Source organism: Charadrius vociferus, unplaced genomic scaffold, assembly GCF_000708025.1.
Source record: "Charadrius vociferus isolate BGI_N301 unplaced genomic scaffold, ASM70802v2 scaffold147, whole genome shotgun sequence".
NCBI lineage: Eukaryota > Metazoa > Chordata > Aves > Charadriiformes > Charadriidae > Charadrius > Charadrius vociferus.
In genome coordinates this window covers 728,917-873,095 of record NW_009649570.1, presented here as the reverse complement: position 1 = coordinate 873,095, position 144,179 = coordinate 728,917, and the positions used below count along the sequence as shown (strand labels likewise).

The following is a 144,179-nucleotide window of genomic DNA, read 5'->3' as shown; positions in this document are numbered from 1 at the left end:
CAGACTCACTACTCTCGCATCACAATCACTTCTGCTGTATACCTGTGATGTTTGGGAGACTGTAAGAAACCCTTGGCTAACATATATGCTTTCATTCTATGGTGCAGTTCAGTTGCATTTAGAGTCGGTATCAGTCATCAAGCATTTAGACACTATACAAACAAAAAACACATTTTTGGATGCATTTCTGTGAATACCTCACTGAGCTGTGAGAGTTTGTTTACAGAGTTGCTCAGCAGCTTCACTTTCCATTGACTTCAGTTGCTGGCTCTCTGGGTCCTTAGTTTACAATGGGAGCAGTGATGGAAAACAGAGTATGTACACTATTTCAAGAGCTATACTGCTAGATTTTTGCAATATTTAGATTCATTCAGAACAGGTGTTTCCGATCATTCAGAAACATTTCACTTAAAAAGACTACTATATTTACTTAGTAAAGGCAAAGAAAATTATAAGCCTTTTAGGATTTTCAAAGCAGCTGAGCCAGTTCTGTGTCCAGCATCCACTGAAATTTATTGGGATTTGGCTGTCTAATTCCCCTAAACTTTACTGAAAATACCAGCTTTTTGTATAGCTATGGAAAAACTGAAGTCATTACTATTAGCCATGCCATCATCTTAACACACAATTAAAATAAAAAAGGCAGGCCAAATGCCACAAAATTGCTCAGAAAAGAGGGTACCTCCATGTGCAGGGAGCTTACATGGTTGGGAGTAAAGTAAGGGGAAAAAAAGTCAGGTCCTAAGGAAGATAAAAGTATTTTAGCATTATCTGAACCATTTGCAACAGAATAAAATAAAGAATTTTTCAGGAATTAGCGAGTAATAGGACCTATTTTGTCATGATCGTCTATATGAACTTTTGCAACATTACAATTAATTATCTGCCACACTGATAGTTTATGACCAAAATCTACACATGAATAGTTCCACTATTGTCAACAGGAGCATTATTCATGTATGTATCTAAAAATGTTATCATTCACTTTTGCATTTCTCTCTCAACAACTTTCATTTTTACCAGTGTCATCAAAATTATAAAAGATTTCATCCCAAATGAAACAGAAAAAAATTGTAATAAATACGATAAAAAGTATTTTTTCCCATCCTTCAAATTTTTCTAAACTCTGAGGCTACAGATACTTAGGAATATTCTGGACATCTTCAGGATTAGAAACTTCATATTAGAAGTGAATCTTAGACAGTTATGTGTTATTTTGAAAGCACCCTCAGCAAGTTTGCTGATGACACCAAGCTGTATGGAGCAGTTGACACACTGGAGGGGAGGAATGCCAGCCAGAGGGACCTGGAAAGGCTGGAGGGGTGGACCTATGCCAACCTCATGAAGTTCAACCAGGCCAAGTGCAAGGTCCTGCATGTGGGTCGGGGCAATCCCAAGCACAAATACAGGCTGGGCAGAGAATGGATTGAGAGCAGTCCTGAGAAGGACTTGGGGGTGTTGATGAAAAGCTCAACATGAGCCGGCAACGTGCACTCGCAGCCCAGAAGGCCAACCCTATCATGGGCTACATCAAAGGAACTGGGGCCAGCAGACTGAGGGAGGTGATTCTGCCCCTCTGCTCTGCTCTGGTGAGACCCCACCTGGAGTACTGCATCCAGCTTTGGAGTCCTAAGTACAAGAAAGGCATGGACCTGTTGGAGCTGGTCCAGAGGAGGGCCATGAAGATGATCAGAGGGCTGGAGCGCCTCTCCTATGAAGACAGGCTGAAAGAGCGGGGGTTGTTCAGCCTGGAGAAGAGAAGCCTCTGGGAAGACCATATTGCAGACTTCCAGTCCTTAAAGGGGGCTACAGGAAAGACAGGGACCAACTTTTTAGTAGGACCTGTTACAATGGGCAAGGGGTTTAATCTGAAAGAGGGTAGATTTAGACTAGATATAAGGAAGAAATGTTTTACAATGATGGTGGTGGAACACTGGCACAAGTTGCCCAGAGAGGTGGTAGGTGCACCATCTCTGGAAACATTCAAGGTCAGATTGGATGGGGCTCTGATCTTGTTGATGATGTCCCTGCTCATTGCAGGGGGGTTGGCCTAGATGACTTTTAAAGGCCTCCTTCTAACCCAAACTATTCTATGATTATCTACCCCACCCCCAGCACTAGAACTGTCAGGAACATGTTTTACATGAGTGAGAAAGAGGCCCCAAATTATTTTGCTACTAATTTAAAGATATCCATGTGTTCTTTTAAACTGTCTGTCATAGTAGGGAATTTTTTGCTGCTATTCAAAGAAAGTGTATGATAACGTAATATTTTACTGTCAGCCGAGAAGATTAAATAAAATGGATACAGTAAGGTAATGCCGAGATGCTTGGCAATATTTGTCAACCCCAGCCCTGATCTTTTAGACCTTACTCAGCAGAAATTCTGGACTTGTGCTTTTCATAATGTGCTTCATCGGAATAATATGGTTTTTGCGCTTGAAGTCACTTAGAGATTTGTTTACGTACAAGAAAGCCTCCTACTTCCCAGACTCATGCTGAATTATCTTGAATCTAAATGATCTCCAGAATTACTCCTCATTTGGTACAAGGCAGAGCAAATTATAGGTTAGGGGTTTCCCAGGGTACATAAGCACAGGGAGGCAATTGTCTAACCCTGCCATAAAAGACTTACAGGACCTGTTACAAATATCTGCCGGGGTAGTTTGGATGAACTGTTGCTCTCTGAAGTCCCTTGAGTCCATTCAATCCAGAACATGAATGATTTGGAGTCTTAAATTCCTCCTATTTCTGTATATCTGTTCATAACATATGTTTTAAGAAATAGCAAAAACAGAAAAAAATGAGTCATTTATTTACAAAACACTAATGAATTTGCTTTCATCCTTTTTTTGATAATTCAACTTGTGAGCTTAATGGCTATAAAATGTCCATTTCCCAAGTGTGAAATTATAATACTTACCTAAGAGTACCTTCATCTAAATTTGACCACACTTCACAGGGCCATTTGCAGAATTACGTGAAAATTTTCTGTGGTTTATAGTTTTGTTCATTTGGGATAGGGACGAAGTTTACACTTGAGAGTTGGAAACATATCATAGAAGAAACGAACATCGTTTTTATGAAGTATCATAAAGATTGCTTTTGATTTGACATCTTCTGCTCGCATTCACTTTATGCAAACTTTGCATCTGCCTGCTATTCAGTAACAAAAGTGAGGCTCTGTAGGGATGGGACACTCGGATACCTTTTTTGAAAGTTCTGATTCAAAATTTGTTCTTAGCTCCAAACATGACACAGAAAAAACCAAATACTGTGGCTGTGATTCAACCAGGATCCATAAGATAACAACATAACAAAGCAGGCACTTATTAAGAAATAGAGTTCATGTGCTGGTTACTGAATCATTAATTTAAAGTAAGCACAGGCTGGTGTTGGTAGCAACTGGAAAAGCAGATCTTTTTAGGGCTAATGTCATCCCATCCATTTAAAAAAAGATAGAAAATATTCTGAATGCTAAGGCAGATTTCAAGGCAGATTGCAAACTGGATCTATTTTCACTAGTGGATTTGAAAGACTTGATGCATACCTAGTTTCGATGCAGCCTACCATCAATACTTCAGTCAACACACTCCAAAAAAGAGATGTCATTAAAGAAACCTCTTCCTCCTGACAGGCCTTGTACTGATTAGAATGGAGCAGTATCTGTACTACTCTACTCCTGGATGCCTAAATGCCTCAGGGACTCTTTTGATAAAGACAATTTGGGTGTATCATCGTATTTTTCCAAAAGGAACGTAGGCTGCAGGACAACTACAAAGAGCTCAGAGGTCACCACTGCAAGACTGATACTGTACTCTGTGCATTTTTCAGATAATTTTTAGGATGATTTTTTAGACTGTGGAGGACTGCCTTGGGCATATTCTTGTGGGAACTCATAGTCTGTTTATTGGTGCAAATTTAACACATGAAACAAGATAACTCTGTTTATTGTGAGAAAGGATTATGGTGAGAACTCTGCTGCTGCTGCTTTTTAAAATTATGTTGCTTCTCTCTATTCCAGGAATAGGAAGAGGGTATACATACAAACTGCTTTCTCAAAATTGCTTCCTGAGCCCACAAGGCTTCTCATATGGAAGCAAGATAGTATACCATCACCCATCCAGCACAGTAGCTGTAACACATCCACATAGAGAGACACAGTAGCCTCACAGAGAGTCTAGGAAAAAAATACAGAAACTTTTGTCCCAGGTTAACACTACACAGTGGAAACTTGCCCCTAACACTCTGTGTGAGTAGATAGCATCTACTCTTGTAACACGATTTAACTCTGTAAAAGCTGTAATACTAAAAGGCATAAATAATTATTTAATACCACAGAAATTTTTCACATAATTCTGCAACTGAGCCTGTGAAGACCAGTTATGTTTAGTTAAAAGCTACAATCACTGTTTTGTGAAAGGAAAATTGTGTGTTGAAACCAGCAATATTTCTAGTGAAAACAGTAGGCACTTTCTTCTAGATTCACTGAAGAAATTATAAAAATCGGTTATGGGCATAAAATGGCAACTTTTCTAACCCATCAACACAAATATGCTTTGGTCTCTCTGCACCACTCCTAAATCGCCATTTTCACTAGAACAACGTTACCCCATTGCCTACCCTGGCCCCCACCATCCCCTTCACACCAGTTAGGTAGACTCTAGATATCTGAGACCAGTATGAACCACAGAAACTCCCTCCTGCATGAACTCCCCAGTGCTAGCTCCCTAGTATGCAACATTGATTCGTAAGCCCTTCTAGGCTACATGCCAGCACTACCTGTAGCCTTGAGCTCAAGATCTCTGGTCAGCCAGAAAGGACCAAAAAGAAAAGCCAAGGAGCTATGACTAAGCCTGCATTAGGAACATCTTTTTCACCCATGCCTAACCCCATAGCATCAGCCCTTACTGACACCGTGTATCGACCCACATTCACTACCACTATGAAACTCATTAGCTACAACACAATGTTGCTAATTCACAACTTAATTTTTAGTTCCCCTATCAAGTGAAATTCTGACCCATCGTTGTTATCCTGTATTTATCCATAAACCAGTTCCTCTGTCTGTCATGAGACGCAGTCTCAGCACTGGCTCAAATCCACCTCCAGTGGCTCTCCGAGCCTTTCACAATACTAGTTAGGTCATTGTTCTCCTGAGTCTTTAACCATCACATTAAACATAAGCTAGAGACTGGATCCAGTCAAGAGGTCCTTGCTTGATTTATCTATGTGGAAAGCTTTTCTTTTGCATGGAGCTATAGTTCTGCAGCACTTGACATGTCTGAACCCTAATTTCAACCCAGAAATAAACTGATTTTCCTCTAATCTGAAATTCTTGGCAACTGAAAGAACCTAATTAGGGTGTTTCTGTTGGCACTAGTCCTTTTTATGCGAGGGTGAAACATATTTCAATTGTATGTAGTTCAAGCTCTTTAAACACTGCCAGCTAAAACACAAATTTGAACCTAACTGAACATCCTCTCTGGGCAATGCAACTAATTTTAAGTCCAACATTTTGACACTATTAAAACTAAGCAAGCAGCTTCATATGGAGGTGCTTATTGTCTCTTATCTGTGTTAAACTTAACCCTAATGCTAATCTTAGCTTTGACCTTAATCACAGGCCAGCAACTGCTCTGACTGCAGACAGAATAAACTCATTGGGTCCTGTGAAAGCTGTAATCCCACTCTGGGAAAAAAAAAAATCTATCTTGAGGCCCCTGCCAGTCCAAGCACTGACCGTGATTTGACCAGTAGACCTAACCAGAAGCTTTTTCTTTACCAGTTGTCTAGAGGACATAAGCTAGAACCAGCCCTACAATTGTCTATTTCTAAACCTATACAATAACTTTCGTTTATGATCTCCTGTCATCTGAATCCAAAACCTCCGCAAAATCTCACCCGCTTTCATTGAACAATGTGTGTTAAACATCTTTACTCCTGGCGCCTCATTAAAGCAGATGAATAAATTGACTCAAATGAAAAGAATTGTTTGTGTTGAAGAATCTGCCTTTCAGACCCCAAATCATAAACAACCTAAGTAGAGGAAGCAAAAGGAAATTTGCATTTATCTTCCTAATTCCCCTTACCCCAGCAAGTTTCCACTTCTGAGTGAAAGACAGGGGGTTGTCCAGCTGGAATAAAGCTCTGCCTGTGCATCTCAGCCTGCTGAGATTTCACCATCAGTCAGCTGACAACACACTCACTGCTTCTGCTGCCTAAGCCAGCACTGGGAAATGTTCAGATTTGCCTTTGAGCCTTAGACAGTGCAGCCTTACAAAGAATGAACGATAGGGGTCAGTCGGGGTCAAATAGGTAATTACTTGGCAATTTTGTTTGCCATGGTGACTTTCTGACTTCAGGTGATTTCTCACTGGAATTTTTTCTCCCACTGTTGGCAATTTGGCTAGTGCCAAACAGCCCAGCTGAGAGAGACGTGGCTGTATTTTTTTTTTTTAATATAAAAACAACGTCTTCATTCTTTATACAAAATAAAAATCCAGTTTAAAAAAGGTCAAGTGAGTCATTAAACAGGAGAACCACGAAATGTAATTATTACTGCTAAAAGTACATATCCTAGCATATGCAGTGCTGTTTTGTGTGTTTAACAGGAAGCTTTCAGGTACAAGTTCATCCAGACAGTTGTACTCACTAAAGTAGAATCAACTTCAGGCAAGTATACAAGCACTTTGAAGCATAAGATCACCCGACTTCAAGAAAGAGAAAATAATATAAATAGTAACAGTCAAGCCAAGTCAATTTTAAACATGGTGACTCGGGGAAGCAAAGCTGTATGGATTGGACTACTCTATTTGCCAGGGAGGGATGATGCAAGGCCTGGCAGAAACTACAACAATGTTTAGGTGTCCTTAACTACTGCTCAGCTCCCCATAATCCTAAGCATCCCTTTGGACATCTCAAGGTACAGATACATTTTGCTCTTTATTACTTTCGGAACATTTCTGGTTAGTGACTACCTGCTGGATAGTTGCATTGTCATGGGAAGCCCTAGAACTGATGACATTACAGGTTTCGGGGATGCCAGAAAAGAAATGTCTAGACAGGGAAGGTCTATTTGGTCAATACATGAAACCTATGTATGACCTTTTCATAGGTGGGATTGTTGCTCTCTGCAGCTGATGCTCAGCTGGTTTTTTGAGGTGTGTCATGGTTTCATTTGTGGTAAGGTAAGAACTGAGTATTCGTGCCATATTTCCTTTGCTGTAGTTCCTTTTCCTTTATTTGTAACAACTCCAGCCACCAACCCAAAAAATGGTAATCATTGTGCAAACACAGTTTTACACACACTGGATTCAGGCTGTTCTAATAAAACATGGTGAAATGGTTTATTATGATAGCAATGCTAAGTTTACTTTGACCTAGTATCATTTTTGAAAAATGCATAAGGACACATTTCAGTACTATTTCTGACCACCCAACAGAAAGGTGGTAGGGAGCACAAACCTGAAAGTTAAGTAAGACTTGATAGAACTTGAGGTCATTATGGACAGCCAATCCATTTAATCAGGAGTGTCCACTTTGGTACCTCTTTCATCTTGGAAGTGAAAACACTTCCCATTGAAATTGAAGGGGAAATGTTACTGGCATTCACTGTATGTACCTAACACCAGCAGAACTTCAGGGTTTAATTACACAAAGAATTTTGTCCACGTGAAAAGCCAGTAGTCATCCAAATTATGGTGTGTGTCACAACTGTTTGAACTCTCTCAACAGTTTCCCGGACATTGCTGAGATTAGTAGCCAAAGCCAAATGCTCAGATAAATACCAGATGCCAGGTGCTTGGTGTCTCTGGACTTACACAGTCCAACAATATTCACTCATACAGGGCTACTTGTCAGTTTGTGGTTTCTACTCAAGAAGGTCACATTTTAGCTTGCATTAGGCAATACACATGTGAGCTGCTCTTAATAAATAACTCCCATTTGGAAAACTGCCATCATAAAGCTGTTATCTCTATTTCTCCTTTCTATTGAAAAAGAAATCTTATGGGCTAGGACAATCACTACAGGTTGCCTATTAAGCCAAACCCCAAGTAATGCTTTCTTTTGTGCAATAGTCAGTTCACAATAATTGTTGTGATAGACTGTTACGGTTTGAGAAACCCACAACAATTTATTGTTGTTTAGACAATTATTCTATCACCCGATGACCCCTCCCCACCAGGGAAGGGGAATCGAGAAAAAACAAGGAAACCCGAGAGTTGAAATATAAACAGATTTAATAGAATAAGACTAGATAATTAACATTAATAACACTAAAGAACCGATATCGATCACAATACCAATATAAAATATACAAGGATTATACTCAGCCAATTCTACCAGTAGGAAGCTATGCCCTCCCAGAGGTGGACAGCAAATGTCAGACACTGCAAGCACTATGGCTTCAGGAGGACCTCAGGTGTCTGGCACCGAGGGCAAGAAGTTCTCAGGACTGCAGCCGTCATAGAAGAGTGAAAACTCCTTAGCAAACTTTCTAATTTATATTGAATGTGATGTTCATAGTACAAAATAATCCTGTTGGCCAGTAAATATTTTCACAAATTCAGACACTAGAGTTTTCTAAAACTGCAGTTTTTCCCAAGCATTAGGAGAGAAATTAGTTCTGTGTCGCTCAAACCAGGACACAGACCCCTTAGATAAAGGTAAGATCATCTCTCTATTGCATTGAAGCAAGCTATGTACCATGAATGCCACACTCCAGTTTTAAGAGGCAAGATACATGCTAGGTCATATTATATGCCCAAGAACACATTCATAACCTTGTTCCTTTTCAAAACTCACAGAGTCACTTCTGATTTATTCCAACATGCTATCAATCACCATTTTATTAGTGAAGACCTCAAAAGAGATTTTGCGTATAATGAATTTTTTTTAAGAGAGATTATACAAAACAACTTATGAACTAAATAGAGAACAAAGAAGAGTGTGTGTGAGAGGGAAGGGGTAACATGGAAGACAGTAGAACAAATTATTTACAAAATATTAGAACACATTGCTTGAAATGTCTTTCATTTCTTATCCTTCTGAGAAAAGAAAATTGGATAAAGAGCTCGGTGAGGAAGAGTAGACGTGACGGTCCCAGATTAGGAGGAAGATGGGGAAGGAGTTATGGAAGAGCAATCAGGAAGGGAGGAAATTGTTCTCCTGGGAGAAGAAACAGAGAGTTACAATTAATGGAAGTAATGAAAGACATGAAGGGAGAAAACAGTGAAAGGCAGGAATCAGCAATCCTGATATATCCTTCTGCCCAAAGTAAAAAAAAAAAAAAAAAAAAAGGACTGAATACAACTCTGCTGAGAAGACCCCAAAAGACCTTTGCACTCCTAATACCACTGTTGGCCCCGGAGTTTCTGACTCTTGCTAGCACCAAATGAAGGAGTGGGAGGAAAAGGCGTCTAACTGCCCCTTGGTCTGGAAGCCAGCCAGAAGCACTGCAGAACTTCTACTCTTTGTTTTAAATTTTTGCTACTGATAAAAACCTTTCTTGCTCTGGCTTTTCTAGGAGGAAGCCTGGCATGAACAACCCACTCTTTTTGTTCCGTAAATTCTTCCTCTTACACTGCTTATATTTTGACTTTTCCACTATCAGAAATGCTTTTGCCAATTGCATCAACCTCTGAGGCATAAATTATTCCATCTCACTACACTGGATTTTAGTTAGGAATTTTGTATGTAACAAACATTTTAAATTATTCATGTACAGCTTAAATCACCATCTTATACCTTCATTTTCCTTCATTATATCAAAGACTAGATTCTTTGCTGAGTCCTGAGAATTTTTTTTTCTTGTTTGTTTATGACATAAATTTGTAAGTGACAAGTCTGTTTCTTCAACTACTTTTTAATAGGAGTAAAAGATGTCCTAAATCAATTCACTATCAGAGAATGTTTTCTTTCTTCCTGAGGATTTCTTATAACTTTGCCAATCTCCAAAATTCTGCTAAAAACCTTATGTGATTTTCATGCTTCCCAGCACTCTGTAAACCACCATTTTGAGGTCCAATGCGTAGTCAGAGTAAGGAGTTTCTTCTTCAAACACATCTTGCCCTGAAACTTCAGGATAATTGTAGTTTTTCCTATTACTTATTTGCAACAGCAAAGCAGCTCAGCAGGTCTGTGGGAAACTGAAATAAACTGTGACAGAGGCTGAGATGGGAATATTTCAATTGAAAATCTGCTTTCAAAAAACAAATGATCGGCTGTAATCAAATTAAAGATATATCAGTTTGTTAGTTCGGTATGATACCTGATATTTTAAAAATCAAAATGAGCAGATGTTCTTTATCTGAGAGACTAGGGTGGTAGGTTTTTTTTTTCCAAAGTATCCTTCCGTGACAGCACAAGGTCCAGGGAAATATCGGTTTCTGCTGGTTCTTATAGTAGTCCCTCTGGGTACACCTGCTCCAGTAAATGAACTTTGCCTAAGAACAGGTTTTGGCCCTGAAGTCAAGTGGACTGGGATGGTCTGCGTAGATGCTAGACAACGGCTTTCAGTCTCCAAAAGGAGAGGTTCCAGGAGGTCGGCCTACAGGGAATGGCCACCACTATCATTTAACTGCCAAACTACCAAAATGTGCCCAGGAATTGTTTGGGTATGGCATTGTTTAGAAAGGGATGAATTCATGCCAGGTAAAGTTCTGCGTACTAGTGCAGACATTCACAGCCCAGCACTTGGAAATGTTCCCAGGCATGCTTGGATTTACTCATATAGACACAGCCCATAGGTATAGCAGCATTTCAAGGGGGCCTGTGCATTAAAGATGTGTTTTATGATCCATATTTAATGTTGATCTTTCCTTACTGGTGTCCTGGAATCTCCATGGGAGTAATTAAAAATATAATGGTGCTATTCTGTCTTTGTGTAACATGGGAAGGAGGGGACAAATGTCGTGTGTTTAGGTTTTTTAATAAATCACTAGTTTGCATGAAGCATGTTCTAGCTAAGCCCCACAATAGGCACGTTAGAGATTTGCAAAGAAAAAAGCATGATCGATAGTGGATATTAAACAGCTCTTTCCAATCATTCAAGTAATAAGATTGTTCCTGCTCACCTTCAAAGCATTTTTAAAATTTATCATCTTATATGTACAAAAGTTTCCTTTTCTGGGTCAAGACAATACTGCTAAGCCACTCACGCCACACATACGCTGACAGACACACACTCCATAAATTTTGGGAAAGCACAAGTTCAGATCCATTCCAATTGCCAGAAAAACACACCAAAAGAAGAGCAGCAAATATAAAACAGAACAAAAATCTAAATAAAACACTTCAGAAGGTTCCCTTATCCTGTTGTATTCCAGTAAATTATGCATGCTTTCCTGTGTGTTTTGGCACTAGAGAAAAATACAAAGCTGCCTCTTTCTTCTGCAAACATGAGGAATATACGTGTCCTTTACAACAAGTTACTTCAGCTCTGCTACGAAACTTTTTTAAGCAATTCATGTCATTCTGACATCCTGTCACTTCAAAGCAAGAATGTAACATTTCATCACAGGAAAACTGGTTTGTTGAATTGGGCTTTACAAGGTATAACACAAGCAAAGTGCTGCCCAGCACCTTTCAGGGTTCACCTTGATTTTTATTCTGTTCAAAAGTAGAAACACTCCAGAGAAATGCTTTGGCAAATACCTCCTTTGTGCAATTCTCAGTATTTTCAAAAAGTCATGGAAATTTTCTAGTATGCATATATATGGTTTGTCCCTGAGTGTGGGACTTAGAGGAAATGGCTGAGGAAGAAACAGAATTTGCTTAGTGGATCATCATATTAAGCTCATTAACAGCAAAAAAAGAAATTATTTTCTACCTGCAGCCTGGTCGATTGTAATGTTCTACTAAATGCAATCATCAGAACGATTGTCTAATTTTTTAAAAAACACAGGCTGTAATCAGTCTGGCTGCCATGCAAATGTATATAATTGTTTCAGAGTGAGCAAAAAGCACAATGAGGCCGTGTGAGGCCAGCAAGACGAGAGAAGGGAAAGTTTGGATTAGAGGCATCCTGTATGGAAAACATCTGCACTGGACCCAGAGACACTGCACTTTCACTGTAGTGTGGCTTAGATATTTACAGAATCACATGGCCAATGCAGGTGTGCTGCCTTGGGTGATCCAGGGATGCAAGACCACGTTCAGAAACATGTCCCCTTTTTCAAAGGCAGTTACCCTATTTAGTGGTGGTTACTCAAAACAAACTTTTGAAACAACTGTATTTAGTCATCAGTCTGAATGTCAGCTTCCCCCTGAAAACAAAATCTTGCAAATTATCCACTTTATATTTCATTCAGAATGCTTGGGTGCTTGAGACATGAAGGTCTTTGCTTTAACAGAATGTATTTATAAGCTGAAAAGGATTTTTTTTTTTTTTTTCTACAAATTGTATCCTGTCAGTTCTAATGACCTTCTGGGGAGAATGGTGTAATTAAGTTAATATTTTTATGAACTTGTTGCATATATGCCTCTCACCTGATGTGGTTCAGTAAAAGTCAACTCACCTAACTAAAAAGAAACAACATCAATAGAGGCCATAAGAACAGAAGAGAGAGACATACAAATCCAACAATTTTCCAAATTCCTCTTCAGAAAATGTTAACTTATTTTAAAAGATGATAGTCCTTATGCTTTCCATTTCATAGTCAACAGATTCCTTTAGTCATATAAATATTATTTAGTGAGCATGCTTGGGAGGAACATCTTGAAAACCAAAGTGATTATACATCATACCTGCTGACATCCTGCAGGAATTTGCCCTCCTAAAGACCATTTTAGTGTTTATCTCTCTATAAAAGCATTTTTCACTTGTGCGCTCACCCCCTTTCACCCTGGCACCTCCTCCCCCCTCCACTCTATACACAGTCTACCTAAGTAACAGGAACAGAAGGCAACTTGTTCATAGTTACACAGCACATAATTTCCAGAAGACTATCCTCCAATTACATAATTAAGTATCAACAGGATAGGCAAGACACTCCTGTGGCTTAGGAATTACATTAGGAAAAACATGACTCAGAAAGGCTTATGGTAATAAAGTTGACAGGAACAGAGGCATAGAAAGAAATAGGGAGTATCAGGAGAAGCTCTTTCTGTGGCCGGATAGGATAGTTTCCCACTTTGATGTTACCACTCCGCATGCAGTTCTGGTGTTTTTTCTACCAAAAACATCCATAAGAGAATTACAACAATGTTTCAAGAACTGGAAAACTTACATTACAGGGTACTACTGGAGATCCAGTGAGTTGATGTATCAAAAATGTGCTTAGTGGGAGATCGATCATGGTCTGTAAGACAGAGAGTAGCAAAGCGTTCTTAACTTCTCAGATAAATACAAAATAAGATCAAAGAAGTGACCGTTAAAGCATAAAAAATGAAAATAGAAGAAAAATTAGTAATAAGAATTAGCTATTAGAACTGTTACTCACTTCTGACCTTACTCTATGCATAGACACTGAATCCCACATAAACAGCAAGATGCAGTCTATCCAACAGATGGACCATATGAGCCGGAAGAAACACTACACACCTGTGAAAGGATAAGGTCACACCATAAAGAACAGCATTAAGAGGGAGCAGGACAGGTATTGGCCATTCCTGCCCTTCTGTCTTCCCGAGGTATTAAGAGATGTGGTACAGAATGGATGTCTATTGCCAGAGGGGGATAACCAAATGGTGAGAGGAAGCTAAAGAAAGGATGTAAACAAGACATTTCCCCCAAAGCCACAAGGTCACAGTGGAAGGATAGCTGGTTTCTTCTATGCAAGCAAGGTACCAGAGGACCTCTCCACTCCTTTTTTCTCATTGCAGTCAAGTGAGGCAGAAGCCTGTTCTGAGCCAACTTCTTCTGGCCTTATGTGACCCTAGTAGGAGAAAATGATGAGAAGAAGCCTAGCTAGACATAGCTTGCCAGTGGGTGCAGTCACTGAGAAATTCCATGTCAGACTCAGTACCTTGACTGTCTGCCAATGATCCAGCATGCCTGAACATTGCTTTAGACACGTATATTGCTGAGTGACTTCAGTGTATTAGGAAATAAGATTGATGCAGAAAGAGATGCTATAGTTCTCTGTATCTAATTTAATTTGCATAGAACAAATACTCTTCTAAGAACACCCCTGAATTCTTTCTAGCTGAGACAAACTGTTTATATAAGTTGTGCTGTTCTGGCATAATGCAGCTACTAAAACCTATTATATTCTATTTTATTTTATTATGTATGACATTTACATACTATACAATTTCTGATTTCTACTATAAATCTTTTTTTTCATTTGCCATTTTGGGATCATCATTCTACAAAACTGATACACATGCTCTCAGGCTGGAAGCAATTTTGTTTATATGGCATGAATTGTTGTTCTGAATCATAAAATCCTAGGAGGAAACCTCAATTTCTGCTATAATTGTTTCCACTTTAAAAAACAGGTCATTTCCAATATATAAACATCTACTCTGACATTGGTGTTGCTTGTAGGATGAAATAATACCTTGTGTATTTGGTAAGAAAAACACTTCAATTTCAAATAAAGGACAGATAATGTTCTTCAAACGCTGGGTTACTGGAGACCAAACTGAAATCCCCACTAGAATTATCTTTGCATTTGAATTCAAATTTATTCTCCTTAGGAAGACAGTAACAAAGCATGGAAACATAACATTGCATCCAATTTTTACTTTATTAAGAATCAATGCATATTAGTTTGTATCTGGGATCTTAAGACCTTTCTTTACATGCCCTGGCACATGACTTCTACAAATCTAGGGACTTTTGATTGCTCTCCTTGTGCATAAATTATAACTCTTGTCTTAGATAAATAACAGGAACAGACGTAACAGCATTAGAGAACTGCTTGCTGATTCGGTAAAACTTACTTGCTCTACAGCTCCTCCACTTGGAGCAAGTGTAACTGTATGATTATATTTCCTCTTCTGGCAGTGTCACAGATTGCAACCAAAAAGGAGCAGAAAGTTCTTTGCTACCTGCAGTCTGCAGCATGTCATATGCACTGCACAGATTTGTTTTGCTCTGACTTCTCTTGATCACATCTGTCCATCTTCTCTGGGATGAAAAACACGATCCTGGAGAAAATAGATTGGTAAAACTGTGATAAGGTATATAACTGTTTCTGAGCTTAACCATGGGGGATGACAGCTGAAACTTCTGGACACTAAGAAAGGACATTATTGCCTTGATCAGAAAGAGAAAGACTAAAGAAATAAGACTGGATAAGTTTTTATAAAAGCATATTCTTCAATTTAACTTAGCTATAGAGATGCAAATATTCTTTGTTTTTTCTCTGATAAAAGAAGATACGCAACTTCTTTTCTGAAGCTTCTTTATTCACTGAAGTCTCTTGTTTTCCATGACAGATGTTTCCCGGCCTATTTCTTATGGAAACACTTATTTTCTGCAGCTTGCTCTGTTTTGAATGGAAGACTAAAGTGGAATTGTCAGTGACCAGCAGACAGCAGCAGGAGGAAAACCTCTGCTTTTTCATTATCCATCTGTAAATCAGACCTATTCATTACAGTTGCAGCCTGGGAGGGGGGGATAATGGGACTGAAGAAAACACGGATTCAGAGTTAAAACGAAATATTGCGCAATCTGGTCTCAGCTCTTAAAGAGGTAGAGTCCTTAAAAACTGGCAATTGTGATGATAAAATTCTTGCAGAGATTCTTTCTTAGGTTTTGTCCTACCAAATCAATCATTAAAATGCATTGTTATCTTGGTGAAACTTTGCTACCTGAAAAAAATGCAATTTGTTAAATAAGGCATACAGAGTAATCAATAGCTGGGTAAACGCAAAAGGTTTTGTAGTAGAAGTGTTCTAACCATACGGACAAAGAGTATATAAATCGTTAGGAAAAGGCTATAGGGCTAGCAATTAGTTTATATATGACTACATCACTTAACTTTAAATAAAAGCAGAGAATGAATACTGGGACACTAAACATACAGCCAATACTTTCCACTTAATACAGCTTGGGAAAGCACTCTCAGCCTTCTTTATAGTAAATGTTTTCATGAAGCAAAGCAATGGGCTCTCCCTGTGCTAGGAAGAGCAGACATAATCATACAATCATAGAATACCAGGTTGGAAGGGACCTCAAAGATCACCTTGTCCAATCTTTCTTGGCAAAAGCACAGTCTGGACAAAATGGCCCAGCACCCTGTCCAGCTGAATCTCAAAAATGTCCAATGTTGGGGAATCCACCACTTCCCTGGGCACATTATTCCAATGGCTGATTGTGCTCATTGTGAAAAAAATTCCTTTTGTGTCCAATCAGAATCTGCCCTGGAGTAACTTGTACCCATTACCCCTCGTCTTTTCCATGTGACTCCTTGTAAAAAGGGGGTCTCCATCTCCTTTGTAGCCACCCTTTAAATACTGGAACGTGGTGATAAGGTCTCCCCTAAGCCTTCTTTTCTCAAGGTTGAACAAACCCAGTTCTCTCAGCCTTTCCTCCTATGGCAGGCTTCCCAGTCTTTGATCATGTTGATGGCCCTTCTGTGGACCCTCTCCAGCCTGTCCACATCTTTTTTGTATTGTGGGGACCAAAACTGAACACAGTATCACAGGTGTGGCCTGACAAGCACTGAGTAGAGTGAGATAACGGTTTCTTTATCTCTGCTGGTGATGCCCATGTTGATGTAACCCAGCATCCTGTCAGCTTTCGTTGCCACTGCAGCACACTGTTCACTCACACTGAGCTTGCTCTCCACCAGGATCCCCAGGTTCCTTTCTGCAGAGCTGCTCCCCAGCCAGGTAGATCCCAGCCTGTGCTGCGTTCCTGAATTATGTTTTCCCAGGTGCAAGACCTTACACTTGTCCTTGTTGAATTTCATAATGAGTAAGAAAAAGCAAATGCAACAAATCAGCAAGACGTCGAAATAACCTTTCCAATGAGGAAAGAATGTGACATAGAACAAGTTAATCTGAGTGAAGATATCTGTTGTGTTTTCATTCTTGGCAGTGGGCAGTTAACTCAAGCTAAAAGGCTAAAAGCATCCTTGACTCAACAGTAAGTCTGATTAGCAGCAAGCCTCTGGTGCATAAAAATGATCGCAGAGTCCAGACAAAGCCATGCCACTTGTCCCACCTGAGGCCCAACATGAGGCAAGAGGCTCACAGCTTCTTTGGATTTAAGCTAGCACATCCAACAGCACATCCAACACTACTGCACGATAACTGTCCCAGCTCAGATCAGAAACAGTACAGCTTAATTCATGCAGTGTTGTGCCTAAACTCTGCCTTTTGGCTGCCTGAGGACAAAGCTGTACTTTGTCCTTGTGCACTTCATTTACTTGTCTGGAACCACCACACATGTCTCTGCATTCTCACTGAAGATTCATTCTAAGTCACTGAAGACCTCTGAAAAACCTGTTCAGTGCAAACACACTGGAAATACAAGGACCTGGGTAGATCTGTGTTGCATGGTGATTATTATGCTCAGAGCACTTAGAAATGTTCTTCAGCGTTCATTTGGGTTGAGGTGGAAGCTTTTAAGCCCTACTACCACACGAAGGCTTGGGCGGCAGACCTCTGCATGCCATTGCCTTACTTTCCTGTTTTACAGGCAGAGCATGCCTTACATACCAAAATCTTTTTTCTCCCCCCCCTTCCCCCAAATAAAACAGAAATGAGTGTATCCATTACAATGTCTCTATTACATTGTAGTATGGCTCTGCCTGGGTAGCACAGTCCCAGACTGAAAGCAGGACATTCATATTAACCATGTGTTTCACTTTTTTCAGAAAACGGGGGCTATCAGAGTTCACATCCTCCGTAGGCTGTAGCATGGAAAGATACCATCAAGTCCAAACCAAGGTTCTATTCACAGTACAAAGAGTTATTTTGCTTGTGTTCAGCACTTTTGTGTTGATATGGATGGTTGGATCATATTAGTTACTTAATAAGATAAAGATGAGTTGGAATTTAAAGTGTCTCGAGGGATTTCTGGTTTCCAAGAAATGTCAACCCTATTCACTCTTCAAAATGAAAAAAAGAAGAACGACATTCATGATCCTATTAGGATCTGCCTTATTCAACACAAACCAGTATTTTTCTAACAGCACTCCACCTCTTTAGCTTGAATTAGTTTATTCTCTACAGTGGTGCTTCATGCTTACCTGTCATTTTGAAGATTCTAAGTAATGTTTTAAGGTTGGAGAGAAGACAGGTGTATTGCCCAGGTTTGGGAGATACTCCAGGCTGAAGAAGGTAACGATGCATGTTGACAGGGCAGTTGCTTGATCTGTTGAACATCACGATGTGATCTCTCTCCATTGGAAAGGTAGAAGCACATTATGGCTGTCCATGCATGAGGGTGTAATCCATCCAGACACCCCTACTGTGTGGGTGGATGGAGGCAAGACATCTTTCCTGGGCCCCGGTTCTCTTACAGCTGTCACCTCTGCAGCAACACCGTGGAGAAGATGCTGTCTATACTCTGTGACCATCCTCCACTGATTTGCTACTGTTAACAAAAGATGAGGTGTACATAGAATAGAAAAAAAGAAAGACCCCCACCTTCATGAGTTTGCAAGTAAATGTGTCATTAGAACAGAGGAAACAAGAAGGCACAGTAAATATCCAAATGGCTGGAAACTTAATTTAGGAAGATAGCAATGACTATCAGCCCCATGATTATCACTGGTGGTTTCCAACAAATGCATGCATTTTTTTTCTCAATGAGGTACTGCAATTAACATACAAGGATTAATAAAACTGGTATCATGACTGAAGATCTTTCAAAATGGCATGTGATTTTTAAGTCACACATTTCAATAAATACAAAAAATTAGTTAATAAAATTTATATTCTGTAAATTACATTAGATTAATGCTATCTTAAAGACCTGTGATATTTACATAAACTAATCCACAAATCATGGTATATATGTGTAGGTTGTGCTGTTTTTTCATTCATAGCACATAAGAAATAGGATTAGAGAAAATAGGATAACTGTAAAATTTAAAAAGTATATTCCTAGAACATGACCCTGTTCCTTTTTAACCTAGTTCCACCTCAACCAGTTGTCTCTACGCTGTCTGTCTTTTTCATGAAAATCATGGTAATATGTAGAAAGGACTTACGTTTTCCAAAACTTGGACATATGATAGAGGATATTCTAGAGAGGAGGTGTTCCATAATTTTCTGTGTTACTGCCTGACAAATATACAGGAGCCATATGTATATGTCCAGATTTCTGACATCATCGTGCATTACATTTTTTTCTCATTTAAAGGAGATTTCCACAAACAAGTTAACATATTAGATAAGCATTTAGTGCCATCTTGTATAGCTGAGACTACCAAATAAGTGATAAAAGTAAAAAGCTAACGCAGAACAATACTTTTTTTATCTAAAGATCACACATGTCTTTCTGAAATAAAGCAAATTTCATGCAGCTATATTTTCTCTTTGAGCAAATTGCAGCACAAGAATGTTTATGAATTCTGAATGTCGAAAACAGAGACATAGACATGGATTGGTTCCTACTTATTCTTCTGTTTTGCAAATCTAATGGCTATAGGTAATTTCCCCTGACAGTTTTCTTTCTTCTGCTCTCAGAAATGAAGACAGTGCTGCTGACTTGTTGATAAAAAGAGCTGGGAGGAACTAGCTATCGTCATTTTTATCAATAATTTTTGTAAATTTCAAGATATATTATCCAGTCCTTGTGCTGTAGCTGCCTATAAATGGCAAAATATGTTCAATATGTGATTTCATGGAAAAGTGAAAAAAGAAAAATATTTCTTCCTTGTTCGCATGAATTTTGGGGTCAAATACGCAGTGATGTTTGTAATGTGCTCTCACAACTTTTATAAATAGATTTAATGGTACGATAACATTGTCATCTAGGTATGGAATTTCTTCACTATCATGAGCAGTTATTTGATTCTGTAGAGGTGTTTTGGAAAGGTGCTGTAAACTTCATGACCTATCATTCAACCAGGAAACTAAAACCTAGTTCTACAGTACAATAGGTCATTAATGTTACTCTTTTGTGCCCAGGTGTTCAATATTTACTCTTGCTTCCATTTGGCCATGTATTGTGTGCAGTATACACATGCCATCCACATTAATGGATTAACTTTTCATACTAACAGCTCGTTCTGTATATCTGTAACAATGGCAAAATTGTTTGGTTTTATTTTTTAAATTTCTCTGCGTGCACAAGGATTAACATTAATAGGTGGATATTTTTGTTCTATCTCAGACATGGTTGTACTCAACACATCGTATAAAACAAGTCAGAATAAACAAGGGGCATTTTTACTTGAGACTGCTGAGAGCATTTTCTCTTTTAAAAGATATAGGATTGCTAAACAATTAAAGGTACTACTGCAGCGTTTTTCATACAGAATCATAGAATTGTTCCATGAACCATAGAATGGTTAGAGTTGGAAGAGACCTTAAAGATCATCTAAGTTCCAACCCCCCTGCCCTGGGCAGAGACACCTCCCACTAGACCAGGTTGCTCAAAGCCCCATCCCACCTGGCCTTGAACACCTCCAGGGATGGGGCATCCACAGCTTCTTTGAGCAACTTGTTCCAGTGTCTCACAAACCACACAATAAAGAATTTCTTCCTAATATCTAATCTAAATCTACCCTCTCTCAGTTTAAAACCATTATCCGTCATCCTATCACTACGCTCCCTGATAAAGAGTCCCTCCCCATCTTTCCTGTAGGCCCCCTTTACAGAATCACAGAATCAGAGAATGGTAGGGGTTGGAAAGGACCTTTGAAGATCATCTAGTCCAACCATCCTGCCAAAGCAGGTTTATTTAGAGTGGGTTGGATAGGAGTGCATCCAGGCGTGTTTTTAATATCTCCAGAGAATATTTAGGGCCTATTGTAACACATACCTGAAATAGTTGAATAGGGCTGACACCAGTTGCATATTCTCCACATTTCTTTCACATTTTTATTTTTTTAGCTTGATGCTTTGTCCCCTGGGAAAGCCTGTTTTATCATATTGATCAGGGAATGGTTGCCTTGGTCAAATAGAGATACATGGAATGAGTCTCTTGTATTCCTCTTTTCGTAGGGAGGGAAGAAACCAAGTAGACACAAGCATGAAGTATGTTTTAATTTTTTCTGCCGCTATTCCTGCTAGTTAAAAAGTTTTGTTTGCATGTATGCATAAGGCAAGAGATAAGACAATTACAGTCCTGGACCTTGCAGCATGACTACAGAGGGTTGGTGGAAAATATATTAAAGAAAAAAAAAGCTTGGAGTTGCAGAATAACTTAAATACTTTGTAAGAAATTTTAGGATGGGGAAAATAAATGAAGGACTAGGGAAGAAACTAAGACATACTTGATTTCTACAATAATAAAACACAAATATTTGAATTTATGATCTTTCAATGTATTATTCAAAAACTCTATACCAGGAATGACAAAATCTGTGGCCCATCATTCCACGAATGCCCACAGCTATTAATTAATTCATCTAAAAAAGAAGCACTCTTTGACTTTACTTTTAAAGCGTGCTGGGAAATGCATTTCAGCCAGGGACCACTTTGCTGGATTAAATGAATTTAAAATGCATGTCCTTCAAGGATTTTTTCTTAATTCAGAAGGGGAAGTGATTTATGAAGTATTTATATGTTTTTATGTAATTAACCGAGGTAGTTCTCACTGAAAGTTTCGTGCAAGGATTCCTTGTGGGTATGGAATTTTACCTGATTGTGCTTTAATGGAGGCAGCCTGGTTAATATGCAGAAAGAGACATTCTCCGTAAAGCTGAGACAAAAGGGGAGCAGTACATGTTCAGACCTGAAATACACTTTATGTACCATATGCACTTAAAATTGTAACATCTTAAATTGGCAATTACTTTTCAGTTTTTTAAGCATGTACTTCTCTTCTGAATTAGTGTGAAAAGCCTGGTTTACCCTTATTGCTGGCTTTTTACACTTTAACCTTTTACTTTTTTATTCTGTCTTAAAATGTAGAGCTAAGGATACCCTCCCAAGCTTTTTCTTCATCACTTACTTATATTAGGATTCACCCTGTTCAAAAGCATATACGCTGAGACCTCACTTACCAGCACCTCAGAATATAGCTCCTATGTCCCTACAGCAACCCCTTTACGTGACTTCTCATACCCGTTACCTCTGTTGGACCCATATGACTGTAGGTTCACACCTCTACCAGTCAAAGCTGACAGTTTTCACGTTGTTGGGGCTTAAGTAGTTGTGTCTTTTAGGAGTAATTTCCTTGCTAAAAGCAATCCAGACTGAAAAGTATTTTTTTCCCTAGTTTGCATGACTAAAACTTCCTCATGAGTTGGAAGCTCCTGTGCTATGTATAGTCTGTGAAGGTACTTAAACCACATGCATGGTCTTGCATCAAAAAATCAACTCCAAAAAAACCAACCCCCCAAAACACAGATCATATCTATCTATCTTGTCTATTTATATCCTCTTGTATGGTTTTGATAGATTATGTCTCGACTGCCAGGCTATGTTCATACTACTAAGACCCATGTGATAAATATTTATGGGAAGTCATGCAGGTACATAGGATTCATGTCCTTTAGCATTTATATTCAGATCACATTTTTCTAATTCAAAATACAGATACATCTCAACATATGAGGCAGAGCTAAGTGTTTCTTTGCCGAATCCCTGCTTCTGTGAAGCTTGCCAGACAATCAAGTAAATGAGAACAGTGACACTGAAACAAATTAAATTTTGCTTTTCCTGTGTGGAGGGCTATTATACCATCAGAAGCTCCGCTCAGTGCAAGCCCAGAGGTGCTTGTCCTAGCCAGAAAGATCCCCAGGGCTTGGAAGCACATATAGGGATGTTAAGGCTAAAGGGAAGCTTATCTGATGAACTGTTCTGATTGTCCAAGAATTATTATTCATCTCACAAAATTGTGAGATAAATAAAATTGTCCATAAAAGGTAAAAATTAAGACTAGCTTTAATTCAGATGACAGAAAAGAAGGAGAAAAAGTGATGTAAGCCAAGTGCCATGAATTCTGTTTTGGTACCATAATTGTTTCAAACAATAGAACAACATGATTAAAAGAAACTCATAGGATAATTTTTTTTTTTTTATAGATATAATTGACCTCTGAGAATAATCTCTGTTCTCTAAGATGTCTGTTCATTTTGAGAAGAAGTTATAGACTGGAGAACCCAATTATCTACTGCTAAAAAGCTTTGTGAAAGAATTTTCTACTGTGGTGGCAGAAAAAAGGACAGAGCAAGTGTTCCCCTAACTGTGAAAAGTTAACAGGGGACAAATAGATCTTGCAATCTACAACTCATAGACTGAAACTGTTTATTCTTTAATGAGTACACATTTCATGGGATTAACACTAGTATAGAACTGTCAACAAAGGATCCCTGGTACTATCAGATAATGGATTTGACTGTCTCATTCTTATTGAGAAAGAATCATATTTTAATTAAATTAGCGCTCACTAGCAACTGGAGGATGTCTAGAGAAACTAAAATTGCAATGAAACGTGCTTTAGAGAGGAAACTGTGAGAGTGATCTAACCAACTGCACATAAAAATGTAACATTTTGGCCCTTCAAATGCTCTGGAAATAGGCAGATATGTTCTGTGCTGATTACAGCGTTACAGATTACAGCATGATACTGATAAAACTATCACGGATTTACACCAGGGAGCAGAATGAAGCAATTCACTCATCTAATTAGATAAGCGAATAGCAAAATGTACTGGGTAAAATGACTGTCGGTGGTTGTGATGGGTGTTCCCACAGAGCGTGATCATATTCCTGGAACAAGGAGATTAGCAACAGAAGCCACCTTGTGTTTTACCTCTAGCATGGCCGAGAGGATGCTGTGTTAGAGGTATGGGGCAGTAGGCAGCACATCTGTCCCAAATAGAAAATCCAAGAACAATCAGCAACTGGTGCAACCCCTACTACCTATCTATCATGTTTAATTAGTGCTCTGCAGATAAAAGGAGAAGACTCTCCTGAGCACTTCTCTGCTGTCTGCCCATGGCTCCTGCCCCTGAATCCAGTGGATAACTTAACCATTGCTCCCAGCAGTTTGGCACGGAACTGTTTGACAGATGCTTTCACACCTACCTGCGTGAGGTTTTGTTGGTTGATTTAAACCAAGAAATTCAGGACGATGAAACTGCCTTCCAGGTGATAATCTTGTTTTAGGGAAAGCAAGAAACTCCCAGCTTCAGGACCTATTGAGTTATACAACAAGGCAACAGTGTGTGCTGATGCATGGTCCTCTTCTCGGCCACCAGATACCTGACAGAAACACAACTGCTGTGAAAAATTCAAGGATTGTGCAGAATTTAGTTGTCCTATGCATATCTTTGAGCAAAATATCACCAAAATGAATAACGGATTACCATTTCAACTAGCAGCCTTGTAGTGCAAGTCATTGAAGACCTCAGATGAAACAGTGCTTTACCAACAAGGCTCTGGAATGGGATTTGTAACAGTTTAATGTTGTTAAAAGTTGATGACAGCAATTCAGTATGCAGTGGCCATATTGGAAAAGTAGCACACAGAACAAACTCAGGATCAGTGCTGTCATCAACCCATCCCATGGGACCTCAGAGGTGGCAGAGATGATACATGAGCCTAAACGGGCCTTTTAAAGCATCAGTTCAAACAGAAAAACATGCACAAGTTTGTTTCATAGGTGAAAGTATGCCATCTAACTGCTAAACAAACACAAAGAACTTAAACATCCTCACACTAGTGGTCGCTCTGCTGCAATCCAGAAAATTCTAGTATGCCATTGCATGACTAAGTGAATAAAACCAAACCACCTCTGTGGGGACCAGGAGCAGACATCTAGCACTGGGACACTGACAGCTCTGCTAGTCCATGCTCCATCTCTCATGCTGGCCAAAGCCAACACCTTCATGGGGCTCCCAATGAGCACCTTCAAGGGAATTGCACTTTTAAGCCTTATTTTTGTAGCACCAAAATCCAAAACCTCCGTCACACACAACAGAGAGTTAGAAGTAGCAAAAAGCCAAATTTCTTATAAATATGCCAACTGTTGTTCTTTTCTTATACTCTTATTCATTTGGGTTGGTACAGATTATCTGGGGAACGGGATGGCTTTATCACGCTTCCTTTGTTACATATTCAGCACTCAGCAATCTGCTCACTGTTCCAGTCAGTCAATCACACATTCACCAATTCCAGGAATGAAAACTCCCTTGGGTCAGCTTGGATTTCTGGCTATAAAAACTATGCCTTTCCAGATCCCCTTCTCTCCTAAAAGCTTTGGACTAGATATAAGCTATGGAAGATTTCCTGAAAAGCAGGCCACAGATGGGTCCACAGACCCATCTTTCATAATATCTCGTTCTCTCTTAAAGCTTTATGGATTTTGCTGCTACATGTCACTGACCTGTGACAGGATTCGGTCTGAGACGGGAGGAAAAATTGACCTGTTCTCTTACCATAGTGCTTGAGCAGGTCCAACAAGTGCCCTTGATGACCCAGTTAGCATTTGCTGTGTATAATGCTTCCTTAATCTCTGAGTGGAAAAGTGTGTGTGTGGCCAGTAAGTGTATTTTGTATGCATCAGTGTTTTGCAGTGTGATTTAATCACAAGCAATGCACAGGATTAACAAAATGTTATTTTTCATGACCAAAAGCAAATAAATCCTCATGTCCTGCTCTACCACAGGATTGAAGCAGTGGCTGGATTATCCATATTACATCGTTACAGTTTGTCATTCACAGTTCTTTCCACTTTTGACAAAACAACAAACAAGAGATGAACACGTGGATTTTGTCACAAACAGAACATGAACATGTAGATTTTTTCATCACTACTGAAATCCCCTATACATAAGCGAAGCTAACTGAAGGAGATTCTTACTTAGAGGTTTTAGCGTGTAGGCAAGATTTCTCTTAACTCTAGGACAGGATTTAAACAAAAGAAGAATCTAATTGGCTCTTACTGCACTAAACTACTTAGATTGTATAAACAATAATAATCATGTCCCAGATGGCAGGTTTGTTTTTGTTTTTTAAGTTAAAGAATAAAGCTGAAGTGTTCAGTTTATTAGTAAAATACAGTTAAAGGAGAGTATTTTTATAGCTATCGGATTCAATGCATTCACTTAAAGTGTGAATTAAGTAAAGCATAAAAATGAACATAGATGGAAAAGAAATAGATGGGATTCACTGCTTCAAGACGTTTTGTTAAAAGGGTTCTGTATGTATCCTAAGCTTTCAGTAGGAGTGTTTTCTAGAAGGCTGTCTGCAGTGAATTGTAACGTTTACAGTCATTTTAGTGGTAGCTGGAATATATGTAGGGTTCTGGTCACGAGGAGGATTTTCTGCTTATCAGGAGATGTTGTATTTGGTGCCAGCAACCCCAATTGGCACCAAGTAGCTTGTCTTTCCCATCGCCAGGTCTGGCCTCCTACGCATTGAGGAGAATTATGGGGTTTGTTGGTTCAAATTCTTGCACGTTCTCCGTAGGACCTGACCCTCTTCCATGAGGCTGGAATGTTTAGGGAGGAACTGCATCAAGAGAAACTTCTTGGATGTTTATGCATATCTACTTATAACAAAGTTTAGTTGCCAGAAAAGTGTTTTATATTTATTCCGTTTGCCAGTTTTCTATAAAAAAAAAAAAAAGGATTTGGAATTAAATGATATGCATTTAGTACAAGCCATTAATGTATCCAAGCACTGTTGGATGTTGAAATATAATAGCTTTGTTTGATAATGATGTCTTTCACAAAATGGACACCATATTTTACTTAGCTGTGGTTGACAGAAATAATTGCTATTGTGAATATATTTGATCTCTCATAAAAACATTTCCTTTTGTAAACTTTTTTGTTTTTATCAAACTTTGAGGAAAAGATTTTCCTGACCAACAGCGCTTTTTAACTCTAAGTCCTCATGTAGCTTAATAAAGTTAATTAAAGGTTTTAATAAAATTTAATAAAGCTATAGACTTAAGACCATGTAATCACTACGTTCAGTACAAGGATAAAATCCACCGTTCCTTTTTGGTCACATAATTCTGATTTACAAAAGAGAACTAGACTTTTAAAATCCTTTACTCACATAAGTAGCACGCATACAAGTGAACAGCCCTTTGCTTGTTCCAGTCTTCAATGGAAAACCCTCAAAACTTCGAGAATGTTTCCAAACTGACCCCTAAGCCAAAAATATTTGCCTCAATGCTCCAAATGGTGTTGATGTGAGTTCAGTTGTGCCAGTAATAAAGGCTTGGACTAAGCAGGAGACAAAGCTGTAAATTGCTACAGTTCACAACATGGAATACTATAACAGAAAACAATAAACACTAGCCTATTTTATAAATAGGAACATATATATGCAAAAACTTTTCTGTTCCATTAACAAAGAAAGGAAATAAACTGAGCTGAAGAACTACTTTGGCTTGTGAAATGAGAAAAACAAAACACAGGAAAGGAAATCAGTCTTCAAACAAAACAAAATTAAAAAATAAGACACCAAGCCAGGTTGTTAGTAAATCACTGCAGAGCTCAAAAAGCTTTCTGCATTACAGGCTGGAAATGATACATGTGTCTTTCAAAGCATGTGCACCCGGTCTATAAACTTGCAAGTCTGCATATGTGCTCGGGACGGCCATGTCAGCTAAGGTTAAACAAAAGCATTCAAAACATATGTCTCATGAGCATTTTCCAGAAAGAGGTATAGTTGAGGGGGAAATAAAATAAAAAAATAAATAAATAACCCAAACAAAACTTGACTGAGAATCAAAATGGAAGAGGCTCATTACAGATTCTTCTTGATTTTTTCCTTAAATAATATCTAGATATAGGGCTACAAATTATAAACCCACAATTTCTAATACTCTTATCTGTCTACTTTTGGTAAACAATAGACTAAATAGCAATGAAATAACTGAATGTATTTGTGGCTAGCATTCTTTGGATGCATTACAAATTGTCTACGGACAATTTCTATATCTGCACTTGTGTCCAGAGCAGAGCCAAGATCCTGTTTAGGCTTGCCATCAGCAAACAGAGAGGTACTGCAACAATCAACCTGCAGTACAAATACTCAGATTATTTGAATATTATGAATTTGAAAATGTTTTTTTTTCCTACTTCATTTTTGACAAACTAGATCTGGTGACCTTCCCCTCAAAACTGGCTGCTCCTCATTTGAAACAGAAGCAGAAACAGAAGCAGGTGGAATGTAATTTTGTCAGTTGAAGATAGGGCTGCTTTATTTCTGGTATTGAAGTGTAAAAATAAGATAAAGACTGACTTACCAAAAAATATGGCAAGTTTCTCAGCGCTTTACTCCTCGTGCATTCTCTCTGAACCCAGGACAAATGCAAACCTCACTCCACCTGCTGAGACATTTACCCCCTTGGATACCACGTGTAGCAAGGCTCGTTCCCCATTTACACACTAGGGAGTATGGCACAGGCTAAGTGTTTAGTGAATGCTCCAGTTCACTGGGCTCCACTATTTTCTCTACTAAATATTTCTTGGTTGTTACCTTTTGTTGGTTTCCAAATGGTGCACGTCAGAACCAGAATAATTCAGGCTGGGAGGTCCCCTGGAGGCCATATGGTCCCATGAGGTGCTCAAGGTCAAAGTTAGGTCAGAATGCTCAGGATCTTGTCTAATGCAGCATCAAATGCCTACAAAGATGGAGAGCCCACAAACTCTCTGGGCTACCTGCTACAGTGCTTAATCCCTTCAGCTGTGGATTCGTATCCAGCAGGGCTTCCCTAGCTACAATTTGTGACTCATCCTTTTGCTTTGCACCTCTGAGGAGAGTCTGGTTCTGTCCTCTCTGTAACATTCACCTCCCAAGGGAGTTTAAAGCAGCAATGAGATGTTCTCTGTCTTCTGCTCTACATGCTTAACAAACCCAGCTCCCTCAGCCCCTCCATACGTGGAACAGTCCAATCCTAACCATCTTGGTGGACCTCTGATGTATACCCCACCGTTTGTCATCCCTCTTGTCCTGGAATGTCCAAAAAGAGACACGCTACTCCAGATGTGACTCCACAAGTGCCACACAGAAAGGAATAATCACTTCCCTCATCCTGCTGGCTATGTCTATGCTCCAAAAGTTGTCTGTTTATTTTAGGGCCCCTTGAGGATTTGAAAGTCAGCCTGGGCCACTGTCCAGCTTCTGTGCTCTCAGCCTCTCTTTCAGACTGTCTTTCAGCGTTTTGAAAAAAAAAAAAGCAGCATAACTCTCTCTGCCTCCTGCCTTGGGGTTCCTGCAGACTTCTTTTTTCCTCCAGCCTGACGGCTAGGCCTGTCCTTTCTGGAGCCACTCCCCAACTACTCTCATTTTTAGCTTTCATCTATCTGACAGGGTCCCAGCCCCATCACATGCTGTGTAGTCATGCTGTGTAGCCCAGAAACGATAAACTACTGATGTGCTCACTTTACGGCCACATGGCACATCTTTGTACTAAAGCATGGAGGAACTTGGTTCAAAATCCAGACATAATACAGGGGCTTCCAGTACAAAGAGACTGTTCGTCAACAGCTAGCACAGTCTCCCCGCGTTAGGAACAGGAAGCGCTGTGGTTAATTAAATATTGCCATACAAAAAACTTTTGTAAGCTTTTAAATTTTAAGACTCTTGGACAGCCATAAAGTTGCTATATTCATCCTGGCAGCAAACCACAGAAATTCCCTTAGTCTGGTACATCTGTTTTCTTGTCAATATGGAGGACCTTACGACAGATGGACAGAAAATATGGACTGTGCTCATACGTGGTGATGTTGCTTCAGAAAAGTCTTGCAACAGAAACAGATTAAATGTATTCATATATTACTGTGCACAAAGTATATCTCAGTTGTCTAGTAACTGCAGAAAATACAATCTTCTTGTTATGCATCCTTGCTATTGATACTGAGATCTGAACAAAAACCTTCCCTGCTCCACTAGAAAGGTATGTTTCTCTATCAGCTAACATGTGCTTCTTCTAAATGCAGAAGCACAGCTGTGCGAGCTAATTGCGGTTTTCTTGTTAATATTAATTTAACAAAAGCAATACCTATATATTCACCCCTGGGCTGTGGACAGAGGGGCTAGCCCAGTACCTGATGAAGCTTCATTTTTTCCTGTATGGGATGTCCTGGGGTGCATTAAAAAGAGTGTTTGAAGCAGGTTGAGGGAGGTCATCCTCCCCCTCTACTCTGCCCTGATGAGGCCACATCTGCAGTACAGTTCTTGGTTCCCCAGTTCAAGAAAGACAAGGAACTACTATAGAGAGTCCAGGGGAGGGCTACAAAGATGATCAAGGGAATGGAGCACCTCTGTTATGAGGAAAGGCCGAGAAACGTGGGTCTGTTTAGCCTGGAGAAGAGAAGACTGAGAGGGGATCTCATCAATGCATACAAATATCTAAAGGGTGGGTGTCAAGAGGATGGGGCCAGACTCTTCAGTGGTGCACTGGGCACAAATTGGAACACAGGAAACTCCATCTGAACAACATGTGCTTCTTCTAAATGCAGAAGCACAGCTGTGCAAGCAAATTGCGGTTTTCTTGTTAATATTAATTTAACAAAAGCAATACCTATATATTCACCCCTGGGCTGTGGACAGAGGGGCTAGCCCAGTACCTGATGAAGCTTCATTTTTTCCTGTATGGGATGTCCTGGGGTGCATTAAAAAGAGTGTTGCCAGCAGGTTGAGGGAGGTCATCCTCTACTCTGCCCTGATGAGGCCACATCTGCAGTACTGTGTTCAGTTCTTGGTTCCCCAGTTCAAGAAAGACAAGGAACTACTATAGAGAGTCCAGGGGAGGGCTACAAAGATGATCAAGGGAATGGAGCACCTCTGTTATGAGGAAAGGCCGAGAAACGTGGGTCTGTTTAGCCTGGAGAAGAGAAGACTGAGAGGGGATCTCATCAATGCATACAAATATCTAAAGGGTGGGTGTCAAGAGGATGGGGCCAGACTCTTCAGTGGTGTACTGGGCACAAATTGGAACACAGGAAACTCCATCTGAACATGAGAAAAAACTTTACTTTGAGGGTGACAGGGTACTGGAACAGGCTGCCCAGAGAGGTTGTGGTGTCTCCTTCTCTGGAGATATTCCTCTCCAACCTGCTGTAGGTGAACCTGTTTTGGCAGGGGTGCTTGGACTAGATGATCTCTGAAGGTCCCTTCCAACACCTACCATTCTATGATTCTGTGGATGGACATGTTAATCATGGTTATATGGGTTTCCTTTACCTAGTTCTACAGTTATTTTGATACATTGCTGGCATTGTAAAGTGCTGCTGATGGTATCTTAAGATACCAGAGTTTTGTTTTATTTAGAAAACAGGCATGCTTATTTATAACTATGCTGTTGGGGTAAACTCTTGTGCAGACAATCATGCTGGCTTCCTCTAAATATCTGATTTGATATATTAAAACTACTTTTGTCTATCAACTACATCCTATACCTGTGCTCTAGTTTGTAAACTGAATATGCTCCTTTGTACTACCTGCTTTCATGCTGTGTAGAAACACAGATGTTCACATTTTTTTAAAATGCTCTTTGCTCACAGACATACGTGTGCCATCATACGGGTCCACACAAATTAGAGATGCACACGCTTGGAGCAGAAGTGTTCATATTTGGGTATTTGAGATCTGCCTCCTTTGTTCACATTTTGCCTGTTGTTTTCTAAAAGCAGCCGGTGAGCAAGAAGGACCCAGGCAATTTACTTCTTGGTAATTAAGCCCCACGAGGTCACACGACTCACGCCCTGTGCTTCCCTGCAGATGATTTCCATCAGCGGTCGGCAGGGATCTGCCTTTAGGAAGGCTCCCAAACAGATGCTCTGCAAAGACTGTTTCTGCTTCTCTGTCACGTCTTTGCCTGGAAGGGGGCTTTGGGCTACACAAGCCTAAAAGGAAAAAAGGGGGCAGGGGAGAGAGAGCGAGGAGAATATATCAAAGCCCCAGTAAACTACTTCTTTAAATTAACTATGAGCACATTTTACATGGAAGGAAGAGAAAATCACAGGTTGGCTTGGAGGGACTATCAGGCTGCTGGTTAGAATCAAAACACCAGGGATATGAAGACTGTCATGAGAAAAATGGGGAATAACGAAAGATTTCTTCATTGCATTAGTCAGAGTCGGAATGCCTGTGCTGCAAATTTTACTGTCGTTAATGCCAGGTTTGGTTTTGGCTCAGTCAGGAACAATCTGTGCTCATTACATATCTGAGGCAAGATTATATACATATAATCTTATTTTTTTAAATGTTTTTAATTTTGTTGTGCTTGACTTTTGTATAACATGAAATGATAAAACGTCAGAACTGTACCTCAAGCTGCATGCTTTGCAACAAGCTAAACAATACAAAAGCACGGACTAGTGCAAGCTGAAGTTGCTCCTAGAAAAGCTTAGATTTCTATTTTTTTAAAGTTGGACTTCTTGCTTTGTTTGAACTTGCAACATTTAAAAAGGAAGCATTTTCTAACAGTTTTATAATGAGAATAGGATGCTTCACTAATGGAATAAATAAATCTAGTGCTGAAAATACATATAATGTGAATTACTTTGCAATTCTGTATTTTATTTAACATTACACTGCAGGCTAAGATTGCTAATTGAGTTCCAGTAGTAAGAACACTTTTAATTAATATGCTACATAATATAAACACACATATTGAAAGTAAATAATAACGATAATGTGGCACTGGCTTTTATGTTTCCATCTCCTAATCTTAATTTTTCCCCTATTTTAAGTAAGATTCGTAACTTAAATGGCACAATAGTGAATATTGCCACCACAAGTTTTTATATTAAGCAAGACTATTTCACTCAGTTTTTTTCCCCCTGATGAGTTTTACTAGATTATGTTTTTACGCTATAATTGATTGCTTTAACTTTAACTGTTAGAAAACCATCACAAAATAAAAACTGCTGCATCTAAACATAAGGCCATAAAGTCAATAGAAAAAGTGTCATTGATATTGAATGATTTAGGGTCAGCTCCATTCATGCATTCTTGCAGAAATTTGACAGTTTAATTTCATCGATCTTGAGTAGGACCACTTACAAAGTTTGTTATCTATATGTGCTTTTTTTTTTTTTTTTTTTTTCCCAGAGAGCCTAGAACTGATTTTAGCCTGAATTATTTGAAGGCACTTACTTGCTGCATTTGATTTTGACCACAGTTCCCCTATCTGCCTCACAAAGTAAATTAGAAATTTTCTCATGTCTAATGACCTTACGTAAGGCCAGTTTACAGTGAGTTGCGATCTGCATGACACCACTGTCATAATTCAGTTTGTTTGGCAATGCTGGTTTGGACAAGCCCCAGATGAACTCGTCCTTTTTATGTAAAGCAACTACTTTCTTGTAAGAGTTAAAGTTGAAATACAGGCCATTATGGTCCAGACAATCTCTGTGCTATCACGCATGTCATTAATTATGCTTCATCCTTTATCTCATATGTGATACATTCATTAGTATGAAGCATGTATTGCCTAATGAGACATTTTACTTTATTATTGTTTCCCAACTGTTCAGGGAAATTTATATTTGTAAGTTTAAAGCACAGCCAAATTGACAGTGATAGACGGTTTGGCATTAACCACTTTTTTCCAAGATTTAGTCCAACAGTGTCTTATTGAATACAGCTGCAAAATTTAGATCTTACAGATGGTCACCACAATTCTCGGAGACTAAAAAGCCAAGACATTGGTGCCAGCTTATGTAATGACCCTTAAAGTACTGACATGTACAAGAAAATCCACGTGTCTTTACTGTGCCTTTTTTCATAAGTAGGCATGGTTGGAAAGGGAACTTTAACCGTATGATGGTCCCTAAAATGTTGCTATCACCAGAGATGAACGTGAGGGTATACGCTTTGAGTACCTGATTCGAAAAAAACAGATTGTTACTGGTGCCTTTCCCATGGTAGCGGGAAAGAAGGACAGCAGGCAATCTTTGCTAGCTAGTTTCTCTCCAAGGCATATTGACTTTCTCACGGCAAATAATGATAATTTTTTTGCATCTGAACAGATAAACACTTCTTTTATTTTGTGTGGGCTGCTCTGCAGGGAAAGAAAAAAAAAAAATCAAGCTGCAGTCAGTAAACCAGGATTTTTTTCCCTCCTTTCTGCACGCCTAGATCCTATGGCTATGAAATGTGCTAATTTTTCATGGAAGACATAACTTAACCTATAATGTTTTGCAACAACAAGTAAGAGGCGAGGTTGTTCCAAGGGTTCTCGTTTTCGTTCACTAGAGTTTGGAATCCATCTTCTCAGTTTTAAAGAATTGTCTAAAGCTAATAACAAGCCCTAAAAGCATTACATAAAGAGAGCTCTGTCCCTGTTATTTAAATGCTTGCCTTCCAGTCCTGGTGGTCCCACTTCTTACTCAGCAACTGACATCTTAACATGCAGCTGATTGTGGGTTTTGAAGTCACAAAGGGACAGTTATGGACTGAAATAGAAAATAAGAGTTGAAAATGCATAAACTTCAGTTACAAAAACCAGATCCTACTCTTACACAAAAATAAGAGTTGCTGAGCCTTTGAAAGGGACAGAACTGCCTCCTGACAAAATATAATGATATCATTTCATTTGATACTTCTTTGAGGCATCAGCACCTCCCTGAGAAGGAGGAGGAAACTGCATGATATTTTGAAGTTTAGATGATCCAGCAGGCAGTTACACTGATGGCACGACCCTCTCCTACAACCCCGTATAACACTTTGTCTAGATTTTGGATAAGAAAATTGTATGAGTGTACAATTTTTTTCAACATGATAAAATTATATTCCTTTTTTTGCCCAGTTGCAGAGATCACTTGTTACAAAATTCTGAGGACTGAATTTCTTGGTGTTTTGCATTAATTAATTAGTTGTGTTTTAAATATGATTATTAAACAAGAGTTGAACTATTCTTAAAAATTTATATTCTATTTTAATAATTAAGAATAAAAATAAGCAAAAATGACGGAATTAAAAATTACATGGCCTCTTTCATCTTTATCTTATTTGGTCTATTAACTGAAAAATATACAATTATATATATATTTTTACAGATTAAGGTTTTGATAGCATGAAACAGGATGTAGAGGTACTAAGTTCTAGACACAGAGTTAGACCCTGTTCAAAACTCAGTTGAATAAAATAAAACCATGCCAATTTAAATCAGCTGCAAATCTGGCCTGTGACTACGTTGTTTTTCATTTAGACGGAGGGATGTGCAATGTATCAACTGGTCATATCCAAAAAAAATGATCCAAGTATTATTCAGCCAGAGAAATCATTAAGCTGTTTGATTTTGCACTGCGTCCATGAACTTTACACACCATTGTGGGTGTACATACAATTTTTCTTCCCAGAAAGAAAAGAAAATTGGCCCAAACGCGATATCCTTCTCCTCTGCCCTATTTAAAAGAGGTTAGTAGCATTAAAAAGTCACCATCGAACTAAAAGTCACTACTATGGTGCAAAGCTGAAGGCTTTGAGGAAATGACAAGTGCCTGGAGAAATTGAGATAATTTGGGAGAGGAGAGGAAAGGTATGTGGGAATGAGACCATTCAGGACAAGGGTTACCCAGACAAGGGGAGAGGGAACTGAAAGCACTAAAAGACATGAAGGGAGGGAAAGAGGTTAGATGCAGAAGCAACACACTTTGTAGATAACAAAAATTAGGCTTTACAGGGACGTGCATTCAAGAAACATTATTTACATTCATATACCTACTGTATTTCTTTTTTTTTTTTTTCTGGAGGAAGTTTTCCAGAAGTTTGCAAGAACCTTGAACGCTTTCTGTTGTCACTGCTCCTACGCTGTCCTCCCCTTTCATCACCTCTGTCTAAGCCATCTGGTTCCACCAGCAGCCACCTGCCTGGGGAAGCCTGCAGCACTTTGCCTCGCTCTCCCTGCACCACTTCACCGAAGATGCTGAAAACAGGACGTGCTTCCACCTCGTTCTTTCCAGTGCCATTCAAAAGGCCTAGATCCCACATGCCTTTCTCCTTGTCAAACATCACCATAAATATTTGGGTTACCAGTGTACCATAGTTACTTCAGTAAACAACCTAACTGATCATACACAGGCTATTAATTATGAATACTCCACAGCATGAAGTACTACCCAATGCATTTCCCACAAGACCTCCAGGCATCATTGTTGACAGACAGCGAGGAGCCCTTTAGCTCTGCGAGAGCCATGTGCCGTGGTCCCACCATCCCACAGCTCCCCATGCCTCAGGCTTGGCTCCAGGCAGCTCTGCAGGGCGCCTTTCCCTGCCAGCCCCAGGAACCCTTCAGATGCATCACCATCTCAGGGGTCCACTCCCAGCGGCAGCCCCCCAGTTGGCAGGCTAGCCCACTGGGACAAGGCACAACCACTTCCCACTGAGCTAGCACACGCCACAACATTTGTAAAACAGAAGGAGCTCCTGGACCTCAGTCCTCAGTGTTTTCTTCTGCCTGATCTACCTCCCGCTGCTGCACTCCCTGGGGACTGTACAGAATTTTTTAACAGTGCTGGCACTGTCACTCCGTAGCAACCAAAATATCCACACTACCCTGCCATCTATTTTAGGTAAGCACTTAATTATTTCAACACCTTTCTCTTACCAGCCTCCTAGACTGAAGGCAAAAATACTTAGAACTTACCCCATACTACACAGAAAACTCTTGAGATGTTCACTGAATTTTTGCCATCTGCCAGACGCTCATTTAAAATACATTGCATCTAGCAAAAGTGGATTTAATTAAATGAGATCTAACAAATGTATTCTTACTGTCTGAGATTAAGCCAAATGTCTTTTTTTGGGGGGTGTTTTTTTACCCTTAGCCTAAGCTTATCTGTAATTATTCCAAGGAACTGATTTTTCTATTTTACTGACATGGTCTCCTTTGAGACATTTTTATAATCTTTGGCACAAGCAAAAGCCTTAACAATTTCCTTGATGTTTGGTGTTTATTTAGGGCCAATGTAAACCATCTATTATATATTCCAATCCTTAAATGACCCTTAAATGTCAATTTAAACACATTTTTCTCAGAATGAATACCGTTGATGGCAAAAAATCCATCCAGGATTGCTAAGGACTAATATTGTGCTGAAATGACCATGCTACTCAAATAAATTAAATCCATATTACTGGGTTTTCTCCCTCACAGGAGCTCCAGAAATTGCAGATCATACTTTTTGGGGGTCTACATGGGTTTATATTTTTTTGTATAAAGTTGAAATACGTAGTTTCTTGCTCTTCACATCAACGTGTCTTTGCTATATACCTGGAACAGTGTTTCTCCAGGCATCAGACATCTCACGTGTTTGTATTCAACTTGAAATGTTCACAATTGTCACTACAAAGCAATCTTTTTAGAAGCCACATGCCAGATGCCCATTGCTCATCAGGTCCTGCCTACAGTGCCTCATCTTTCTGTTCTGCTGATGCAAAACCCCCCTGTATCTGACTATTTTCTGATTGTCATTGTCCTCTTGCTTTTCACTCTTCCCTGCATCATGGACATCGCTTTGTGTTGCAAGTCTCTCGTTCAGTTTAAAATTAAGAAACTTTCCATTTTCTTCTGGAACGACAATTCCACCACACTCTGATGCTCTTGTGTCCATTGATCTCTGCTGATACTCCTGTTCCAGTGATCCTGGTCCCCCCAGAGGTGTGGAGGTGGGTGCAGCCCGCTTGCTGCTGGCCGCAGGGAAACCCCTGGAGCCGTGGGGAAGCATCTGATCGCAGGCTGGACAGAGAGGGGGCCGACAGCTGGGGCAAGTCACACAAGACTTACAAGACACATGGCAAAAGCAGGATGCTGATCCACAGTGAGGCCCTCAGTGGGGATAAAGAGAAGCTTTTACCCTTAGGGGACTACGTAAAATTTGCTGCAAAGTAGAAAGCAATAGAAAATTTCGTGACTGAGAGTGAGAAAAGGGAAGACATCCTCTCTTTCAAAGACAGAGGGCTGGCAAAGGTTATGTTCAGATCCTTTTATTTACATCTGTTTTCTTTTCAGTTTTCTCTGTTTCATCAGTTACCTTCTTCCAGATATTATGCAAACAAATCTGATTTTTTTAAAACTTTTTTTTTTGTATGTTTACTTTGAACAAGGGTGCAGACAGACCTCAAAATCTTGGCTGACTTGAAATCCTGTCATCCTTCCTAAACTAACAGTGCTCTTGTCACCCTGTCTGCCAATGCGCTGATCACTCTTCTGGCACTTTCAAACCAGTGCATGCTTCCTACAGAGGCTGACCACTGTTCTGGTTTGTATATGCTGTGACAAACACGACAGCACAATATGCTTTCTGTTGTGTACTCAAGTTTCTTCCACTGAACTTATTTTGGATTCTCTATCATCTCCTGGATGTGAGAAGATAATCTGCTTTCTACACCTTCCATCTGAACTGCACCAACTGGCCGACCTCTAATTGTTTTATCAGGGTTATGTTCTGGCCCCGCGGTAGTCTCCAATAAAATTTTGTCCTAGATCCCAGTTCCTGTCTTTTATTAGATTTTCAGCACCCTCTTTTCACATGGCGTTCAGAAATCTCTGACTCTATTTCATAACTTTCCTCCTCTTCTTTCCCTCCCCTGATCAACCTCACTTAATTCTTGCAAAACGCACAAACCCCCAATATCAACATACTTAGGAGATAGTCTCTAAAAGTACAGGTATTTAAGAAGAAAATGGGTCGGATCCATCTGTTAAGTAAGGAAGTCCCACTTCTGGAATATTATTGCTTTCAGAAGGAATTAGCTTGATGATTTTCATGAACATCATTTTTAAGAGACAAGAGAAAATTGGAAATTACTTAAATTGAATTGAACCATGAGAACCAGAAAAGAGAAACTATGACCCAGAAACTGCTGATTTTCTTTATAGCTGTATAAAACTTTTCCAAGTATTTAATCTCTAAATGGAGATCTGGATGATGACAAAAGGTTATATAGGATGGCTATAATTATCTGTGGATATCTACAGTAACCTATACAATGCCATGGAGTTTTCCTAGAATTGATCCCCTATGGGAAGTTTCTGCATTTTTATTAAAAAAACCCCAAGATTCAACAGAAATGCTATAAGAGACTGCAGACTACAGAATTTAATTTAGATAGTCCTACAGGATTTCCTTCTTGCACATTTTTACTGACCTATTTGAATACACAATTATGCAGTCCCTGTTTTAGTTAAAGGATATTACCCTGTAAAATAGATATAGTGTAACAAGTACGGAAGAGCTTTCTAGAAACACAGAGGTGTAAAGGTCCTTAGAATAATGATATGATCTCTAATTTGTGACTCTATTTACTTACTGTATTTATTTACAGCACTTACAGTTGTACCTGCTTTCAACTTAAGATCACAATCATTATATTTACTTACCTACTTTTACATCATCTCTGTCTTGGTGCTTTCTAGGTAATGCTCATTATTGAGCATATTTTCTGTTGATGTTTCTCCCAATATGTGTACTCTGGCCATCACAGAGTCACTCACGCACAATATTGCAGTTGCAGGAACTTTAAAGTGAATTAAGTCAGAACACTTAGGGTTTTCAGACTGTAAAGCAAAGCATGGTCATGCAGCAGAGAGTTTTTAAACATTAAGGTTCATAAGAATGGACTGGATTAGTAAAGTGACTGCTAGATGGAAACAGAAGAGTCAAAGTCCACACACAACATGATTCTTATTATTCTTTAAAAAGAAACATCAGCTGCACTGCATCAGCCTCTGCCTCATCTGTACCGTTATTCTTGCAATGGCTTTTTAGGTAGGTACATCCTCACAATTAATGAAGAAAGCTTTACATTTGAACTCAGCCAGGCTTACAGTGCAGAGTAAGCCTAGAGAGGGGAGTGAGCCCAGGATTACATCTGACCAGTAATGCTTGGCATGAAGCCTAAGAGGCTGTGAAGCAAAAAGGATGTTAATGATAGATTCAAATGAGGTACAGGGACAAATTAAAGTGAAGAGCTGGACACTTCAGGTGATGTATACTGATTCAATCCATATGGGAAACAAAATATATGGTAAATAACAAGAGAAACTTTGAATTTTAGTACATGAGCAAAATTAATATTTAAGGGGTATGTCAGGTAATGATAGAAAAATGCATATGATTTATATATTGGTATAAAATGGTATAACAAATTCATTAAGACAATACTTTACACTGTGAGATTCACAATATATAGGGAAGACAGAATTGCTTGGAGTCTTTGAATAATGATTAATTGAGGAAAGATATTGGGAATTATTGTGGTGTATTTTTCTTCTACAGATCTCCAAACCAAGAAATCCCTGGTTAAGGCTCTCTCAGCATAACATAAATTATTATATTATGTCATTATTATATTGTTAGATTATTATATTATTATTATTAAATGTTATTACACTTTTTATTCTTTCTTTCTTTTTTCTTTTTTTTTAACCCCATGAGCTGTTGTCTTTAAAAAAGATTTTAAAATATCTTGTTTATTAGCAAGGTGGTTAAATTATCTTATTTACAGTTCTAGTGAGAGATACGGATGAGTGGCAATGCTGTTTTTTCAATTACACTTCAGTAATTTGATTTGTGGCATAATATTCCATTTCTGCCTCATGTCAGAGGGAAAACTAACTATTTTCCACAATAGATGGAAAAAGACCCTTTCCTCAGCGTGGATAAAAAGCAAATACATAAATAAATAAATAAACCCTCTTTTGGTACAATGAGAAAAACTCAACACCTGGCACCATGACACCCAGTGAGTCTGACCCACAAATATGTCTCAGAAGACTCGTTATTGCAGATGCCTGTGTTTTCCAAAGTTTTCACTCAAATTCAAAAATCTAAGTGTCCAGTTTTACCTACTCTCAGTTGTATTCTTTACATGGGAATTAATTTATTTTTCCATTGAGAAAGCGTGCATCATATACAGGAGAGTTTACACCACCTCCAGCAGTTTTAGGGGAACCTGTAGATCCTGAATCTTATAAAGCAACCCTCAAAGCTTTTGTACAAATCAAAGGACCATTCCCTCTGTTCAGGCATGGAATAAGATGGCCAAATAGCTCAACTGCAATCGTTTCATCAAAAGGCCTGGCATGGGGTGTGCGCTTGCAGTCAGCACTGGAGACAAGGATGGAGGTTAAATCCACAGTGCAGAGCACTGAGGGAAAAGACTGAGCACAATGGAAGGCTGCACAAGGGGTCTTTGAGTTGGTCAAATTAAATCCAGGGGTCAGGCAAGGACTATTAGGGTTCAAGAGCCTCAAAGTACCCAGAAGTACTCAGGTCCTTCTTGGCAGATGTCATGTTAAAAGGAATGTAGTTTTGATATTTGTTTGTCAGAGTCCCAGGACTTTCACTGATTTGTCTATCAGAGTCCCAGCAAAGGACTTTCACTGAGTCAGAGTCACAAAAATCAAAATTGGTTGTTTTATTGAGAGTGATAGAACAGATTTGAGATTGCCATTGATAAATTCACTGACTGTAATAGTGCTATTAATTAAGGTTAATATTGCTAGTAAAAACAATAATACTACTACAGCCCGGGGGTAACATTCACCAGAGGGTGAAAAGGTGTCCCTTACCAGAACACTTACCCAGAAAGGTGTCCCTGCTTGGTCTGGAAGAAGAGAATGCAGCCCATCGACTAGTCCGTCAGGTATCGAGCTGCTTCTCTCCCAATTTAACAGTCATTTTCTACATCCTTATATCCCCCGAATTATGAGGTTTCGTTCCCCAGGTGACGTGTAGTATGATTTGGGTGGAGAGACGAGTGCTATAGCCATATACATTTAGCATGATCTCTATAATCTTCATTAGCATACTCAGGGGTGTCAACTTTAATATGCATTTCACAGATAACGAGGCAGAGGTCAGCCATCGGGCATGGCAGCCTTTCGAAGAACCAAAGAACTACACAGGTCCCTGTTGTCTTGTCTTCACTGGCGAAAAGCAGGGCTGTCCTGCCTACACAGGGCTCCCTCCTTACCTGCGTCCTGTGACAGCCCACCGAGTCTCTTCTCCCCTGGGCTGCACAAGAGATAGCAAGGCCAGTCCTAATTATTCTTTGAGCACAGAGCCTTCACCTCATTATCCAAATTCCACAGCAGACCTCTGAATTGCACGTCTGTCTCTTCACTGCCTCTATCTAAACTTACCGTGAGTTGCATCAGCTGGTGTTTTTGTAGAATTTGGGTACTGAACTGCCCCTAGGTCCTGAGAAAAATTGTTTAAAAATGTTGGAAAATCAATCTGTGTGTAAGTGAGGATATCTAAGAGAGGTTACACCTACATGGGTTATCTTTTAATGCAGTTCTGATGATGCTCGATTGTCAAATATCTCAGGTTTGTAATGGAAGGACCCTTGCAAACAGAAAATTTTCAAAGTAAACCACATAACGTCAATCAGCAAGAAGAAAAGCATGTAGTCGCACTTTCTATTAACAGGTGGAAACAGCAGATGAGCCCAGATAATTTATAATCTCTGGCAATACTAATTTTAGATCCAAAACCTTTTGAGAAAAAACATGTTGGATTTTCCCCAAGGGCATCAATAAAATCAAAATCAACTAATTCCCAAATAAAACAGTCTAATAAGCACATCACTAAGTTTGTTGCTAATTCTTGCTGTAATTGGGTACAGTGTCACCTTGACACAGAATGCTGTTACAGCAAAGTGAACCACACAAAGAGAGCCATCTGCATGTAATAGAAATTAAATCGACTACACTGTGGTCAGCATTTCACCAGGCAATCATTTAGAAAGGCTGTTATGAAACATTGCAGGCTCCTGCTGGGATTCAGTTTCTATAAATACGCGGCCTGTGTAATTGTTTAAAATCATAGCTGTGTGATATGCTTTACTGAAGAGAAGTACAGCAATGGAATTAAATGGGCAATACACCCAAAGTAATAAACAGAAACAATTGAAATGAAGATCCTTGTTCTGTTCAGGATTTGGAAAGCAATAGTGCCAACAGTCTCATAACTACCCCTCTTCCCCTGCTATCATTCACAACTGTACAGCCTGTTACTGAGCCTGCAATAGAGTCTCAGTGTGGAAATAAGCTGCACTCAGCTCACATGTTACATGGATTTTATACCCAGAGTTTGAAGTGGTAGGACAAAGTGGCCTATATATATATTTTGGTGTCCTCAAAGGACCACAAAAAATATACTGGACTCTTCTTATATGTTATATTTCTTACCAATTCCTATTCAATCTCTAGTAAGATAATAACAGGAAGCAAAAGTGTTTTAAAACAGCATAAAATATAATAAAGTGTTTTGTTAGTACAATTTTTCTTTTTTTTTCTCCTTTCTTTTTATTTTTTATTTTTTTTAATCCATGAGCTATTGTTTTTACAAGGATTTAAAGTCTTTTGTTTAATAACAAGGTGGTTTAAATTATCTTGTTTACAGTTCTAGTGAGAGGTATAGATAATGGCAATGCTGTTTTTTCCAGAGCGCTCTCCTAGCTATCTTCTCCAACTCTCATCTTTCAACATGTCTGTCCTTCCTCCCTGTAAAGGAAATATTCCTTCCCAACCAGCCTCCCTCCAGACCGCTTCCCTTCTAATCCTATGGCAAGTACTTCTTCCTCATCTGTTAAAACAAACAAATAATAAAAAAAAAATCCTCAAACCAACCAAGCAAATGAAAAAACCCACAGCATTAGCAAACCTGAATGACACACAGCATCGTCACTTCCTAAGATACCATGAGGCACTCGCAACAGCCGTACTGAACCATGGGACGTCAAAGCCACTTCCCAGGTGACACACTCGATACTAGCGTGCAAAGGTTGGAAGCCACTAAAGCTAACATCTTTGTTCATCCCCTTTGCTTCCCCTAAATTCGCTCGGTGGTTTTGACCACTATTGCCGTGCTCTTGACTAACACGAAGCTGCGTGGGTACTACATACGTGTCACGGTCAAGTCCTGGGAGGTCTTCTATGCTGGCTGAGCCTGGGAACGCCTCATGGAGGTGAGAAAAACCTTTTGTGCTTGGCTTAGGCAAGGTTATTTCTGTCTCGCAGACATTTGAAGGCACAGATACTGTGGCACCTATGTGGTTTGGAAGGGTTTCTGTGGGCTGCTCTCTCAGATGTAGGTATCTCAGCTCTCTTTACCCTCTTGCCATATTCATGGATAGGGTGGAACATTCTGAATGGGAATGAATCACTGCTGTTATGGTATAGCTGTAGAGTAAATGATTGCCAATTCAATACGAGCTTCTCCCTCTACCAAGCCTCTAAAAGAGGACAAAAATGGGGCACGCCTGATTTGACACCCCTGTTGTGCCAGTGACTGAAATCAATCTAAAATTTTGGTAAGTAAAATGAAGCAGATGGTTGCGAAGGTTTTCCTAGCAAAGCAGCCTGAGATTTGCAAACTGCATGTTCAGACTTAGATCAAAACCACAGAGCATGTTGGAGTTCAGCTTGGATTTGAGCTTTTCCAGAAACAACGGAAACTTGATATCACTTCAGATCAGGGACAAAACAGAAGAAGTAAAATCTTCATTGCAGAGTTCAGCTTGTGGTCACGTCATGTGAAAGAAGGTCGGGTTACTAGTGACCGCGCTAAAAGCGTTACTCAGAAATTAGTTAAGATATGATGAGAAGTAAAAACAGCTTACTAATATTTGACCTAAAGACATTAGTATTAATGAAATTAACTTCAGTTCAGTTTTGCTAAATAGATAGCTAAAGATAGCTAAAAATTGTTAAAACATCAACTCAGAGCACAGAGTAATTCAGCTCAACAGAAAAAGCACCAAGAAACTCTTCCATTGCTTTTACTGGTTTGGGCTTTTTTTTGCCTTGGAAATGCTGGCTGCATATTCATCTACATCATTTCATTATGTTTTTCTAAGTGCGATATTTTTTGGCTTAAGAAACACAATGTTGCTGAAGAATAATTATTTAATTTATTAATAAACATTTAAACTTTTTTTCCTTATGAAATAAATAGGACTTTCTATTTCCACTTTAATGTATGCTACCATGGCATTTGTTAAACACATAAAAACTTTCTTTATGATCTGTTCAATTTTGATAATAAACTGAAGGGCAGAAAATTGGCTAAAGGCTGCATCGAGGATTACAGAGCATCCATTCTCAGAAGTGCGGCACATTTCTTCAAAAGCCTGCAGCCATTCCTGTGAAATGTGATTGAAGATCTAAGATAAAACCTGACTGAGTCATTATGGTGTAACCTCTCAGGTAGCGACAGTTTTATCTAGTACAGAATGGACAACTATAGACTGATTCAAAACTTTAGATATTAGAAAAGTAGTAATATCAAAATGTCTCTTACTATAGATTATCCTTCTTTCTTTTCCTGCAGGAAGCAACGCTCTGGGCTTTGTGGATAGATCAAAAGTATTGGTAAGCACAAAAAGGGTAAAATAAAAATTATGCTAATGTCCTTAGCTAAAAAGAAATATACATGAATCTTCTGAACATGAATCTTCTTTTTAACCCTTTGTATGGTGGCTTTGGATGATGTTGGTTTGTATATGCTTGAACAAAGAATAACATATTAATCATGTTATTTCCCAGTTTTCATTCCATTTCCCAGAAACACCCTTTCCTCCTCTTTCCACGTCAAAGTTTGCTCTATAAGCCTGTCCTTTCAGTGACAGCCCTGTGTGAAGGAGAAAGAAGAACCTTAGCTAAGGAGGTCTACTGCTTACAACATGGTACCTTTAGAAGCTGGTTCTGGCAAATTTAAAAGTCATTCATTGAAAACCATTCTGGGTAAAAGTCTTCCACAGGGAAGGAGGTCTTGAACTACAGAGGATCAGCAGCTGTGGGGACGGAATAAGACTAGATTCCTGAGGAGGCTACTCACTTCCCTCTTGCACCCCATTGCTTTACCTCAATATAGGGCTGTTGGAACATCCAACCCACAGAATGATTTGGGTGGAAGAGAAAATTAACTAAGTAACTTTTTACAATGCTAACAATTTTGTTAAAAAAACCCCAAGTATAGGATGTACATATCTGAAAACACAGACCTAAAGAAGAGAGAACACATCCCACAAATAATTATAGCTATCTTGGCCTAAGTTGTGAAATGAGCTAATTTTTGTTCTAATAAAACCTCTTCAAAAAGTGGTGTTTCTTTTGATGAAACTGCCCTTCCACTTTAACTCTCTGACATATTGTAATATATTTTCGTTTCTCCATAAGATTGCCTTACCCATTTTAGAATAACAGCATGTCACACATATCCAGTATGTCAAACTGCCAAATTGTAGCAAAGCAACATCTTTTTAGTTTAGCAAGAACTTTCCATTCTTGATCAGTTTCTTTGAAATTCCCCTTTATTCGTCACTGAAAATGCTAAAGTAAATAAAAATATTCCTATTTTCTCCAAGTTTGGGTTTTTTTTTTAGATCCGTGAAGCAAATTTGGCATAAACTCTATGTCATATAAATTGAGATTCAGGAATGTAAGTTTGTAGATTGCAGTAAAAGTCTGGATGGACAATAGTATTTCACAAGATTCATAGCAGCATTAATGTGGCAGTGATGAAGACCACAGCTCTTGCATCTAATTCATCCGGTTACTTACTGTGCTATTGTATGCTCTTCCAGAAGATCTTTGGGTTTATTTTTGTTTGAAATTATCTATGTATTTTATAAATATATATAAGTATCTGCATGATTAAAGCCAAAAGATGGAATTTAATGTGTTTGTTGATAACCCACTCTTGCCATATTCTTTGGAAGCAAATATTTTTTATTTTTTCCAAACTGCAGGTTGACTTCATATTAATGTAGGTAATTATATTATTATGAACTTTACTTAAACATTTTTCCTTATTCCAGAGGAGGACAAACAAGAATTAACTAGATTCCCCAGAGATAGGATTAGAAATACGTTATGCTAATTATTATAGGGGAAGAACAATGTCTGTCAGCCCTGGAGGAGATGTTACCTGGCAAGTATCTAAGGGTGTCTATGGGACAATCACAGGGAGAACCACTATCATCTTGAAATGATTTATTATATTCTGTCAATAATGGTTATTATGAAACAATACCAATTAAATTAAATGTATAATAATCCATGAAAGGATCACATAAGATTGTACTCCCATGCACCAACATAAATATATATCCCTCCAAGGACCAAGGAATTCCTTGCTGTTAGCAGTTAATAAGTCCCACAACTTTGAAACACACATTGAGTGCAGAAGGACTGCTCTCTCCATGCATTATCACGGGTTCCACACCCATCAACCATTGGGCATGAAGTCAGGCAGCAAGTACGTGGGAAGCTAAAGAGGGTGCCCTAAGTGCCACAGAAGGTCTACAATAAATGCTCTGTGCATATACATACTAACACAAAATGTGGTTTGTTGCTCTTTTTGCTGCTAAAAAAATGCTGACACAAGATAGAAAGAGTGATTGAGCAACAGAATGATGCCGCTTTCTCTCTTGCCTTTCCCTGCACTGTCCTCGATGGCAAGTCTTTCCTGTGCCTCTCCCTTCTAATTACAATAACAGGCTGCTAATGTGAAAGCTCGTCATTTTTGTCCCCAACCCAAACCTCTCCCACCAACCCTTGTGCTTATGCTTGTTTACCCAGCCGGACTGCCCAGACACCAGCTCCAGCTGCAGCTTCCAAAGGAAACTGATAAAGCTGTCAGAACCTGGCCTGGCCCAGCCAAAGGCTTGGCAGTCCGCGGATGGACAGACTGCATCCTACTGTTCCCACAGGCCTGGCTGCAGCACACACTGCTCTTCTCTCCACCAGAACCATCTCTGACTGAAGAGTATTTTACCCGCAGCCAAAGTCTGGACAGCCCCTGGCCACACTGGCAATGACCCAGAAGAAAAGCTACTTATATCTAATGAAGTTGAAAAGGAAAGAAGTTTGTGGGAGGACTTCAACCACAAGAACCTTCTCAGGGTCTTCCTTTTCATTGCTGCCTGACATGTTTCCTCCAACCATCAAGGAAACCCCTTGCACAGGATCCTGACTGTGCCCTGGAGTTCCCAGGACTTGAGACAGCCGGAGGCATTAGGGAATTAGCAAATTAATCCATCAATCAGTGGTGGACCTGAAACTGGAAGCTTTACTGTCTGCTTGGATGTGTGGTCTTATCCTGAGTTAATGCACGCATTTGAAGGATGCACTGCCTTTGGTCTCTTTTTTGGAATTCCTAGCAATTAGCACACGGGCCTGCAGCAATGCAAAGGAGGATGAAAATATTAACAGGAATATTGGTCACAGAGAATTGCGTGGGTGGCAGAGGTTGGATAGTCAAGGCAGCCAAGCCTGTGGGGCAGCAATTCACTTTTCCATGTGCATTTAATCTGCCATAGCCACAGACAGGTCCTGAGAGAGCACTGTGGAGATCAAGAGTACATTTGGCTTGGCCTCAACCAGCGTCTCCTCACCAAATGAACTGCTGAGGACCATGATGGCAGCCACACAAAGAAAGTGGTTCCAGACAGACTTTAAAGGGAAGCTGGGACTGATTCATAAGAAGTATCTAGTCTGCCTTTCATGAGGTTTAAATACTTAGGCTTCAAACAGGTTCTATAGCAGTGGTGCTTGGCAGCCTGGTTTCTCTCTCAGCAGAGACAGACGCTCCACAGGAAGCAATTAAAGCTTGCGGAGAAAAAACAATTAAGGCCTATCAAGTGAGGTTCAATACAGGATTTCTTTTCAAGAGCAGGAAGGAAAGTCCTGTATAAACTCGTCAAGAGACCAGACTAATGGATATGGCTGTAATTATGCAAGCACGATGCTGGTGCTGGCACAGGGACTGCTCGGGTGAGGAAGAGGGGAGCTGGAAGAGAAAGGAGAAATCCAGAGCTGAAACATCAAAGGCTTATTTAAGTTCAGAGCAGGGTACAGACACTCTATCAGTGTGTGCAAGTCATCCTGGCACATCAGGTGTTTCACAGTCAACAAGGCCAGCCAGGGCTGGGGTTCCTGGGCTGCTTCGTCCTCCTGTTCCTACTCTGACAGGAATGGCTCTTTGCTGCCTCTAACAGCTTCAACTATACCAGTCACCATCTCCAGGGAGGTAGTGCAAGATGGGCCTGCTGGGCCACACAACCCCTCCTGCATATCTGGGTCTGATGAACGTCTACAGCAACAGCGAACTCTACCATGTGCCACCTTGCAGGAGGTGAACTTATCCACCCGTCTGACTTGCTCAAGGTACAGCGGGGGACAGAAGGCCTTGTGAAACAGCACAGAGTTGATGGCTGCAACAGACTTGTTTGTCCCACTGCATACATGCACGTCTCTGAATCACAGGACTGGAAGCAAGAGACTGTTGCTACACAGGTGGCTGTAAAGGTTCACGCGAATAGGCCTGCCCACTGCTGGACACTGATGTGCTGAGCACCAGAGGGTAACCTGAACAGGCAAGTCCAGAAGTCAGAACCCCACAGCTGCCCTCAAGGTTTACAGAGACAGTTGTGGTGCCAGAAGCCCAGGGTGAATCTCCTTGGCAGCGTGGCCTCCTGGTACGTGGCTCCCCTGCAGAGGGCCTTTAATGCCCTTATCCTGAACTTCTGACCTTTTTTTAGTTTAAAGGAATAAGGATCACAGCAGTGGAACAATATAAAAAGATACAGTATATACATATAGTCTTACTTATGTCTACATCTCAATATGCAGACACAGATGAAGATAAAGGAATGGTCTGCCACCCAATAACACTAGGAGATATAAAAAGAGGCAGGTGAATTTTCCTAACTTTATCCCACCATAGTAAAAATGGTAAAGAAACTGGGAATCAGCCAATACAGCAGTGCAACTGGAAGGTAAATGCACACTCGCCCTAACAAATCAGTTTTGAAAAGCTGATACATAGAAGGCAATCCCAGAGCAGCACATGAGAATTTTGGTCAGAAATTATTTTTATAAAACAAAGGTATGGCACTGTTCTCTTTTCCTGCTTTATAAATTTGGCAACGTTCTGCTAGCATATATTCATTATGCGTTGTTAGGACATAAACTATAACAGTAGAATAAAACAAACAGTCAACAGCTGGCTGGATAAAAAACAGACAGACTACAAGGTGCGAGCAACATTGCCCTAAGAAGCTGCCCTAAAAAGAGAATTAAGGAGATATTAGTTGGACAACAGAAAAGGTGGGGGAACAAAAAAACTTAGGACTTAACATATTCTGCAGAATTCAAAACATAGTATTTAAATAGTTTCAGAGGTGCCTGCATCAAGTTGTGTGTTTGCAGTGACACCATCTGCCAGTTTTTACTGTCCTCTCCCAGTTTCCCAACTGGAAACACAGCTGTAGTCAACCTGCACAGCTGGTCTCGGCACTGGAAGTTATTGCCTTTGGTATCTTAGGTCAGAAAAAAAGCGGAGCAAGGCTCTTCAAGCAGTTTGCAAGACTTCAAAAACCTTAAATTGCCCCTGCCTCAGAACCTGCTTCTCTGTATGCTTGACCTAAATAGGCACAAACTCCCCAGTAGCTCCTGCTTAAGAGTGTTTTTGGGGAAAGCAGCCACAAATATCACTTTCCGAGCGTGTAACGCTGGATCATTTTCAAGCAACGCTCAAGCCGTGTGATGCTGTTGCATAAGGTGTGGGAAAAAGAACCACAACCATAAGGAGACACGGAGACGTAGATTACAAACTAATCCAGCATTCCTGGCAGACAGCGTGCTTCTCGGGGCCAACCACAATATTTTTTCCAGCTTTCCTTGGTAGGCTTGCTTACCCTTCGAAACATCAGCATGCAATTTGTGATTCCTAGGAAGACGACTGGATTTTAGGTTTTAAGGAAGAAAGGTGTCTCACCATTATTTCTAGGCAGAAACATCTGAATATTGAAATATACATAGCCCACATACTTCATGCTTTTCCAGAAGGTTCGCTAGGAAAACTAAAATAGTGAAAAACCAGAAATGAATTCATAAAATCTAAGCAATTATAAGAAAAATAAGTAATATTCAAACAAACAGAAGCTAGAATGCTCTATGTACAAATAACTACTCCAAGTTTCAAAAGCTTGCATTTATAAAAAATAGAGGTAATGCATTTTTTATATATAGCATTGAACTCTCTCTTGCTTACTGTCTTCTTGCTTTTTAATTAAATATGGAGAGTCAGAATGTGTCCCTATTTAATCTAAATTCTGCTGGAATGTATCTGAAGGTACTTTTTCCCATGGGTTTACTCTCAGGCTGAGAAAAAGAAAGTTTAAAATGTTCTCTGCTTTATAACAGCTGAGAGAGGGGCCAGTGCCTGGAATGCCTTCGACATCTGTCTGCACTTATTTGCATTGTGCTTGAAATCCTGATGGAGAACGACTTGACATTTCCACAACCTCTGTCAGCTCTGGCAATCTGTATTCTCATCCAGAACTTGTGGCGTATGAAGCACCTCCCCCTTTAACCACCTCAAACTCCCCTCCTGACTCCAGAGCCACATTTCGAAGCGTCGGTCTCTGTAGGAGAAACATTCAGCATACTTGTTTGCACATTATTGCCTGCACACCACATGATGCCATGCATACAGCTATAGATATCAGCTTTCCCGTTTTAATGTGAATAGATCAATAAGCAAATATCACTTTAGATATTGTAAACAGTTTGCCCACATTTTTTTCTGAAAAATGAAACTTAACAGTGATACAGTAGTATTTAGGCATTTGATAGATACTGCTTTGTAGCATTTTCTGAATCAGTTAAAAGTTCACAGATACTTTAAAAATTATCTTTTCACAGCAGTTAAACATCATGCGAGTGTTTTCTGTTGTCTGTGTTGTCACACCAATTCAGGTTTTCCTGGTGATAATCTCATTTACATCAGCTTTCTCATTTTTACACCGCCTTTTCTCATTGCTTCCCAGTACACTTTGCAACCATATAGTTTATGTATGATCACACCAAGAATCTGAATCCTTCCCGGCATATTTTAAAATAAGACTGCTAAAGTCATAATAATCATCTCTTACACTTTTTCAGTGGCAAATGCCTTTTACAAGTAATGCTATTATTTCTAAATGGTTGAACTCTCACAATGCGCAGTCTGCACTACTGCTTGTGACAATCATGTTTCTCGTCCAACCTTGCTGTAAACTTATCTACAGCAATACATTGGAGCAGAGTCAAATATTGTTAAGAGTATCGTGAGAGATTTTTTTTTTTCCCTTCGGCATTGAACTTTTTAACTGGGGAGGTCTATGAGAGACTGAATCTGTGGTCCTGAGAAAACAAATCCCTGTTTTCCTAAGTTTCATGTAAATTCTTTATGGCTATATGACTCATGTGGCTTTAGTGGCCTTACTGGTTTGTTTATTGGAGTGCCAAGAGGCAATTTATCTTGTTTACTTAGGTCTCTAGTCACACATTTCTGCTTTTTATATAACACTCGGTTCTTTTAAAATACCTACAATTTTAAAGGACTTTTAAATAATGGAAACTTCTATGATATTATATTGCTTCAGTTTCATACATCAATCCATTGCGATGTTATGACAGCATCCAATTGTGATGATACAGATCACAGCCTTCTCTAGTCTTTCTACAATGTACATTAAATATTATGGCAATGTACAAGTGCTATCAAAACACAGAGAGTGAATGCTAACAATCCTTAAACTCCCTGAAGGACAGATTTTAGTGTAGACTCACAACCTTAAAGATGAGAAGACAGACACAGAACTTGTAACATCAAGATTCAAACTTTTGATCATTATAGACACTTCTATTGATAATCTGGAAACAGCGTCAAACATATTTTTTTTTTTTAATTTTTGTTTTGCTTCTCAAAAGCAGTATGTCAGATCATCAGTTAAAACTACATAAATATTGCCTCACTTGGGAACAGAGCATGGCTAAGCCCGGGCAGACAAGCAATCCCACAGATCATTTTCATTCTCGTGTAAAATTTCTCACTAACTCTCACTTATCTCAGAAACTCACTTACCTTTCTTTCCAAATGTAGTTGCTTGGTTTGCATCGTTTATCTGTCACAAATTACATGTGATCATGTCATTATTTTACAGGGTTGAAGTGTCTCAGAAATTCAGATCTCTTCTGGCTTCTTCATAGTATTCTAATACATATAAGGTTGCAAAGACATGGGAAACCCATTCCTACATTGTTTAAACTGTAGGTAACTTTAATCTGCCATTATAGTAGCTCTCTTCCACTACAAAAAAATTATCAAAGTATATATCTGAATGATAATATTGTTCTAACATACCCTAAAAATTAATGAAGGGCATGAAATAAACAGATTTTTACAGTCTAACAAGGCCCTTCAAATAGGTTTTGTCGCTTGGTTGTTCCCCCCCACCTTCTTTAGAATCTTATCCCAACGCAGCACACAGGCCAAGTATATTCTCAGTCTTTCCACAGCATCAAGGATCACTTTATTAGAAAACATCAAAGTTCCTTTAAAAAAAAAAAAATCAAGAACACCACAAAATATTTAAAACGCACAATACTTTTCTAAAGTGAACCAGTACAGATTCCTAGAGAACTCATTTAGTTATTTTCAGTGAAACATGCTCAAAATATTCCAATTCTAATTTTTGTGCAGAAGCTTCAAAAAGCATCTTGTTTTTAGTGAACAAAATGCTTACAGAACACAATCATACAGGAAATAAAACTTGCAACAATTTAAATGCCACACATGGTAGAGCCCCAAGTAGCTTTTACAAATTCTCAGTTGAATAGATTTTCTGAGTTGCTTTTTAGTCAGAAAAGTTCTTGTGTAGGATGAAGCTGCAAAGAAAACGGAACTGATGAAAATTCTTCTATATATTCCAACACTCCTGTTTTGGGAAAGCGCTTATCATAAGGAGATTAGTTTATATAAACAATTTATTAATAGGCATTTAAAAATTAGCTATGGCACTTTTGTAATGGTTTAGTACAGAAAACTCTCCTTCCAGAAGCCTTAATCAGAAAAACAACTTAGATAGGTCTTTAATACAGTACAAACTACTAGAAATTAGGATAAATGGATGGAAACTGGAGCTTATGGCAAGCAGGCCCCTTAGAAGAGGCTCACTGTGAGTCACCTACTCTGTGTAAGAAGACTACAAGCGGTAGGAAAAACATTCCTTTTTTCTGGCTAGCTGAAATAGCTCCAATAGCAGTTCTTGTGGACTGCAAATATGGTAAATCTGCTTCTTGGCTGCCCTTGTGCAATCCTGAAGTAAGCATCAAAAGTGACTGGGCAGAACCAGAGAAGTTATCAAATCAGTTAAGTTCACAAAAAAATGCAATGGTACTAAATTGCACGATGTTGGCACAAGATGGTATTTTCCCCCCTTTAATTTTCTTCTGTACTTCCCTCCTAATCTATTTCTATTCCTTCTTATTCTTTATTGCAAGGCATAAGCTTTGCTGAAATAAATAGTGGGGGAAAAAGAAAAAAAAAAAGTAAAAAAGCTCAAATGTACTGGGTTTGGTTGCTGTCATTCATATGAGCCTTGAAATAGGTTCAATCCATTCCAGAATTCACTGTAGGAGACTATACATAAATTAGACTCTCAGGAAATTTCTTGAACATAAAAGGTAAATCGCATATTCATATGTTCAGAAACCTTTACCCCATCACACACAAATATTACGTATGCAGCCCATGAAATCCACTGAAAGAGTCATGTAGTTCCAGGAAGTGTTTTGGTCTGATGAATAAATAAATCTGCAGTTTCTTTATCTATGCACCAACACTCGCTTAATGTTGAAGCACCTCCAGAAGGCTGCATATATTACAAATGTCAGAATTTCATTTCGACAAAACGTTACCTACCATTCTGAAATACCTGACCAAAATTATATATTTGAAAACCTGCTCTCTATTTTGTTGACAAGTACTGCTATGTAGTTTTCACCAGCTGACAAAGCAATGTATGTCTCAGTCTTTCATTAAGAATATGTCTTAAAATGGTGGAAAAACGCTGGCTAATTATGTACCAAAGCTTACTTGCTGTCTTTTAGCTGAAGCTTACAGAACACCCACTAGCAGGCATTTTGGGCTGAATTTTAAAACATATGGCCAGTTATTCAGATTTTTTTTTTTTTTTAAAGTGTGACTTCTACATCCTCTGATGAATCCTCATCCATCCTGAGCAACAACTAAACCTCAGTGTCAAATTAAGAAAGCTGAGAGCTTGCCTGCAAGTATTAACATATTTATTTGCCTTAAGAGGGTGTCCAAAGGGTGATGATGATCTCTAGTGACTGACAGGATGTAATTAAAATAGGAGCTCTGGATGTTTGACTAGAGATTTCTCAGGCAGTGGCACTCTCTTCCTTTGCAGAAGAGACTTCTTTTGTGAAGCAGAATTGCTCGGTGAGAATGAGACGGTGCTTAGTTCCGCAAATTGAAAAATAATCATCATAATGAAGTCTTGGAGCCAGCCCATTCCTTGGCACATTCAACCACCTCTGGGATTACACAACCACGCTTACTTCTGCAAGTGTGAGAATTTTCTTTTTCCTTTCTTTCTTTCCACAAATGAAGCCAAAATGAAATGTAATTCCTTTTACCACATGAAGGATTTGATCTTTGCCAATTTGAGCAATTTGATCAATTTTCAGTTTAGCGCAAATCATCTCTGTCATATGGAAGGCCAAAATACAGCCACTCAGAAATCAATCTGAAGTCAAGACAACGGGTTAAGCTTATGAGCATCCTGCAGTGATGCTCAGTAATTTATCAAAGGTTAAAAAAACCCACACAAACTCACCATGCAGCAGCTTATTTGACTTAAGACTTCTAACCTGAGCACCTCAACTACTCAGGTAGGGTGTAACAGGCAGGTAGAAAGAGAAAAAATAGTCCATATCATAGGAAAAAAAAAGGAACAGAAAGTGAAGAATCTTGCTTCTAGGTGTTAACATAGCTTGGTATGACACGCCAGTGCAGTTGTTGAGCAGCTGACAAGGAGAACTGAAATCTAGTATTACACAGCCACAAAGCAATACAGTCAGAGTTAGCATGATCAGCAGGGTGATCACAGTTTAAAGAACTTTATGGATAAAAAAAAAAAGAGAAGAAAACGATATCCAAAAGGAAGAAAAAAGTGTGGATAAATCTGTTAGCACCCAATCACATTGGTGTTTTATTTTTGTTGGCAGGCAAATTTACAAATCCAAAAGAAGTCTCGTTCACAATTCATTTAGCACCGTACCTCTAACCTAGTCAATGATGTTACTCTCTTCTTACAGGCTTCTGTCAAGTAAAATGCCTATGGTCACAGAATTAGCAGAATCACTTCACATTCCCAGTCCAAACCAGCTCTCAAGCTTTTTTTTTTAGGTTATGGCAGAGGTTAGATGGGCTTTGTGTATTAGCTTGAAGAGAAATTTTGCAATGGAAGTAAATCCCAGATGGTTTAAGATTAGTTTTTTTCTCTCAAAAGCATCAACAGCATATGCTGCAGCCTGTCCCATTAACACACCTGATTTAAAGATGTTGCTTTCCAGGATTCAGAGAGTCTTCAAGTACATCCTTTACTCCTTAAACAACCATTAGGGTCATTTAGTAGTGCAGTATATTGAGCAACTAAGTGTGGAAGAAAAAAAAAGGCAACTCCCCCCAGTCCATTAAATCTATAAAGCACCGTGGAGAAAGTTACTCCCGAATTATTAGTGTTAGGTAGCTGCATACAGAACAAGCTTTTTCTCTGCTGATTACAAATTAGACCAAACTCAATAATAAAGGTCAAACATCGGAGTTATTCTACAGTGGCTGAGATCAGATTCTTTCCAGCATATAAGGTGACTTTGACACATTTTAGCACTAAACCATTCTTTGTGGCAGGTCCTGCCCAACATTTAAGCACACCTCCGCCCTCCCTTCCACTGGGCATTGTACTGAATGAACATTGTGTTCTAGGATGCAATTTATTTAAAAACATTTATTTTAGGCAAAATTAAACAGACATTTGAGATTACATAGAAATACAGTTTCCAATTGGATCACATAATCTTTTCATTAAAAATGCACTGCTATGTTGATTTTTTTGTATGGACTGAACAGGTATGTAATATTGACCCATGCCATTTGCAGTCAACTATCATAAAAATCAGTAACGAAAAAGGTTTCTTAAAATGTGCAAATATTATCTTAGTGTTACCATTGATAATAAATGACCACTGAATAGATGCTTATTACATAAAGCTTTTTAAAGTACAATAAAAATACAAATTCTATTTGTTAAAAAAGGCCATTGCTGTGGCTACTAAACATCCTCATTATACAAATTCCAAAATACTATATGACAAACAAAATTATAAAGACTTTTCTTTATGAAACATATACTATTCTATTTGTTAGTGATTTTATATATTTTTAATATATATATTTATATATAATACTCTATATGAATGTTGAACAGAGAATAAGAGATAGGAAGACTAATGTAATGTAGAACATTAAGGCCCCCATTCAGCAAGGTACCTCAGCATATGTCAAACTCAGCAAAGGAATAATCCCATTCATTTCAGTGGACTTCAAAGGTATATGCAGAAGTACTTTGTTGAACAAGGCACAAAGATATACACGTGATGACAAATTTGCAAAATGCATTTTTGGTGTAAACTGTAACCGTTAAGGACAAAACCATAAGTATCACAAGACACTCCTCATGAAAAAGGAAAGAAAATACAAAAAAAAAAATCTGATTTTTTTTTTCCACATCTGTAAGTTTTGAGGGGAAAATGTTAGTTTTTGAATTGAACTAATGTGGAGTTTGAGCATCAAAGCACTAATGATAATAATTTTCTGAGATAGGTTTATGATGGTATTTTATTGCTTATGCTAAAGGTTAATGAAGAGTATGCATAGACAGGTCAGCGTTCAACTCACTAGCAGCTCAGAATTTTGGTGTGCAGTTATTTCTGTAACATGAACAGCCAGTGGGTATGAAGGACTTACTATCTTATATTGAATTCTTGCAGCAAGCTTCAAAATTATAGTAAGACATATAACATTACAGAAGACAGTGAAAAAAATACTCAACAGAGCCCGACTGTAAATGCTCAGGTGTTGAAAGTAACTTACAGAACTGAGCGCAGTAAATGGAGTGCCTGCTTATACACAAAATTAAGCAAATTCCTAAGTAAATGTAATACCATAATCTTCTTTTTAAGTTATGGTTATCATGTAATGAATTCCAAACTACATACTTTACAGTTCAGCTGTAAAGTATCAAAACAAAGGGCAGTTATTTTGTCCATTCTGCAATTTAGCAGTAGTTCTATGCTCATGAAACACTAATTAGCATACTAATAATTTGTTAGTTTCTAAAATACGAATTAAGGACCTAAAGATCTTCTGTATTTTATAAACTAATAACAACATATATACAGCATGGTAACCATACACAGTAATGGAAATCAATTACACGGCATCCAGATTTACCTTTTAAGCATATATTAATAGTTAGTATTTTCTGCTTTTTCACTACAATTTGAACTTTTTGTACTAGATATTAATCTTTTTACTGCTTGAATATTAAATAATGGTTTAAAAGCATAATTTCAAAATGCTGCCAGGTAAAATATTATGTAAAAATCATGCTTGCACGTCTGCAAACAGAGAGAGGTATGTGTGAGCTTTTTAAAGAACTTCTCCAGGCTAATAGTCATAAAGCGTAGTAAACTCGGGCCAAAGTGTGAGAGAAAGAAACACAACAGCGTAATTTAATTCATATTTCATAAACAAATACAATTTTTACATTTGTACAGGGAAAGACTGGAACTAAGTTGGATTTTTACAGAAGCAAACCTCACAAGAGTTTACAGGTTGAAGAAAGCAATTTTTGGCACATGAATAATATCTGTGAATACATGTTCAGAATTTAAAAAAACCACTGCGTAGGAATTTCATATTTAGTTTCTTGTCATCAGCACCTGCTGTCTAGTGGGTCAAGACTAAATACTGTGCCTTCAAGAGTTAATCCCATTTTGAACCCCTCCTGCAATGAAACAAGACATAGTTAATAAAAAGGAAAGTGATTTCTGGAGGATTAAGCTCTCTATCTAAAACCACCTAAATTTGAGCTCATCTTTAGGCAGATAAACCATAACGAAACTTCAGAGTGAATTCATAGACATTTACATTATTTGGTCAGCCAATTTTTGATAAGTCTTAGTGGTTAAGTTATAAAAGGATATAACCCATGCAACAGAAGAAATAAAGTATGTATATAAAATGAAGAAATTACTATAGAATAAAAATACTGAAAATTCATATACATAGGTTGATAGAAAAACAAACAAGCTTGACTTGCACCATGTTGTCTCTGAGTAAAACTCAACATGATTTATAAGCAGGAAAGATTAGGGCTATGTGAGCAAAGAGTTTAGTATATTTACACTTTAAAGATTCAGGTAAGTCACAGACATTATTACTAATACCAGATGTCTCCTACAGTCAGTAATCCCTTATCCTACTAGTAGTCCAGCAAAAAGTATAGTACTCAACTACCTCTCAGAGGTTTGTTTTGAATCGCTCCCTGCACAGCTAAATTGACAGGTGTACGCTTTACAGCCTACTGCCATCTGACCTTCGCTAAAAAGGCAAATAAAATCATACTTACTCTATTGCAAATGAGCACACTGTGCATTTCAAAAGCATGTAACTCGGGCAGATAAAATGCAGTGGTCTTCAGAAAGTGAAAAGAATTTCTTTAAAAGTTTTGACCGAAACTCCTCTTTTTACTTACATTAGTTTTATTAGTAGAAACACAAAAATGGTTATAAGCTAGATGCTACCACCCCCTCTGTCATAAAAGAAATTAATTCTATAAGTACCTGCCTTTGGTTTACAAAACGTACTTAGCTTGCACCAGTTCTACAATAACAACAGCACTTTTAAAACAGGAGAAGTGCTCTTGTTTTCATTTCTCTTTTTGCTTTAAAAGAAGCTGAATAATTGTGGCTTGACCTTCAAGAGAAAAGTCATCTTTGAGTCAAGAAAATTTCAGTCTGTTGGGTGGAAGTACTGTAAGGCTATAAGCAATTGGAAACAAAGGGTATGAATAGAAACGCCATGAGAACATCAACTCCAGCAGCAGCTGTCAGGATGTTCAGTTCACCATTGTCTTAACATATAGTTCACTTAGAGAATGCTGATTGTGCGCTATGAAATCAATAATATGTGCTTTGATGAAGCGAACATCTTGTAAACAAATCTTTTTGTAAAGCAATCTGTACTGGGATTAGGCATAAACTCAAGCCTTTTCTCAAAATACACAGCAGTACCTCAAGAACATATCTTTTGGCTTTAAAAGATAAATCTTAAGTCAAACCAGCTTAATTTCAAACAAAATTAAACCACAGGCTAGAATTTTAAAAGCGTATGAATATTTAATAACCATATTTAATACCAGCTACTGCCATGAGAGTAACGCTAAGAAACAGAATAAACTTCCTGGCAATAGCTACTGTTAATACCAGCTACTGCCATGAGAGTAATGCTACTAAATGATCTGAGATTTTCCAAGTAAAATTTGAATTTTCCTAAAGGCAGATTCATACTATGAGATGATGAGCCAGCAGCAGTGCTGTGGTGTAAACCTTCTCCAACTGTGCTACCCAGTTTGCCCTACCTGGGTGACATGGTGCTGCTAAAGCTCACTGGCGTACTTGACATCTTTTTTGCTTTCCCCCTCTATATTTTTCAAAGGGCTAACAGGAAGAGCATTCAACGCTAAAGATATTTCAAGCAAACAGTATCTGAAATTCCAAGTCAAACACATCCTGTTATGAACAGCCATTGTTCATTGAAGCAAAGGATATGATTAATTGATGTAACTGCAGTCAAAGGAGGACTCCTCACACAGGAGCAGAATTCAGAGGATCAGCCCTACAGTCTCGCCTGTTGAATTGTAAACCCCTCAGTTACAGTGTGTCTGAAATGCTGATCTTTTGAAGTATTTAACAGCTGCTTCCGGGCTTCAGCTTGTAAAGGGCAGAGTTTGTGCTTCAACCTGTGGATGCTTGATACAGCTGCAATAGTAGAACACCTACGGCAACTGGTTTAACAAGGACAACCAGCTTCATTCTTAGCAATCCAGAGAGCCCTCTCACCGAACACATACCCCATTCATGTCCTGCATGCTGTTATCTTTCTTCCGTACATTTAAGCATTGTTTGTTGGTGTCTGACGTAGCTACGCTTCCAATGTCCTTTTTCGGGCTAGCTAAGAGCAAAGCAGATTAAGCATTTTGGAAGCGCACAGATCTCATTGCTTCTATGTGGATCACGTGGGGTTTTTAAATTTTTGTTTTATTCCATACAAATGGATATTTTGTCACTTATCACTTAGCTTGTGTTTGCTTTGACTTGACTTTGAACAATTTCTGCTCTCCTGAAGAACAGTAGTCTCCTTGACCTTTCCACCCGCAACTTCACTCCAGACCACTTCCTCCCCCATTTAGTCCTTCTCCTCTTTTAAGCTGTGATATTTTGCATTTAAAACAATCACATTTTCACATATTTGCAATGTGATCAATGTTAATCCATTAAGAGATTGCTGCACTATAGGGATCATAATTATTTAAAAAGCCTTTTAACTTTATTAACATAATGAACTGTTGTCCATTCTAAAAGAAAATAGTGATATGGTTGCCAGGTGTTATCAGTTGCCTACCTGAGAACCCAGCTTCTGTTACAGGCAGAATTGATAGGGAAGTAAAACCTGCTACTACAGTGCCAGGAAATGCAGTGTTAAAACATGCATGGTTAAAAATGGCTTATGAACATAGCTCTATAACAGGAACATGACATTTCAATGCTCACCTGCTAAATCACACAAAAACTACTATCATCAAGGGTCAGATAGTACCGTTACTAGTAGGCTGAAACTTTCATGCCCACCACAGGATCAAAAAAGGCCAACAACATAAAGACAACATCAAGGCACTCTAGATAGCCATCTGGGCATTTTTCAGATTTTAAAATAATGTAAAATCCAGAATTTTTTCTTCATGAATACTTAAGTGGACAACACAAAGTGCGTGGGAGTATAAATCAAAGAAAGCTGTATTATCCCAACCAATATTCCAATTAAATTAAACACAGCCCTCAAAAAGGAAATCACAATGTCCTCATCCAGTAGACTCTTTGGCAAAGTGATTGCAAAGAAATTTCCAGAGATGAGGAAAGCACAGACTTCAAATCTCCCACAGCCATCTCCATTCCTAATCACTCAAGTTTTGAAAAATAACTCCCAATTCTTAAATAATTTTTGGAATCTCCAAAACCATACTTTTGCAAATATATGATATAATAAAAAAAAATAAATTCCAATCAGCTGCCAGTAGTCAAGCAAGCCATAGGAAGACAAGGTTTTAAGAAAAGATTCTCCTTTACATCCAGACACAGTTGAACTGTGATTAATGCAGATAGTAGAATAAGTATCCTATGCTGTAGTTCTCACAGTAATGCAGAACACTTTGGGCTGTTTGTCCACTTTCAGGAATACAGTTTATATATACACCTGAACTGACACTCAAGTCTTAGGGCTCCTACTTGAAGCTGCTGTATGATTACTGTAGTATCCATCTTATAGCATATGCCTGCTTTCAACTCTCCACTCCAAACCCCAGCATTCGCAGCTGTAATAATAATGAAGTCAGTTGGAATGACTGAGCAGATCATAAATTCTGAGTATCTTTTTCTAATGAACTCGATTAATGTGTTAGGCAGAATATTTTTTCTTTAAAAATGACATACATAGTCAGCACTTGGTACACATTACATACTATATATATAAAAATACATCATTAATTTTAATACACAGTATTTAAAATATTTTGCCTTGTGAAATTCAGACATTTCAACTTCTAATAACATGTTCTTAACGTAAAACGCTCCCTGTTCATTAAAAAAACTTGTGTGCTATGGCTTCTTGTACTTTAAAGGTTCAGGAAACAGTAACTCCTCATGTGGTCAGAAACTCTCTTGAATCTGCTGATTTTTAGGGAATGCAGAAAAAGGCCATCCCCTGGGTACTGGACAGGAGTGGAAACAGGAAGGGCTATGAAGTATGTGTCTATGTTGTGCCTCACTTTTGTGTTCATATCCCCACAATGACAGTGTGAAGCAAGTTTTTTACTTCCAAGGTGATTTAACTCAAGGACCAAACATCTTAGTTACCCAGAAAAATGATGATATTGTACTACAGGATGATTGGTCTTTTAAGGGGAGGAGCAAAGCTTCTTTTCTCTAGAAAAAGTAACCTGAAAACAACCGCTCTTCCAAAACTCCCACTTTTTTTGTGTCTATAATAATAAGACGTGAGCTATTCTGGTTAAAAAACGGCGAACAGTAAAAGATAAAGAACTCCATTTTATCAGAAGATAAATATGCCAAAGTCAACCTTATGGATCTGAGGTTAACTCATCATTTCACAGTGACTTTGCTCAATGAACTTAAGTCAGCACAAACCCAATGAACCAATGATAAATTTACACGTCTCCGAGAAGATAATTTAGCGGGCTGAGCATAACTTATTTCAGATGGAAAGATGACAAGCCTATTGACTGCTTCAGGCCATGCAGGGAGAATGGCTTGGACCTCCTGGAAGCTTTATGATATTAACTACCTTGAGATTTTAATAAATTATAGCAGCTGTTGCTGGTATGATTCATGATCCCGGGAAACTTCCCCTCGCTGCAAGATTTCTGAGAAAATAGACATATTCATTTTATTAATGTCCTGATACAGTCAAAATAGAGAGGATGAAATTATGTTTCAGCATAAGGGTGGGGGAAACGGGAGGTTGGATAGTCATCAGAGAGAGGCCTGAGCTGTAAAAGTCACATCTCAGCACATGTTTGAGTTTCGAGCTCTCCAAAAATTGATTGGACTGAGAAACAGAATAGAAAGAGCTCAAGTGTGAAACTTGGATCCTAACTAAAGTTTAAACATAAAAATGTTCCCCCAGAGGTCAAAGAACTTTATCTGATCTCATTAAGTTCAGAATATCAGATGCAAAGGAAAAGCACCCGCTACTTAAGAGTTTATTCTCCAACGCCTCTTCTGCTTGCTGTGCTTTCCTCTGCCACTTTGCTTACACATCACCTTCCAACGCACACATAAGCCGAGACAGCTTTTCTGTAGACTGGGACATGTTTGCTGAGGCATCTGACATAACCCTACACAAGGAATAGGATAAGAGTCTGGACTGAGCTTCTCCAACCAGGCTGTCACTGCCTGGCACCGAGGCAGCTTGCTTGCTGCTCTGAGTGTAGGATAAACTGCATTTAATACTCTCTTAGAATAAGTTTGCATTTTGAACTATTAGATGTGTTCATAAACAACTTACTTTTATATATTTAATGGAATATGTATTTACTGAAACTCAGGCTATACTTTCATAATGCGAACAGAAGAGAACCCTTTGCATTCCAGAGAAGGAAAGATGCCTACATTTTTCTTTCATGTTTCTTAACATCAGCTTTCCCAGAGCACATTACCTATTGTATGCTTTTATCTTTTGTAGCATCCATTTCACCTTCCTTCGTAGAGGCTGTGTATCTAACAACCATTAACTTCTAGCACAGCTACCGTCTGCTCATTTCAAGTTTTTAAGAATTATTTCCAAATACAAACACATTCACAAATGTGATTCTACTAACACAAAAATTTATGTATCAAAGGTTTTGCTTGCAACATTTCACTGCTGACAATCTGATAATGAAACTGGAGATTTCACTAGTTCACACGGAAAATAAACAGCAATGAAAATGAAGGCTTAGTATTATTAGCAGCTGATAAGGCAGACTAAAGAAAACTAAAATCAGCTGTCCCTACCCTAAAAATTGCAGGCCCCTAAAAATTGAAATGGCCCTGACAGAATTGTATACATAAAATATAAATCTTGAAAGTTTATAAATATATGTACACACACATACATAAAAATAAAAACACCAGACATGAACACATACACACTTCAACTGCAAATGCTTTAAATACCATTATTAAAATATGATATACCAACCATCGCTGACGCTAGGCACCCAGGAAAGCACAAGAAGATAAAAGAGATATTAGGAAAAACATGTTTTAATCTGTATTTTGCACCAATCACCTAGTAAAGTAACTGCACACAGCTCTTGCTTTGGCCAAAGTCAGAATATTATTTTTTCCCCACACATACCCTGTCAGCTTTACACTTCTCAATTGGATTGTACCTGAACAAGTTTTGTGCCTACATTAAAACTCACTAATTAATTTCCAGTGCAAATGTCAGGGTATACTAAGACTGATACGCTAGACTCTCTGATTGTGAGACTATAAAGCATGCAAAAAAGTTGGAAAAAACAAAACTCACATGTGCGTGGGGGAATACCTGACCAATGCAACATTCTTTACAATAGGACATAGTAACGCCCTAAGGTTTAGCAGTTTTTTTATTAGTTGTTTGTCTGCTTTTCCAGGTGAAGAGTACAAACAATGACATGAGTTTTTCATTTTATTACTTCAAAAATCTTTGATAAAGATTTCTACTGTTCCATTCACTGATGTTTTCTGAGGGGATAACCCTTTGCAGCCTTAAATGTTAACAATACAAAAATTGGTCAAAAAGTTACCTGTAGTAAGCACTCTTAGTGTGTGACATTTAGCTATAGTCACAGGAGTCTTCCTAGTATCCACAGATACTACAGTACACTTTTTCCTAAAATAGGCTATACACAATGGAAACATTGATATATATCAATGTGAGGTGCTAAAAGATTTGCTTTTTGTGCTAAAAGGGCTTGGTAATAACATTATAGCATTCACAAAACAGAAGCATTTTTAAGGAAATTGCAAAGAAGCCAATTTTGGCTTTTACTACCATCTGAAATTATGTGGGCCAAAGTACAGGTAAGCAAGAATCTAAACGTCTTACTTTGCAGTGAGCAGAGTTTGCCAGTGGCACCATCGTAAACTGCCATGGAAAGTGAAATTTCACAATGAAGAGGAATTCAAACATTTTACTTAGGTAAATTAAACAGTATTTACATTTTATTTTAGCCATTTTGAAATGTTTCTGCTGCTCTCCAGGCAGAAGAGAGGAACTGAAGGTGCCCGAGAGCTAGCTCTTGAACTCTGTGGGCTCTTGAGATACAAGAGGGCTGGAAGCCCTGGGAGCACTTTCTGCTGAGAAGCTAGGATCCTAGAAATTCATGTTCCCAGTATTTTCAGCCTTCCATTTCACTGGCAGACTGCTGAAAAGTAACAGACAAGCAAGCTGGCAAGGAACTAGCAGTTTGGAAACTTTGACTGAAGAGAGTGATTTATTCCAAAACTTGAAGACTTTCTCCTAGAATTGCTTCAAAATTGGGCCAATAACAGAACAGATACTATCGAGTGTTTCAGAAGTAGCAACCATTTTCTGATAGAAACCCATCAGTTCAGAATTCTTGAATCAATTCTCAATAGTTTAATTGTCCCAGAGTGCTTTAGTCAAATACCGCTATTTTTAAAGCAGCAGAAAATTGCCATGGCCCCTTAAGCATGTACTTTGCCTATGCCAATGCTATGAAAAAACAGAGTAATCTCACTGAGGGGGAAGATCAGGGTATAGTGGGGAGGTGGTGATTGCTGGAACTGAAGAGTAACAGCACCAATGTATCTGTAGGGCTTTTGCCTCAGCTCTCTTTTTTCAGCTCACTCAGTCCCTTCCCAGGCAGGAGTAGCAGTATCCATTTTGATTACACTACTGAGAAACCCTAAATTAGTGCAGGTGTCTGTATTAATACTACGGGCTAACATTTGTAAGGATCTTCAGGCAAATTCGAACTTCAACTCAAAGATGATGAGATATACTTACAAAAGATAGTCAGAAATAGTTTGGGTTTTTTTTCTATGTATTTGTGTGTGCAGTCTGGAATACATTTTCAGAATACTACAAACACGTATTTCAAGAATAGTCATACAGCCATAGAAAACTGCCTAATCGATAACTCAATAGTTACCTGCATCTCATCTAGTTTGGACTGAATGTCTGGAGGGAAATCTCCTGCTCCGCAGCTAAAAGGGTCAAAAGGTTCTGCTCCAAAAAGGTCTCTCTCTGGAACAACAGAAAAGTGAGTCATCGAGAGAAAAGGTATGGGCTACGACAACAGGTTTTGAAAAAGTCAGTTTACATGTCCTTATAAGCTGAGTAATAGCACCTCCAGATATGCAACTGATTAACCACAACTTTTAACATCCAAATCCGAAAGCCAGGTCTTGCCTCGTTTTCCAATGTTTAATATTAAAATATTTTTCCAAGAACACCATCAACTTCTGTTTAAGCCTCTATTTAGCTTCCATTAATGCTTGTGACTTCCAGACGAATTTTAGGGATCCGATGAGAAGAAGTTCCAATTTGAACAGGGTGTCTTCTACTGAAGTGCACTCTGGAATCAGTGTGTATAGGAGTTTCAGAAATGAGGAGGGAACAACTGGACATCAGTTGTCAAATTTCGTCTTAGCATTATGTCAGAAACACATTCTTGCAAACAAACTAGCCTTCATGTCCCCCGTCTGCCACTTCTCACCATCAGGTTAAGGATGTCTTTGTAAGGACAAGAAACTACTCATACTCATGGAAGGTAAGGCCTTCATTTGATAGAGTTCCTCAACGCACAGCTGGCAGTAACTAAAACTAATTGTCATGGGTTTAAAATCTTGGATAAGATTAAGTCAAGAATGAAAGAATCAAAAAAGCATGGGACCAAGAAAGGTCACTTACCCTAAAGTTCCACTAAATCTGGATTCATCAACTGAATGATTGTAAATTTCTCTCTGTCAATACCACACATTTTCTCACTTTTTCTTAACTGTAGTATGCTTTCTAGTGGTGAGGGTTTGGGTTTTTTTGTCTGTTTCTTTTTTGTCTGAACAAGAAGAAACACCTCCAATTCCTTTTTTTTTTTTTATTACCTTAAAACAATGCTAGGTGAAGAGCATGAGAGTAAAAGGGACCATTAGCATCTCTGAAATCTAGCTAGTCTTCTGGTTAAGCACAAAATTTTACGCTAAACCTCAAAGATATGGAAGCTGACAACTGACTACGTGATGCAAAATCCATGTTGCAGTGTTACCAGTCATCTTGTGAATGCTGAAGACTGTGCATATACCTAAATAAATGTCTTTATTTTGGCCTACTTGGAGTTAAGAGTTTTAGACCTGTACTTGTCTAGCCCCTTCAACACTTTACTGTGCATGTCAGTCTCCATGCGTTTTGAACTAACCATTTAGCTGTTATCAGGCTGCACAATAGGCATTTTAAATAATTAGCTGTCAGCATTCATTCCCATGATAAAGTACAGAAACAAGCAGGAACTTGATTAGTTACATATTTCAAAAACTGTGGCTAAACAGCTATAAACTGTCACATGGGACCAGGAGATCGCCCAGATCAGAGCGCCTTATTCCAAAAGCTCACTTAAGCCAACAAAAAAATATAAATTCTAGTCTTTCCTGGCAGAGGTATACTACCTGCATGCAAAAGAGACTTTAACTAGGATAATCTAACATAAAAATTAGGATATACCTTGTCCCTGCCTCTTTCACAGCCAAAATGGGTCTGCTCCAGTATAAACAGTGTCCTTACATGCTCTGATGCTCCTACCAAGTAACCTTTACATGTTTAGCAGCTTTGACTTTCAATCTAACCTCTACTGGGCAAGAAGTGATTATGATTTCATTTTCTTTCTTCCTTTTTTTTTTCCTTTTTCCTTCTTCATAGGTTCTTTTTACCCTTAAAAGGAGCTGACAGTTTTCTGTAGGGACAGACAGCTAAAAGCAGCCAGTTTCAACACCAAGCCTTAGCAAACATTCAAGGAATGTATTTAGGAAAAAACAGTAGAGAACAAAACTCTTGCATTTCTAAGTACTGAAATATGACCTACCACTATTTTTGAAAGCAAGTATTTTGTACACTATTATGGATATTTTCTCATTCATGCCTTATTATTTGGCTTTTATTAATGACAGCACTTCTGAGCTCATTAGCAGTAGAATGGCAAAAAGTTTAGCTCCTTTACTGTCACCTGCCTTCAGGTGAAGGACTACTTCATTTCTATTGTTATTCAAGGCAGACTTCAAAATTAAGCAGAGTGTAACTTATTCTAAGTGACAGAGCCTAATAAACCCTGTATAGACTCAAATTCAAAATAGAGAAGTATTTCCTAGCTGAGTTTCTATGAAAAATTATTATTTTTGGAACTATCTCTATTATAACTTGCTAACCATTTCAGTAAACCAGATGAAAAAGTCCATACTACAACTGCTTTTCTGCATTTAAAATTTGTGTGTTATATTAGACATTGCACCGCTGAGAGTCAGGGAGGGATAAAGTTCCATGAAATATTTTCAATAGCATCATCAGTATTTCTCTTTTGAACAGAAGCTGAAGAACATGTGGAAACTGGACGAATAATAAAATTTAGTCGCTGCAGAGCTGCACTATTGCATGGGATCTCCATAAGCTTATCTGCTAGTGTTCACTCCACTGTTCACAGGGGTCTCCTTTTTAGCAGAGATGGGATAAATCAGTCATTTTTTATTTCAGGTTAGAGTATTTGCATGAAGATTAACTATAACAAGAATACCTTGCCTGGCACACTCCCCAGAATAACTGTAGCATAGTCAGGCATTTCTTTCTCCAATACACAGCAACCAGTAAACCTTTGAAAATGATCCTTTCAAACAGCACATAAAATTTCCTTTCCCTTTCCCATTCTTTTCTGGATAGAAATAAATTCACAAGTTGGGAAATCAACCAACAAATTCAAAACCATGACAATGCTGATGTTTTATATCCACAACTCAAACCACAGAAACACATGAACAGGTAATAAATACTTGTTTCTGTGACCTATCTGACATTCAGGACAAGAAACACGCAATACTGGAGACTAACAACCTGCACTCTGTAATAAACTCAAATGTAGCAATTACCAAACAAACCTACAAATATTTGGCTTTTCCACTGCATTTTGCATCCCAATCTTCTTTACCTTAGCTATCATCCAGGCACAGAGTTATGCTGATATATGTTTTCCCCAGATGTCCTAGAGCAGCTGTGATGACAAATAAAAATTAATCACAATGAAGACAAACACCCAAGAAAATATTTGGAATCAGCTGAGGTAGTGCAGTCCAGGAAGCCTTTCCCTTAGCTGCAGGCTACTCCTTTTTTTTTTTTTTTCTTTTGGAATTATTACAGCATAAAAAATGGTTCCACCATTATTCTGACAACAGACTCTTAAATCTCTGGAAAGAGAGCATCTTGGAGCAGATTTCTACATCTGCCAGTTGTGACCTTGGATTGTCCAAGATGCATTTGAGTGAATAAATATTGAACAATTTCATTGAGAATGTTCCTCTCCAGGTCTTTTCTGAGATATGACAACAATGCTGTGCCAACAAGAAACACATAAATTAATTCCTCCTTTAAATCATTAAAATAAATTAATTAATTCCTTCCTTTAAGATAACTCAAAAGATTGCAATCCTTCACTCCATAAGAAAACAGTTTATTTAACTGGTTTTGGTTGCACTAACTATGCATTGGTCAATTGTTCAATTAAGCAATTATTCCACTGGGCTACAGTATTTATGTTTAGCCTGCAAGCTGGTTACTGCAAACTTGGCGTTAAAAGAGGTATTTCTCAGCAACATTTTGAATATAAATACAATTCTGGAAATGGGTTTTGTTCTTGGAAGAATAACTTTTTTGCAATTATTACCTAAAGAGACACCACGTATTTGTCCTATATGCAACCTCCTATCCCAAAATCATGCAATTTTCTCCTTTAAAACAGGTAAAACCAATCTATTTGGTACCACTAATACACCTATTAATAAGCAGACATTTACTGAGAAGCCATATTGGTATAATGCTGAATAACATTTCAAAATTTCAAGAAACATCTCCTTTTTATAAAGCTTAAAATCTTTGGAGATAACCACCTTTCTGAGAAAAGGTCAGTGTTGCACTCTTCCAGTATTAGAATGCCAGGCTTTTTTAACTACATACTGTGAGCTAGTCAAGAGATATAATTTATAACCCCCCAGTTTAGCTGGGGAAACTACCCAAAGGAGAGCTGGCAAGCAAAATTCTAACTCTAGGCATTTCTCTTCATGAAAAGCTGAACTGTCATCCTGGTGCCAATTATCAACTATGAAGCTCTTGGTCTTGGAGGAAACCAAAGTGTTTGGTGTTGTTACCAGTCTCTTGCAAATAGGACCTGTCTTTCCTGCGCACTATTATTCCTGGGTGATTTGTCAAACTGGCCAGTTGATGAGTAAGATGAACTTTGGCTTTGAAAAGCTCATTTTGCTTGAGGAGAACAAGTACCATCCCTAGGTAACAGGCAGATGAACCTCACTTAGACAAATGGAGCAAATAAGGTTGACACTAGCAAATAGATGGTACATCCTTATCTTTCTTCTTGCTTACTACTGAATGTGTTAAAGGTGAACGTTATAAAAATTATAAAATCCAAGAAAATCAGCCTATCATTTCATCAAAAGTAATGGAAAAAAACACTCAAGTGCAGTGACAAAATAGAGGTAAGAACATGAAAAGATGTTCAGAAGACCTCAGAAAACATGAGACTCCAAACTTTGTCTCCTCTCGGTTTCCACACATCTGACTTGTATTGGAGAAAGAAATGCCAGTTTGCTTTTCTGACAGCAGTAACACCATATAAAACAACGTATTATTGTACATTATTATAGTAATGTAACATTACACAGCTTGAATGAGATTCTTCTGGGAGATAAACTTTCTCATCTAAGAGAGTTCTTGTTCTCTCATCTAAGAGAGTTCATCTCATCTAAGTTCTTGTTTGATTACAAAATATTCCTCTTCAATTTCAAATTCCATTTTTGAAATATGCCAAAGGGTTTTAATAGCTGATGAATGCAACAATTTTCAACACATAAAGTATTATGACACACACTGAAAAAGCAGGGATCAAAACTATAAAGAATGGAGTTATTTCTGTAATTTCTCTGTGAAGCACTGAGGAGCACAGAGAACTAACAGACACTGCCTGCCATGCCTCTGAACTACATCATCTTAATTTAATGTAAATGAATGAAATGCAGAAGAAAACTATTTTAAACAGTACATATCACTGAATAGGCAACTTATTTATAGTATTTTCTGTATTATAAAACCCACTGATTAAACAATTACAAAACCTACATAGCTGGAATTCTCAAGACCACTCAGCATTGAACACTGACTCCCACAAGATTTCTAGCCAAAATTTCAATGGAACTGAAGTAGGACATCAGATGAAAAAAGAAATCTCGTCTTGTAATTCAATTCAAGTTATTATTTTTGAAGCTGGATATGCACGTTGAGATTGATTTTATGGCATTGTCTGTACTGTCAGACGAATAAATTTGAAAACAGTAAAGGCGTTCTTGGAGGGTGTGTCTTTCAATTACTTTTTTGTTCTTCTTTACAAAGCCATAAAAGTCTCTTAATAGAACAGTTCTAGTATTCTACTAGATTATTCTAATATTCTTTTAAGTTATTTAAGAATATTTAACTATTCTTAACAGAATAGTTTTAAATTGTTAATACACCCACAGAAATTAATCTAAATTAACTTTAAATCTTCTCTTAAAAAAGAATAAGTTTTTTTAATTGAATCAATAGCCTTAACATCTACTTTCTCTTTAGAGGGTGACAGTCATTCTGTGCAATGGAAACGAAAGGTGCATACGATATGGTTTTAGGGAATACACCCACTGATTTAAGTTTTACAATGCATTTTTATAATTGTGCACAAAACTGAAAATTCTACATACTAGCAGCATTCCCCAAAACAGGCAGAAACTCTTCAAATGTGGTCTTATATGGTGGCAGGCAGTTTACATCAGTGCTCCTTACCCATACTAAAATAGGCATCAGGAATAGCAGATGCTACACACCGACTGCTATTTCTACAACCTTTAACACTGCTTGTGTATGCTTCGCTCTCCTCTCCCCCAAGGCACTTCCAAAGCTTTTAAAAATACCTTGTGGACTCCTAAAAGATTTCCAGTGAAGCCAAGAACCTTACCCTAGCTGCTTTCAACCCTTTAGAAAATAAAATTGCTATTGTTAATCATCTTTTGAAAATCTTTTAGGAGCAGTCCACAGATCTGGAGAGCTTCATCAACTATAACTGAAAAACAAAGCTGTAGACAATAGGAGAATAGTATTAAAACCAGTATTCCAAGACTGTCTACATCTTGAGGGACTTCTTCAGGTCTCCCTTCTGCATAGTCATCACCATACTTACTCCACCTGCTGTCTTCCCCAGAATTGTAGGCTTTAGATGCTACAACTGTGGCTTGTCAAGGAAAGAACTAAGAGGAAGTAAAAATAATTCCTGAAATAAGTACAAAAGAGATACTGTAAAAGAAAAGCTAAGTTAAAATCCCCAACCAAACTCCTTCAAACTGTTTATATAATGGCTTCAGCAAGTAAATAAATTTGATTATAATATAACTCGGCAGCAACCTCAGTGACTTTGGGAAGACGGTATAAAAATGAAATGGCATTATCCAATGTGATTTACAAAAACTGTATTTGGCTTTTCATGCAAAATGAACGTAAATCTTTAAAGATGCTTTATTAAAAAAATATAACGTAAGTAAAATTAGGTCAGTTCTTTACAAAACTTACTGATCTCTGTAGATCTACTGGGTACTGGAGGAGGCTGTGTACCATTGCGAGTAGGTGTTGATGACTGAGGGGATATGGGAGAAAAGGGAACCATATCAAAGATGTCAGTGGAGGGTGATTTAGGTGTCACACTGCCTGCCTACAATAAGGACAATAAATATTAGGGCAATATTTCACATGAAAAAGATCACAATACTGAGTTCTTCAGCATGCAGATAAAAGCCACATTTTTAAAAAAGTTAAAAATAACCATCAGCATGCAAAAAACAGCTCCTGACACCAAGCGAATGGCATTTGCAGTTCAGAGTCTGAGACATGCTAAAACTCTCCAATACATAAGCAGCATTGTAATTTTTCCATTTTCAGTCCACCTGGTGCAGCCAGAAACGTACCACAGTTAAACCTGAGAAAGCCGGTGACAAGCAATTCTAGATTGCAGACAGATGAATACAGGTATGTTCACAAGACCCATTTAAGATAATACTGCAACAACAATACGCTATGCTCCAGAGTGCACAGAACAAGTAGCTAAAATTAAAAAACACAATCCCAATATTTCCTGTTTACTAATTCTTCCTTACGCGATCACTTATTTGACAAGCTAAAAAAACTGGTGCGAATGTATTTTTTGGTATGGAACAACCTAGACATGCAATACACTGAATATTAATATCCAAAATAAAACTCTCATCCTTGAATGTGGAGATTTCATTTGTAAGGCCCAGGAATTTAGAAGGGTTAAAAAAATACTGGATAGGCAAAGAAGCCCCAAGCCCAACATTTACTATCGTTCTATAACCATATTTATTTTCTAATGATTAATTCCTCCTGCCATCAGTTCATTACTTCAGCACACAGAAGAGCCTCAGTCAAGTCAGAATAAACTGAACATTAAAGAAAGATGATGAAATAGATTAAAACTGAGATTGACAAGCCAAAGGCAAAATATATACGCAAAACTAGTTTGCATGTTAATGTTATTATTTAGACAACATAAAAATCCTACATTCTGTGTATTAAAAAGACTATAGAGCCAGGCACAGGGAAAGCTTGCTGCTTTTATATAAGATTCAATTTGACCAAAATATTCACATGAAAAATATTAAGCACAAGTTAAGTTAGTCACACAGATCCTTTTATTCAAAATACATAAATACGACAACCTGGCAAGCAGGTAGTCTTTAGCACTGCAGGTCAATGAGAGTTTCATGGACCTAAAGCTTATTTTGAATGCTACTTTCTTTCGTGCCTCTGCTGCAGCAACAGAAGCCGTCCTCTCACAGCACATGGCACAGATTTCTAAGCCAAGTCTATAGGCAGCTCTGAACTACGTCCATTTCTCTGGAGGCTGTGGTGGCTGCTGAGAAGGAAAGTACATTGATCCATGGTTTTCCACTGAATACACTGCTTAAAGAGAAAACTAGAATCTGAAGTCCTATTTTTCCTATTTCTTAGGAGGTCTGACTTCATATTTTAAGTTTGGATTAGGAGAGATCTAGAACTGTTCAGTATCTCCAAAAACCTGCGATAATTTTACCTACGTATACTGAAGTGCCAAGGCGGGTTGGGGGAAACCACATTTAACATGCTGCTTTTTTTTTCCCCCTCTATTTAAAAAAATTAGTCATGTTATTCCCTGGAAAGACCACATACAGAACACTTACTGACCTCAACATGAGTTAGCACAGCAATTTCAAAGATAGTCTGTTGTAAAAATATTTCCATGCGTACGGTTTGGACACAATAGGCTCTTATTACTATGTTCATGGACCTTGCATTAACCTCCCGGTGCCTTTGTGCATAGTCAGAGAACTACTATAATTTAAGTCAGGAAGATTGCTGGATGTAACATCTGTCCCACTCAAAGCAGGGCAAAGGATGTGCTTGACCCAAAGTAAACATATAATGAATCTCATATCCCTTTATTCCTAGAAACAAGTCCCTCTGACTGTAAACAGGTTTTGCCTGCATCAGGAAGGTGGGATCAGGTCTAATGCATAACTACATGCCGTATATTAACCTACATTTCTCATCAACATTGATGGATAATCCTACAATGTCTTGGAGATAGTAAATGCTAATGTAGACCCTCCTAATTTGCTAAGTGTTTATGGCTACATAGAGGTTAGATAAAAAAACAAACAGTATTTATTTTGGTCTTAAGTAAGTCTTTTAGGCAAAAAAACCAAACCCAAACTTTACACTGTCATTTCCTGCCTATACGCCACTTTATTGAAGTTACTAGCCATTATGATACTATTGACACAGCTAGTTTAAATAAATCTATAATTTAGTTATTTTAAGAAATTTATATTTTCAATACATATAAGCACAAGAAGCAGTTTTGTTTAGTGAACACATGCAGAAAGCCAGGATGTTTGCCAAATACAGCCAAATGTTACTTGCAAATGGAAGAAAAGTTGAGACTATAAGCATATTGCTATGAAAAAGCAGGCAATACGCCCATTTCGTATTTAAGAATAATTTTCAACCTTCATTTTGCACAGAGTTTTTATAAAGTATGCTAAAAGGTATTTAATGGCTGATTGCTTTTCTACTAACTCATGGGGGAGGAAAAAGCCCTTGAAGTTAGACCTTTAGAATTATTTGTTTTGAGTAACTATTCTTAATACAAAGAATTTTAACAAAAGATTGACAGATAACACAGAGGTAATTAATTAATGGACTAATTTAAACATGTTGGGAAAGTAAGAATTAATGTTCTGGGGGCGGGAGAGAAAAAGCTATGTAGAAATAAATCTTCACAAATTCCATATTTTAAGAGTATCCCTAGAGCATCTAAGATACATCTGCTGTGTCCTTTAACCACTGTACAAAATGCACATTTATAATACAAGTTAATACACAACAGAGAACAAAGGAAAGCCAAAAAAACTGAAAAAGCTTTTGCACTGCAGGATTACACGAGGTCTTGGGCAGCTGTATTCACTGGTTGGCTTTGGAAGACCACTTTTTGAAGGTGGTGGTATTAACAATCCAGATGGTAGTCTAGAGTCAGGAGAACTCCTAGGAGTAAGCGTAATGGAAGAGATATCTAAACAAGGAGGTGAATCCTCATTGTTACACCAGAAAAAAGTAGAGGGTCTTTGAAACATATGTTCATCATTATCACACTTTATGTGCAGCAGCTGAAAAGGAATCACAGAAAGAGAAAACATTCTGAGGAACAGACCGTGGTAACGTCAGGGAAAGAAGAAAAAAAAAAACACATTTCATACTTCAAAAAAATTTATCAGCAACTTGGTGTTCAGTTCTATAGCTGCAAGATACAGAACTTGAAAATATTTTAAAGCAAAATCTAAAAACATACCACAGTAACAGGTAACCCAGTATTAACTGGGAGGAAGATGACTTGCTCTTTGATAGTTACACCAAATAAAATGAAGACAGGAATCCTCCCAAAAGCGAGTGTGTCAGATGCACTGACAAATGTCTAAATCCACCAACATATCAACAATACCTCTTATCTGCACACGTAAATTAGCAGGTAAGCATGTACTGGGGAGAAGAGTTACTCTGGTGGTTAAAGCACAGGTCAGAATTTTCTTTCTCCAAACCAGGAAACACCTATCATTTATATCCAACCACTATTTAAAAGAACATTTAAGTATTTAACTAAAACCTTCTCAGAGTAGAAGCTCACAGTACACAAATTTTAATGTTTAGATTAATACTAGACTTCTTTTCATTTCCCTGTTTACACGATTTGAGAACCTAAATATTTATGGACAATAATACCCTTCTGCCATCTTTTCTGTGTGGATGAATATCTAACTGAACTTGGCATTTTCCAGTAGGTATCTCAAAAGCTGAGGCTCGTTGTTGCAAAGTAAAGGAATTCTCATGTCCCTATAACAGCAGCACAGGATGCAGGACTCAATAAAACATTGCTGCTAGAGAAATAAAAATGTTGAGGACTGTAAGATTCCCTGGATTTCTTAACAAACCTGCAGAACAGCTTCAAACAGAGGCAAATATCCACACCAGAATACACACGGTAAGAGCATTTACCCAAGATGACAGAGTGGTAACTGCAAGGTTCTGGTCTGAATTAGGCAGAAAAGAACCTGAAGTTAGCTGCACCTCATATGACTGGGGATTATTTAATTGTATATTCCAGCAAGATTCATTGTGTATCGAGAGCGAAGCTAAAGGGCTTTGTCTACTTTGATAAAAACAAAAAAAAACACTTAATTTTTTGCCCAAATTGGAAATATCTGCAATCCTGAAAGGTTTCAAAAGAAGTGGATCTTGTCTAGGTGAAATTAGAAACAAAGAGCCTTTAGCACTGATCCTGGAAAGAAAAGCAAAAATGGAAAGGTCTTTAAACATTTGATTTAAGAAACATGCCCAACCAATCCTACTGTTGGGGCCAAGTCATAATTCCTACCTCGAAGTCTGAGGAAAATAGTTTGGACAGTTAAAACAAGGTTTTAGAGAAGGAGAGATTCATCTTTGAATCTTAACAGAAGGGATTGAACACTTGTGAAGACAATTCTTGGCTAGAGCAAGAGCTTTTACACTGCGAAGGCAAGAATTAGATCTGTGCTGTAGGTACCTTGCCTAAAAAGCTGCCGACTTGTCTAGGCTGAAGCAATGGCAGATACGTGCTTTTACTCTCTTCATTCAGTGTTACACAATTGATATGACATGATTATTTCATTAGAAGTTTGCATAACTCCAGTAAAGCAGGATTTAATCAACAATTTTAAACCATTTTTTCATAGATATATAGAAAACAAAACATTTCAAATCCTTTTAAACTGAGTCTTAGTTCCTTTCTTCACAGGTAAGCCACATTAAAGGTATAGATATCCAAATTTAGTAACAATGTCATACTAGTGAGAACACCAATAAACACCACAAAATTCACTAATCAAAATTTGCAATTCATAAGAAAAAAAAAGGGGTTTTAGTGCAATTGCAAAGAACTCATCTGTTGCCAAGCTGAAATTGTGAAATTCAGAGTTTGGAATGGTAAACAATAAAAATGAAAGCAAAAAAATGCAAGAAATAAGACTTACATAATTTTGATTATTATTTCAAGAGTATCACTAGACTACAGGTAGAAGATTTGCAATGCATTGTTCTCCCACTCCTGCATAGTATTTGCTGTTATACATATATATATGGCAAAAATAGATCTCATAATAGTAAACACTGGAAGACATTAAATGTAAACAGTCAAACTGAGGAAGCAAAATATTTCCTTCAAATGCAAAACAGGAAAGGATGAGTAGCTTCCATAAAAAACATGTATATCACATGAAAAATCATGCAGAAACGAGTAAATGCATATAGGATGCAAGCAGCAAAACTATAAGGATGATGAACGTGTATTAAATCCAGGCAACGAAAGGTTTCAATACAAAACCACAATATACGCTATTTGTATTATTCAAGCCCTGAACATATGGCAGTCACATTTCCTCCTATTTATCTAACAAACACTTATATTAGGTTGTTTCACACCATATAGGGTGAGGCAAGATATGTCGAGCTTCACATGACGGTTTTGGCAATGTGTCTTGTCAATAATGACTTTTCACTAGTAATTCTTCACTTGCACAGCCGTACAGAAGCCCACCGCTGGGCTCTTGGACCTGTGTTGTGAGCGCTGCTCTGCGTGTTGGAGCCCATGACCCAGAGACCTGCGAGGCCAACAATGGCTTTCTACGTATTCAAGCAGCCCACACACAGGACAGGTACAGCAGGGAAGTATATTCAACAATCCAAAGTAATAATTGGAAGATCACAAACAGAAGGATTGCACAGAAGGCTTTTAATAGGTAGGAAATATCCCCAGATTCAGAAAATGCAGGAGGAAAGGGGCACAGACCCTTACTCTAAAGAATACAACCTAAAAAGTGTATAACTTCTGACACTTTATACTTTTACTCCAAATTGTAAAGGAAGAAAATATAGTAAAAATATATTGAATTGCCATTTGATATCACAATTCTATTTTGTCTGAGCTTCCCACTGTGTAACACTGAAGCGTATTGGTCAGGCTGATATATTACTTCCCAATTTCGGCCCCACTTCATCAACACAGGAAAACAACAGGAAATCATTCTTAAGGAAATTAACATACTAGTTCAGTGGACTTGGTCTCTCTTATGATTAGATGTTATTATGTGCTTGTCAAAGGGTTTATTTTTGACTCATTCTACTTAGCACGATGTTGAAGATGCACCGTTTGGCCACATCATACTAGAAAATGTAACATGATTGAGTTTTTGTTAATCAAGAAATAATTTCAAAATTGTTTGTGTTTACTAGGTGTCTTAAGACATTGATTGCAATCTCTGTGTCATACCCCCACAGGAATCACGTAAGTATATTAATTAGAAAATGTTTTTCTTCCTTAGAACATTCAAGTGATAATACACAGAACAGTCACAGCAGATAACTGCAGTGAATGTGACCAGGAACTGAGAGTGACCCTGAATTGGAAATTATGCAGTTAAGTTGCAAAACCACTGGTTACAAGCTACCTGAGATTTGGGACTACAAAGGATATATTAATTTACTAATTCATAAAATACTGTATAAGCATGAGCGGTTTCATTAATTAACTGCTACATCTTCGGTTCATTTTCAGTGTACTAAAAGTACATTAGTACTTTTTTAGTAACATGAAATCTGACATTAGCAACTTCAGATATTTTTTTTAACATCACAAACGTAATAAATCTAAACTCTCATGAAGAAGTGCTCACTGAACTTAATACAGAATATTACAAAACTGAAAGACTAGAAGACAGGCGAAGAAAAAACATGTGTGTTTTCCCACTTGGCAGTCTTAATGGGAACGTGAATCAAGTGATAGGCCTAAACACATTCCAAAACTGTTTTCTGAAATATGCATACAGTTCCAACATCTGTCTTGGGGTTTCTCATTGGCATGTTAAACCTTTTTAATGAGGGTAATAGGTGCAGGTAGCCTATGCTTCAGAGTCACAATTAAAGAACTTTTTAAAAAGGTCTAATCAATCAGTATCTTTAATGATCCACTTAAAAATGGAGGGGTTTTTGCAACACTGCCATGATAAGAATACATATTACATACTAATTCATTGACAATACTTATGCTGAATGGAAGACCACCACCCCTTTTGGGGCTGTTTCTTCCAATACCTTTTCCTGATGCCTTTCGATTCTGCTTCTCTCTTATTTCATTGTTCTCTCTTTCAAGTTCTTTTCCTGAATGTTCCTGTCTTCTTCTATCTAACTTCACAGTCATGCAGTTGTCTTAACTTCCTTCTCTGCCTTAAGCATGCTGTTCAAAGAGAAAAGCTTAAAGGCAGGCCTGAGAAACTTCAGCCAAGGCCAAAACAGATTAAAACTCTCTCTCATCTCATCAGAGGTTCCTTAGTGGCCTACAATGGTTTACTGTTCAGTCCACTATAAAAACTGAGGGTGCTAACTGTATGAAACTGCTAACCCACATGAAGACTGTGTGTACAGCTAACCCAGGCTGCTCTAAGCAACACCGACAGTACAAATAGCAAAAAAAGATGTCATGTGAAACCACTCCCAGGGATGCATTGATCTTTGGAGGTTGGATTTATACATAGGGGCAGCATCCAAAGTCTTATTGTGATACAAACTTGGGCAGTGTCATCATAAACAAACAACAAAATGAAAATCAGATTGTCCTCATATAATCAAGACCAAATGCAAAAAAAGACCAGTGATTAATGTATTGCCAAACCGCTAAAACAGATGAAAAGTAAACAGCACAGATATAAAGTAATGGAAACTTTAGCTGTACATGCAAGGGAGTGAGACAAAAGAAACATCCCATGCCAACATTTCCCATGGCACATGTCAGCGCAGCTATAAAGGCAAAGTACTCTGAGGAAACTCCTAGTTTGGTATAGTATGTCCTTGACAGATCCATTCAGGAAATGAAGAAAAAAAAAAAAAGCAGCAGTCTCTATTGCATAACATTTCTGCAATAGCAAATATAGATATTTTAGGGACTACATTTTTAAAGTTTTAGCAAGACCAGTGTACTTAAAAGCACCAACTCAAAAGTAGAAAAAAAGATCACTAACCAGTTTATTATTTACTGAATGTGCTGAAGAAACTTAAATCTAGATAGTTACAATACCCTGAGATAAAAAGTGTGCAGAAGATTGATAATTTGATGTTCAACTTTCACAATACATTTTACACTAAAGTATTTGATTTTACAACCTAGTTTTCTGTTTTTTTCATTTCCAACTATGACCTCATTGCTTTTAATGGCTTCTTTTATAGGTTCAGAAAGAAATTTTATTTTTCCCATACAGTTTACGAACTGATAGAAAAAGCACCTAAATAAGATTGATGTTGATTTGACCATTTGGCTAGATTTAGAATGCCCAAGAAAAATTTTCATAGTGATACTAACAACCAAGCAACAACAAAATTTTGACAGCAAACGTATCCTTCACAAGCAGATGTTGACTACTGTCAATGCTTTGCAGCTGCTTACACATTGCAAAAATGTAAAGGGTATGCAATTGCATTATTCATGCATATAGTTTGCATCCATTTCAGTCTGCCAGTATTATTTTAAAGTCAGTCTTCAAATAAACCATTACAAGGCCTGCAAAAAATTAGCAATACAAGCAAGAAGCAAGAGGCAGTTTTAGATAGATTTCCCTTTGTATTTCCCAAACAAGCTTATAATTTGCACTACTTGTGAACTGCAGAAAGAAAAATCACCTCTAATTTATTATTATTATTTTCAATTTTCATATGTGAGTGGATTTTTGTTAGGTAGAGCAATTGAGGGCTCACAATAAACACCCTAATACTCCAATTTATTATTATTGCCTAAGAAAAGAACGTAATTAAAACAATTAGAAATGCATTTTTCAGCTGGAAAAATATTCTCTCACATGTGAAGTTATCAGTCTTCCAATTATTTTTAATTCTGTGCTTAAAATGAAGCTTCAGATTACAATTCACTGTTTGCATTTTCTTCTCTTAGTTAGACCAGTGATGGATTTTGGGTAAGTTACTATATGTAATATTTCTTTGGACACATTTTCATGTCAGAGAACAGCAACTTAAGATGTTTTAGCCTTATGGTTTGCAAATAAAGTGTTCTACATTATTACCCATGAGTTCAATACATGAATATATGACCGACTCCTTTTAGAAAAGTGAATCTGTCAGTGAAGTCACACACGGCAGTCCAGCCTAGAACATCTATTTTGTTCTTGAGCATAACGGATATGAAGCACCATCTTTGATAAACTATAGACAAAATATTTTAAAAAAATTTTGGAAGTAAAAGAGTAAAATCTGAATTTCAGTTCTTGATAGCATTACATTTGGTCTTAAGTATGAATTCCAGCAAATGGCTTTATGTGTGTCTTCATATTTAGTTAGCAAGCCTATTTTAAATGACATTGGAAAGTTAGAAAAGTTTATTTTAAATGACAGTCTGGATGTATCTGCTTAGAACTGAAGCATGCCGAGACTAGATTTTATTTTTTTTTTAAAATGTGAAATGAACCAAGCGTTTAATCCTCTATACGTATTAAGTTATCCATCCACAGTTTAAAGGTGCTCTCAGATGCTATTGTCTTTTTTTGATACTGAAGTAAGAACAGGAGATGCAATCTGGCTCTGTTTATTGGAAAATGGTCTCAGAATCAGAAGACCTGAGATTTAGTTTCGCTCTCAGGAAAAACAGAAATGGCTATTTTTTAAAAAAACAAGCAGTGTCAAGGGTCAGGGAAATAATACAAAAAGAAAGGAACTTCAAATTTCTGAAGGTATTTTCTACCCATTAATTTTTAATGAAATGAAGTAGGGAGACTAATGTGTCTAGAATCATTAAATACACCAAAATTGATCAACTTCAGAGGGAAGAAGCAGGAGTAAAGAAACGCTAAGACTGGCACTGCATACAAATGATGCAATGGTTTCTCAGAAGAGAAGAGGATGTAGCACACAACGCCATTTCAATGTTTATATTTGTCATGTTCTGTGAACTGTCATCACAGGCCCTTGCAACATCTTCTGCCTCTTTAAGTATATACTTGTTTAATCAAGTTGCTAGTGTTGACTTCTGAAGTGCTAAATCAATTGCTGATTACCAAGTATTTCTGTGACCGTGCATTAATCACTAAAGGAAGAGCACAGTCAACAACCTATAAGGCAGGAAAGCCATTTCAGCACATCTGGCAAATGTTGAGAAAGTACAAACAGTGTGCAAAGAACCAAATAGAAAAAAGGAAGCACATGATAAGAAAATCCAAGGTACTATTTAAGCATGAACGGAAGCAACTTTATGGCCATCTGTAGTTGGCTTGTGAAACCGAACATTTCTTTACAAATTACTGTGATGTCAGCTAATGGCACATATACTTTATAGCTAATATGATAAAAGTATAAGGGCTTAAACTTTCCATTGATTGTTTAACAATCCCTCCCTAGACCTCAGCATACAGAATAACAGCAAACTGGACTGGCAGATAAGGAGCGATAGCCGTATCAAATTAATTAAATAAAAATTAATCAAATTAGTTATTATGTCTAAAAAAGCTTCAGAAAGCTCTAGCGTGGCACTGGCATCTCTTTATAACTCAATAACAAATATGAAAGCTGTGAAAAAACCTAAACTTTGTAGTTTTATAAATCTGCTTTGAATCATGTGCATGCTTGTGTTATGTTCATAGCATATAACATGAAGAATATCTGCAGGGAAGCAAATTTTGGCCCATCTAACCAAAAATGCTTAGGAAGTGACTCAGATGAGGTATTATTCCCCATGCTGGATATTCTGCTTCATTTATGTAAGCTATTTAATTTCATTATTTAACAAAATACTATCAGCTGATTTGAAAAGGTTACTCTGACAAAATGATCATGATATAACTGCTATTTTTCTTTGCTAATTTTGAAGAAATAGAGCAGCAGTAGTACAGATATTTTTAACATGGTACTTGCAAGTTTTAAGTTTAAACTCAGCAAAAAAAAATCAAATCTCTAATAACAAAAAATTAAGTGTTAATTTTTGTCACAGAAATTATGTACAAATAGAGGAAACATTCTTTACACTGTTTCTGCTTTTTTCTAACAGGAGTTGAAACTTTGCAAATTCATGCTTGAAATGATGGCTGATTCGAATTAAAAGCATATGAAAGTAATTGCAAACTATAACGAGCAACCAATTGTTGCCGAATTCTTTGTAATTTCCTTCTTTTGTACATATTTGTTGCTCACATAGTAGAAGAGCAGATACGTATCATCAAATCATACCCACTGCTATTCCAGGCACTCAAACTATCTTAAAAATATGTATTCTTCCTCTTCCCTGCACTGAAATGTCACTTCACAACCTCACTACTCCATTCCTTCATTTATTTTCAACCTAACTGTTGCACCTACATGAACTTATGCTAATTAAGAGCTTTGATTTACAATGTACACAACCTAGATTAAAACAGGCCTACTTAAATGATGTCTCTTGGTAAAATACAAAAGTTGATAGTGTCTGGTGGATACAGTTATACTCATAGATTTGAGAAAGACATTTTCCTGAAAATGTCTCCTTTTTATCGTTGGCTGCACAACTGATCAAAGCATCACATAAGCAGAAAGTAGCTGAATCCAAACTCCTGCTTGAAACAGGACCCAACTAGCTGAAGCTGCTGAGGACCACGTCCAGGGAAGTTTTTGCTGTCTCCAAGAGTACAGATACTTCCAACCTCTCTAGGCAACCTGCTCCAATATTTATTCCAATCATTTACCTAAGGCTATTTTGTGGCAGAATCAATTTAGATATTAAACAGGCTGTTAGATGGCAGTTAGATGCAGATGACTGCAATTCAAATCACGAGGAAACTCAGAAATTTGTACAGGAAATGTTTGTATGGGTTTTTTTAAAGATTAAGGAGTAAATAAAGCAATGAAATTATATGTGAAAAATAATAGCTAGTAGTGATTTATTAAAATGAATTAGTATTTTAATACCAATAGTTATCAATAATTATTATATCATTTTGTTGTGGCATAAGTTGTATTTAAGCAATATGCATATTCATTGTACCAATAGTAATTAACTATAAAACATCATCTAGGGAGAGAATACAAACGGCTGGCAGATTCACAAATTTAGATCCTAACTCATTAATAAGGAATTGGACACCACTGTCTTAAAGGACAAAATAAATATAAACACGCGCTACACATCCTACGGGAAATATTTTGGCCATTGCTGATACTTTAAAGTTTTTTGCTAAATGCAATTACCAAGTTCTTCACTAATTTAAATAAAAGAGAAATGCATCTGTCACAAGAGACTTAAGAGCCTATTTAGTTGAATTCAAAGATACACTTAGTTATTATAGTCATATGTAAAAACAAACTAGCTTCCATCCTAATTATGGAAAATAAAAGATTAAGGAATTGACTAAATTGATTTTAAATCAAGCAATAAAGTTTATTACCTTTCACTGAATGCTTCATAAGTGAGAACACATCCATAATTTACAATTTTCACTGTGGGAGTTATGCTGTATTTATAATTTATGGAGCTCTCTCCTCTAAATAGATTTCAGTAAAATGAAATGACAGTTCCTCATGGCAACAACCATCTAATCAATATCAAGGGAGTGTATAGATACTTCTAAAAAATTGTCATTATCATATTTGAGAAGTCATGACGGTCTGGTGAGGTTCCTGCCAACTGGAAAAGGGGAAACATAACCCCTATTTTCAAAATTGGGAAATAAGGAAGACCCGCGGAACTACAGGCCAGTCAGTCTCACCTCTGTGCCTGGTAAGATCATGGAACAGATCCTCCTGGAAACTCTGCTGAGGCACATGGAAAACAGGGAGGTGATTGGTGACAGCCAGCATGGATTCACCAAGGGCAAGTCATGCCTGACAAATTTGGTGGCCTTCTATGAAGGGGTTACAGCGGCAATGGACAAGGGAAGATCAACGGATGTCATCTACCTGGACTTGTGCAAAGCGTTTGACACTGTCCCACACGATATCCTGGTTTCTAAATTGAAGAGACATGGATTTGACAAATGGACCACTCAGTGGATTAAGAACTGGCTGGACAACTGCACTCAAAGAGTTGCAGTCAACGGCTCGATGTCCAAGTGGAGAGAATTGACGAGTGCCATTCCTCAGGGGATGGGACTGGGACCCATGCTGTTCAACATCTTTGTCGGTGACATGGACAGTGGGGTGGAGTGCACCCTCAGCCAGTTTGCTGATGATACCAAGCTGTTTCGTGAGGTAGACAAGCTGGAGGGGAGGAATGCCATCCAGAGGGACCTGGACAGGCTGGAGAGGTGGGCCCAAACCAACCTCATGCAGTTCAACAAGGCCAAGTGCAAGGTCCTACATCTGGATTGGGGCAATCCCAATACAGGCGGGGCAGGGAATGGATCAAGAGCAGCCCTGAGGAGAAGGACCTGGGCGTGCTGATTGATGAGAAGCTCAACATGAGCCAGCAATGTGTGATCGCAGCCCAGAAGACCAACCATATCCTGGGCTGTATCAGAAGTGTGGCCAGCAGGTCAAGGGAGGTGATTCTGTCCCTCTACTCCACTCTTGTGAGACCCCACCTGGAGTACTGCATCCAGCTCTGGCGTTCCCAACATAAGAAGTACATGGACCTGCTGGAGCGTGTCCAGAGGAGGGCCACGAGGATGATCAGAGAGCTGGAGCACCACTCCTATGAGGAGAGGCTGAGAGAGTTGGGGCTGTTCAGCCTGGAGAAGGCTCCGGGGAGATCTTATTGCGGCCTTCCCGTACCTAAAGGGGGCCTACAGGAGAGCTGGGGAAGGACTTTTTACAAGGGCATGTAGTGACAGGACGAGGGGGAATGGCTTCAAACTGGAAGAGGGCAGGTTTAGATTAAACATTAGGAAGAAATTTTTCACTTTGAGGGTAGTAAGGCACTGGAACAGGTTGCCCGGAGAAGTTGCTGAGGCCCCATCCTGGAGGTGTTTAAGGCTAGGCTGGATGCGGCCTTGGGCAACCTGGTCTAGTGGGAGCTGTCCCTGCTTAAGGCAAGGGGGTTGGAACTCGATGATTTTCAAGGTCCCTTCCAACCTAAACCATTCTATGATTCTAAACATATTTTTACATTGCCCAAATTTCTAAACCTCCATTTAAAGTGAAATGGTGCACAACGAGGGCAGGAACAAGGCAGCCCAAAATGCACAGCTTAGAAGCAGCTCATCTTTTTCTAAGATTTTGCTATATATACATTAATAATTTTTATTTATTTCCACAGTTACCGAATGCTATATAGATAGAATACACTTGTACGAAGAGGGGAGTCATTAGGATCAGTCTGCAATGCAACCTGCATTTTAGGAGGTCCTGCCTAGATACAAGTAACTGTCAGTTACTCATTTAAAAATACTTTCGTCGTGATCACCTATAGGAACTGCAGAAAGCATTAGAAATTTCCAATGATAAAGAACCCGCACTTGCTCCTTTTTAACCTACCCACCCAATGTTAGTTCCTGAGACCTAATGACTCCTTTGAGACAGGCAGAATTTTTTAAAAGTAATTTAGAAAAATGTCAGTTGTAAGTGACAGTATACTTGTGACAGAAAGTTCCCAGAAAAATCCAAAGCATCGTCCCTGAATCAGATTCCTTTAAGTGCAGAACTGTTTTTCATCTTTAGGTAGCATGCTTAGATATTTACTGGAATGAGCATTTACTGTCTTTAGGCATCAACAAATAGTTATGACAAGGTAATTAAAGAACCACAATTTGAGAGACTGCAGTTTGCACTTTTGTTGTCTTGTCACAATCTTACTGTTACTTCAATACTGCATTTCAACAGATGTTATATGATCACTGCATGTTAATCACAATCACTGGAAACAGCATGGATGCTAATAATTATAACACAATGATTATAAATTTAGAGTAACTTCAGATATAAGAGTTGTGTTCATGTACTTACTGGAGATGCATGTACTTGTGTTATTCTTAACTGGTTTTCCAAATCTTGAACTTTATTTTTCAGTTCTGTGTTTTCAGTTTCTAATTCTTGAATCTACAAAGCAAGGGGTTATTGCAACAGCTATCGGGATATTCATTCATTTCATTACAAAAAATAATTAAACTTAAATCTCCATATCTTCCATATTTCAACCTTGCTTTTCTCTTTAATGACTTTTACAAAGATGGCAAGACTTAAAATACTGTTTCAGTTATCAGGTCTTTTTTCAGTTTTATTTTTTCAGTATCTGTTGCAATTCTTAGAAATCTGAGAATAATGCTGGAAATTATAGTGTCATAGAAAGCAGATAACACAAATACAGTAGCATGTTCCTTCATCTCTTTAAAAAACATAGTTCAAAACTTACTCTTTTCTGTAAACCTGCAATTTGTTTCCTTGTTTCAACGTCTTTTCCTCCAGATTCCAGAAATTTCCTGTAAGCTAAGTCAAATGCTTGACCAATTGTTAAAGTTATCTCTTCTGCCTTTACATAAAACATAAGACTGAAATTAGTATATTAAGAATAACTTATATAATCCCATTCATTTCAGATGATCACAAAATACTTTACACCACGTATTATATTCAAAGGGTTTGCTTCATCTGTCATGAAGTCAGCACTACAAAGGAGAATCACAAACACTGTTCAGCAAAATACCTTGACAGAAAATGCTATGAAAGCAACTCAAAAATACTTCAGATAAAGAAAGGAGATTAAACAGGCAGAATACAATTAATCAATTTTTAATATAAATTATGCCTCTATTTTTTGTAAATACCGATAGCATGCTGCAGTATGTCTTTTTCTGATGATTTCTGAAGCAAAAACAGGCTTTTCAATCATTAAGTAAATTGTTTTAGTCTTAATGGATTAATGTTTTCATGTTAATGGATGTTTTGAAATTGCTTTTAAATTTGGATTTCAAAACTTATGTTTACAAGTCCTATAAAACCTTAATCGGCATACTGTAGATAAATGTATTTATGTGTGCAAGTATTTCCGATTACAAAAATCCAATTTGCATTTGTATATGCAAAATATAATAATTTAGTAGTTCTGTGCTGATTTGCGTCCTGTTATGATACAGTCGGTGCAGAAAAACTACTTTAAAATTAACAGGGATAAAAAAAAGCATACAAGAAGTTGATTGAGCCCACCAAGGTTTCAGAAAAAAATACTGACTTACAAGAGGCACCAACAGAAGGTGAACATATGGATACGACATTTGCCTTAGAACTTTAATAGAGAAAGTAAACACAGTAAGTAATAACTTTGTCATTTTTTAAACAATTTGGCAGGGGAACAAAGGAAAAATAAGAAAAAAACCATTAATCTGTCTAAAGCTAAACTAGAATTTTCTTTTCTCTATTGAAACGAAAACCTGAAATTGGTTGTTTCTCATGAAAGGAGAGCATTCTGCTCAATGCCGAGAACATTTTTCCTTCACTACCTGTACGAACAAGAATGGCGGGATGCACAAAAATGGTACAGAACGTGATGCTCCCAGCCTTGCATCCATCAATGCAACAGTACAGTCATTCAGTAGAAGTGTGTGAAGACCTGAGCTCTAGACAAATGGGGAATTACCCCCTCTACCTTTTCACTGGGGGAGAAAAACCATTTGGCCACCGTTATTAAAAAAAAAAAAACAAAACCAAAAACAAACACAAGAACTTATTTTAACCAAATTAGACTGAATTAGACCAAAAAAGCTGAACTAGGACTGCTTTAGAGACTAACCGCTTAAAAGAAATGTGTAATGGACACTGGGAGTATACAGTCCTGTTTTCTTGGAAGGATGAGTATTAGCTGAAATGAAAAGTACCAACCAAGGTGGGATCCTTTGAAATCTGTGAGTACTAATAAACAAAGAATGAAATAGAGGAAAAAAGTACAATAAGTGAAACATCAGGTTAGAGAGAAGAAGAAACAGTGCATTGATCTGGAATAAAAATGGTACTAGTGCGCAGAGGTTGCAAAGGCAATTTAAAATCATAGGACTGTGTGAAAAAGAGGCGCAGGATAGAAATTTGAAGAGAAACGAACAGAAATGCATAGCAATTCTGAATAATATCTTCTGAAGGCACTGGAACAATTCCGGTGAACAACAAAATAATCAGAAACACTGTGAAGTAACACATAATGCTACATAATTGCATATAAATAGAAGTGAATATGCATCTTTAAAAAAAACCCCTGTTTCCTTAGTATTTCCTTTGTATGATAGCTCAGCTACTTCAGAATAAAGCAAAAAGAGAGACTCCAGATTACAAAAAACTTAAACATCCGTTTTTAGTGTTGATTCTGGAGTTTTTATTTGTTAATTACTTTCTGCCAGGGTAAGCACATGACTCTGTTGCAGCTAGACACCATTTTCTTAATTTCCTGTACTAGCATATTATTTTTTTCTGCTATTGCACATTTTTGAACAGTTGCTCTGTTCTATCTTAGACACAAGAGAGTATCAGTGGTTGGTGCAATGAATTCTCTGGTAGCGCATCATGGCATTAATAAACTTGAGATGTGGTCATGGGGTGGGCAGACAAGGAGGAACCTTGCTGTAAAAAAAAAGAAAAATTAAAAAAAAAATATATCCGAGGCAGACACATCAGCAGAAGAGCCTGCGAGGCTCAGCCACAGGGTTGCAACAATCTCTGCAAAACAGCTGCACAAACATTTCAAGTTTGGTGGGATACAGTCTGTTCTCTGTGGGTATTGCAGATGCCTGGCCTAGGATATCGAGCTGGGTAGTAAGAAGAATTGTCCCAGAAAACCACCTTAGATCAATGAAGAAAAAGAATCTCCTTTAAATTAATGCATCTAAGTTACAAGGCACTGCATTGGCATGAAAGATTATATCAAAGTGACCCCAATTAGCAGTCAGGGTATTTGCCTTTATTAATCATTCCTGTTTTATTTCAAAGCGGACCAATCAAAGTCTGTAACAGTCACTCAAATTTAAAGCATTTTGCATACTTACACACTTTTCACTGTCAAATACATAGCACAGATGCTTATTTGATTCTGAGTCTTTGCATATGAAAGTAAATATTCTCTTGTCAGTTTTATCATCAGCACAAAATGATATCCTATGGAGCTGACAGTTGTGCTGGACTTCCTGCAAATAAAAAGAAAGACTATTTTCAAGAAACTACTATACTGGCTTAGGATAAAGACACACAAAGTAAATCTCTGGATTTCCTCATGTGCAAAAGATCAGGCAAGCTGCAGTAACATTTCTGAGTGTCTCTCATTGTACATGAGAGCACCCAAAAATGGACAAAGTAAAACAGAAGTTTGCAAACTCATCTCCTAAATAATGTTCCCATTTTTACTGAATGCACGCAGGAAGTTTTTATTTGGATAGCATTTCTCTGGAAGGGTTTATTTGGACAGTAATTTCTGTTCTAGAAAACTGGGTTTACTGTTGCTTTGTGTCCCTATGCAATTTATTTAGGGACTGATTATGTAAAATACTCTCTTCTTTTTCCAGGTGCACACCATCTTCAGATTTCATCATCTCCCAGGGTATTTTTAAAACGGGTTTACTGAAATAAGTCCTTACCTTTCTATCTTAAATATAGAAAACAGAAATAAAATGACCTTGTTACCCAAATACAGGGGCACAGAGAAATAAATTAGACATCTACACAATTGCTTACTTAAGGTGCAATATAAACAGCTTTTAAACATTATTATTTGTACATTTTAGATATTATCATTCACTTTCCATTAAAATGCATGCTACTGCTATTTAAAAAGTTGCAGTGGCAATGCTCTTCAGCTGAGAGAGCTTGACAAGACTGAAATAAACTATTTCAACTATTTTTTATTGTTTTTCTTCAACAAGTCTCTTCTTGGTATTTTATTTTGTTTGGCTTATTACATGGGAAAGCAGTATTTGCTTTAAAGGAAAATATGCAGTTTAGATGTGAACCATTATCTATTAAAAAAAATAAAATTTGTGCAGCACTGGGGTTCCCAGATTGCTATAAGCTCATAAACAAGGGCATGCCCTCTCTGCACACAACCATTTATCAAAAAAATCCACCCAAAATGTACCATATGGGCAATCTTTTCCCCTTGCCCCAACTGGGTTCCTTTTCTCAATCTTGACAGCCATTATTCTGTGTATTCTATTTCTCCCATGTCTCACATTTAATCTCTTTCTGTTGTAGCTCTTTAATAGTTACATATAATAACACATGCTTGTTCTGGCTCTTTTAAGTTTACAGATCCATGTAACTACTTTATATCATTTAAGGACAGAACCACTTTTCTATAATCCTTTTTTGAGTGCCAAGTATAGAATCTAGTCCTGATATGTGAGCAGGCCTCCTGCTCCTCCCACAATTAATAGTCATCACATGAATGTAAACCAATATTCCTCTGTAACAATACTGATTTGTTTCAAAAACACACAGAAAAAAAATATTGTAATCAGTGATGATAACACAGAATTTAAGTAATTTCCTAAAGCATCTATAAATTTTGCAAAACGAAGCAAAACTTGATTCAAATTTACACGTAACTTTAAGAAACGAAGCGGGGCAGATAAAAAGACTACTCACAGTTGATTACCATTGGAGTTGTAATAACATTGCTAAGAGATTAAAATGTTCCTATTCCCCCAGGAACGTCTGTCCCACAGCTTTTTGTTATTATCTGCAGGAAGAGTCAGGAAGACTAACATATTTCAGCATTTAAAATCGTTATTTTAAAACAGTTTTTGCCAGGATATGAGGTTTAGTACCCCCTTCTGCACTATGGCATAAGGAAGATGCAAAAACTGCAATTAAAGTTGACATGGATACTTCTTGCACTCTCTGCTTATGAATTGTTGAACTGTGGTTGTATCAAGAGTTTGAAGTGCAAATGGGCTGCAATTAGATATAGTCTTGACCTAAAGCTACCTTTTCTTTAAAGGCAGCATCACTGTCTGAATGGTAGCAATTACTCCCGAATTAAGAAGGAGTAACAAACAGTTCATTCAAATCCAACATTCAACATCTGTATAAAAGATTTAAGAGCACTCAGATGTTAAGAATTGCTGACTATTGAATAAATACTTTTTAGCTTGATTGTATTTATCTCATTATTCTTCTTTGAAGTCTGCGAGAAGGATGCTTTGCTTACTATATAACCCCTTCCAAAATACCAAAGCAAACAAAGGAACAGAAAACCCATCCACGGGATGATTCACTGAACTTAACTGCCGAAAATGAAGGAATTGTCAAGCTGTACCAGATGTAAAGTCTACAGCAGTGCTTATGGCCTGCTACATGAAGTTTACAGAGAAATGGTAACACACTTGAGAAACTTAAGCGTTGTAGGAAGGGGGGGAACACAATAAAAAAAGCATTTAAAAACAAGAAAAGGAGGGAAAAAAAAAATGAACAGGTTAAGGAAAGAGAGGTGCAATTCCAAACCAGCAGCATGAAGAAGGAGTCACTGCAAACAAACTGTCTCCTCATTCACCTGCAAACACCTACGTGTGGGCACTGACACAATGGTGATCATTTGGAAAGGTGTGGCACTACCATTTATTTACCCCAGTGTTTTCACCTTCCTCGGAGTTTAAATGTTCAAGTGTGAAAGGATTTAAGAAGTCCTACATTAGCTACAGTCTGTATTTGGAGTATCATGTACCTTCCTGGTAAGATGTCACCCATGTGTTACAACACATGCTAAAATACAAGAAATGGTATTTTAGAAGAATTTTCCATCAACAAAATGGCTTTTATCATAATACCTTTGTAAAATATAAACCAATAAAAACATTAAAAACAGTTTAAAAAATATTTAATTACTACTTCAGCACCATGAACATATAAGTCTCTTACCTTTGTTTTTGGATCTAGAATTTTTACACCATAGATTGAGATTTGTAATTCAACTTTGGGCGTCTTCTGGCCTTCAGATTTCTTGATATGTCTTGCAAACTATAAGATGAAAAATATAACAGCAATCACATTAACAGTACATTTCCTTTGTTTATCTTGTTTTATTACTTCTCATTTCATCTCAACTCCTTGCACCAGAAGCTGTTTCCTTCCTTCTTCAAAAAGCTCTTATGAACAATGCCAACTATTCCCAAAGTCAGTTGAGCACAGTACAGCATTTCTGACTGCACACTATAGAATATCCCTATAATTCAAGAAAAAATATTTTAAAATTACTTAGCTGGTTCTCTTGAAACTTTTATCTCCTGTTTATGCACTTTATTTAAGCTTTTGCATGAGATTTCTAGAACAGTAGAAACATGAACGCTTTCACACAGTTTGTCAACTGGTTGGTTGCTGAGCAGCGAACACCGTTATGTTTGCCATATCCCACTATTTCTGCACTCCCTTCTGTACACATGCACGGAGGGTACTTCCCATGTGTTCCTCTAAGGAAATCAATTCTTTTAAACAGGTGCAGTGTGAAAGTACCACAATTGTCAACACCTAAGAAATACTGGATCTCTTCTATCATCTCAGGATTTACTTCCTACCAGCTCACTAGATGATGGCTAGACAACATTTTATATGACTGGGTCGGGTAATGTGTCCTATTCAATACATCCTCCATCTTTTTATATTTCCTTTTCTAGCTGCTAAATCTGACTTGTCTTTCTCTCATGAACACTGCGTATAAAATAAGCAGAATATTTAAAATTCGCTACTGTATGGCAGCATAAGAAGAGTCATGAATTTGGGTAACTTTCTTCGCAAAGATATGGAATTGCTCTGTAGTTTGCTCCGTTACCAGCCCTTTTCTTCTCAAATCTTTGACAGCGTGGAATGGCATTTTCAAATGCATAAACAAGGACGATGATTCACTGAAGGCCAGAGGAGTTGGAGTCTCTGCTTCACAGCTATATGTTTGAACACATTGTCCTTTAACTTGCTCCCATTCCAGTATAATTGAGCACATAATTCACCATCAGTACAAACACAGGATATAAAAAGTTGGTGAGGACAATGATTTTTAGTTGCATAGAGTCTAGGATGTCAACAAGAGTGCTAACCTACCTTAAGAATGGTTAGGCCTGGAAGACAGAAGCCTGAATTACCTTGTGATTGTGAAGTACTTGGTTGTAGCCACAGATACCTCCTCCTCCAACCCACCCCTAAACCCCCAATCTTAATTAATTATTTAAACGATAGTTGAGGGTTTAGGTTTTTGCTCTGTCCCTATTCCTATGCCTACTAGTACTTGGGAAATCTTTCCATGAACTCAACTGCTTTACACAGCATGACCGCCTCTATCTATTTTATTTCATTTTGCTTGTCTGCAGCTCCATTCATGGGAAATCATTAAAAAGTTTTAAGATCCACCCTAAAAGCACATAATTAACCTGCTTTTCCCTTCCTTCCAATTTTATCCCTCATTTTGCAAGCACACTTATTGAAAATTTTAGTAACTAAATATTAACTTATAATTAATCTCATTAACTTCATACAGTAACATGACCTATCCAGTTTATTACTGATTAATGTATCACGTTAGCTGATAAGTATCACATGCTTCACAAGTTAGTTAAAAAAAACAAACAAAAACCCAAACACCAAAAAAGAAACAGAAAAACCTCACCTAAACCACTCTATGACATTCTCAAAACCGACTCTTCAATCTAAATAGCTATTTTACACTTCAACAACTAGGATTGCTAAATATTGGCTAAATATTTTATGAAGGTTGGTACATGATGACTTACTATTGAAAACCAACTAGTCAAAAGTCAAGCAAATCTAACATAACTTCTAGTTCTGCCTCTCTTCAGTATCATGCATATAGCTCTTGCAATATACACATCCTTTTCCTGCCCTCTTATTCGTCTTCAAACCCATTTCTCACATATTTAGAGTATCCTTTTAATACAGTTTAATGACTATCCCCATCCCTTCATTTCAGTTAAGGTGGGTCATCTCATACGCATCATTTACTTAAAAAAATCATTTTATAGAAAATAAAATTAAAAAAACCCTCATCACTGGTTTACAGGCATTTTGGCCAACAACACTTCTTGACTTTCTATGACAATTTGAATTTGCTACAGGAAAAAAAATATTTTTTCTTTAATAAAAATCATGAATTAAAACCCCCAAAAATCTGGCTTAAATTTTATACTACCAATTTAACCTTATTCTTAAGTCTCTGCTTTAAAAAACAGGAAAATGATAGGCCAATCAATGTTTCATTAGCACAGATGATTTTTCCAAGATGAATATAAAACGTTGACTGCCTTTCAGATCATTTTCATACATTTACTTAGTGCCCCCACTCCGATGACTTTACTTTCTGATTTGTGATTTGATTACATCCTTTTATTGGATAAAACTTTGAAGACATATGTGGTCCCTTTTCATAGTACAATGCGGCTCTGCACTTGGCTTCCTTTGCTACGTGTTAAATAGGAAGAGCACAAAAACCATGGATCACCTGGACAGTTTGGGCATCTCATTTTCCAATGCACTTTACAGTGCACAGAAGCATATCTATGCAATAGATAATTCTGGGGCACACCTCGACTTGCAACAGCCTTGAACTTGAGTGAACCCTGGCTTTTTGGAAATGTCCCTTTACAAACAAGATGCACACAAGTATTTCTGTGTAGTAATGAAGAGAAGGCATAAATAATATTTGATTTTATTGAGTGGAAGCCATAGTGCATGCTGAGAATGATGATGAAATGCTTGGGTTTCCAACTGTAATCATCTCAGAGTCCCAAACAGCTACAATATGAAAACTTTTAAAAATAAGTAGATCTGAATAACTTGCACGAATTTTAGAACAGCTGGCCAAAGCTTGCTCCAAGTAGTCAAGAAGTCTTACAACACTGAGGAAGTTCCAGAAGATAATTCTGTGCCAATACTAAAAAAAGGGTAAACAAAATGACCCTACCATGTCTCCACTCTCAAAAGTCATAAATCAAGTTCAAGAACTAGAGAATTCAAGTGAGATTAAATTAACGATGATCAATATGGATTCTACAAAAAAATGCAGCCTGTCAAAATAGACAAAGCATTTGACAGAGTTTTGCATGCCATTATATTTAGGAGATGAAGCAATACAAAGAAAGTATTAGTTAAGTTAGTTACATTAGTCTCCAGATGCAGTTATAAACAGGAAATTGTCATTGGGAAGATATGCTTCTAATGTATTCCAGCAGGGTTTATTTCTTAAGCATGACATTACTGAACAATGACCAGGAGGAAAATAATTACTGATAAAATTTGCAGGCAGAAAAAATAAGAGGGAAAAATAGGGAGAAAAGTAACTAATGATTTGAAATCTAAAATCATTACAGAGGCAGGCTGCAGATCACAAAGGCTGATGACGGGGCAAGTAACACACAGAATATCTCACCAACCAGAACACCACAGATTGCCTGTATGCAAACAAACCATCTCTGTTGCAATACCAACTATGCAAATCATACATGTGGGAACAAACTTACTTTCTTGGGAGACTACCCTGTGACGATGGAATTAAGAAAGTCTTGATGCCACGGTAGGCTTTCCGATAACTGTGGACCTTCTCATGAAACTACAATTGGGAAGATTAATGCAATCCTTGGATATTTCAAAGAGATCCTTAAGAAGACAACAATGGCTGCACTGCATACTTGTGAGAAACTACTCAAATGTTATGTTCTGAGGTTTTCAATGTGGAAGGATGTTGACAAAATGGAGGAAGATCACAGGATATTTGCAAAAGTTAGTAGAGGACTGGAAACCCACTTTATAAGAAACTCAATCAAATCAAAACCAAGCTAATGGTGAAAGAAAAACACAAACGAATCTCTTCAACGCAGACAGCCAGAAAGACAAACAAGCTTTTTAATCAAAGGTTTACTGGGATACAGTGACTGAAAAGTACATGTAGATAACTTCAGAAAAGTCTGGTGCAGTTACATTCTTAATACTTTTCCTGTGCACTCTCTGTTCTGCATAGTAACAGATAATGTACAGATACTGATCAGTAATTTCTTTCGTATTTGACCTTCTCCAGAATGCCAAGTTCAGCCACCTCCCAAACTTGTGCATGGTTTGAAAAGCAGATCCTAACACCTAGTCAGGTATCAGACAATTTGCCTTTTTTTTTTTTTTTTTTTTTACTCAGTCCTTCTACCTAAAGAGGACCCTGAGGAACCTCTGGACAGGAGGGATTTACAAACATTATATTCTCCTTTCAGCACACATTTGAAACAAAGTAATATTTGTAGTTCTCACAGTAACAAGATTATTTAAGAGGGTAAAAATCTGTAGCCTCCCATTGGCATCAAAATGGACAATGATATAAAATTATAATGAATCACAGCATGGCTTGGGGAGAGATACGATGGGCCAAATTCTTAAGCTGTTAGTTTATACATATATTGTTCTCAGGCAAGACACCCAGATTTGGCCCAATAATAATATGAGCAGCTCAGTGGGATGGGCTAGCTTTTATTTAACTGCTTTGGAATTAACATCATCTTGAATCTTCTAGGGAAAGCAACAGCTACAAATAAATATTTTCTATGGTTTAATTTAGCTTTAAAAATAAAAAAAGAAAAAACTTCCATATATCTTGTGTTTTATTACAGTAGCAGGGAAAACTGCATAGTTTGAGACTCTAATTAAAATTACATTTGAAATGCTTATGCATCAAGCATTAGTAAACCACAGTCAGAGGATTAATCAGCAAAAGTAACACGAAGGGAAAAACATCACATTTTAAAAACAGCCACGATCTTTAGTTAAAGAAATAATGGTTAAAACAAATTCTATCAAAATCAATTTAAGCTATGCAAATCAAAGCTATGTGCTTTTATTTAATATTTACACCTCACTGCACAATTCAAGAATTTACTAAAAAACCTCAAAACATCAGAGGTAGACTTTGCTGTGATTTGGGTGCTAATTTTCAGCCCAGGAAATAGAGGTTCAACTCCTCCATTTCACACAGGCTTCCAGTGAGACATCAGACATTGTACTTCATGTGGACAACTCAAAAAATGTCTCTTTCACGATAATGTACTTGTCTACACTGAGACACAGCTTTATACCTGGCTGTGAGATGACACTTTTCCTCTTTATTCATAACAACACTCATTATAAGAAAAGATCCCTGAAAAAAAAAAAAAAAACCCAAAATAGGCCCTATTTCTTTTGCAGTGACTGCACATCATCTATTTGGTCATATTATTGTCCAAACTCTCATGCACCATGTGGGTGTACTGAAATTACAACTTCAGAAAAATAGTTGTCAAGAAGAGGAAAAGGATGAAAAAGCCACAGATCTGCAAACTTGAATCTCTCAATAATCAGGTGGGTAGGGAAAAAGCTACCTCAGAAATCCATTTCTATGGAATATGTTGTATTTTATTTTCCAAACACACACTGGACTGAGAGTAAGGCTATTGATCTATTAACCACAGTGTAGAAGACAATGCAGTACAGTCTTTTTTCCATCTCTCACTCCCTGAAATTAGTTTGTTTGCTTGGTTTTTTTTTTGGTTTGGGGGGAAGGTGGGGGTGTGCTGGGTTTTTTGGGGGCTTTGAGTGGGTGTTTTTGAATATTTTGTTTGGTGGTGTGGAGTTTGGGGAGTTTGTTGTGGTTTTGGTGGTGTTTTTTTGGTTGGGATTTTTTGTTTGATTTTTGGTGGTATTTTTTTGTTTGGTGTTTGGTTGTTGGTTTTTTTTTTGAGAGAGAGTTAACAGGTATTCTCTTCTTCAGCTCTTCTCATCTGATCTGCTTTGGTCTTCAGGCTGTCCCTGGCTGGTCCCGAACCACACATTCTGCTTTCTCCGGTACTTCAAAGAGAACAGTCATGGCTGTAAGGCTTGACTGGAAACCTCTTTATCCCAATACTAACAGATTTTCTGTACTCCACCCTCCTCTGTCCTTTCAACAACAAATGAAACCCAGCTTTAACACAAAAGGGAGCTCAGAACAATATCTATTTATGATGGTCTATTAAGGGCAGCAGCAGGACACCATCACAGCATGTGTGGAGGCGTGTGAAAGAGCACTCTTCACTTTGTGTATCCTTACAGGTCAAGGAGCTGATGAAGAATATTTCAAGTGGCTTCAAAGTGATTAATTCTATTTACATTATCTCCGGTCATCTCCAATTACAGAAGAAAAGAGGAGGAGAAAAGGAAACTGAGTTGGAAGCTGGGTAAGAGAACAGCTTTAAGTTTGGTCCTCACAAAAACATCCCTTTGAAGACTATAAAAGGAACAGCCCAAAACTCAGGTGTTTAATTCTGGTTCCTCCTTAACACCCCTCTATGCCATCTTCTTACCAGTAATCTGGTTATGCTGCCCTTTCCATCTGTTATGCTGATCTTTCCACCTGTTCTCACCTCTGGCAACCCTTCAAGCGCTTTTTAAAGGACCAAATTAATTCCTACAGTCTGATTTAGAAGTTATATACTTCAGTAATCAAGGAAAGTAAACATTTCACTTTAAAAAAGAAAGGGTGATTTGACAACATTTACACATTTGAATAATGTAGGCATATTCTGACACAACACCTTGGTACCATTTTCCGTAGTTTTTATTTCATTCTAGAAATTAGTTTGACTAGAAAACTGTTTGTAATATATTATGAGAACAGTTCAACTTATCTTAGAAATAAAAATACACAACATTCTTCTTTCTGCTGCTGTACAGCTCCAGGAAATTTGAAAACATGAGGGGTAAACCCAACTAGATAAAAACACTGGACAACCCTCTACAAAAATTAAACATAGATACTTGACAAAACTGTAAATTCAACTTGCAACTGACCCAGCAAAATTTTTAATTGTTTAGAAAATGTAGTAGTAGTAGTATTTAGGATAAAACAAGTACAATGAAGCATAAAAAAAAATTTCCTTCAAGTTAATGTATTTTACTGTAGAACATCAGCTCCACCTGCTGGTAAAAGTAAGTTCATGGAATGGCGTGTTGCAGTTTTCCACAAACCTTTGGCAAGCCAAGAGTCTTTGTACTGTTTAAGTTAAGATCTTTTGATTTAAAGAAGAAGAAAGTTGTATATGAAATGTCTATTTCACACAGTTCAATGACATGATGGCTTAAGAAAAATAGCCTACAGTGACAGTATTGCATGGTCTATATATCACTGTAAGCACAATGGCTTCAAAAGGTTATTGGTGCGATGCACGCCAGCTGTAAAGACAGGTCCAAATATTAAGAGTCAGCTGTTTTTCTGCTACTTATTAATTTTCATTAAAAACAAATTATGATTAACATTGTGATTAAAACCAAATCCATATGGTAAATAAAATATAAATATAGCATCACAAGCCATACATCTTTTAAAAACTCTCCTATTTCAAAAACACTATAAATCTTTTCAAAATAAGACATTAGTTTTCACACTGTTTTCACTGGTTTATAATTTTTAATTAACACTTTCTAAAACCAAGCTAAAGCTGTGTGGTTAATAATAAAATCCAGTACCTCTAGGCTTCTCTTCAAAGAATCCAGATGCACAACATAAATCGATGTTGAAATAAGTATTCGATTAATTGAGGACTGTTTCAAACAGAAAACCTCTTTATTGCTCTCTGAATTCTGTTCCAAGATTTTTCAAGTCTTTTCAAAAGTTGTCTTCAATTACTGCATGAGTTTTCTAATAAACTTGTGATTATATAAGATCCCATGCAGTATTTGACATCTAAGCTCCAAACTCCCAAGTGTGAAGAAAATAGTGTAATTCTGGCAGCAAAGATTCAAACATATCAGTTTATTTAGGGAACACGTGTAAAAAGTTAGAACAGATATCTACATACTCCAGTGACACCACAAGTACATACAAAATTATTACTCTTTTTACATTTTAGTGCTACGCTGACAAATGAAAATAGTTCTGGATCTTTCTGTGCTTCAGAGAAAAGTTATTTGAAATCCTTTTTGGACCTGCTTTCAGAGCAAACTATTTCACGGTACCAAATCATACAGTCCCACCTACCAAAACCCTCCAGTGATCAGTGACAGCCCAGGTTAGCTGGGAGTTCCACCAGTGAGACAGAGACACTTAGCAGTTGCTTCAGTTAGGAGGAGTCTGATAAAACATTGTTAAAATAGAACTGAAACTTGTCCATAGCAGGATATTATCTTGATAGATTTCTGCACAGAATTAACTTTGCTCAGGGTAACGGAGTTTTATAAACACAAAACATCTAACACAACAGGCTTCGCTCCAGCATTCGCTATAAACTGTATGAAGTGCACACAAAATCATACATTTTGTTTCCACTGGTAGCATGCTGCAATAGTTAAAAAAGGGTCATACTTACACTAGCCTAAAACACTTGAAAACAACTAGGCAATGATGTCTCTGATAAACTGCAGCAGAGTAAATCTCTTTGGCATAAAACATTCTAAGAGTTAACTAAGCGAATCTTTAAAGGCAGCAGTACTATTTTGGTGAAACAAAAATAATGGCAAAGAACTTCTGTTTAAATACCTTAACACAATTGCTAATCAAACTTGTAAAGACGGCTTTTTCAAAGGAAACCACAGTCTTAAAAGCTGAGCTACATGAGTAGCATTTCATGCCTTCTTTCTTCCTTTTTTATGACAGTAATAACACAGAATCAAATGTTTCAATATCGATTCCCAAAATTTTCTGTACATTTCCGAGAAAATTCTGTTTAAATGAATAATGAAAACCCTACAAAAAGTTATGGGAAGTACAACAGAAGGCAGAACAATTTTTACCTCTAAATAAACTAATGCTCCAATAGCTCTACGCAGCTAAGCAGGAAGCAGTGAGATTCCACAACAATGTGAGTAAGCAGGAAAATCAAATCAGCATTCCCTACCACAACTCATAGCATTTGAAGAGCTTTAAGCATATTAGCTGTCACTCAAACAGTCAAGTCAAAGCCATGTTATCAGTTAGCGACCCTCAACAAGTCATTTCACTAGGATACTTTCTAATTGTCTACCAAGTCCCTCTGTGCCCAAGAAGAAATTGTAAACGTCTGATTTTCTCAGCCATCTATGTGCACCAGCACATAGGCGCTGTTTGTGCACACAGACCTTTTCAAATGAAACATGAAGACCTGGAGGACAAGGCAATAATGCTCCTTGTCATAAACAGGGTTGGTTTGTAAACCCTATTCTCTCATTGCAGCTCTATTTCCAGATATATCACCAATTATCACAGCTGGACAACATTCATATCAGTGTCACAAACCTTCACCTCCAGTCTAACAGTCAGTTTATGTGGATCAGACACATGAGCTTTAGATGAAGAGCAGTCAGGGACAGCCAGTGCCCACAGAGCTATCGCAGCCCACTTACAGCATGGTTTGATGTTCTTACTCCTGTTCTCTGGCACCAACAGTTTACCTTAAGTGGGTGGGTATTCTATGTTTTGCAACAAAAGGCAACTTACCTAACCGGGGCTCATCGGAAGCAATGCACAGCCCAGAGAAATGCAGGACGGGCATTACTGAAGCCACAAGTTTTTTGGTCAAGGAAGAGTTCATTTTTTTACATTCTCTGGCAACACGTTTGGAGTGCCATAATTAGAGGCATTCAATAGCCATAAAGTGAGGACAGCAGCTAAAATTGTTGCTACCGAAGTTTGTACTAACAAAGCCCTAGAGTTTTCAAAGAACAAGCATTACCCATTAAGGTACATAAACTTTATACTATAAATAATTATACAATCTAGGAAACAACTAAATATTTGTACAGCAGAACATCTGATAACACAGACATAAGGGCGGGCTTACACACCAGTGAAGAGATTAGCAAAAACAACTGCTACTAAAACCAATGAATTTACCCAGAAACACTTATAAAGTGTCTTATCTGTGAAAACAATTTAAGAATACACTCAATTTTTATTTCATTAAAAATTTATTCTTACCTTTAATTCTTTCTTACCTTTAATTTTCTAACAGCATCTCTCACAACTTCTGTGCCTTTGGGCTGCTCCACTTCTGTACTGCCAAGAAACTGAAAAGATTGTAATTTGTGAGAAATAAGTTATTCACTGAAAGGCCTAATTAACACAAGTAATCTTATTTTCCAATTATTTCCAAATAACATTTTAGAAAGACAATAATTTCAATAGTTGATAAATAACAAATCTTCATACAGCTATTTCTAATCAAGAGAATAACAAGAATTAAATTATAATTAGACAAATATAAGAGTTATCAAAATCAGCTTTTTTGGGTTTTTTTTAACACTTTATTTATCTGGATCCTATAAAAGTCTGTAAATTAGAGGTTAAGTACCTTTTTCCATTGGGAAATTGTAATTTTGGTAACATCGCTTTTGGAAAATAATGAAAAAAATGCAAAATAAAATACTGAAATAAGATACTTCCCTTTATCAACATGAGCCAATGGTTGGGACTATGTCACTAAAACTTTCATACAGGGATGCAAGATAAATTTAAAAGGCCTGATTTTGCTCTCAGAGCTACTTGGTACAGTAATTTTATAGATTTAAAGGAACTAGGTTCCAACTTACATAAAAAAAAGGCTCATATTCAATGCATTTCTAATGAAAACCAAAGATGCACCTCAATATACAAAGCATGATACTTCAAAGGAACCTTACCATTTCTTTATTTGTACACTGAAATGCCCTTACATTCTTCTGTACAGTTTTGCTTGCCTTCTAGTATACCGTTATGAAAGGTAGGATAATCCCACCTGAACCGCACCTGTGTAATAATTCAATTAATTTTGAATTGCCTGTTTTTCAGTCAGGCACAGTTGATTTAACTCACACCATGTAGCTGTATATGCCAAAATAATGCTATCAAGAAAGAAGAAAAACCTTTTTTCCTCTAAAGTACACAATTTTCTGTGTAACGTGACAGAGGTATGTACAATTTTTAAGTCTTAGCAGTTTCAAAATGCTAATTTAAATTTGCCAAGATACAGATACTTTCAACATAGTAACTCTGAAGTTTTAAATTTTATTAAAACTTCAAAATGTGCTTTCTGTAGTCAATGTGCTCAAGCTGTACTCCTGCAAAGAAACTTTGCAGCTCTACCAATAATTAAATCTCATTAGAAATCTGCTGCTGACTCTGAAATATGATGTGCCATCTTGAATACAAAAGTGTGTAAATCAAAACACCACACACATCTGCTGTCAGTATTCTCTACTATAACAATTCTCCAGCTAGGAGACCAAGGTTTTGTAATAACAAAGCAGAAACCTCTATTATTGATTTGATGTCTTTCATGCAACATCTCTGATGACTTTAAATAGCGGGTATGTCCTTCCCTGGAAAAGTGACAGTTGAAGAAAATGCCCAAAGAAAAAGACTGATTCTTGGACAGTATGGATACTACATATGACAGAAAGGGAAAGGTGAGTGAATGTATGTGAGCAAATGCATGTGAGTAAAAATGAAAAAAAAAATAAAATAAGGTAACCACAAGCTAAGACGGATAAGAAAGAAAGTAGATAAGGTCAGAAGAGAATCTAAGAGGAATGCCAACATTACCAGGTATCTGTACACAAGCATATTTATACACCACACACTTGGCACAACACAATAGGTAGAATTATAGTTGCTGTAAAGTTTGTGAGCAGGCCAGGGTACTTTATATACAGTACAGGAATCCCACATAAACACAGGAAATAACAGCTGCAAGTGGGGATAAGGCTCAATGAACAAAGAATAGAGGTCACTGCTGCCCACGGTGAAGTGGAAGACAGCCACGCGTACTTCATCCACATGTGCTTCCTAATATGTGCATAGTTTTGAAACTTGCAGCTCCAGAGGCATTATCAATGTAAGCAACCCGGTACTTGTTGATACACATTTAGGGCTGGACCTTGGGTAGAATTGTGTCAAATACACTTCTAGATGCCCCAGGTACACTGCCTTGCCTGCAGCCGCTTCTCCAGAATGGCACAGGGCTGCCCTGTGTTTCTTATTTGCTTACTTCCACCAGATGACTGAGATCTAAGATAGCAAAAGATAGCTCAAAACCAATACAGTCATTTCCCCTTCCCTATCAGCTATCTCCCTCTGATTTGAAGTCCAGGAAAGATGAAGGTATCTTTGCTGTATTCAATAAATACCACCAGCAGACCAATCTTTTAATGAACAATAATTTCCACAATTACTGTTTTCCCAGGGACTTGTACCTCATGTTTATTCACAGTACTGCCTTAGAAAGCATAAGCACCAAATTAAGCTTCTGCCACAGATGGAGCATCTGTTGAATGTCACTGAATTTGTAAGTCCGTAGTAATGTTCCTCAAATCAGAAATTACCATTTCTGATCATGGAGAGGAGGGAGAAATAGGCCTCTAAATAGAAAGATAAACTGCTGAATGCACAGGTGTAAATGACTGTCAGATCCTGAAGAAACACATACTAATTGGGTTTGCTCAACAAGTTACAAAAGAAATAAACAACCAAGACTCGAAGTATATGGAGACGTCATGAACATTATATCAATATTTATGGAACATAACTTAACTAACCAGAATTCTACCAGTCATTTGCAATGCACTGTCTTCCAGATGAGTATCAGTTTTGACATTAAGCAGCACTACTGCAAGTTTTATTGCTCTCAGCAGTTTTCAACTGGACGTGGAATTAGAGCTTATGCTTAATAAACTGTTCCGTAAAATATCATAAGATTTAATCCATAAATACAAAGGACATTTGTAGCGTGCTAATATCAGAGATGATGAGACCATGCCACGGGTTGCAATGTTTGTATCTGATATACATTTTTATCTCTTAACTGGCGTCCTATTTCTTTTTATTCAGGTAAGTTCAAATTTTAGTCATAACTGCTTACACATTTCATGCCTCAGCTTCAGAAGCTTTCTCATTTTATTTACTTATTTTTGGTAAGACAGTAATAAAGAGAAAAACAGCAATTAAGAGCAAATATTCTGAATATTTGTATTAATTAGACGGAGCTATTTTGGGCAAAATATTAAAAGAATTTAAAATCAAGAAAATTTATTTTCTAATTACACCAAAAGAATGTGCAATATAGTTTTAACATATACCTAACATATTAACTGGAGGCTTTTTATTGCTTGCTTTCCCATCTGCTCTGTACCTTTTTTGTGATATGCCCTATCATTGCACTTTGTTTAATATTAGGTACCAATTACTATGGTATTAGTCTTAATAGTTAAGCTACACAAACACTTATGTATTTGCAAAAGTGAGACTTTAGATGACAATCTCAATGTGACAAAGGCCTCTGTGTTTGTATAATCCCTAACACAGAATGGATGCACCGCCACGTCCAGGACTTCTAAGTAAATAACTAACAACTAATTCACCACCCTCATGAAATGGGGGGACAGCCATTTCATTATGGTCTTTCCAGCAGATTTTTCTCACCAAATCTCCCTCAAACACAGAGAACAAATATTTGTTGTATCTGGAATTCAGTACAGCTCTGGCATGAATAGTATAAATATTCATTGTGGAAGAGTGCAAAAAAATTTCAAAGCAAAATTGGTAAGTATCAAACTTCCCTTTGCAAGATCAGGCTCCTTCAGAAAGCAATACTGATGCAGAATTCTAGATGGGAACTGTAAAAGTCCGCAATTGCTTTGATCACTTCAGGTTCCCTTCCACAGCTATGGCCCTTTTGCAGACCCAGCTGACGAAAACCAACAGCAACATGAAATATAACTGTTCCTGAGAGTCACACTAATACAGCTCCTACATTTCATTGCAGAAGAGAGAAACAGAAAATAATGTAGCAGTTCCCCTTCAGATCATTCAGTATTAATCCTATATGTAAATTAATAAATACATTAAATTCTTAAGTGTTCATTAACATCAAATACGTAATACTGATGAAAAATCTTTACATGATTGTTACATATATTTACCGTTTGCATCTAGTAAAAAGGTTATTGAAATACGTGTACTTCATGCATAATAAGCCAATTCAAACAAAAATGCTTAATAAGTTAGGTATGCCACTAGACTCATCTTTTTAAATATTTATGTATTGTTTAGTGTTAATGAGAAGTTCACCACAATCATACTGAGTCTGACTTTAAGAATTTTGAAAAGAATGACATCTAATCTTTTGTATAACACAAAACAAGCTAAGGCAATATTTTCCCATATAAATTACTACACATTTTTCATTGCAGTCTGACATTCTGCCAAACATATTCCCTACAAAACTGATGACAGGTTATTCTTCTAATATATTACTTATTCTGATCTCACTTGCAGCTGTTATGAGGTCAACGGATCTTATCAGTCAAAACAGTTCAATTGTTCCTTTAAAGTATATTAAGGCTTGTTCTTCGTTTGCCATCAAGAAAGTGAGCTGTTGACCAGCCATATACAAGACAAACACCTCAGATCAAACTGTTTATAATCTAATATTAGCAGAAACCAGATGTGCTCGCTCCACATGCAAAGATTTCCAAGATAGTGCAGCTGCAGAGAATTAACAGACAATATTTCATCATATTAGCATCAACAGAAGTTTTATCACTGACAGCAACTGGGAGAATAACTCAGCCCCGTAATGGCCAGGAGGGCTGTCTTACACAACAAACTAGTAAACAGACCCTTTGTGGGGAATCTCTTTTCCTTCAGAATGTAGTCAAAATGAGGATTTTCCTATGCATTTAACTTGAGCAAGACATGTTTTGGTCCAATTCCATAGTGAAATTATTAAAAATGCTTTCATAGCTGTACTTCGGCTGGAGAAACTATTTTTTAATAGTTTTAATAATTTTAAAAGAAAGGTAAGTCTTTTTTACTTTTATTTTGCTGGTTCAATTAAGTCGATTCAAATATAGGGCAACTTCAGGCATTCTGAACTCTTTACAGTTCTGACCAGTCTATTGCAGGTACCACATGCCCAATAGCTATTACTAAGGTTACGTGAATTGTGAAGGTTAACAGTTCATTTTTTTCCTTGTCATTAACAACATACTCCAGTAATTCTTCCCCCCGACAGCTTACATTTTGACCCTCAACATTCTACTTTTTTAACATGCAAAGTATATCTAGGTGCTTTTCTTCAAAACATAGGGGGAATACAAAAAACCCTATCCATCCTTTAGAAAAGTCAGTTTTACCAGGGTCAAGAAAAACATTAAACCTAAAACTTGACTAAGAAATAGTTTTAGGTGCACTTTCAAATATTTAATGTAGACTTCCACTCTTCCAGTAGAGAGCAGTGTAGGATATTTTAATAAGAAAACAACATCTGTTTTCTTTTGTCATCACATTTCAATCTTTAAAAAAATCATCTTTCACAGTGGCACATTTCTTTATTAGTCTGAAATCCTTGCATATCAAAAGTTCGCTTTTATGCAGATTTAAATGCAATCATATGAAAAAGTACTTACCAAACTCATACAATAAAGAAAGGAAAAAGCAATGCAAAATTAATGGATACCTGCTGCCAAAATTTGACAAATTATCTCCTTCTACAGCAGAAGTTAAAGGGATGCTGATTTACTGATGAAAGGATGACAAATGTATCCACATTCTGATAACATCATAGTGACAGTATATAATATAAAATGAGAATGAAAGAGAAGCAGGATCAGTTTTGAAGCTATGCAGAAAACAGATGAAAAAAATGTCTAAGCTGTTAATCACTTCCTAGGACATGAACAGGTTTTATTCAGTCTTGCATACATGAGTCTTCTCCATCAATTAAACAGCTGAAGTACAATATAGACACACCTCTTTCTATTTTGGCTTCCTTCTCTTTCTCCACCCTACGGTCCAGTTCCCCACCTGTAACAACTTCCTTAGCTCTCTACCAATACATGTTTTTGCCAGAGTACATAACAGTTTGGGGTTTTCCCTTTTGGGGAGCAATTCTTCAGTGACACTTTAAAAACAACTGCCTCTCCCAGGCGTGACTGCTGCTTAAATGAAAGCAGAAATCAAACATGAGATTATGATAGAGAAAAGTGCCACAGACATCAGCACATTCTCTGAATATCCCCTGCTTGTCTGACATGTAATGTTCCGCACAAATGGTGACTCTGACACAGGGGAAAAAAAATCTACACATTTTTCTGAGGAATTGTTCAAGTGCTACTTGCAAAAAGGGAAGGAGTGCATGATTAAAAATATAAAGAAAAAAAGAAGGGTCTTCTAATGGAAATCAAATTTTACCACATATTTCATCCATCAGTAGTATTAAGCCAAATGCATGTGAGAAAACACAGAGGTGAAAATATTTAACCGTTAACAAAAGAATCTTCCAAATCCAGGGATACAAAAACAAACTGTGCATAATTTTAAGCAATCTATCAGCAAGCTACACTAGTTTAATTTGTATTTTATTCTCAAGAAGTGTAGTAGCTAAAAACTCTTTAATATCGAATGTGTAAGCAATCATCTCAGTCTTTAAGTTTGGTGCAATGACTACATAATAAAGAACATAATTTGATAACTAAAGCTTAATATGCTTTTGAACGGTTGACAGACACAGACAACAGACATTTTCTTGAAGCTGTACACCTCACCAGGCTCTGGATGTGGTTCTTGCCAGGAACCCGAATGTTTGGAAGCAGGAATATCTAGAAATATTCCGGTATTCTGAGAAACTAAGGACATATGGCAGTCCTAATCCTGCCTACACCTGTCTTCTAACCCATGTTTAGACTTGATGAGAAGAAAAATTACATAGCTGACTGGGAAGAAACTTGACATGTGGTCCAAGTAAGCTAAATCTAGCTTGGTGCAATTTTAAAGGCAAAAGAATGAGAATAATTACACCAGGTCATATTCTTCCTCAAGTCCCACTGCATATAAATCCACAGCCAGATGGGAAAAAAACAAAAGGGCACAGAAATGGGAAAATACAATAGGAATACATTTATATTAACATAACCAGTTTGTTTGTAATAAGAATTTCAGAAGAATTTAGGACACACTTGGTAAATGATTGAACTTAGACCTTCTCCAGAGAGACCAGCGGGGTCATACGCTAAGGTGGCTATCAAGAAGGATACACTTAAAATTAAATGTTAAATCAGATTACAATACAGCTACCAAAGCTGTTCTCTGCATAAAAACGTCTAATCCTAATGGTAAAATAACATTAGGAGATATGGCTAGTACCTTCACAAGGAAGATAAGAGCAGGCTAGAATACTGAAAGAAAGCAAAAAGGTAAAAAGCTTATCTTGTCAAGACTGTCACTATAGAAAATAGCAGTTGTACAAGAAAAAACATTCAGTATTTCTTCAGTCCATCAATCTACACAGCACTTCAGAAGCACATCTCAAACTGTACCATGCCCTGAAGAGCTGTCAGGCTGAATCTGAAGATCATAATGGAGCTGGTGTGGTGGTGGTGCGTACACTGTTCTCCCATTGCATACATCATTATCAGCCACCTTACAGCTACCCAGATTTTAGCCACAAGCTGAGAATAAACACAGCTACATGCAGACTTACTTCCACCTCAAACAACTGGGTGAAGAAAAAGTGGGTTTTGGCTCTGCTCTGCAGACTTGTTAGCTGGAGCTAACAGCTCACTTCTGGTCTAAGTGAGCTCTACCCAGCAGAGGCACGGAGGCAACAGCAGGAAGGCAATACAAATATCCCTTAGGGAAACCAGCTTGGAGCAAAACAACAGCAAGCTCAAGTAAATTTTAGAATTTTTTTTATAAGCTTCTGATGTATAGGAAAAGGGCTTAAAGAGGAAGATTTTAACAGTGCACAAATGACAGTGATGCTAATATTAGTAGTATGTCATACTGAAGGCCTCTTTTTCTTTTAAGACCAGGTGCACTCCCCATAGCTGAAAAACAAACAAGAAATCAGAGATAATATTTGGCATTAAAGAAACAAGGGCAGAACAAGATGGTAGTGAGAACAAATTTATCACTGGAGAAAAATAATTTATTATCCTATGTTCTCTGATTGTGATTGGGACACACACATTGTTTTGACAGCATTCTTTCTTCAGGAGTGCTGCACTGTCCATTACCCTTCACATGCAAGAATCCTGTGCTCAGAGATTGGATAAAATGAAGGAGTAAATTAAAGAACAACACGCTTCCAAACCTCATCCTCTGGGTTTCAATTCAGACACACTCCGTGTCTCCAGTTTTGGCGTTTACACCTGGGAACAGGTTTTTTTTTTTTTTTTTTTTTGTCAGAAGCATCTGTCAGCAACAGGAGATGTCTGTGGGTAATCCAAAGGCACCATCATCAGGTTATTATAGCTCCTTTGCTTCAATACATAAACTATTAACACGTAACACAGAGATTCATCTAACATTAAACAGTGGCATCAAATTACTATCTTCTGTTTTTCCACTGCTATTCATCAACTCTTCAGAGCCTCCTGTAGTGTATCATTGTTACTGCCTGGAAATTTTAGGATAACTACCAAGAGATAACTCATCAAATGAGCATGCTGTTGACTAATGTGATCTAACTTGACCATGTTCATGGTCTGAGTTGCTTCTGACTTGCCTAGAAAATGACTGAGCCATCCAACTACAGACGCTGAGGAACATCCTTGCCAGCTCCTGCAATCCTCTGTCGTTACTCTCCTATTAGTTTAGATCTTATTCAGCCTGACCTCTAAGAACTGCAACTCTAAACTCACTGTTAAAACTTAAAATACAGTATCTCTTGACTTCTGTAAGAGTTATCATTATTGAACCAACACTCAGTCAAGGCATTTATTCAGACAGATTATACTTCTGATAATGCAGGTGCACAGGGAAGTGTACCTGCATATTCACAAGAACCATTCTGTATCCAGACAGGGAAAACAGAATTAATTATCAAACCTGGAACTTGCTTTAGAAAGGTATATTCCAAACATTAAGCCTCTGATACTCATTCACTGAAGACACATCATACTGCTTGAATGCCTCAATTCAGAAGACTTGTATTCCTAACTGGATTGTTCCCAGTAAAACAAATATTTACTCTAATTAAAGTGAAGAGAGTCCACCTAAAAATAATTCATAATCACTATTTTAAACATCAACTTTTCAACTTTAGAAATGCATAGTAACAGAGTAGACAGATTTTTTAGCTTTGCAAGCCCATAATTAGACAGGAATTGGATTCAACACAAGCATCGTTTCTTTGTGTAAACAGTAGTGAAACTAAGCCCTCAGATTTATCAAAATACTATTTTTCACCAAGTCCTAGATATTTTCAAATATCTTATGTGAGAAAGTTGACATCTTGTTGGCATTTTTTTTTCATAAACCAGATGCCAATACAGTGATTTAATTTATATTAATCATAAGACACTACTTCAACAATTCCTGTATTCCACTCAAATGTACTGAAGTAGTACAAACAGCTCTACATCTACAGACTCATTTGCAAAGATGTCAAATGAACTGTTAGAAACTATAAAACAGAGACCAGCTTTGCTTTAATTCCCACTTAATCTCCACAGATGCTAGCTAGCAACACTGGCAAGTCTGGAGGGAACTTCACTGTATTGAAGTGGGAAAAAATGTTTTCATTGTTACTACTTGTATAAAGCCATTAGTCTACCCAAATTCAGGTTACAGTTAATTTCCTTTAACATTCCCATAAAGCTAAAGGACAGACACCCCCCTCACCCCCCCAAAAAAAAACCCACCACCCCAATCTAGTACAATGCTACAATTAAAGGAACAGCAAGATCAAGATCCCAAGTGTTGGCATTCTCACAACTTTCTTAGAAGTTACCACTGTAACACCCTGCATAAGACATGCAAAACTGCTGTCCTAGTTTTTGGCTCTGTTTCGTCCTGCTGTATCAACCCACTGGTTTTCATACTGCCACTGTTCCTTTAATCGTAGCATGTACTGGTCTGCTCTGTATTAGCATTCTGCAGGCTATCTAGCTTTTTTCACAAATTATAGCAAGTTAAAGCTTGAACTCAGTGTTCTCAAGCTCCATCTGTCCTGCTGACTTTTTTTTTTTTTCCCTGTTGCAAATATTCAGGCTACCAAACAAAACCTTGCCAAGAACAATGAAAACTGAACTGAGATGACAAAACCCGTATGAAGAAACAGGCTATGTTGTCAAGTATTCGATAACAAAACAAATCTTAGTTCATAACACTGGCAAAAACATTCTGCTTTACCAATAAGATGAACCCTTCTAGAATTTGGAGCATTTTGATTAACTCAGAACATCTTTAATGGAGTGAGGCTGCTGAAGTAGGGGTGCACCTCTGAGCCACATGAGTAAACACGCCATGACATCATTCAGAAAGTGGCTGTTCCTTCGAAGACATATTTCCCAGATGACTTCATCGTTAGGCATAAATCTGAGCACAGGCTTCAGATTCTTTCTTTCATAACAACATGCACAAGAACAGCCAGGAGTTTCCATGTGCCGTTTCAAGGTGGGATTGTGCAATTCCGAGCATTCAACTTGCAGTAACTTTTTCAGGTCGAAGCTGGACACAAAATCATTACAACCTTCCTCTGTTCAGTGTAAATAAAACTCTACAAGTTTTGGAAGAAACGGTGATGGATTTATATATATATAGTATATATATTAATAAAGACAAATGGAAAAATATTGAAGTTACTCTTTTGTACTAGAAATTATTAACAATATCTTATAAAAGCAGAGATACAATTCCAACGACATTGTCTATTTTGTGAATAAAGTTTATTTTGCTCTAAACTAATTTCTACCTCTTTTGTCCTTGACTAACATGATAATGCTGAACTTGTAGTATCACACTCTTTTGCCATGGCAACATGCAATGACATTTTATACACAGAAACAGGAATTCCCAGTGGGACAAAAATCAGAAGTTGTCACAGTTAGGAATAAAATTTTTATGCAAACACAAGTAGCCTTAACAATAAGAACAAATAACTATTGTCCATTACTCTCAGTTTATTAAAGCACTTTTCTAGTTTAATATGAAATCCTCTATTTTAAGGACATCGCATCTCTCCTGAATCAGGACGTCTAATACTCTGAGCCTTACTGCACCATAGATTAGAATAAATTACTCCTGTTTTAATTCTTGATTCACAGAACCACTTGGCTGCGAGGACAAACAGTGCACCAGATAATAGTTACTCTGGAGAAAGAATCATGAATGTGTGGAGCTAGTGCTTTAGCTTTAGTAGCCTGGAAATTTAATACCCCTTTTGGTAATTTTTCCATGCCACTGAAACATAATCTGAGCATTTTCTTTTAAACTATCATTACCATAGAAGACCATCTGCTCTTTAAATTCTAGTATCATAGCTACTTTAGTGTGTAGCAAATAATTCATACATATGTTCTATGGGGGAGATAACAGATACCACAGGACAGACATACGTACCGAGGTGTATTAAAGGACAGGAACATGAAATGTAAACTACCTTTGCTGGTTTTTTTTGGTTTTTTGTTTCCTAAACTGCAGAGTTTCTACACTGAGAACCACTACATTTGTAAAAAAAGAATGAGCCTAACATTTTCTTAGTAAACCAACTGCAGCTGGAAAACATGCTGAATCGGTATGTAAAGTGTAATCCACAATCACATGGATAACCTACAAGAATGTGCTAAAATAAATGCCACATTCACATAAATTAATAGCAGTATTTTGACATAAGTGTCCAAGAAAATGTCTGTGGTTTTTAACTAAAAATGTATTTTTTTTTCTTTGCTCCTAAAAGCTACTTCCTAGGCTCCATCTCCTACTTTAAATGTGTTGTTAATTTTATACAAATGACGCCTATAGGTGTCTTTCTGAGTTACTGAATTCTCAGAATACCCTCAGAACTTTTCAGAGTATTTGACTGGGGTAGCCAAGTGAAAACCAGATTAGCTGTCTATCTGTGGAAGTTAGAGAGAGAAGCTCCATGCAGCAGAGAGGAAAAACACAGGGGAGAAAGCAGAGTAGTAACTGTGACCCCAAACTGCATCATGTTTGAAGTTCTGAGAAAATATCTTTAAATAAAGTGGGTATCTTGTGGGAAAAGAAAAAGGACAGGGAAACCAGCACGGGTTCTGGGTGCTTTGATTATTTTAATTGAAAAGGGTAAATAGCATAAAGAAAGCACACCTAGGAGGCAAGCTGAAAGAGCAAATAAAGAACAGAGGCTGGACTGTACCAGAACATACGGAAGCTTAAGACTGAATGGGTGGCACTTAAACACAGCAGTTACCATTTTCATCTACTACAGGTTTGTGACCAAGATAACCTGTTAAAGAATCTTCAGGAATCACATTTAAGATCTTTATGGAACAAGACAAACATATTGGAAATCTTTCTTTCAAAGACCGGGAAATTAACCTTAACATACCTCAGCCTTATTATGCGCGAATGTCCTGCCTGCATAAAAGTAAAATCCTACTCTGAATCCCTCTTCTTCAATTCCACTGCAGATTCTGGAAGCAAGTACTACCTAGGCAATGAGCCTTAACAAGAAAAGCACTTCTTACACTGGTTTAGCTGTACTGGATCTTTCACTTTTCCTACATTTAACTGGGGCTGTCTTCTCTGTGATGATTATTGTTTTATGAACCTGTTTATATTCTCTCTTGTTAATCTCGGCTTTTTAAAGAAATTATGTCTTTTCTTCACATGGAAGTTAGCTATAAAACATGTGTGATCACCATAATTTCAACAATCGGCCTTTAGGCACTTCAAGAATATTGGTAACAGAGTTTTTCCAAAAGCTAGCTAGGATAAGAGTAATTTATTTTAAAATACTTGGAACAGAAAGAACTGCCTCTTTAAGCTACTGTGCTATAGATATTTAAAGCAAATTTGCAGAGCACTACCTAAACATAGGAAATATTTTTCCCTCTAAACAATACAAATCAGGGAACTGGATTTTTTATTAGAAAGATTAATTTAGCAAACTGCAAAAATGTTTAATAGTGACTACTTCAACCTGACAACATCAGATACGAAATGAAACCACTGAAACCACTATTATCATGACCTTAAGATCCATCAGCAGATGAGATGAACATCTCAGATGAACTAAGAGAACATAACTGAGTTGGGAAAGTAATTTATAAATTATTTTACAATGGCAATTAATCCAACACTAAAGTTGGCTGCCACTTCTTACTTCATAAAAAAATATTATGGTTTTCAATAAAAGACCTATATTCTGGTGCTAAAGTAGTAAAATTAATCTAGTCTAGATCATTACAGTGATACTCGCATCATTAGGTGAACATAAAGTAAGAAAACAGTGTATTTTAAAATCCTTCATATAAGGGTTTAGAGTCTTCTCTAAATAGCAAAATAATCATTTTTGCTGAGAGAGCAAGTACTGAGAACACACGTAATCTTGAGCTCAAGGCACTGAAGTAGAATTCAAAATTTGGGATCTGATTTGAGAACAGAGATTTGGGGCAGATTTGCAGAAAACCTCCAGTATGACTTCAGTTCCCTATCTTTAAACTGAGGATGATAATTTACCCATTTCTTGTCTGCATTATCATTTAATTATTCCAGCTGAGAAGAAAGCTCATGAGAGTCAAGGCCAAGGTCTTCTGTTGCTTACTTATTATGAACTTTGATCTGTGACTATTTGCATCAGCGTAGCACCTAAAGCCTCTGTCTCATTATTCTAGAGGCTGTACAAACATCAAAAAGATAGCCCTTCGTTTCAAAGAATTTATGATCTAATGAACTATGATAAATTACAGTAACGTCTTGGAAATGCACAGCACAATTTCAGTTAGTACCTCTGAGTGTAGAAATCAATACAAAACATTGAACCCCATTTTTCCTTGTGCATTTCCTTGTACATTTCCTTGTACATTTTTCCTTCCATTCTAACAGCAAACACAAATACAAGTAAAAAGCTACAGCTCGTACAAAATGAACAGAGCACTCTGCAATTTTGAAAAAAAACAAACATGTGAAGAGGTCCATCTTTCCCACCTCCGTCCCTTCTGGTTACCCAAAGGCAAGATGGGGAAGACAGTAAGCCCCTGAAATACATCACTAAAGGAGTGAGGAGGATTCACTTGACTACATACCAAAGCAAGACCACTCACAATGTCATTTAAACATTTTTTCAGAAGAAAAAAAACAAACAAACAAACAAAAAAAGAAACAAAACTCAAACCCCAAACCTGTGCCTAGTTTTAAAGCTTATAAAATTGATTTGAACATTAAGTATCCACATGCTGTTTTGGTGAATGCTTTTTCATTTTGAGAATGGGTTTGCTTTTAATAGTTGCCGTTCCTCAAAGCCTCATAAACTGTAAGTTGGGATATGGCTTCTAAATTCTGACTTAGGAAGCCTTAAACATTCCTGACTTCAATGGATTTTCAGCAATAATCCTATATTCATGAGTAGACAAGACTTCCCTCCTATCTAATCTTATTAACAGAATGCTCTAATGAATGTGATTTGTTGAGTCACTTATCTCTCTCTCCCTAGTATCTCCCATTTCAGAAGCATGTAAGTGCTACTGCAATAGTAAGAGATATAGCTTAGTGACATTTTTAGGTCATGCTTCAAATTATCTGTTCCTTCAAATGCAACCCTTGGTTCCACACATATCCTTAAGATTTGATGTATATCCTTGTTTCCACATTTTCCCTCTTTTCAGTAATACTACAGCAACAAATTGAAAAACACCTTGCAAAACTACAGGAATTGACTAGATTTGATTTCCCTTCAGGATTTAGAATGAAGAAAATATTACTTATGCAAAAATATACAATAGGAAAAAATAAAATAAAATTTAGATGAATGTTACCCGCCACTCTCTCTCCCTTTTAGTGGGCAATAATTCCTAGTGAAAATGCAAAACATGTTAACAAAGCTTTACAAATTAGTTCATGTAATTACTTTTTCCTTTGCTATGTTCCAAACCAGAAATGATTAGTTCCTCTGGTAAGTTACACCTAAAATTCTCAGGGTCAAAGTTCAAAATGCTTTTTAAAACTGGCCAAGGTTGACTTTACACTTTCTGAATCACAGCAATCTGAAGGAGGCATTTCTGAGAGGAATATTCATTACAGTTCATCATCCACAACTGACTAGTGTACGTTATTATTTTATTAAAGTTAAAGTCAGAGACTGCAGTTGGTGACTTGTCTGATGGTTTCTTGAGGATGGATCCTCATGGAGATCAGTATATGTGGAACTTTTCTGAATGGTGAACAGCCTGGCTGTTGGCCAGGTGCCTGTAGTCTTGGTTTTGTTGGTAAAATTGTATATCCTTGTAGAAGTTTCTGTTCAAAAAGTTGTGCCATTCTCTTATTTTCTATGATCCAGTTCTATTTAATTTTTCTAGTTTATTTTGGGAGAGTTTCCTAATTACTTTTGATGAATAGTAGATGTATGAAGAAGGCAGTAGCTCCATAAACATAGCAAAGGCTGAGCAAACAGAAATACCCAGCTTCGTCAAAAGTAAAAATGGGAGACAAGAAGAAGTTAATTCATCTGCAGGTCTGATTCTAATTTAAAGCAAGAAAAACCTATAAACTGCTGTGGGCCACCTAGCCCACGAGTACAATAATCGAGATGTTTGAACTCTACAGGCCATTAGTTCCAGTGTCAGACACGCAACTCACTTGACACTTGACAGTCCAGAGGCTAAAAAGCCTCCTTAAAGAAACCTCACATTCTCACAGCTAACAGCTCACATGGAAATATAACTGTGCAGAAAGAATCCCCAGAGGGCATGCTAATGAGGCTAATTGGTAGTTTGAAGCAGACTTAAGGAGAGGCAAGAGAATAAATACCAGCAACAGAGAAGGAACAGAAAGGGACATGGAGAGTTGAGTAAATCTTTGCTGACCCTAAGGTCTTTGGAAATTCCATCCTTTTTCTTTGCACACTTTTGTTTTGTTTTGTTTTGGTTTTTTTTAATTCTGTTTGGACAAACCTCTGAGTTTTGTTCAGTTGTCTTAACAGACATATCACTCACTGCCTGTTAGGCAGCTGGGGCCTGCTCTTGCCCGGGGCTGAGGAACTCATAACTCCTGAGAATCTTTTGCAGGAAAGCGAAGACATGCTCAAAAACTAATTTATTCTTTTTCTGAAGAATAAGAAAATGACATCATAAAAGTCGTTACAAAGCTTCCAATGATTTTGAGTCTTTTGTCTCAACAGTCTCATTGCTCAGCTCTTCGAGACAGCTACTGGGGAAGTGCGGTGATGCATCTGTTTAAAACTTAATTTAAAACTTTTAGTTACACAACATCTTTAGAAATATGCTTTAGATGCTGTGTTTAATATTAAATGTCGTATTATGAAGAACTGCTGTTGAAAGAGAGTTGCTATTACTACTACAGAAAAGCTTCTACTTGCCTTTTCTGTGTATACAAATATATTCTTATACTTTCAGAACTTGTTGGATTAACACTTCAACATATGGCTGTCCTACATTACAGCAAACAGCTCTTCTACACCAAGACTACTGGAAAGAGTCATAGTTTATTAAAAAAAAAATAATTAAAATGTAAAGAACGTACCTGGCACAGATAAGTTTCAGGTACCATGTTGTTAAACAGTGTACCCTGTTAATCATGCCATCAACAAAAGTCTTCCTAACTGCAGATCATGCCACATAAATCAATACTATGGAACCCCCCACTGCAGATTTTCAAACTTAACCAAAAGAATGCCCATACCTAGATCAAATCTTACGGTAAAAGGCTACAAAAAACCTTGAGCCAGAAATAAGTTTCCCATATATATGTAAACTATATGCGTCATAATCCAGAAATTATATGAATTCCAGAAGTTTCACATTCCTGTCCTTCTGTACCTCCAATTCCAAGATGAAACAGAGCAACGATATCCCGTTCTTAAAGTGAAACAACACATAAGGCTTAAAATTACATTTAGATCCGATTCCTCCCCATAACTAAAGAAACTGAGAAATCTAGCAACAACCTGTGCTCCAGAAACTTTAGAATCCCAGTTCCTAATGCTAACCACAGCCCCCTACAACCAAGAGAATAGCTCTGTAGTAAGCAGCAACATAGAGCATTTTCCTGTATGGGCACACCAACAAGGCTAACTCTTCAGACCCTGGAGAATAAATTAGTCCCCTGTAATTCTATTGTTTCCCTTAAGCTGCATTCACACCTTGAATCTTTAACTAAACCTAACTTGAATGGGAAAGATAGCTAGGCCAGCTGCTCTGGTAGTAGAAGTCTCTTAGTTAGACAGCAACATCAACTTTCCTCTTAAAGCCACGGGCCGTGCAGCAATCAGCTAGACTGCATAAATCCGGAATTTTTGCTTTAACAGCTGACTGAGCAATCAGCTAGGCTGCACAGTGCCTGGCACTACTCAGATAGAAAAGGGAGTTTATGGAAGGTGGACATGGGGACATGCTACTTAGGAGGAATACAGAAACATCTTCCAGGCATGCAGGGATGAACTTAGTAAAGCCAAATATTAGCTGGAGTTGAAACTGGTGAGGGATGTTACAGGCAACGAGATGGTTAGGAAAATAGACCACTGTGTGCAGCTAAGGGAGCTGCATTTGTTGAGCCTGAAGATGACGAGGTTGGTGTATGTGTGCATATATGTGTGTAAGGCTGAGTCACAAGTTGCAGCAAAAGAAATTACAACTAGAAATGAGAAAAAAAAAATAATCACAGTGACAGGGATTAAGTACTAGAACAGGCTGCCCAGAGGCTGCGAATCTCTGCCCTTGCAGGTATCAAGCTCGATTGTATGAGGCTCTGTTCTGTCTCACCTGGAAGTCAGCCCCTTTTTCAGAAGGGAGTCAACTGGATCATCTCCAGAGGTCCTTTCCAACCTAAATTATTCTAGATTCTTACACTTCAATTCGCAAAGCAGATCCTAATGCAATGTAGCAAAAGGACAACTCTAATATTCAAGGAATCATAAGGCATTCCATCATTCTCATATTGACGGCATTTCAAAGTCTGACAATGACCTAAATAAATCTCTTGCAGTCTTGTATTTTCAATCCAGATTATAGTTGTTAGATATATCTACAGTGCCAAATAACTGATTTTAGAACTTTCTACCAAAAAATGTATCTAGAGCTGTTAGCTGTTCAAAAATATTTTTTCTCTGATAAGAGAACTGAAACTTAAGCATCCAGGCTGCTGAAGAGAATCGGTGTGAGTACAATCTATGCGAGAGAAACAAACAGACTGGATACAAAAGAAACTTAAAACTTGCTCAGATTAGGGAATGCTCCAGGGCTGTGGTAGGCTACACATCAGCTTCAATGTAGACTAGGGGCTCTGTCCCAATCCCTGCAGAGTTTTAATATATTACTTAATACATTGCTAAGAAAGGGACTGAAAATCCTTCTCAGATCATATGCTGCATACACTACCATTAATTGGTATGATCTATTTTTTCTTCTTGCCATGAAATTAGAGCTTCCATCTCTTATTTGCATTGCAAATCTGTTTCATACTTGTAACTGAAGTATGTCATACAGTAGTTAGACATTTCAAGCAAAATGGAGCTTATGAAGAGAGCAAGGGAACATAAGCAGAACCTGAGAGAAGATGAGAGCTCTGGAGAATAGATCAAAAGCTACTGTTCCGTCTTTCAGTTGCAGTTTGTCATGTATTGAAAAACAGGACCAGTATTTTTTATCTCACTCCCCCAATTAAATTCACTGTTTGTTTTTTTTTTTTTTTCTCCAGTATCTACCAGAAGTATTTCACTAAAACACATGTGCTCTATTGATTGCTTTTCCTGAGAGAGGAAAAGAAATGAAACATTATACATTAAACTGTCTTGCATTATTTCATAAGTTTTGAAACCCTTTTTGGTTCTTATTAGCCCTGAGTGGTCAAATTATGATGCCATGCCACGTACAGATGTAGACTGGGTGCAGCAAATAGGCTGTTTTCTGTGGTAGCAACCATGCTATTGCACAGCGTATCCATACACATGGGAAGGACTTTGCAATAGCACATTGCAATTGTGCTGGGTGGACAAAACCAAGCAGGCTATCAACCCTTACACTGACTGTAGTTACTGTTTGCCTAAAATGAGCTGCAATATTTGTAAACTAAAAGTTAGGCATTAGGTGAATTACCTTAATGAATCCTGTCTCTGCTTTCAGTAAATATATCTATTCATCTTCATACTCATCTATTATACTCCAGAATTAGCAGTATGTGTTCCTGTAGCATCCAAGTATAAATCACTTTCCAACCCTACCCCTCCACTCTGCAAGTATTTATCACCTTGCCAAATTTTAATTACTTGGAACTAAGCATTCTATCTCATGCCTCAAAATTATATACTTTTTTGCATTTACATATGACATTGGGAGCTTCAAACCTAAAGCTCTCTGCACAAGCTACATGCAAATGGGCCCTAAGAAAGAAAAACTGGAATTGCTCATAAACTTCATTCCTTTCTTGCAGCAGATCTTCTGGAGAATAAGAGTGATCTGTAGAGCCTGAAGTTGTGCAGCTGGGTAGTTTACACATACCTGGCAGAGGCTTATAGACACCTGGAAAGAGACTGTACACATATCAAAACTGTGTTGTTGCTCTTCCACAAATTTTTCAAAACTCCTCAGCCAGTGTTAAGTCATAAAAGATACCTCTACTCCAATTATAAACAAGTCACGTTTTGCAAAGCTTTCAGATAAGCAATAGTAAATCGATGTGAAAGACAAAACTCCAGGTGCAGATGCACACAGACACCTTAAGCCACATGCCTACCAATTCTGGCAAAATGATCCTGACATGCTGGCGTGTAGGGGGCATTGTGGGCTACTCAAGCACATGCACCACACGTTCATACAGTCTTTGAACTTGTGTGCATTCATATGCAGATTAGATATAGAATTGTCTGCAAATACTACTCCTATTCAACTTCCATTACTGTATGGTGCTACATTACTGATGGGAAGTGAGGGGTGGGTTTGTGCTCAAAAAAATGGACCAAGACTCAGGAGGTGCAGACTTAATTCTCGCCCCTTTACAAACTGGCTATGCAACCTCAGGCAAGACAGACTGACAGCTTTTCAAAAGCAGTCAGTAGCCCACAGAGCTTTCTGAGGAACCAACAAATGTTCAGGTTTTAAGGAAGCTGAAATATTCACCAGTTTTCACAGAGACAAATGACAACAACTGAAACTACTTCATGTTGAACAGTTAAAATGCAACTCCCTTCCTTCAGCTATTTATATAAGATGACGTTTGTTGCTGTTGAAAGTTTAGATGCAATCCTTCTGCATCACAATCTTTTATTTTGTAGGCTATTTGTGGATGTAATGCTATCCTCTCCTACTCTTCTCCCAAGTATGTAATCTTGTAAGCAAGACAAAATAAGTAGGTCTATTTCCAAGCAGAGAAGTCTGTTGACAGTACCCCTTGCAGACTCTAAATATTTTGTTTTATTTACATGGCCATTCATCTTTGGTATAATAAGCCCCAAGTTTAATGACTATAACGTAGCAGAAGTAATTATGAGTTCAGATTTGCATTTTCTTGTAAAATTATAATTTTCTGCTTTCATATTTCATTTGTATATTTTCACAATACTCACTTTTCTTGTGCTTAAACACTAAAATTAATTATGATTACATCCAAGACAATTTGATAATCTAATGCAAGTTAATTGGAATTAAGTTATTAATTCTAAATATAATACATTAAATATAGGAAAATGAACTATTTCTTGTAATGTCCTCTTTATTTCATTAGTTTCTAATTTTCAACATTTTCATGCTCTGTTTGGAATATCCTGCCGTATCTAACTTCACCACATAAATTTAAGTATACTTTTTATAGCATGCCTTGTATATCTGTTTACTTGGAAAATCTATATACAATTTTCCCTTTGATATCCTTTCGCTAATTCTTTTTACTGACACAAACCCCTGATCATTCTGTAGTATAATGACTGGAAAATGCTAGTATAGCTACAGCAACAAAAATTTGTAGCCGGAGTGCAGTTTAGACCATGAAAACATGGCTCTGATAATACTGTACACTAATGATAGCAATGCACAGATACTAGAATCATAGATTGGTTTAAGTTGGAAGGGACCTTGAAGATCATCTAGTTCCAAACCCCACCCCATGGGCAGGGACACCTCCCACTAGACCAGGTTGCTCAAAGCCCCGTCCCGCCTGGCCTTAAACACCTCCAGGGATGGGGCATCCACAACTTCCCTGGGCAACATGTGCCAGTGTCTCACCACCCTCAGAGTGAAAAATTTCACCCTAATATCTAATCTAAATCTACCCTCTTCCAGTTTGAAGCCATTCCCCCTCATTCTATCGCTACAGACCCTTGTAAAGGGTTCCTCTCCAGCTTTCTTGTAGGCCCCCTTTAGGTACTGAAAGGCCGCAATAAGGTCTCCCCAGAGCCTTCCCTTCTCCAGGCTGAATGACCCCGACGCTCTCAGCCTGCCTTCATAGCAGAGGTCCTTCAGCCCTCAGATCATCTTCGTGGCCCTCCTCTGGACCCACTCCAACAGGTCCATCCATGTCCTTATGTGGGGGGCTCCAGAGCTGGACACAGCAGACCAGGTGGGGTCTCATCAGAGCAGAGTAGAGGGGCAGAATCACCTCCCTTCACCTGCTGGCCACACTTCTTTTGATGTAGCCCAGGATACGGTTGGCTTTCTGGGCTGTGAGTGCACATTGCTGGGTCATATTGAGCTTCTCATCAACCAATACCCCCATGTCCTTCTTCTCGGGGCTGCTCTGCATCCATTCTCCCCCCAGCCTGTATTTGTGCAGCACCTTGCACTCAGCCTTGTTGAACTTCGTGAGGTTTGCACGGGCCTCCCTTTCAAGCCTGTCCAGGTCCCTCTGGATGGCATCCCTTCCCTCCTGCGTGTCGACCACTCCACACAGCTTGGTGTCATCAGCAAACTTGCTGAGGGTGCGCTCAGACCCAACATCCATGTCACAAACAAAGATGCTAAACAGCACCGGTCCCAGTACCGACCCCTGACAAACACCACTTGTCACTGCTTGCTACTTGGACACAGAGCTGTAGACCGCATATTCAAAAGACACAAGTGCACCTAGAACCCTGCTACAGTAGTTACATCAATTAGAAGCAGCATATTTTTGACCTAAAATTCTTGTCCAAAATACCTGTATTATCTGCCATTATTCAATGATTAAAAAATTGAAAAAATAAGAAATTAAATAAAGTTGAAAACCTAACTAAACTTTGTTTATTGTACTACACTGAATATTAATACTACTAGGTACTGTCTTTTGCAGGGTATTTATTATTAATGCCTTTTTTTCCTCTTTTTTCCTACAGTTGCAGGACATATATTGAACAATTGAGAGCAAAGATCACCCATGAAACTACACAAAAATTCACAATTGTCATCAAAACACCGTAAGAAAACAAAGAGATGTATAACAGTCTGCTTTAGGAAAGAGACTTTTCATTTATCTCCAAAGTTTCCAATTTAAACTTCAGCAAGAATCATAAATATATACATGACAATATACAAAATTTTAAAATAAGTGTGAAGTAAATATTAGGACAGCAGCTGTCTCAGCACTAGGAAGCCATCACATCTCTTGGTAAAACAAACTCCCAAGGGTTTAACGTGCCATCATACTATTATGTAAAATAGCAGCTCTTCAGCCTAGTGTAAGGTCAAAGCTACTGACTCCATATTATACCAGTAGCCAACATAAACACCAGGCTTGAAAAGCTCAACCTCTAATCAGCAGACTGGAAAGATGTGGAAATCTGATGTAAGTCAAAAAAATTGCCAAGTGACTAAAATGGGGAATATATGTATAATTTACTACAAAGAGACATACTAAACATTGCTGTTTTGGGCAGTGGCAACTTTTTATTAGGAGAAAGACACCCCTCAGGGTAGTATCAGTTACATGATGACAACAATCAGTCCATATTTAAGGTTGCAGTCAGATTCCACTATAAAGCCACACCATGATCACTTTTGTTTTGGAGAAAGGAAACAGGCCTAAAATCAAAAGAATTGACTGAAGGGCAAAAAAGATTTATTTTTTTTTCCCCCTACAGTATGGAATATAATACAAACATCTCTTTTCATTACGGAACATTACAGAAGAAAAGATGACACAAAAGAGGAATTTTGGTTTGCGTTAGCATTTTATATCCTGGTAACATGAAAATTGCCATGTTTCTACATCTAAATGAGTCCTGTATCACATATTTGATAATGTACTGTCAGGATTCTCAATGCTCTTTTTGGAAAAAAAAAAAAAAAAAGTATGTGACCAATATGCTTTCATTTGGAGTGATATATTCAAGAAAAATATAGGATCACAAACTGATGGCAAAATTCTGACTTCAGTAGGCCCAGAATTCACCTCCAGAACATACTGAAATGTGTTCAATCTTATTATCAGTGCCTTCAGCAAGACCGAGACTGGGGACATCAGTAAGATTAAAAAACAAAACAAAACAAAAAAAGACAAACAAAAAAAAAACCCACAAAAAACCCCAAACAATGATGACAGTAACACCAAAAAAAAAACAAACCCAGCCCCAAAAAACCCCACTGAAAAAAAAACCCAACTCACCATCAACTTACACCATGCACCAAATCATGCCAAAACCCAGCAAATTTCAAAATAGCAAGTACCATGAGGACTGGGTATGCTGGAAAGAAGAGAGAATATCAAGACGCTTTTACATTTAAGGGCATCCTTATGAGACTCCTGGCTCCTGGATCTTACTTCCAGAAGAAACAACTCTGCTTGTATTTTCTTGCAAAGAGGATTATTGCCATAAATCATCCTGAGGGTGTATGTCCTAAGAGATACAAGACATTACTAATTCTCTATTAAAAAGTCCAATTTGTAGTCTCAAATTTGTAGAAAACAGGCCAGTTGTCTCTATTGCAGAGTTCTTTTAATTTCCAGTTAACTTTGCTAGGATTTTTTTTTTAATAAGATAACAGTCAACTCATGTACTGCATTTTGTCAACAAGATTTCTGTAATTCTTAAAGATGTCTTAGGAAAGAAGTAAACAAACAAATCCCTATCTTTTCCAGTTTTTCTTTGTAAGTGATCCTTTTTCTGATCACCCCAGAAGATTAGTGTCAGAGAAATGATTTTTTGTGTCTTATAAAGAAGAGAGAACACTATTTTTCATCCCTGGTAATTTGCATTCAAAAAACTATGTAGCAGAATATAGCTTACTTGCCCATGGAAAAAGAACATCTTTGGTATTGCTTTCCATCAAATTGATTTGATTCTCTGAACATGTCATTCTTCACTCACATAGTTATCTTTTGAAATAAATCAGATTAAGTGTTGTATTTTCCTCCCAACAAATATAAAAGTTATATGAATAGAATGTTATAGAATTGGAAGTGGAAAAATATGATCATTTGAAAAAAAAATCAATAAGTCTTTTTCAATACCTGCTTTATGAATGCTTACTGAGTTTTTAATGATTATTTCACAACGTAGTTACAAGATATGAAATCAATGGGCTACTTTAGTTAAAAAATCAAAATGTTACAAAACCCAAATGAGGTACTAATAGATACATGCTTTCCTCTTAAAAAGAAAAATATTGCAAAACTCAATAAAAATGGTACTTGAGAATTGAGGTGGAAACATCATCTAGATTCAATAATGTTGTTATGCCTGCATATGCCAGCTAACCTCATAAAAGCTGTGCAAATTTATGCCAGGTCTCAATAAAAAAAAAAACAAAAAAACCCACACACAACATGGAAATCCCACTTTAGTTACAGGGCAGAGCAATTTTTTGCTTGCTTTGGGATAACGAATCAAATAACTGACAGTTCTAAATAATAATTTTCTACTGTGACCCAAATGAAGCAAATGGGTAAACTTTTTTTAAACAAACTAACAAACAAACAAAAAAAACACATGCTGTTGTACATTGCAGCTTCCCTTCAAGTATTCTGGCAGACCTTAGAGGCCAACAGCATAGAGGTCGAGGAGGCCCTGTAAGATCAGAACCCACATTAAATAGCAGTAGAACTGGAGAGGACGCTTGGGCATATATTAGCCTCAATAAAAGGAAAGACTTTTTTGGACCAAGAGTCTAACAAGGCTGAGAACAGACTTCCTTTGGATAGGAATTCACCATCCCTTTTTTCTACTCCAGCAGCTGTTGACACTGTTATTTCTACAGTTATCACCATCCTATCTCCATTTTCTTGATTCTAAATTTTTTTTTCTGCATAGCTGTACTGACACCTACTCACAAGATATGCTCTTATGAAAGACAATGAAACACCAAAGATGAGGGAGTTTTGGGGTTTTTTTATCCTTGAAGTAAAGACCACAAAGAAATGGAAATCGTTCAGTGCATTAATAGCATTCATAGCTTCAGCTTGCTCTTAAAACAGATGGCACAGTCACCCCAGCAAGTATTCCTCCCTCTCAAAAACTGTAATATAAAAGCCAAGGTGTCTGGCAAGGCTGTGCAGTTAAAAGGTAATACATCCTTCGGTCAAAAATTCAGTTTGAGAGCACATAGAATAAAAACATTTTCACCTGGCAGCTAGCAAAACGAGACTCAAATTTCCACTCCAAGCACTTGCTCACTGTGTGGCAATACTAAGCAAAAGAAAATTGCAAACACAACAGCGGGGAATACCAATATAGAAAACTGAGTCCCAGCCTGTGAAATAATTTTTATTTTTATATTAAGAAATACTAATCATATAAGAACTTCATGCACAACAGACGACCTTGGAATCTTATTGAATTATCCTCCCAGTTTAGGCAAGTAACGGCCGATTACTCAGTTTACTCTGAGTTACGTTGATTACTGCGTATTCCCTCCTCCTTTTAGCAAACCATTGGCTAAGTCATTATTTTGGGAAGATGCCTTTCTTGTGAACAGATGTCATTAGACTAATTGAAATACTATTGTAGAACTACGTTGTAACTGGGATAAGAAAGCATGAGTAAGACTTCAGCTTTTACCATGCAAAAATTCATTACTCTACCTATTTTCAGAGTATTTGACGTTTCAATATATCCAGCAGATAGGATCATTAGTCATTGTCTTTGCTATTGTTCAAAAGGAGTTTGCGCTATTAATTTTAATTTTTACAGTCCTGTAGACACACAGCCTGATGTTAAATTCTGTTGCACTCAAAATTTCCATCAATTTAGCATCTATTAAAAGGAAACAGAGCATCAAGCAGAAGAGAAACACTGGTTTGCTTTCTAGAAAACCATCAAATAATTCAGAACAAGAATTAATTGGCCATTATTTATGAAATATAAATTTTTAATCTGCAAAACAGACATTTACTAAGTTTTTCTTCACTGTTTCATTTGGCTAATTCAAATGAAAAGTAAGATAGAACGCACTGTGTTCTAAAGGTAAGAGGAAAAAATAACTTCGTATTTTCTTACCTTTGCATTATAGGGAATATAATGCTTTGATAAGGCTTCAGGAGTGTGCATCCATGTTTTGTCTACAGAAAAGCAAAATAAAAGAGGCACTGAATAGGTTATTCAATCGTTAATACAACTATTATAGTATCTATCTGGAAAACATCAACAACCCTCCTAAGTATCTGTCTGAAGTAGTTATTTGGGCTGGAAGGAAACGCAGTATATCTCACAGCTTCCCAAAGATTTACGTGAAAGAACCTGGTTACTTCTCTTGGTCACACTTCCCATACTAACCAACTTGATTTTCCATAAGAATTCCAACTCCTCCCCCCAAACATATTTATTGGTCTACAGTTGTTTACTATTTCTGCCTCAGATCAGTATTTTCTGCATCCTGCTGTTATTGTTTAAAGCACTGACTGCATGTTGCACTTCTAATGATTTTTTTTTTATTATTAATTATGTACGTTTTTGGAAGAATTATCAAGACATTAAAAGGACAAAGGAAATTATTTCAGAAAAATTATTAGAGTGATAACTGATAGAAAAAAGCCCTAATCCTACAAGAAAAGAGAAACAAGTTGGATCGTAGTAACCAATTCAGAAGTTTACATCTTCTTTAATCTTTCCTTACATATCCTAAATGAATTTGCTTATGTTCCTTCAATGATTTTCACATCACAAGACTGCGCTATTGTCTTACTTTGTCGACCACGTTTCATATGGTGACACAATGAGGTCATTTGTGAAATACATCTTCTTCCCTCCTCCTTTTTAATGGCCATTCAGAATGCCCTACATAATTTAGTTGGAATTCCAAACATTAGAAAATACTTTTTATTAGAAGTTTAGAAACCATTTTCAAAAGTCTTCTCATATGAAAGCATTCAAGAAAAAAAAAAAGTTCCAAAATACTAAATTGTATTACCAACCGCATGAGAGATTCTGTAACACTAAGCTGTATTTTACACTCCACATGTTCAATATTTAGCAGTATTTTCTAACATTAGACTACTCCTGTTTTAATAGCTAAATATTTTTAAATATACTTAAGCAAGAAAACTGTTAAACAAGATACCACAGTCACCACAGTAAGAGGATCAAAACTGCAAAGCTGAAGGAATTTTTTTTCTTTAAGCGAATTTCCTTCTAGATGACAGTAACATTCAGCTCCATTACTGAAGAATGATATTATCACTTCTTAATTAAGGAAGCGTGATTTGTCCATTCAGCGGCACCCAGGAGTACGATTATGCACTGAAGTGGCTCTTCCTTTCAATTGTGGCTTGTGATTGGAATATTGGAACAAAGAACTGCACTCGTTTCCCAGAATATTTTAAGAACTGAAACCTGATGTCTATTTAGAGTACAATATCAAAAGCGGATGTTACCCACAAGTAAAAACTAACAAACAGTGTGAATTAGGAAGCAACCCAAAAGAGAGAATCATAAAATCATAGAATAGTTTGGGTTGGAAGGGACCTTTAAAGGCCATCTAGTTGAACCACCCCGCAATAAGCAGGGACATCTTCAACTACATCAGGTTGCTCAGAGCACTGTCCAGCCTGATCTTGAATGTTTCCGGGGATGGTGCATCTACCACCTCTCTGGGCAACCTGTGCCAGTGTTTCACCACCCTCATTGTAAAAAATTTCTTCCTTGAATGCAGTCCAAAACTTCCCTCTTTAAATTTAAAACCATTACCCCTTGTCGTATCGCAACAGGTCCTGCATTAACTGTAAGCATCGTATTTCAAGTCAGTGCGCTGCTGAAGGCCAGACAAGCAGACTGGTGACTGAGCTTGATGGCAAGTCCCAGACACAAAGGAAGCTGGCACGTAAGGCAGGGCTGCTCTCTGCCCCATCATGCCTACTGCAGCAGACTGAAGACCTGCACAGTGCAAATTTCAACTCTGAAATGTGCATTCACATTGCTAATGTCAGTGTTTTATTTATCTAGTTCTTACGCATCAACTGTTTACTAGCTTCAGCAAGGATACTGTGGTATTTATGAATTCATAAAGGAAAACCTAGTAAAAATAAAACACTGAACCTCTTAAAAAATAACAACTAAAACAGTCCTCCATTCATTTCATGCCTAGTACTAGCACAAACAAGCAACAGGGCTGTCCCTTCTAAAGCAATTTTACAGGCAGACAATTGACTATCCAGATACCAGTAAAACTAACTATTCCTCGCTACTGCTTTCTCCGCCTCTTCTTCCTATGCCTGGGCAGGGCAAGTTCAAATCTAAAAAAAGGGATTTAACTTGGGAGCCAAGTTTGAAATGCTGGTCTTAATTAAGCAGCTGATAATCTTTCCAGTATTATTATTAGGTACAAAGCTTTACTTTAAATGTTTTTGTGAAATCATCCATTTGCCTACCAACCTCAAACTCTAATGCTATATGGATTCCAGAAAGGAATAACGCTGTTAGGAAAGTGTTTTCATAGTTGTTGGTACTCCTAGTTAGGGAGAAGATTAGGAAATACGGATGCGTACTCAGCTCAACAGGAAATCAGTAACTTAGCAGGGTACCAAAAAGATGCCTGGATTCTACGAGTCTCGTGCCATTGATGAAAACAGTGAGCCAGCAAGCAGCATGTCCAACATCCAGATGTAGATCCACAGACATTGTGACACAGGTATTAAAGTATGGCTTCCATTGACACTGGAAGCCCATTTCCTAGAGACAGGTAATAATTACAGACTGGTGGCATTTTCGAAAGAACTCACAGAATCACACAATGGTCAGGGTTGGAAGGGAACTTAAAGATCATCTAGTTCCAACCCCTCAGCCACAGGCAGGGACACCCCCCACTAGACCAGGTTGCTCAAAGCCCATTGAGCCTGGAGGAGGTGATTCTTGAATATTAACCAGCTTTCTTGGGCCCCTTTTCCCTCCAGGGCTTTATTCCATGGTACTCTGCCAAGCAGATCCCTGAAGACGCCAAAGTCTCCTCTCCTGAAGTCCAGGGTAGCAAGCTTACCGTGCACCCTCCTTGCTGCCCTAAGGATCTTCAATTTCATTCATGCTCACTGCAGCCAAGGCTACCCTTGAGCTTCACATTCCCCACCAGTCTCTCCTTGTTGGTGAGAACAAGGTCCAGTATAGCATCTCTCCTCATTGGCTTCTCTATCACTTGGAGAATGAAGTTATCATTGACGCATTCCAGAAACCTCCTGTATTGCTTATGCCCTGCTGTGTTGTCCCTCCAACAGATATCGGGGTGGCTGAAGTCTTCCGTGAGGACCAGGGTGTGTGAACACGATGCTGCTCCTGTCTGTCTATAGAGGGCCTCATCTGCTCGGTCTTCCTGGTCAGGTGGTCTATGGCAGACCCCCCACTGTAATGACACCTGTCCCTGCCCTCCCTTTAATCCTGACCCATAAACTCTTGCTCTGCTCCTCATCCATCCCCAGGCAGAGCTCCATGTGCTCCAGCTGGTCACTGACATAGAGGGCGACACCCCCCCCTCATCTCCCCTGCCTGTCCTTCCCGAAGAGCCTGGATCCTATTCCTACACTCCAGTCACAGGAGCCATCCCACCATGTCTCCATGATGCTGAAAAGATCACAGCCCTGCAGGCATGCACAGGTCTCTAAGTCCTCTTGTTTATTCCCCATGCTACATGCATTTGTATAGAGGCATTTAAGTTGGGCCCCCAGCAGCCACCAGGAAGATGACTTAATGGCTGGGATGGCTGGGCGTTACTTTCGGATTGCTTCCTGTGTTTTTTGACCTCTGATCCTTATTGCTAAACAAATGGCTGATCTTAATGCTAAACAAAATCAACACGAGGCAAAATTCATATTGGAAGTTTGTTACCAGCATTTCCTTCTGAATTGTAAGCTCTGATTTTGAACTCATGTGACTCTCAGCAGCTGTTTCAAATACTGCTTAGATTTAGTTTGATTTAACAACAGTTGAGAAATACCAAACTTCAGACATTTTGCATCCAATAAACCAGAAAAATATGAAAAAAAGAAAACCTCTAAAGCAGGTTTTCATTTAAATACATGATGTAGATGCGGCTTGTGGTTTGCATGATCCCTCACTTTTTGAATTAATTCTAAATGGGTTTTCACAGCTTAGTACTTAACTATTCATTCTGAAGCAACAAACAAAATACGAAACCCTACAATGAAAAAAATCACAGTTCATATTATTATTTTATTAGCTTTATAGCAGCAAAAGTTCCAGCCACTTTAGAGATAAATAAAACAGTAAGTCCTAAAGAAAGGACCAAAAGCCTAGATAAAACCAAAACTGACAACTGTATGAATCTAACCTAACAGTAGTAGAAAGTGAAAAGACACTCGTGCTATCACGCTGGGTGAAAACTACAGTTATTTTAGAACTTGTCTGAAGCTCTCAATCTAGGTTGCCTTAGCATTTACATTAAATTTTAAATAAGTGCTCAGTTATTTTTTGAGAATTAGGAGTTTGAGACAGCCAGAGTTCACTAAAACCTAAGAAAACTTCAGCTTGAACAAGGTATGAGAGATTCTAAGAGGTAAAAGCCTAAGTATGTGGTGGTTTTGCCAAACATAGTGGTGCTGTGTGGGAGAAGAGATGGGAAAAAGGATCACTGCTCAGAATCCAAGGGCACAGGGTAAGCCACAGCCCTGCTTAAAGAGAGTCAGTAATCCTGTAGCTTCTACACACCACCTTTTCATGTGCATGGCATGCTAACTGTGTAGCACAGGCTTTGAGAGAGTCTCTGAAGCAGCAGCACAGCATCCCATCTAGTTTTTAAGAGAATTTGACTTGGGTGAGGGCTTCTCAGGTTTTTCTCCCTGCCAGAATACATTAGTCTGCTAAGGGCTGTCGGAAAAGTGCATAAATTTAACATTTGGAAGACCTGAGGTTTCACAGACAGAATTGCAAGGACGAAGACAGGGCATTGGGCACTTTCATGGTCAGAGGATTAACTATGCTCAGAATTGAGACTTCACTCCTTTCTAGTTCCCCTTGAATCACACCAGCCCCTTTCCATTACAAAGGAAAAATTCCTATACAATCTGCATTTCACATCAAATGCTTGGTCATCACACAATCTGGGAGAACCGGTGTGAGCCATTTCAGAGACCTCAGCAGTGTAGGGAGAGCAGGGAAGGAGGAACATGCTGACAAATCACACGCTGAAGTCAACAGACTTGGGGACTTCATAAAGTATCCAGAACAATGGTGCTGCACTTAGTGGAGGATGGATGACACTAGGTTAGACAACAGCACAGCTGACCATTTATCTACCAAAAAGGAAAGCAATAACAGTGCCAAGAAATTGTTCTCCCGTTGAGATTAATTTCTTCACACGTTACTGCCCACAGATATTATTGAATGGATTTAGTAGAGAGGCATTGATGAACTATTTTCTAAATGATAAAACAATGCTCAACAGTGCAAGCTTAGTTAACTGCTTCCCTAAGCCCCACTCCATCATTAATTCATGCATGCTAAAAATGGCTCTACTTAACTACGTTTCCAAAGTGTTTATCAAAGCATATGAGACCTAGTGGCCATTCCATTTAATATGATGAACAGAGAAAGACTCTGGTTTTAACTTTTTTGGTTTAGTGCCACAGTGCAAATACAATCATTTCTAGAAGGTAAAAACTAGACACCTTTATTCTTTACTGAATCAAAATCTCTTTGATATCAATGGATATTTTCCATGCTAATAGAAGAGAAGAAATCTTTGAACTGTCTTTTTTTGCTGCTTTACAAAATTTGGTATGAAAAGAAAGATCTCATATGACAATGAGTCATATAAGAGCCTAATAACAGTCTCCTGAAGAAGAACAGAGCATCCCACAAGATCAGTGTTACATCTAGGTACTAATGCTTCAGGGAACAAATAGCTTATTTGCATCAGTGTGTATATAGGTATCTATACCTATTTTTTTCCTAGATTATCTATTTTTGTATAAAGAGAACCTTCACAATGGGACATACAAGAAGTCACCTGCTAAATCATTTCCTTTATCCTGCACTGCAACAGAAATAGGCAGGTTCTCACAAACCTCACTTAGGCTAGTCAGAAGCCAAGGTAGAATCTATCTTCTTGACTACTTCAGGCAACAAATGAACTGGTAAGCTGAGCCATGAGACACAGTGCTTGTCACCAGTTTTTTTCTGAATGCAGTATCTAAACATTATTAACAAACATAAATCTACCCATATTCTTCTATAATTTAGCCACGGTATTTGTTCCAACCACTTTCTAGAGGAATGATTGAGTACAATCTGTGTGTCTAATAGCAGTAATTTATTAAAGTTACCACTAGGTTACTATGACTAAGCAATTGAAATTATGAGTCAGATTCTGTCCTAAGCACGTATAGGCAAATGCCCATCTATACACATTATTAAAAAATAATTACTTTTGTTGTTTCTATTCCCCCCTTTTTTTTTTTTTGGCAAACATAAAATGTTCTTTGGAGGCGTATTTATTCTTTGCCAAGACAACGAAGCTCTGTCTCCCTAGAACAGAGTGAGCTTTGCAGAATACTTAGCCTCTCTGTCCTTCTCTCTTAATATCTAGGACCTTACAAATGCTTTTAAACAGCTGATAACTAAAATAGCAAAATGATATCATAGAATGCTCGGTTGGCATAGCTATAAAATGAAAAAAAAAAGTGAAGTATTTGCATTTCCTCAAATAGTAACACACACTGCAAAACCTACACAATTTATACAATATTATTTTTAAGCTATGGATGCTAGTATATAAGTTTTGACAAGAAAGGAAAATAGGATCAAAATAATATATTAGTGCAACTAGCCAGTGATTAGCAGATCTTTGCTTTTGCACTTCTGATTTGTTGATGTTAAGAACTTTTAACAAGTTCAGCTTCCTAAATTAAAGAGAAAAACAAGAAGAACATTCTGAGCTATACAGCCTATACCTCTTACATCATCTTGCCACCAGGAGAGCTACACTGTGTCCATGATAAAAGCTTCTAGTCAAAGTTGAAAAGGAGATTACTGGTGTAGCATAGTTTATTTTAAGTGATCACATTTTCACAAATTTTCACTAAGATGTATGTGCAGATCAAACCTCCAACTCCACCTGTCCCTTTTGGAGTCAGAGTTCAGTCAGCTATTCCAGTATAACGGTAAACAAATTTTTTAAAAGTATCAATTAAGCTTGTCAAATATTGTTAAAAAGGCAAGTTTTTTAAGAATTTCAAACTGTTCAAGTAAGAAAATTATGTGTGTCAGTTTGGTACAGCAAAACAAAGGAAAAGGAACAGAACTCAGAATCTCAATACAGTTAAAACATAATTTATTTTTTTTTCTAATTCAGGAAGATTAAAATAACATAATAGAAGAGGTTACTTGGAACTTTTTTTTTTAAACGCCAACAAACTGAAAAGGGAAGAAAGGAGAGCAGCAGCAACCATTCAGAACAACTACAATATGCGTATCTGTAGCTCCCTCTTGCTTATGTCCATAAGGTACATCCTTTTATGTACGTACAGCATTTTATTTCACAAAACAGTATTTCCCTGAGTGACATATTTTCGGCGCTCTTTGGAATTTTCCAACAGCTTTATAAGACAATGTCCTACAAAATGAAGTAGTTGTGATTCCTATCAATGTATGGTTGGTACACATGCAAATTTATTTCACACAGAATAATACATCTTGTCTTTAATTAGCCATTCATCCAGTTAACTAGCAGTGTACCTATGTAACTTATAAAGCATTTAGGCTGTACCTTGGGGAAGTTACGTGTAACAGTACATTTGGACAAGAACTCTACATCATACACTAGGAACAACTTACATCAAGAATTTATTAGCTTGTAGATCTCAAAAGATATGCTTGTAAAACAGCCGTGCAAATCATTTAACATTCTGTAAATTAGGCTGTATAAATTTTAATAGGGTAGAAAAAAAGTTTAAGAGTCCTTCAATGCTGTTCCCATTCTAAAGTCAATATTTAGTGCTTTATGGTTAAGCAGTGCACCTATGTTCTTAAAAGGAGCTTCTTAGGTTTTGCAGAAGCAACAAATAGTTAATCTGGTAAGTATCAGTGTTAACTTGCCTAGAATAATCTTTAAAGCAGGCGATAGATAAGATGATTTCTGTAATACCTTTCCAAAGATAATGCAGATAAAATAGCTAACAGGAAATTATCTTCCTATTCTCAACAAAAAGGAAAGAAAAAATAGGCTTATCTGTGGAGACCCAACATGAATCCTATGGAGAAAGTTTCCAAAGTGTACACCTCATTTGTTGCTATGCATCCTCTAAAGACATACTGTAATAATTTCTTTTCTAAACAATTAGATCTATTCCTTATGCTTTCAGAATATAAACAAACACATATACAGTTGCACACAAATGCATGCAAACACGCACACGCTGTAGGACTAGCCGCTTCCTTGTCCTATGAACAGAAGATGATTTGGTCCTTGCCAAATTAAGGTAGTAACCCTTCAACTCTCCTTGTTGGCGTACTTGAAAGGGTCACTCCATAGTCTAATAAGAACAATGTAATAGCATGAATGATACTTTAAAAAACATATTCAGTTACATATCCAAAAAAGAGACTTGGTCGCTGAATATTGGTTTTCCACATGACCCCATATTTCAAAACCCAAGGACCGGTATTTGGAACACAAAAAACTTCTTTGTGAAGGTATTACAAAAGTATTAAGATAACTGATTTTTGTGTCAAGTGAGACTCACAGAATACAGAAATATTTGCTAGACAAAAAAAGCACACTTTTTTCTCCCAAACTTTTCACTTGAAAAAATTCTTATTTAAAAAAATCCTACAAACATCAAGCAGCAGCTTTTTATGGGTGGGGCAGAGGAGGAGATTTAGACCTAGTTTTGTTTTTTTCCCCCCGGAAGATGAGTGCTTTTATGAAAGGACAAAGTGTAATCACAAGAATATCTGAAGACCACAATGAGGAAGATTATGACTATTTATACACCTCTAAAGTATATGAGTATCTACTCATTCTTTATGTCTTTTTATCATTATTGTTAATGTGGAAGTCCAGCACACAATAGCCCATTTGTTTAAATCACTGACGTGAAATATACTTTCTGACAGAACGTAAGTATTTGCTTTAGGACTATACTTATCCCCTTTACCCTTTTGGGGCTTCACCCGATGTCTACTCATTATGAAAAAGAAATACAAAATAAAACATTTGTCATCTCTGGAATGCAGCATAAGTTTACAATCAAAATAAAGATCACTCTGTAGCCAGTCCATTCACATAAAAGAGCATCCTGTAACCTTTGATTGCCTTTTTTTATATGTCATTCCCTGCCCATTAAGTGCATCTGTCCACACTTTCATAAATAAGACTCATAAAAAGCCATTGCATAGAAATGTTATTGCTTAAACTTATGATTTATGACAGGCTATTACTTTAATATATTCCATTTAGCATTATGAATACCATCTACATCTCATGAGCTGATAATGTGGCACCAGTTACCAACCTTATGAACTGCTATCATATGGAAAAAAATTTAGAAAATTCAGATTCCTGCATGCAACAGCAGCTTTGGCATTGAACTTTGTGCCATATGTAAAGCAAGGCTGACATTTATTCTGGGATGAAGGAGGACCACTGGGGTGTAATAAAGAATGAACTAAATACAACCGTGACTTACAGCCTCCACAACCTCAGTGAAGTCCACTGGATTTCATACGTTGTAATTCAGTGCTAAATTCAGCCCAAAGTAGACATACGTACCTACATTTTTAGCACTATTTTGAGACACTCAAGAAGTTTCACTCTTTTCCTCCCAGAAGGTTTAGAAATGCCTCTGTCTAGGAGGAACAGTAGTTTTCTATCACATTTCTGATAAGGCAAAAGCCAACAAATACTAGTTAATTTTTGTTTACTTATATGCACTGGCTCTTATACTAATGGCTTTGAATGGAAGGCCACAGAATCAGTAAAATGTGCCAAACTCATCTGGGAGAGGCACCTCCATTAACTAAGAAAAAATAACCAAAACAAACAAACAAACAAACAACTCCATAGTTAATGCTTTCTGTTTTGTGTATACACATTACCTGTACACACAATCACAGGACAAATAGGTAATTCAGTTTAGATACCAATACATTAATAATGAGAAAAATTTACATGAAAACATAGCATTTACAAAGATCTCTTACAGGAGAATTACATTAATATCCCTAAACTACTTAAAAGAGAGACTGACATTATCAAGATGCAAACCTATTTCGAGATTAACAGACTTCCACCAGCAGTACAGAATTTTCACACTACAACATTTCAAACTGAGCGTGCTACCATACCTGACTTTAAAGAAAAAAATCAAAGGAAAAATCAAGAGGACTCTTCAGAAACCATGAACCAAACCTGGGCCATATAGATAAGCAAGCTCCTAATACTGTGATAAATACATAAATGTTTTCACAAGCTTTGTCATAATAACAAAGCAGCAAGAAGATAAAAAACTGTTCTTTAATTTGTTTTTGTGGGAGAAGGGAAGAGATCCTCAATAAAAGGTAATCTATAAAATCTAATTCAGTAGAGTACACTGCGCTCATTGATCAAGGAATGGAAAACAGAATATATATTTTTGTGCAGCTTGTACAGTCATATAATACTGCTACAACATAATATCTTCTCCATAACACATGTAATTGGTAGTCCAACTGACTTCTACTGAAGTCAACAGAAAGGCCATTTTATTTTGAACAGGTACTATCTTTTTTCACATTAAAACATGTAACTTCAGCAGGCGCTGATATCAGCTTAAACCAATAATTGTCTTTTTTTTTGTCAGTATTTTCATAAAGTTTGCTTCCCTGTTCCACGAGCTCATGGCTAACTGGTGAGAGCAGATACTTCAACTTGGCCTGCAAAAAGATTCCATTCATTTAGGATTGCTTGTGCAAGTACTTCCTGAGACAAGTTGAATTTCCTTAAACTTTGCAATTTCTTATAGTTTTCATTGTCATTATTATGTTGAAAGACAAACAGCTTAATTTTATTCACACTGAATTGGAGATTTAAGCACACCAGTTAAGCCTTCAATTAAAGTTACTATCAGCCAAATGAAAATAAATACCACTAAAATACAAACATAGAGTGTCCAGGTTAGAAGTCCTGGGTTGTGCAAAATCTCTGGGAGTCAGACAGGCAATGACTGTAACAAGGGTTTTTAAGGTCAGAGCACTCAGCACACCTTGTCCGTGGAAGTGGCTCTTTCATGCACAAATCACAACCCTCAAAAATAAACTTACACCAAGTACTTGCACTTGGAAGAAGAGCCCTTCTGTTTGAATCAGGTGATGGAGCAAGAACCGAGCTTTTCAGCGAGTACAGCACAGACCAAGTCATTCTAGTCAGCTTACCCGGTTCAAGAAGATAAGGAGCTACCGCATTAGCTACTACATTCTGTATATGCTTCACATTGAGAGGGTAGTATAGACCGAGTGTGTCAATGAGGGTTAGAGGACACTTATTCTGTAAGTCTGCACAGTTCAGATAACCTTTGGCTATTATGAAAGCACCGCTTACATCTGTTTAAATTTACCTCACAATCCTATATATGTGAGACTATTGTTTATGTAGCCTCAAGGTAACAGACTGATACAAACTTGTAATTAGCACAAACCCTACCAGCACAGCCACCAGGAGGCTAATCTGGATTTAAAGAGAACTGCTAGGGAAGTCATGGCACTCACATAGTTAACTACTCAAAATATCCATGTTCATGTAAACAGAAGAAACACACAAACTACCCCACCAAACACAGGCATGGAAATTGTTCCATCTCTGAGGTCTGGGAGTAAAATCAGGAAATAAAAGAAGTTCAGCAAATCAACCTGTTTGAACCTTCTCTTAAATGCAGTTATTAGACACAAATGCTGATAAAGCCAAGCTTTTCTGAACTTCAATTGGCATGAAAAATATGTAATTTTCACTTACTCTTGACAACTGCTTATCTGAATTTTGTGTTTTTCCTAGGTTACAAGAATGGAAATGTTGTGTGCGTTACTATGAGCAAAATAAAGGTATGACAGTGTTTAATTCTTCTGGTTACTTAAGTTCTGAATCATTTTTAAGAATCCACAATAATTGCACTCCATTGTGCTTGACAGCTTCTTTTATGATACTTTTTTTCTTGTTGGGGTAAATAGAATAAATAGCACACAAAATCAACCGAACAACACAGCAAATGCCCCTGAATACACTGAAATTCCAAGAATTTAGGTGAGGTCAGTAAATATTTTCTTATGAAGAAGTAGTGAAAACAGAAAGGAATGAATCCAGACCCCTCAAAAAATCCCAGATACCTGAGGATACAACTGCACAATTTGACCATAAAGGCAAGATGGAGACCACTGGCAAGGGCAATGCGAATTAGTAAAAGAGCATTTTAGAGCTCTGGGTGCAAGTCAAAACACTGAGGAAAACATCCCATAAAACACAACTGATCTATTTCTGAAACACATCAGGCTGAGTTTCAAATATTATCAGAAGCCATTAGAAAAAAGGAAAAAAATTACATGGTCACTTAGACAAAACAAAATCAAAAAAACCCAAGCTTCTTTCCCAGCTGTGATAAATAGAACCACGGTTAAAGAATATTGAAATGATCTCTCAAAGTATTTGGAAGGCGCTAGGCAGAACTATCACGCAGCTGGTAGGTACAGATCTCGACAGAGGTGTTACAAATATCTATACAACAGAATACATCAGTGCTTAAGAAGAGTGTTGGCTATGGATTTGCTCTTATTTCCTCAGCATCCATCGTGCTACTGGTTATCAAATGATCTTTCATTGGGTTTTGTAGCCTTTGTGAATAAGTGTATCTTCCTTTTGCGATCAAGCTATGTCTGCTGATATTCTGGACTACTTACATTATCTTGATTTATCTGCCTTTAACAAATAAACGTACTAGACATGGAAGCATGCAGTAATGCTATTATTTGTGTTGGTATAAGGTATGGCAGATTCCTTTTATTTCCAGCGTTGATATCGATACCAAAGCAGGAATCCTTGTTAGATAAACAAAAAATTTACAGTTACTCCAACTGATTTTACACCTAGCTATTAAAGCATGGGCTCTGGCTCAGTGTGTATCACACTTAAGAATCCTTAAAAGAAAACATGAAAAATAAAGAAATTAGACCTACTGAATATTTTCTACATTAAAAACAAATGGGGAAAATAGCAGCAAAGCTGTCAGTAAAAAAAGCTGCATCTCTAATGCTACATCTAAAATTTATGTTTAATCATAAACAGACCATGAAAAGAGAATAAGCAA

At 37.6% G+C, this 144,179-nt stretch overlaps 1 protein-coding gene across 2 annotated transcripts; it reads right to left on the bottom strand.

Annotated features, from left to right (window-relative positions):
* Positions 1–58,862: 58,862 nt before the first annotated feature.
* Positions 58,863–130,964, bottom strand: GULP1 (GULP, engulfment adaptor PTB domain containing 1). Of its 2 annotated transcripts, XM_009890126.1 has the most exons (9): positions 130,909–130,959; positions 104,534–104,605; positions 94,493–94,591; positions 91,630–91,767; positions 89,016–89,132; positions 88,610–88,702; positions 73,637–73,775; positions 66,930–67,024; positions 58,863–58,934 (listed from the first exon to the last, which is right to left on the bottom strand). In XM_009890126.1, the coding sequence occupies exons 1-9, from the start codon at positions 130,957–130,959 to the stop codon at positions 58,863–58,865; spliced, it is 876 nt and encodes a 291-aa protein (XP_009888428.1). The 2 variants fall into 2 exon arrangements, with proteins under 2 accessions (XP_009888428.1, XP_009888429.1); XM_009890127.1 differs by lacking the exons at positions 58,863–58,934; positions 66,930–67,024; positions 73,637–73,775 and adding an exon at positions 76,258–76,785 and having other exon boundaries at positions 130,909–130,964.
* Positions 130,965–144,179: the final 13,215 nt, after the last annotated feature.

Bases quoted from the DNA above. Each gene is read 5' to 3' on its own strand.
- GULP1 (XM_009890126.1), bottom strand. From the start codon at position 130,959: ATGCACACTCCTGAAGCCTTATCAAAGCATTATATTCCCTATAATGCA. The intron at 89,133-91,629 runs GTAAGTATGCAA...TTTTATGTAAAG, and splicing joins TATTTGACAGTGAAAAGTGT to GCAGAAGAGATAACTTTAAC. The intron at 67,025-73,636 runs GTAAGTTTTGTA...CTGTTGTTCCAG, and splicing joins CAGTAGATCTACAGAGATCA to AGAGAGACCTTTTTGGAGCA.